General features: G+C 61.0%; 4 protein-coding genes across 4 annotated transcripts; 2 read left to right on the top strand and 2 right to left on the bottom strand.

Annotated features, from left to right (window-relative positions):
* Positions 1 to 6,823: 6,823 nt before the first annotated feature.
* On the top strand, positions 6,824 to 17,589 carry INPPL1 (inositol polyphosphate phosphatase like 1). Its single transcript, XM_086481544.1, is given in 28 exon segments — positions 6,824 to 6,995; positions 7,099 to 7,219; positions 7,309 to 7,446; positions 7,523 to 7,613; positions 8,517 to 8,606; positions 9,621 to 9,719; positions 9,989 to 10,139; positions 10,419 to 10,525; positions 10,774 to 10,876; positions 10,997 to 11,193; positions 11,550 to 11,667; positions 12,955 to 13,051; positions 13,196 to 13,334; positions 13,414 to 13,513; positions 13,608 to 13,696; positions 13,785 to 13,866; positions 13,990 to 14,048; positions 14,050 to 14,080; positions 14,216 to 14,329; positions 14,453 to 14,541; positions 14,669 to 14,756; positions 14,897 to 15,052; positions 15,155 to 15,239; positions 15,571 to 15,723; positions 15,834 to 16,323; positions 16,325 to 16,552; positions 17,114 to 17,241; positions 17,499 to 17,589. Coding segments are annotated over 28 exon segments (3,606 nt in total).
* Positions 17,590 to 21,382: 3,793 nt separating this feature from the next.
* PHOX2A (paired like homeobox 2A) lies at positions 21,383 to 26,435 on the bottom strand. Its single transcript, XM_086481622.1, has 3 exons — positions 26,216 to 26,435; positions 23,636 to 23,823; positions 21,383 to 21,832 (listed from the first exon to the last, which is right to left on the bottom strand). Exons 1-3 carry the CDS (start codon positions 26,433 to 26,435, stop codon positions 21,383 to 21,385), a joined length of 858 nt encoding a protein of 285 aa, XP_086337748.1.
* A 7,107-nt stretch (positions 26,436 to 33,542) lies between these two features.
* On the bottom strand, positions 33,543 to 122,493 carry CLPB (ClpB family mitochondrial disaggregase). The gene is made up of 16 exons (XM_086481543.1): positions 121,857 to 122,493; positions 118,552 to 118,603; positions 103,939 to 104,025; positions 93,245 to 93,348; positions 88,366 to 88,494; positions 64,378 to 64,475; positions 59,813 to 59,927; positions 50,057 to 50,134; positions 48,099 to 48,154; positions 45,673 to 45,717; positions 42,232 to 42,393; positions 39,437 to 39,593; positions 35,770 to 35,843; positions 34,852 to 34,971; positions 34,338 to 34,442; positions 33,543 to 33,853 (listed from the first exon to the last, which is right to left on the bottom strand). Exons 1-16 carry the CDS (start codon positions 122,491 to 122,493, stop codon positions 33,599 to 33,601), a joined length of 2,274 nt encoding a protein of 757 aa, XP_086337669.1. The 3' UTR covers positions 33,543 to 33,598.
* Positions 122,494 to 129,728: 7,235 nt separating this feature from the next.
* On the top strand, positions 129,729 to 136,976 carry STARD10 (StAR related lipid transfer domain containing 10). Its single transcript, XM_086481621.1, has 6 exons — positions 129,729 to 129,890; positions 135,182 to 135,329; positions 135,624 to 135,727; positions 135,961 to 136,078; positions 136,610 to 136,662; positions 136,749 to 136,976. Exons 1-6 carry the CDS (start codon positions 129,729 to 129,731, stop codon positions 136,974 to 136,976), a joined length of 813 nt encoding a protein of 270 aa, XP_086337747.1.
* Positions 136,977 to 137,543: the final 567 nt, after the last annotated feature.

Raw genomic sequence — 137,543 nt, 5'->3', positions numbered from 1 at the left:
CCCCGGTGCCCCCCGGTGCTCCCCATTCCCCTCGGTGTCCCCCGGTGCCTGCCCGGTGCTCCCCAATCTCCCGGTGCTCCCCGCCCCCTGATGCTCCCCGCTGCTCCCCGTCCCCCCCCCCGGTGCCTCCCCGCTGCTTCCCGTTCCCCCCGGTGCTCCCCATCCCTCCGGTGCTCCCCGTCCCCCTCAGTGCTGCTCGTGTCCCCCGGTGCCCCCCGGTGCTCCCCATTCCCCTCGGTGTCCCCCGGTGCTCCCCGTCCCCCCCCCCCCCCCCCGGTGCTCCCCATTCCCCCCGGTGCCCCCCCGGTGCTCCCCGTCCTCCCGCTGCCCCCCCCCTGCTCCCCGTCCCCCCCCCCCCCGGTGCTCCCCGTTCCCCCCAGTGCTCCCCGCTGCTTCCCGCCCCCCCCCCCCGGTGCTCCCCGTTCCCCCGCTGCCCCCCCGCTGCTCCCCATGCCCCCCGGTGCTCCCCGTTCCCCCCAGTGCTCCCCGCTGCTTCCCGTCCCCCCCCACCCCGGTGCTCCCCGTTCCCCCGGTGCTCCCCGTCCCCCCGCTGCCCCCCCCCCTCCCGCTGCTCCCCATGCCCCCCCCAGCGCTCCCCGTCCCCCCCCGCCCCGCTGCTCCCCATCCCCCCACCCGGTGCTACTGCCCGCCCCGTCCCGCCCCATCGCCGCTTCTCCCCGCCCCCCCCCCCCCCCTCCCGGTGCCCCCACACCCCCCCCCCCCCCCGCGCTTTTCCCCGGTGCTGCCCCCGCCCCGCCCAGCGCGCGGAGCGCGGCCCCGCGGCGCGCGCGGCCCCGGTGGCGGAGCATGGCGGGTGCGGGGGGCGCGGGGGGGCCGGTACCGCCGCCCTGGTACCACCGGGACCTGAGCCGAGCCGCCGCCGAGGAGCAGCTGGCGCGGGCCGGGCGGGACGGGAGCTTCCTGGTGCGGGACAGCGAGAGCGTGGCGGGGGCCTACGCGCTGTGCCTGCTGTGAGTGCGGGGCGGGGGGCACCGGGGGGGCTGCGGGAGACCCGGGGCGGGGGGGGCACCGGAGCGGGATTCGGAGCGGGGCGGGGGGCACCGGGGGGGCTGCGGGAGACCCGGGGCGGGGGGGGCACCGGAGCGGGATTCGGAGCGGGGAGGGGGGCACCGGAGGGGTGTTGGGGAGGATCTGAGGAGAGAACCGGGGGGGGGGAAGGGGGTCTGGAGAGGCACCGGAGGGGATCCCGCCGTGGGGGGGGGGGTTGGGGGGGGAGTGTGGATTCTTGGGGGAGCCCCGTGGGGGGAAAGGGCGGAATCTTAGGGGAGCCCCAGTGGAGGGGATCCCGGGGGAGCCCCGGGGTGGGGGGGGGGGGGGGGAAGGGGGTCTGGAGAGGCACCGGAGGGGATCCCGCCGTGGGGGGGGGGGGGGGTTGGGGGGGGAGTGTGGATTCTTGGGGGAGCCCCGCTGGAGGGGAGCCCCGTGGGGGGAAGGGGCGGAATCTTAGGGGAGCCCCAGTGGAGGGGATCCCGGGGGAGCCCCGGGGTGGGGGTGGGGGGGGGGAAGGGGGTCTGGAGAGGCACCGGAGGGGATCCCGCCGGGGGGGGGGGGGAGTGTGGAGTCTTGGGGGAGCCCCGCTGGAGGGGAGCCCCGTGGGGGGAAAGGGTGGAATCTTAGGGGAGCCCCAGTGGAGGGGATCCCGGGGGAGCCCCGTGGGGAGGTGGAATCTTAGGGGAGCCCCAGTGGGGAGCACTGGAGGGGATCCCGGGGGAGCCCCGGGGGGGGGGGGGGGGCGGGATCTTGGGGGAGCCCCACTGGAGGGGAGCCCCGGGGGGGGGGAAAGGGCGGAATCTTAGGGGAGCCCCAGTGGGGAGCACTGGAGGGGATCCCGGGGGAGCCCCGGGGGGGGGGGGGGGCGGGATCTTGGGGGAGCCCCACTGGAGGGGAGCCCCGTGGGGGGAAAGGGCGGAATCTTAGGGGAGCCCCAGTGGGGAGCACTGGAGGGGATCCCGGGGGAGCCCCGGGGGGGGAGTGGAATCTTGGGGGAGCCCCAGTGGGGAGCACTGGAGGGGATCCCAGGGGGAGCCCTGTGGGGGGAGCGGAATCTTGGGGGAGCCCCCACTGGAGGGGATCCTGGGGGAGCCCCCCGGGGGGGCGGAATCTTGGGGGAGCCCCACTGGAGGGGATCCCGGGGGAGCCCCGTGGGGAGCACTGGTGGGGATACCAGGGGAGCCCTGCGGGGGGAGCGGAATATTAGGGGAGCCCCAGTAGGGAGCACTGGAGGGGATCCCGGGGTAGCCCCACGGGGGGGTGGAATCTTAGGGGAGTCCCAGTGGAGGGGATCCCGGGGGAGCCCCGTGGGGGCAGGGGCAGAATCTTGTGGGAGCCCCAGTGGGGAGCACTGGAGGGGATCTGGGGGGGGGCACCGATAGGCAGAGTGCAGCAGGCACAGGGGGGAACCCCCCCCCCGGGGACACAGGGGGGTCACTGGCACTAGGGGGGGGACCAGGCATTGGGGGGGAAATGGGCATGGGGGGGGGGGGGGCAGGCTGGGGCAGTGCTGGGAGCGGGGGTCCGGGCAGAACTGTGGGCGTGCAGGGGGGTTACTGGGAGGCCAGTACCCGCTCCGAGCTGGGGGTCCTGGGGGACTGGGTGCTGACAGACTGGGGGGGCACTGAAGCTGGGAGAGGAGGGGGCAAGTGGGACTGGGGGAACTGGGAGTCTCTGGCGACTGGGGGGACGCTGGGCACTGGCAGGGGACAGGCACTGTGGGGAGCAGGGCCGGCTCGGGGGGGCTGGGACACCCACCCTGGGGGTCTGTGAAGATTGGGGGGGGGCTGGCCCCCACCCCGCACTCTTGGTGACTCTGAGTCCCCCGCCCCAGGCCTGGGGGCACCCCCATATCTGAGGGGGTCCCCAGCCCCTGGGGGGGCGAGTGGGGGGTGGGCTGCCAGGGGGCACAGCTCTCTGCGCCCCTGGGTGACACCGCAAGGGCTCGGTGGCTCCTGCGGCAACACCGGCCGGTGCCAGCACCACGGGCGAGCGCCGACAGCTACCGGCCGGGGCGCAGTGGCACCGGGGTGACACCCCAGCCCGCTGGCACCCCGGCCACCCCACTGTCCCCGCAGCCCCGCCGGCACCTCGGCGTGTTGGCAGCGCGGCTCAGCGCCGTTGCCGGGCTGCTCCCCGGAGCGTGCCGCCGGCTCTGCTCCGGGGCTGGACCTTGATGTGGTTGTGGGGCAGCAGGCGCGGCGACGGCGCCTCGAAAGGAGGCTTTCCCGCTCCCCGAGAGCCCGTGGGCGCCGGCAGCCGCCGGCTCCTTACGGCAAACGGAGGCAGAGCTGCCCTGGCCTGGGGTTGTGCCGTGCGCCACGCCACGCCGGTGCAGGGCGTGCGGCCTCGGCGGGGGCACCGTCCTCCTTCCCGGCGGCTCGTGCAAATTCGGTTTCCCGGCCACGTGGGCGCAGCGCGGCCGTGGCCACCGGCTCCCCTCCGCGAAGCCGGGGTGGCTCGTGGCGTCGTGGCACCGGTGGCGCGGTGCGGGGAGATACCGCCTCACCCCTGTGAATACCGGTGACCGATGGTGCCATGGGGGGTGAGGGGCGTGTGGGGGCACCGGGGGGTGGGGGGTGTGTGGCAGGGGGCCACAGCCAGAGTTTTGGCTCAGGCGTTGGGGTAAGAGGGCGCCTGGCACCGGTGTCTCCCCTGCCTGGCCTGGCGGTGGGAACATGGCGTCCCCGCCGCGGGGCTGGCTTGGAGGCCGGCGGCCCCCCGCGCCGCTGCCCCTGCCGGGCCACCTGCCCGGCTACGGCTTTTCCACGGGGCTCGCTGGCTCCAGCCTTCGCCGCCGGCTCCGGCCTTCACCGCCGGCTCCGTGCCACCGCCGCTGCGTGGGCAGCGCCGCGGGCCGAGACCCCCGCGACGGGGCGCGGGGGGGGGACACGCCACGGTGGGCGGCTGTGCCAGACCCTGCCGTGGCGAGGACCGAAGCGGGGGGTTCCCTGCCGAGCGCGGCGGGCCGCGGCCTCACCGAGCAGCCGGGTTGCCGGCACGGGGGTGGCCTGGGCTGTTGGGCCTGGCGGCTCCGGCCGCTGCTGGGGCCTAAAAATAGCTGCGGGGGCAGGAGGAGGAAAGGGAACAGTGCCGGGATCCCGGCAGCACCGTCTTCCTTTAACCCTCCCGCCGACGCCGGCCGCCGCGGCACAGCCACGCTTCGCCGGCGCGGGCGATGCCAACGGTGGAGTGTTGGCATCGCCAGTTGGCGGTGGGGACGGTCCCATTGCGGTGTCCCGCTGGAGGGTGAGGGGGCCGGAGCCCGCGTCCCAGCTCTCCGCCGGTTCGCGGGGATGGCAGTGCCAGCGCCGTGCCGGCGGCGCCCACCTCGCCGGGGTGCCTGTAACCCCCGTGCCGGTGGAGGAGGGATGGTGGGTGCCCCCCCCCCCCCCCCCATCTCTTTGGGGGCGCAGGCGGGTGCGCGGGTGGTCCCCGCTGTGCCGCCCCGGGGGCCGCGGCTGGCGTGGCAGAGCCGGCGGGGAGCCCTGGCACTCGCCGCCGGCCGCGCTCCCACATAATGGCTCTTTGTGCCGGCGGCCCCAGCGTGAGTCCGGAGTTCCCCCCTGGCCCCCCCCCCCCCCCCCGGGGATTACTTGCCAAAATAGCAGCTGGGGGTGAGAGGGGCCCCCCCCCCCCCTCCCCAGGATGGCGAACCGTGGGGGTCCCCTGTCCCCCAGCTGGGGTCCCCGTAGCCCCCCCCCCATGGTTACCCATAGAGACACCCCCCCCCCCCCGTGCTTCCCTCTCCAACTGGGGTTCATCCTATGGCCCCCCCCCCTTGCCCCCCAGTTTGGGGTTCCTCGTATTGACCCTGTGCTGGGGTTCCCTACGTGTCCCCCTATCACCCCCCCCCATTGGGGTTCCTGCTATGGGGACCCCAAATGTGCTTTAGGGCTTCCCACAGACACCCCTTGTGACACCCCCCCCCCCCCTCAAGTGGTGGTCTCTGTGTGCCCCCCCATGATCCCACCAGCTGGAAGTCTCCATACAGAGTCCCCTGACACCAGTTTGGGGTCTCCCATGTTGGCCCCCCCCTCCTTTGAGTTGGGGACCCCCCCAGATCCCTCAGCAGTGGTTTCCCATATAGACCCCCTTACCCCCCCCCCCCCCCCCCCCAGCAGGGTTTTCCATATAGCTCCTCAGAGAGGGTTCCCATTCAGCCCCCCCCCCTCCTCCCCCCAAGTTGGGGGGTTCCCCATCGCCCCGCCCATGACCCCCGTCTGGGCATTGAGGGCACCCAGGAGGAGCCCCGGTGGCACCAGGGGACCCGGCACCACGGGGAACGGGGGGGGCACCAGGGGACCTGGCATTGCGGGGAGCAGGGTGGCACTGGGGGGGGGGGGGGGGGAATGGGACATCTGGCCCTGTGGGGTGACACTAGGGGACCCGGCACTGCAGGGCACAGCACCCCCTCCGGGGGGCACAGCATGGCGGCAGGGCGACACTGCGGCGGGGTGCCACTGGAGCAGGGGACACAAGCTGCCAGGTGGCCCTGGCGTGGTGACAGCCCCCCCCCCCGATGTTCACCGTGACCTCCGGGAGCACCGTGGCCGGGGGCCAGCCAGGGAGCCACTGTCCCTGCTGTTGGGGGGGGGGGGGGGGGGGGGGGAGTGCTTGGCCATACCTGGTGTCCCCGAAGACGCAGAGGGGACGCGCACAGCGTCCCTGCCCTGCTCCCCGTGCCCGCTGGCATCGGCACCCCCCCGTCTCTCAGCGCCGCCCGTCACCCCCTGCCCCGGGATCGTGTGTTTGTGTGTGTGTGTGTGTCCCCCCCCCGGGTTCCTACGAGCTTCCATTGAAAAATAAATTGCTTCCTGGCCTCCCGGCTGCCAGCTCCTGCCTGCGACGCAGGCGAGGGGACACCCGCTCCGGCACACCGGGCTTGGGACCGCGGTGTGGCATGGTAGGGGACGACACGGGGGGCAGAGGTGTCCCTTGTGGCGTCCCTTAGCGCTGAGGTCGCTCTGGGACACCCCCCCACCCCCACCCCCACCCCAGCACCCGTGTGGGGCGCCCATCGCGCAGGCGGGAGCCGGGCTGAGACCTGGCAGCTCGGTGCGTGCCACGGGGGACGGTGGTACCGGAGCTCCTTCTGGCGTGCCCGCAGGTTCCAGAAGCACGTCCACACGTACCGCATCCTGCCCGACGAGGAGGACTTCTTGGCCGTGCAGGTGGGCAACGTGCCCCCCACCCCGGGGATGCAGGCCACCCCCCCCCTGGCTTTTTGGAAGCCAATGGGGGGCGGGTCCCGGCACAGGCTACGGTGCCAGGACACCCAGCCCGCACCCAGCTCTCCTGGATGCGCTGGTGCCGGGTGGGCACAGCACCCCGTTTTCAGTCCCCCCCCCCCGCCAGGGTGCCAGGGGGCTTCCTACCCTTCATTTCTCCCTTGGGGCTGGGTGCAGGGCTCAGCCGCAGCCCCGTGCCACGAGCGTGCCCGGCTCTCCGGCACAGCCGGGCGGTTCGGCAGCGCCCGTCTTGGCTGGCCGACGCCGCTGGGTATTTTTAGAGCAACAGAAACCCCTTTGTAGCGTCCCGGGCAGGCAGGAAAAAGCTGGCCCCGAGAGGGAGGAGGCCGAGGGATGGCTGCTGCCTGCTGCCTGCACCCTGCCAGCCTTCCCGGGGCACCGCGGTTGGGGTGTCACCGAGCCCCCGGGGGCTCAGCCCTGGGGCTGGGGGCTCAGCCCCCGCATCCTACGTGGGGGAATCCCTCGTATTGGGGACCCCGCCTGGTGGAATCACTCTGTGAGAGGAGAAGGGGGGGATCCCTGCATGGAGGGGATCCGGGTGACCCCACTGGTGGGGGCTGATGGCGTCCGTGTCCCCGCAGACGTCGCAGGGGGTGCAGGTGAGGCGCTTCAAGACGCTGAGCGAGCTGATCGCCCTGTACCTGCAGCCCAACCAGGGCCTGGTCTGCACCCTCCTCTTCCCCGTCGAGAGGGAGAAGGAGAAGGAGAACACGGAGGACAGGGACTACTCGGGTACGGCGGGCTGACCCAAGTGGGTGGATGGGGTCCCGGGACCCCCACCCTGGTCCCCGTGGGGTGGGTGGTGACTGATGTTCCCCCCCCCCCCCCGTTGCAGATGGAGAGGATGAAAAGCCGCCGTTGCCGCCGCGCTCTGGCTCCACCAGCTTCTCCGGCACCTCGGCAGGACTCAGCCCCACCAGCTTGGGACCAGCGATGCCGGAGGGGATGTCGGAGAGGTGAGGGGCTGCCCCCGTCCCCTGCCCGTCCCCTGCCCGTCCCCTGCCTGTCCCCGCCACCTCCTCACCCCCCACGGTTCCCTCTGCAGCACCAACGGGCTCAGCAGCATCTCCCACGAGTACCTGAAGGGCAGCTACACGCTGGACCTGGAGGCGGTGAAGGGGGGAGCCAGCAGCCTCCCCCACCTCAACAAGACCCTCGTCACCTCCTGCAAACGGCTGCACAGGTGGGTGCTGGGAGGGACGGACGGCCGGACGGACAGACGGCCGGCCGTGCTTGACCACCTTCTCGCCCGTCCGCAGCGAGGTGGACAAGGTGCTGGCGGGGCTGGAGATCCTCTCCAAGGTGTTTGACCAGCAGAGCTCCCCCACGGTCTCCAAGATCCTGCAGCAGGTGAGGGGGGACGTGGGGACACGGCGGTGGCGTCCCCCCCGCCTCGGGGGGGGGGGAGGGGGCTGCGCCCACGGACCCACCGCGGCGCCGTCCATGGGGATGGGGGGGGGGTGGGAAAGCCGGGGGAGAAACACCCACCCGTCCTGCCCTGTCCCGCTGTGCTGGGGGGGGCCTGCCCCTCTGGGGAGGGGGGAGAGATCTGGGGGTCCCATCCTGCCCTGTCCCACTGTGCTGGGGGGGTCCTGCCCCTCTGGGGAGGGGGGATAGATCCAGGGGGTCCCATCCTGCCCTTTCCCACAGTGCTGGGGGGGGTCCTGCCCCTCTGGGGAGGGGGGAGAGATCCGGGGGTCCCATCCTGCCCTTTCCCACAGTGCTGGGGGGGTCCTGCCCCTCTGGGGAGGGAGGGGAGATCCGGGGGTCCCATCCTGCCCTGTCCCGCTGTGCTGGGGGGTCCTGCTCCTCTGGGGAGGCGGGAGAGATCCGGGGGTCCCATCCTGCCCTGTCCCACTGTTCTGGGGGGTCCTGCCCCTCTGGAGAGGGGGGAGAGATCCGGGGGTCCCATCCTGCCCTGTCCCACTGTGCTGGGGGGTCCTACCCCTCTGGGGAGGCGGGAGAGATCTCAGGGTCCTGTCTTGCCTCATCCCATGGTGCTGGGGGGGGGTCCTGCCCCTCCAGGGAACAGGGATGGATCCGGGGGGGTCCTGTCCTGCCCCATTCCACAGTGTCAGGGGGGTCCTGCCCCTCCAGGAGACTGGGATTGGTCCAGGGGTCCCATCCTGCCCCATCTCATGGGGGGGGGGGGGGGGGATTCCTGCCCCTCCGGGTGGCTGGGGTGGATCTGGGGGTCCCATCCTGGTACCGCAGCGGTGCTGGGGCCGCCTGTGACGTGCTGGGGGGTTCCAGACGGCGGGGCAGAGCGGGGAGCAGGAGCTGGAGAGCCTGGTGCTGAAGCTCTCCGTGCTGAAGGATTTCCTCTCCAGCATCGAGAAGAAGGTGAGGGCGGGGGTGCCGGGGTGGGGGGTCCCGCCTGGGGGGGGGGGAGTGTCCTGTGCCAGGGTACGGGCTGGGGCACGATTCGGGTGCTGCCAGGGCTGAAACAAGTCGCCTGGGGGGGGGGCTGGGGGGGCTGATGGGGCTGGGGGGACTGGTGGGACTGGAGGGGCTGGTGGAGCTGGATGGATTGGAGGGGGCTGATGTGGGCTGGGGGCACTGGTGGGGCTGGGGGCACTGGTGGAGCTTGGGGGGCTGGTGGAGCTGGGGGCAGGTGGTGGGACTGGAGGGGCTGATGGGGCTGGGGTTCTGGTGGCGCTGGGGGCACTGGTGGAGCTGGGAGCAAGTGGTGGGACTGGAGGGGCTGGGGTTCTGGTGGAGCTGGGGGCACTGGTGGAGCTTGGGGGGCTGATGGAACTGGATGGGCTGATGGGGCTGGGGGGGCTGGTGGAGCTGGGGGAAGGTGGTGGGACTGGAGGGGCTGATGGGGCTGGGGTTCTGGTGGAGCTGGGGGCGCTGGTGGAGTTTGGGGGGCTGATGGAACTGGACGGGCTGATGGAGCTGGGGGGCAGGTGGAACTGGGGGCAAGTGGTGGGACTGGAGGGGCTGATGGAGCTGGGTGGATTGATGGGGGCTGGTGATCTGGTGGGGCTGGGGGCACTGGTGGAGCTTGGGGGGCTGATGGAACTGGACGGGCTGATGGGGCTGGGGGGCAGGTGGAGCTGGGGGAAGGTGGTGGGACTGGAGGGGCTGGTGGGGGCTGGGGATCTGGTGGGGCTGGGGGCACTGGTGGAGCTTGGGGGGCTGATGGAACTGAGTGAAAGTGGTGGGACTGGAGGGGGCTGATGGGGCTGGGGGGACTGATGGGACCGGAGGGGCTGGTGGAGCTGGATGGATTGGAGGGGGCTGGTGTGGGCTGGGGGCACTGGTGGGGCTGGGGGCACTGGTGGAGCTTGGGGGGTGGTCTAGGAGGGGCTGGGGGCCGCAGTGCCCGGCTGATGCCACCGGCTGTGCCAGGCGCTGAAGGCCCTGCAGGAGATGAGCTCGGCCGCCCCCGCCGCCCCCACCCAGCCCCTCTCCCGCAAGGCCAAGAGCATCCCAGTACAGACCTTCGAGGTGAGTCCTGCCCCCCCCTCCCCCCCCTTACACCCCCCCACCCCCCCCCGGCAGAAGGGTCCCCTGAGGCGGGGGCGGGGGGAGGTTTGTCACCAACTGGTGTAACCCCGAGGGACCAAAACCTCTCGGCGTCCCCTGAGGGGACACACACACACAGAGCGGGGCTGGGTGCTGGGGGTGTCCTGTCGCCTGTCGTGTGTGTGTCTGGGGGGGGGGGGGGGGTGTCCCCCCCCCGCCCCGCCCCAGCAGCTCCCAGTGTCCCGCCGCAGGTGAAGCTGGACGTCACCCTGGGGGACCTGACCAAGATCGGCAAGTCGCAGAAGTACACGCTGAGCGTGGACGTGGAGGTGGGGAAGCTGGTGGTGCTGAAGAAGCAGAAGGACTCCCAGGAGGACTGGAACACCTTCACCCACGACAAGAGTGAGTTGGGGGGCTTGGGGGGCCGAGGGGGGGGTGTCCCTGCCCCTCCCCCCCCCCCCCCCCCCCCCCCAGGCTGGTGGCTGGCGCTGACTTTGCGCTGGAGTTGGGGGCGTCCCTGTGGGGCTGGGTGGTGGAGCTGGTTGTCCCTATCCTGGGGGTCCCTCCGCCCTGGTTGTCCCCCCGAGCTTGGGTTGGGCTGGGGGGGGGGGGACACGCGCCACACACACACGCACACAGCACCCCACCCCCCCTGCACCGCCTCTCCCCACTGTCTCCCAGTCCGGCAGCTGATCAAGTCACAGCGGGTGCAGAACAAACTGGGCATCGTTTTTGAGAAGGAAAAGGATAAAACGCAACGGAAAGACTTCGTGTTCGTCAGCGCCCGGGTGGGTCACGCTCCGCTGGGATGGGGGGGGGTGGGGGGGTGGGGAAGGAGGGTCCCATGTAGGGCTGGGGGGTGGGGTGAGGGCAGGATTTAACCCCTGAGCTCAGAGATGGGAGTGAGGGATATCCCTGGCGTGGTCCCACCCCGCTCCTCCACAGGGAGCTGCTGAGTTTGGCCGAGCTGAGTTGGGGGGGGGCTGTGGGGAGCCCCTCTACCCCCACTCACCCCCCCCCCCCCCCCCCCCAGCAGAAGCGGGAGGCTTTCTGCCAGCTCCTGCAGCTGATGAAGAACAAGCATTCCCACCAGGACGAGCCCGACATGATCTCCATCTTCATCGGCACGTGGAACATGGGTGAGCTGGGGAGGGGGGCGGGGGGGGGGGTCGCCTGCTGATTGGGGGGGGGGGGGGGGTCCCTGGTGTCTCCCCCCCTCACTGATCCTGCTGTTTTCCCCCCCCTCCCCGGCCCCGCAGGCAGCGTGCCCCCGCCCAAGAGCATCACGTCGTGGTTCACCTCCAAGGGTTTGGGGAAGACGCTGGACGAGGTGACGGTCGCCATCCCCCACGACATCTACGTCTTCGGCACCCAGGAGAATTCCCTGGGGGACAAGGAGTGGGTGGATTTCCTCCGCGCCGTGCTGAAGGACTTCACGGAGGTCGAGTACCGCCCGGTAGGAACGCGGGGAGGGGGGGGGGCGGGGGGGCGGGTCCTGAGGGTCCCCCAGTGGGCGGACACTGGTGGGTGGTGGAGACGGGTGGTGCTCGGTGTCCCTCTGGCTGCGGGTGCTCCAGCTCCGCCAGCGCTGGGTGGTTTTGGGCGGGGGGGGGGGATGGCTCGTGGTGCTGGGGTGCCTGTGGGTGCTGGTGGGGTTCCCTAGGGACCAGCCCCTTGGGGTGAAAGCGAGGGGGGCGGGCGGGGGGCTTCTGCACCCAACTCCCGTGGCACCCATGGGGGTGGGAAGGAAGCCCCGCTCCCTGGCGTGCCCCGGCCCGAGGCGGGGGGGTGACGGTGGCCCTGGGGCCGCAGGTGGCCATGCAGTCCCTGTGGAACATCAAGGTGGTGGTGCTGGTGAAGCCGGAGCACGAGAACCGCATCAGCCACGTCAGCACCTCCAGCGTCAAGACGGGCATCGCCAACACCCTGGGTAGGGGACAGAGCTGCTGGGGGGGGGACACACACACACACACACACACGTGTCCCTGGCTCGGGGTGGGGGTGGGGGGGGTGCACGGGGCGGGGGGGGGGGGAGGGCGCCGCGCGAGGAGGGGTCCTGATGTGTCCGTGTTGCACGGGGAGGAGGTCCTGGTGTCGCACAAGGAGGGGTCCTGGAGCACGTTGCATGAGGAGGGGGTCTCCCATCACGTGTGCGTTGCACGGGGAGGGGTCCTGCTGCACGTGCGTTGCACAAGGAGGAGCCTGGGTGCGCATGCGTTGCACAAGGAGGGGTCCAAGCCCCTGTGCGTTGCACGGGGAGGGGTCCCAGAGCACGTGCGTTGTACGAGGAGGGGTCTGGGTGCACGTGCGTTGCACAAAGAGGGGTCCAAGCCCGTGTGTGTTGCACGGGGAGGGGTCCCAGAGCAAATGCATTGCACAAGGAGAGGTCCAAGCCCCTGTGCGTTGCACGGGGAGGGGTCCCAGAGCACGTGTGTTGCATGGGGAGGGGTCCTGCTGCACGTGCGTTGCACAAGGAGGGGTCCAAGCCCGTGTGCGTTGCACGGGGAGGGGTCCCAGAGCACATGCATTGCACAAGGAGGGGTCCAAGCCCCTGTGTGTTGCACGGGGAGGGTTCTGGGTGCACGTGTGTTGCACGGGGAGGGGTCTGGGTGCACGTGTGTTGCACAAGGAGGGGTCCAAGCCCGTGTGCGTTGCACGGGGAGGGGTCCCAGAGCACGTGCGTTGCACGAGGAGGGGTCTGGGTGCACACGTGTTGCATAGGGAGGGGTCCTGGCGTTGCACGCGTTGCACAAGGAGGGGTCCTGGAGCACGTGCGTTGCACGAGGAGGGGTCTGAGCGTGCATGTGTTGCACGGGGAGGGGTCCCCGAGCACATGCATTGCACAGGGAGGGGTCCTGGCACGCGTGTGTTGCACAGGGGGAGGTCCTGGAGCACGTGTGTTGCACGAGGAGGGGTCTGGGCGTGTGTGCATTGCACGGGGAAGGGCCCTAAAGCGTGTGTGTTGCACGGGGAGGGGTCCCACCGCGGGTGGATTGTGCAAGGAGGGGTCTGGGCGCGTGTGTGTTGCACGGCGAGGGGTCCAGGCGCGTGCCAGGGGCCTGGGCACACCACGGGCTGCGGCTGCCCGGTGCCAGCAGCCTGGGTGGGGACTGCGCCCCTGTCACTGGGACTTGGGGACACCCGGGTCCTTGTGTCGTTGCCTCCCCCCCGCCCCCAGCCCCGGCCTGATCCTGCCCGTGTCCCCGTGTCCCTGCAGGCAACAAGGGAGCCGTGGGCGTCTCCTTCATGTTCAACGGCACCTCCTTCGGCTTCGTCAACTGCCACCTCACCTCCGGCAACGAGAAGACGGCGCGGTGAGCGCCCGCACACCGGGACGGGCCCGATCCTGTCCTGGGGGGGGGAGGGGCGGGCGGCTGTGCCACCCCCTCGTCCCCACATCCATGACACGCCCCCCCCCCCCCGCGTGTCCCCTTCCTTCCCCCCCCCGTGCCGAGCAGGAGGAACCAAAACTACCTGGACATCCTGCGCCTGCTCTCGCTGGGGGACAAGCAGCTGAGCTCCTTCGACATCTCCCTCCGCTTCACCCACCTCTTCTGGTTCGGGGACCTCAATTACCGCCTGGACATGGACATTCAGGTCAGAGGGTTGGGTGGGGTGGGGGGGCTGGGGGGGGATGTGTGTGGGTCACACCGTGCCAGCCCCCTCTGTCCCGCAGGAGATCCTCAACTACATCAGCCGCAAGGAGCTGGAGCCGCTGCTCAAGGTGGATCAGCTCAACCTGGAGAAGGAGAAGCACAAGGTCTTCCTGCGCTTCGGTGAGGGCTGGGGGGAGGTCTGGGGGACACACACACACACACACACCACACAGCCCCCGCTGCTGGGACTGTCCTGACCCCCCTCACTGCGCAGGCGAGGAGGAGATCACCTTCCCCCCCACCTACCGCTACGAGCGGGGCTCCCGGGACACCTACGTCTGGCACAAGCAGAAGCCCACGGGGGTAGGTGCTGGGGTGGGGGTGGCAGAGGAGGGGAGACACCCCCCGACCTCCCCACCCCACCCTTGCTCCCCGTCCTTCCCCCCTCCAGGTCCGCACCAACGTGCCGTCCTGGTGCGACCGCATCCTCTGGAAGTCCTACCCCGAGACTCACGTCAACTGCAACGCCTACGGTGAGCTGCGTGTCCCCCTCCGTGGGACACCCTTGTGTCCCCCCCACCCCAGGGTTGGGTCCCCTCCTCCCCTAGCCTGACAGACAACCCCCCCCACCCCTCCCCAATCCCGGCTACCCGCAGGGTGCACGGATGACATCGTCACCAGCGACCACTCGCCCGTCTTCGGCTCCTTCGAGGTGGGGGGTGACGTCCCAGTTCGTCTCCAAAAAAGGTGCCCGTGCCCAAGGGGGCACCCTGCTCCCTTCCCTGCGGGTCCCACCTTGCCCGAGAGAGAGAGAGAGAGAGAGAGAGGAGGAGGTGTCTCAGGGAGGGAGGGGGGTCCCAACACCTCACCTCTCCCCTGGAGGGCTCTCCAAGTCCTCGGAGCAGGCGTACATCGAGTTTGAGAGCATCGAGGCCATCGTGAAGACGGCCAGCCGCACCAAGTTCTTCATCGAGTTTTATTCCACCTGCCTGGAAGGTGAGGGATGGCACCGTGGTGGGGGAACACGGTCCTGGAGGGGGGGGGGGGGGCGCTCTGCAGGATCCTGGTGGGGGCTGACGGAGGGAGGGGGTTTCTGCTGTGTCCTCCATCCCCCGGCAGAGTTCAAGAAGAGCTTTGAAAACGACAGCCAGAGCAGCGACAACATCAACTTCCTCAAGGTGCAGTGGTCGTCCCGGCAGCTGCCCACGGTGAGGAGAGGCTGGGCAGGGGCTGGCTATTTGGGGAGGAATGGGGGGGTGGAGGGGGGGGGGGTGGAAAAGGGACAGGGAGACCCTCCCCATCCCCAGTGCCAACACCCCATCCCCTCGCCCGCAGCTGAAGCCCATCCTCTCCGAAATCGAGTACCTGCAGGACCAGCACCTCCTGCTCACCGTGAAATCCCTCGACGGCTACGAGTCCTACGGTGAGGGTCCGCGCCGGCAACCCCCCTGCCACCACGCCGCCCTCCCGGCGGGGGTGCGTGGGAGGATTCCCTGGGGGATACAGACCCCTGATGTCCCCCTGCCCCCCCCCTCCCTCCCCCCCCCCCCCCCCCCCCGCCAGGGGAGTGCGTCATCGCCCTCAAGTCCATGATCGGCAGCACGGCGCAGCAGTTCCTCACCTACCTGTCGCACCGCGGCGAGGAGACGGGCAACATCCGCGGCTCCATGAAGGTCCGGGTGCCGGCCGAGCGCTTGGGCACCCGGGAGAGGCTCTACGGTGAGGATCCCGCCCCACCCCCCCCCCCCCGTCCCCCCCCCCCCCCCGTCCCCACGGTGGGGACACGGGACACGACCCCGCTGAGCCCCTGTCCCCTCCCAGAGTGGATCAGCATCGATAAGGACGAGACGGCGGCCGGCAAAGGGAAGGTGCCGCTGGGTGCCAGAGCCAACCAGGACTATGCCAAGTACGGGGAGCGGGGGCTGGGGGAGCACTGGGGACCCCCGGTGGGGGGGGTCCTGGTGGCGGGGGAGGGGGGGTGCTGGGAAGGCTTGAGCGTCTCCTGGTGCTGTGGAAGCACCGGCATCGCTTAGAGCATCCCTCGAGGATGGCGGGTGTGACGCGGTTGGGGACGATCCCGGTGCTGGCTCTGCCACGGGGCGGGGCTTGGCACCACCAGGAGCGGTGCTGGTCCCGATCCCGGGGGTCTGAGCCCCATCCTGGATGGGGAGGGGGGGCAAGCCCTGTCCCAGGGAGCCCCGAACCCCACGGGGCACCCGCCACCTCTCGTCACCCAGGTCGGTGGGGCGGAAGCCCCCCGGTGCCGAGCCACCCGCCGCTGCCGCCGCAGTGAAGCTGCCGGAGGAGCCCGAGAAGGGCAGCGCCGCGCCGGCCCCCCGGCCCCCCGCCCCGCACCGCGGCACCACCAGGGACGACGCCGCCCCGAGCCGGTGAGGGGGGACACGGGCAGGGCTGGAGGGATGGAAGGGGGGGGGGGGGGGTGACACCCCCCCATCTCCCCCCGCACCCAGGGGTGCCACGCTCACCCCTGTGCCCGCAGCTCCAAGGCGGAGGCGACGCCGGAGCCGATGAAGAACAGCTTCAACAACCCGGCGTACTACGTGCTGGAGGGGGTCCCCCACCAACTGCTGGCGCCGGGGGACCCCGGCAAACCCCCGGCGCCCAAGGCCAAGGTGCAGCTGGCGGTGCCCGAGCGACGCCGGCACCTCTCGGCCGGGCAGCCGCCGGCGTGCCGCGGCGAGGAGAGCTCTTCGGACGAGGACGCCGGTACCCTCAACCTGCCGCCCCCCGATTTCCCACCGCCGCCCCTGCCCCGGGAGCTGGAGCTACCCCCGACCCCCTTCTACGGCACCGCCAAGGAGCTGCCGGTGCCCACCGGGCGCGAGGAACCCAAACCGCGGCCGCCTTTCGGCGAGTCCCCCCCGCCCAAGCTGCACCCCCGACCCCCGCCGGCTACCGGGGCTGGATTCGGGCTGGAGGGACCCGGTGGGACCCCCGCTACCGGGGGGCTGCCGGCGGCGGCGGCGGCGGGGGGGGTTACTGGATGACCGCTCCTGCTCGGTGCTGCAGATGGCCAAGACGCTGAGCGAGGTGGACTACGCCGGGGGGAAGGGGAGGGCAGCCCCCCCGCCGCCGCCGCTGGCCAAGGGGGGGAGGCTGGAGCTGCCCCCCCGCTGCCTGCACCCCGACTACAGCCGCCCCCTCGCCTTCCCCCCCCACTCCATCCGGGAGAGCATCCAGGAGGACCTGGCTGAGGAGGTGGGTGGTGTTGGGGTGTGAGGCAGGGGTTCGGGGAGGGGGGTGGGGTGGTGTCAGGGTGCTGGGACCCCCGGCTGGGCCCCCATCTGCACCCCCTGGAGGGGGGCGTCGGGGTGCTGGGACCCCCGGCTGGGCCCCCATCTGCACGCCCTGGAGGGGGGCGTCGGGGTGCTGGGACCCCCGGCTGGGCACCCACATGCACCCCCTGGAGGGGGGCGTCGGGGTGCTGGGACCCCTGGCTGGGCCTCCATCTGCACCCCCTGGAGGGGGGTGTCAGGGTGCTGGGACCCCCGGCTGGGCACCCATCTGCACGCCCTGGAGGGGGGTGTTGGGGTGCTGGGACCCCCGGCTGGGCCCCCATCTGCACGCCCTGGAGGGGGGCTGTTAGGGTGCTGGGCCCCCTGACTGGGGGGCCACCACCTTGGGGAAGGGACCCTCGGTGACACAGGCTTGGGCCCATCCTGGGGGGGGGGGGGGGTGTCCCCTTGAGCTGTGGCTCTGGGGGCGGGGGGGGGGGGGGGGGCCGGCCGTGGGGGTGACAGCGCGTGCGGTGCGGCGCAGGCGCTGTGCCAGGGGGGCCGTGGCGTGGGCGCCGTGCCCGGCGTGGGCGAGTGGCTGCGGGCGCTGGGGCTGGAGCGGTACGAGGAGGGGCTGGTGCGCAACGGCTGGGACGACCTGGAGTTCCTCAGGTGAGAGACCACCCCCCCCCCCCCCCCCCCCCCCCTCTATAGGGTGGCAGGGGAGACCCCCCCTACCCCCCTGCCCCACCAGCCCCCGTGGGGCTACGTCTTGGGGGTGGGAGCACCCAGGGGTCCCCAGGGTGGCGTTAGCCCCAGGGGGGGAGGCAGCAACCGGAGTGGCAGGTCCTGTGCCCACCCAGGGGGTCCCCCTTTGGGGCTGGGGTACCCGCGGGCGGGGTACCCACGCCTGTGTCCCCCTTCCCCAGCGATATCACGGAGGAGGACCTGGAGGAGGCCGGTGTGCTGGACCCCGGCCACAAGCGTGTCCTCCTGGAGAGCCTCCAGCTCCGCAAGTAGTCACGGCCGAGCCCCCCCCCCGCACCCGGGCACCCCGCACCCCCGCGGCCGAGCACCCCGCCATCGCCACCAGCAGCCGTCACCAGCAGCCGGAGGGGGAGCACCGGGACCCCCTGCGGCCCCCCCCCCCCCCCCCCCCCCCCCCCAACCCTAGGTGCTGGGGTAACGGCAGGGTGAGGAATGGGGGGGATGGGGAGGGGGGGGGTTTGAGGGGGTTGGCGGGTCCTGGTCAGACAATTTCAAAGCGGGGGGGGGGTCGCACCGCTGGGGCCTCCCCTCGTTTTAAGTTATTTCTTATTTATTGAGAGAAGGGTCAAGCGTTCGTCTTGCAGGTGGGGAGGGTCCTGGGGGGCAGGGGGGGGAGGGGAGGTTTTTGGGGTGAACCCTTAGGGACCTCTGGCTCCCACCATGGCCCCTTGCACCCAGGGAGGAGGAGGAGGAGGAGGAGGAGGAGGAGGAGGAGGCAGCTGGGAGCAAAGTCATGTCTCAATCCAAGTGCCTTCGTGATGCCTGGCTTGTGCTGGGCTGGGAGATGGGATGGGATGGGATGGGATGGGATGGGATGGGATGGGATGGGATGGGATGGGATGGGATGGGATGGGATGGGATGGGATGGGATGGGACGGGGGGACTCTGCCAGCCCCCCCAGAAGACACTGAGCAGAGCTCAGGGTGCCTGTCCCCACCCTGGGGGTCCCGTCCCCGCCCTGGGGGTTCCTGCCACAGCAGAGCCACATCGGTGCCTTCGCCCAACCCCCCCCCCCCCCCTTGCCACCACCAGTGCCTCAGGCGTGTGTGTGTGTCCCCCCCCCTCCCCAGCTCCCAGTTTGCCCATTAGGTACTTGCTGGATCCGTCCCCGCCCCGGTGGCAGCGGGGCTGGCACCTGGGTCCCCCCTGTGGGTGCTGAGCCCCCAACCTCACCAAGGGCCCTTCCGGGGGGGGGGGGGGGAGTGTCCCCAAGGTGGGGGGTCCCCCAAGAACCCCCCAGGCTCTCCCTCTCCCCATGGGCTGCACCCCAGGGGGGGCTGGAGGGTTGATGCCCACCCCCAGCCCCGCTCCTCGGACCCCCAGCCCCCCCCCCCCCACCCCCATGTCTGGGCCCCGCTGCCACCTCTCCGGCTGAGATGAAGGATGGACTGGACCCCCACCGGCAGCCCCCAGTCCCCCCCCAGTCCCCCCTCGTTTGCTAACGGGGCGTTTGGTGTGAACTTAATCCTACTAAAAATGCCGTCGTGTTGTGCTCCTCGTTTTGGTGGTTTTTGTTAAATCATGAGCTGGGGGGCTCTTTTTTTAGTGTTTGATGCACCGGTGGTTGTAAACGCCTTGTCGTGCGCCGGGGGCTTCCCGGGGGAGTTGTGGGATGGAAAACTGGGTCCCAGCGTGGCCCAGGACCCTCCGGGCTGGCCGTACTGGTCCCAGCATGGCCCAGAACCCTCTGGGCTGGCCGTACTGGTCCCAGCATGGCGTAGGGTGCTCTGGGCTGGCCGTACTGGTCCCAGCATGGCGCAGGACCCTCTGGGCTGGCTATACTGGTCCCAGCATGGTGCAGAACCCTCTGGGCTGGCTGTACTGGTCCCAGTATGGTGCAGGACCCTCTGAGCTGGCCATACTGGTCCCAGCACGGTGCAGGACCCTCTGGGCTGGCCGTACTGGTCCCAGCACGGTGCAGGACCCTCTGAGCTGGCCGTACTGGTCCCAGCGTGGTCCAGGACCTTTCAGGCTGGCTGTACTGGTCCCAGCATGGTGCAGGACCCCCTGAGCTGGCCGTACTGGTCCCAGCATGATGCAGCACCGTCCAGGCTGGCCGTACTGGTCCCAGCACGGTGCAGGACCCTCTGGGCTGGCCGTACTGGTCCCAGCACGGTGCAGGACCCTCTGGGCTGGCCGTACTGGTCCCAGCATGGTGCAGGACCCCCTGAGCTGGCCGTACTGGTCCCAGCACGGTGCAGGATCCTCTGGGCTGGCCATACTGGTCCCAGCATGGTCCAGGACCCTCCAGGCTGGCTGTACTGGTCCCAGCATGGTCCAGGACCCTCTGGGCTGTCTGTACTGGTCCCAGCACGGCACAGGACCCTCTGGGCTGGCCGTACTGGTTCCAGCATGGTCCAGGACTCTCTTTTTACAGGGGGGTGGGGACCCCTGAAGCATCCCTCAGGTGCCGTGGCTCGGGTCACAGCGCACCGCCCCCCCCCCCCCCCCAGCATTGCTTGGGGGTCCCCAGGCAGCACCGAGGGGTCTCAGGGGGCTGAGGGGTGGCCGTGCAGCCCCCTCCCCCCCCCCCACCTGCAGCCCTTGGGGGGGGGGGGGGTTGCAGGGAGGGCAGGGGGCCGGTGGTGTCTGCAATAAATTAAGTTTTATTTGGATTAGTGTCATTTGTAAACGGGGTCAATAAATTACAGAACGGTTAAAAATTAAAAAAAAAAAAAAAAAAAGGAGGGAAAAAAAAAAAAAGAAAAAAATTAAAAGAAAAAGAAGAAAAAAAGGGGAAAACCCAAAGCCACCGCGGGGGGGAAGGGTGGGGGGGGTGGGGGGGTGAGACCCTCGGTGTGGAGGGGGACAGGGACAGGGGGATGGGGTCCGCCCGCTGCTGCACGGACACACGGACAGGGCGGCACGATGCTCGCCCCGCCGCGAAGCCCCCCCCCCGGCACGGGCAGCACCCCAGGACCCCCCTACACCCCCCACCCCCCACCCCCCCCCCGGGGACCCTCCGCAAGGTCACAGCCGAGCGGTGACATACTGGGGGGGGGTCCCAGTTGTACCCCCACCAGCTCCAGTGGGGGCACCCCCCCCCCCCTCCTCTGCTCCCAGCCCAGCGGTGGTGGCCAGCGAGGGGTCCCGGTTCCCCCCCCCCCCCCCCCGAGGGGTCCCACCGGCTGCTCCGGGGGGGGGTGGGGGGGTCCATCCTGCACCAGCCCCTCACCGGAGGAGCTGTGGCATCACCGGGGCGGCTCAGCCCCACAGCAGGATGGGGACGGTTCCCGGTGCCTCGTCCCCCCTTGGCGGCATCCGCGGTGTCACCGGCAAGCCCGAAGCCCCCCCCCACCCCCCCCCGCCCCAAAAATCTCATTGCACCCAGGCCCAGGGTGCTGCTGGGGGTGGGGTGGGGGGAAAATCCATCTCCACAGGCAGGATTTGGGGGGGGGGGCATCACCCCCCCCTCTCCCCACACCGAGGGGGTTCTCGCTGCCGAATTCCCCGTGCCCCCCCCCAAAACCCCAGTCCTAAAGTGCTTCCTCGCCCCCAGCCCTACGGCGCAGCCCGTGGAGGGGGCTACTGGGGGAGGGGGGGGGGGCGCTGCCACCATGGCGGAGCACCCACGGTGCTGTGGGGACCCCCCCCACCTGGGGTGCACAAGGAGCCCCCCCCCCCAAAAAGCATGCCGGAGCGATGGCTATGCCCGGGGTGGGCCAGGGGCTGCTGCCCCCTCCCCTTTGCCCCCCCATGGTCCCCCAGCATCCATGGGGGGGGGGGTCTGTCCTGTGGGCTCGGGGTCCAGGAGAGGGGGGGGTGGGGGGTGGGGTGTCCCATGTCTCCCCCCGCCCCCAGGGAGCAGCTTTGGGTGGCCAGGCAGGAGCGCGGGGGGGTGTGCTGGGAAGGCCGGGGGGGGGGGTCCCCCCAGTCCGTCTCCCCACCGGCAGCATCATCGCTGGGAGGGGGGGGGTGGAGGGGTGGGGGGGTGTCCATGGGTGGGTGCGGTGGGGGGGTGGGGGGGGTGTGGCAGTTTTGGGGAGGAGGGGGGTGGGGTGGGGGGCAGGGGGTGGGGGGGTTTTTTGGGGGGACGACGGCCGCCTCAGAAGAGGTTGGTCTTGAGAGCGTTGGGCTTCCGATGGAAGGAGGAGAGGACGCCGGAGAAAGGTCCCGGCACGGCTTCGGCGGGTTGCCAGGCCTTCAGCAGGTCGGCGGCGTTGGCGGCGCCGCTGCTGGTGCTCACCCCGGGCCAAATGGGTGCCTTGAGGGCCTGGGAGGGATGGCCGGGTCCCATGGGTGGCCCCGCGCCGGGACTGGGGCTCAGGCTCCCGCCGGGGCTGCCGAGGCTGGCGGCGGCGGCGGCGGCGGCGGCGGGCAGCGATGCCGTGCTGTCGGGCGTCGGGCTGCAGTTGGACTCCTTGGACTCGTCGTCCTCCGAGGAAGAGCGCGGTTCCGACTTCTTGCCGGTGCCGCCGGTGGGGCCGCCGGCGCCTTTGGCGTTGGCCGCTCGCTCTTGCTTGCGGAATTTGGCTCGGCGGTTCTGGAACCAGACCTGGAGGGGACGGGAGGGGATGGGAAGACACCACCCCCCCACACACCCCCCCACCGCCATGTGGCACCATCCCCGGGGATTTGGCAGCACCCGCTCACCCACGGGTGAAACGTTTCCCACAGCACATGGCGGGGGGGGGGTGTCAATATACCCCAAACCAGCCACACGCTTTGGGGTGTCGGCACCACCGTGATGCTCCGGTACAAGCACCGGTGATACCGGGGGGGTTGGGACATGGCAGGGACACCTGGACAGGTGGGGAGGGGGCTCCCCGCCACGCACCGTCCCCCTGGTGCTCATCACGGTGTTGGCCCCGCTCGCTGTCCCCATCTGGGAGGGAGGTGACCCCAAAGGTGGGGGCCTCCCCCCGCCCCGGCAAGGACTCGGTAGGACATGGTCCTGCGAGGTGCCCTGGGGGCTCCACGGGTGCCACCATCAGCTCCACCGTGTCCCCCTCCCGAACTGCAGCAGGGGTCTGTCCCCACGGCCAGCTGGGGACCCCATTGACCTCCCCTGGAAACGGCCAGGCCTGGAAACGCCACCTCGTCCCCCATCCTTGGGGACCAAGGCCCCCCCAGCCCCATGTGTTCCCCCATCCTTGGGGACCAGAACCTCCCAGCTCTGTGAGTCCTCTCGTCCTTGGGGCAGGACCCCCCAGCCTCCTGTGTCCCCCATCCTTGGGGACCAGGACTCCCCAGCCCCATGTGTCCCCCCTCCTTGGGGACCAGGAACCTGTAGCTCCACATGTCCCCCCATTCTTGGAGCCAGGACCCCCCAGCCCCATGTGTCCCCCATCCTTGGGGCCAGGACCCCCCAGCCCCATGTGTCCCCTGTCATTGGGGACCAGGAACCTGCAGCTCCATGTGTCCCCCCATTCTTGGGTCCAGGACCCGGCAGCTCTGTGTGTGTCCCTCATCCTTGGGGGCCAGGACCCCCCAGCCCCATGTGTCCCCCCCCTCCTTGGGGACCAGGACCCCCCAGCCCCTGCCTGCGGGCTGCTGAAGGCCAAGGGCAGGTTGTGCCGCTGCTGCGGAGGGGGCGGCTGCCGGGGCCGAGCTGTGCCGCCCTGGTGAGCACCAAACCCCAGCGCGGCTGTGCCACGACACCGGGGGATGCCACGGGGTGGGGGACGGGTCCCCACAGGACCCTTCCCCTGCAAAGCATCCCCAGCGCAAGGACACGCCGGGGGGTGGCCCAGGGACCCGAGATGTTCCCTGGGGTGTCGGGGACACAGGCGCTGGCTCTGCCACGTCGGCATCTCCCGCCGCTGCCAGGACCCTGTTGGGCAGCTTGGGACCCCCCGGCTGAGGGTTGAGGCACAGCGGGACCCACCGAGGGCACCCGGGGTGAGCCCTCCCGAGCTGTCCCCCATGGCACCGAGCTGTGGGTCACCACGGCTCGGGGTGCAGCGGGCACACCCCCCCCCACCACCTCCAAGAGCAAACCCAGAGCACCCCTGTGCCCTTCCCGGGGCCAAACCTGCTCCTCGCTGCCCCCCTGAGCCCCACATGGCCCCCCATGACCCATCATAGTCCTGTCCCCTCCCAGCACTGCCCAGTGGCTCCCCCGAGCACCTCCTCTCCACCCGTGGGTAACGGGGGGGACCTTATTTTTCCCTCCACGCTCCCTGGACCCGACACAACCCCAACCCGGGGAGCAGCGCAGCGGGGTCCCAAGGTTGGGGAGCAACCACCTGTACCCCCAACTCCCGGTTTGGTGGGGCCGGAGCCCCCCTTCTCCAACTTCCCAGCCTCCACCCGCAGGCCCTGAGCGTGTGTGTCCCCCCCCCCTTCCGTAGCCCACCTGCACCCGGGCTTCGGTGAGGTCGATCTTGAGGGCCAGCTCCTCCCGGGTGTAGATGTCGGGGTAGTGGGTCTCGGCGAAGACCCTCTCCAGCTCCTTCAGCTGGGAGCTGGTGAACGTCGTGCGGATCCGCCGCTGCTTTCGCTTCTCGTTGATCCCCGACGGGTCCGAGAAGAATTTGTAGGGGACTGAGGAGGGAGAGGAGGGGGTGAGCGGGGCCGGCCCAGGGGGTAGGGAGGCACCGGGCAGGGATGAACTGAGCAGGGAGGCGTCGGGCAAGGATGCACCGGGCAAGGATGCACCCCCGGGAAGGGACAAACCGGGCAGGGATGCACCGGGAAGGGACCCACCGGGCAGGGATGCATCGGGAAGGGACCCACCGGGCAGGGATGCACCGTATAGGGATGCACCCTCGGGAAGGGACAAACCGGGCAGGGATGCACCGGGAAGGGACCCACCGGGCAGGGATGCATCGGGAAGGGACCCACCGGGCAGGGATGCACCGTATAGGGATGCACCCTCGGGAAGGGACAAACCGGGCAGGGATGCACCGGGCAGGGACCCACCGGGGAGGGACAAACCGGGCAGCGATGCACCGGGCAGGGATGAACTGAGCAGGGAGGCATCGGGCAGGGATGCAACCCCGGGAAGGGATAAACTGGGCAGGGATGCACCGGGCAGGGACCCACCGGGGAGGGACAAACCGGGCAGGGATGCACCGGGCAGGGATGAACTGAGCAGGGAGGCACCAGGGAGGGAACACCGGGAAGAGATGCACCGGGCAGGGATTCACCAAGAAGGGACCCACCGGGCAGGGATGCACCGAGCAGGGACCCACTGAGCAGGGACGCATTCCCGGGAAGGGACAAACCGGGCAGGGATGTACCGGGCAGGGAACACCGGGCAGGGACCCACCGGGCGGATACAAACCGGGAAGGGACAAACCGGACAGGGATGTGCCCACGGGAAGGAATAGACCGGGCAGGGATGTACCGGGCAGGGACCCACCGGGGAGAGATGCAGCGGGCAGGGACCCACAGGGCAGGGACCCACCGGGCAGGGATCCACCGGGCAGATACAAACCGGGAAGGGACAAACCGGACAGGGATGCGCCCACGGGAAGGAATAGACCGGGCAGGGATGCACCGGGCAGCGACAAACCGGGCAGGGATGCATCAGGCAGGGACAAACCGGGGAGAGATGCAGCGGGCAGGGACCCACCGGGCAGGGATGCACCGAGCAGGGACGCACCGGGGAGGGAGGCACTGGGGAGGGATGCACCGGGTAAGGATGCACCAGGAAGGGACAAATCGGGCAGGGATGCGCCCACGGGAAGGGACCCACCGGGCAGGGACGCACCGGGGAGGGATGCACCGGGAAGGGACAAACCGGGCAGGGACGCACCGGGAAGGGATGCACCGGGAAGGGACAAACCGGGCAGGGACGCACCGGGGAGGGACGCCGCGGGCAGGGCGGGCAGGGCAGCCCGTAGAGCTCGGGCGCTGCCTTCCCGCTCCCACCGCTCCCGTTCGGTCGTTGTCGCCGCCGCCCCCTCGTCGGGATGCGGGGCTCCGGGCGGCGGGAGCGGGGCCGGGAGGGGAGCGCGGTGCGGGGCCGGGCAGGGGCGGGGGAGGCCGGTACCGTCCGGCGGCTCCTTCGTTGTCGGCGCATCCGAGCTCCGCGCGTCCGCGGCGACAACGAAAGCGGAGCGGGGAGGGGGGACCCGGCGGGGACGACCCCCGCCCAGCCCCGCTCCGGGGCCACCGCAGCCCCGGGGACCTCGGGGGCTCCGCGGGCGCGCACGGGGCGCCCGCCCGGCACCGCGATGTCGGGAGCGGCCCGGGACCGGGGGGGCGGCGGGGGCCGTGCCGGGGCCAGCCTGGGCTGCGGGAACCGGGAACCGGCGGTACCGGGAATCGACGGCAGCCAGCACCGGCCGTACCGAGTATCGACGGTACCAGGAATCGATTGCGCCGAGCACCGGCGGCACCGGGCACCGGCTGTACCGGGAACTGGCGGTACCGGGAATCCATTGCACCGAGCGCCGGCCGTACCGAGCATCGACGGTACCGGGAATCGATTGCGCCGAGCACCGGCGGCACCGGGCACCGCCGGTTCTTGGAACCGAAGGCACAGAGCACCGACGGCAGCGAACACCGACGGTACCGAGCACCGACAGCATCGACGGCATCGAGCCCTGTCAGTAGCGAGCACCGGCGGCACCGAGTACCGACGACAGCAGCCAACGAGGGCACCGAGTACCGGCAGTACCGGGCACCGACGGCGCCGGGAACAGACGGTACCGGACACCGGCGTTACCAGGAACGGACGGCACCGCAGGAACCGATGACACCGGGCACGGACGGCATCGAGCACGGGCGGTACCGGGCACCGACGGCAGCGGGAACCGGCAGGACCGGGCACGGGCGGGCACCGCCGGCGGGGGCTGCTCCCCCCCGGGGCCACCAGCGGACGCTGGCGATGGGGTTGGGGGGGGTGTGTGTGGGGGGTCCCCCCGGTGGGACCGGGGGTGGGGGGGGGATGCGGGGGGTGCGGGGGGGGGGGTGGCGGCTCCGTTACCTGCGGAGTAGGGCGAGGGCTGGTGGTCGCGCAGGGCGCCCAGGGCGCAGTTGGCGGAGGCGAGGGGGGGGCAAGCGGGTCCGGCCCCGAACCCCCCCCGCATGGGGCTGTACTGGAAGGACCCGGCCTGGCTGCAGGGGCTGAATTCGTAGGCGGACGCCTCCATGGCGGCCACGCAGGAATCGTAGGAGTTGAGGTAGGAGTAGTCCATGGCGAACATGAAGCGGGACCGGCTACAGCCCGGCCGTTACCGTCTCCTCCTGCCCGCCGGCCCCCGTCCCGCCCCCGCCATCCGCCGCCCCAGCCCGCCCCGGGCCGCCGCGTCCCGTAAATATACCGGCGGGGGGAGCGGCGGACAAAGGCTGCGCTCGCCGGGGGCTTTTGCATGACAATATCTCCCGGGGACGGCGGGCGCAGCAGGAGCGGGCGGAGCCGCCGACACCCCCCCCCCCCCCCCAAACCGCCGCCCCCCGCCCTTAACCCTTCGTGAGCGCCCGCACCCCCACCCCACCCCACACCCCCCCCCCTCCGCTCCCCGCACCGGCCCCGGCAGCCGCGCACGTCGGGGCGGCTCTTCTGTCGCTCCCGGGGTCCCGGCGCTGGGCACGGGGGGGGGGGTGGGGGGGAGGGGGGGTGGGGGGTGTGGTGTGTGTCCCCGCCGCCGCCACGGCCCCGGGAACCAGCAGCAGCGGCCCCCGTGAGCGGTCCCAGCCCCAGCCCCGTGTCCCCATCCTTCGTCCTTGTCCCCAGTCCCATCCCTCTCGCTGTTCCCACCCCCAGCCCCATCTCCATCTCCATCCCCGTTCCTTCCCAATTCCGTAACCTTCCCCATCCCCATCCTCACCGGCATCCCATCCCCATCTCCATCCTTATCCCCATCCCCATCCATTTCCATCTCCATCTCCATCTCCATCTCCATCTCCATCTCCATCTCCATCCCCGCTCCTTCCCAATTCCATACCCTTCCCCACTCCCCATCCTCATCCCATCCCCATCTCCATCCCCATCCTTATCCTCATCCCCATCCCACTGTGCCTCCCCAGCCCCACGGATCCATCCCCACCTGACCCCCCGCAGGCACTCCCCCCCACCCCCAGACACCCCACAGCAGCCTCCAAGCACCCATCCAAGGGGTCACCCCCACACCCCGCCCCATGGCAGAGCTGGGGATGACTCCGGGGAGGGTGACGGGACTGGGCACCCCACAGGGGTGGCCACCTCTGTCCTGCACCCAGGGGACCCCCTGGTCTGGGGTCTCCTCAGGAGGGGCTCGGCTGCGACTTTGCCACCCAGGGCCGGGCGATGCTTCGCCAGCACGGGGGAGCCAGAGGCTGGGGGGCGGGGGGACACACAGGCAGCAGATTGTCCCCGTCCCTGATCGGTCACCCCCCTCCCAGCCCCTCCATCCATCCGCTGGGTCCCCAATGTCCCCCTCAGCACTGACACCCCCCCCCCCCCCCGCTGGCAGCATCCCTGGAAGGTTCCAGGCCGTGTGCTGCGGGAAGAGCCCGCCACCCCCGGGACCAGCGTCCGGGGTAAGGGGGGGACACACAAGACACTCACATGGGGGTCCCCTTCACCGAGGGGGGGGGGCTCTGGGGCTGAGCATCCCAGGAGCAGGGCAGCAGGGGCACCCATGGGTGCAGGGGGGGATGCAGGGATGTGCTCGGCCCCCCCCCCCCCCCCCCCAGCCTCTCCCTAGAGGGGCTCTGCTTTGGCCCCCCCCCCCCCCCCCCCCCCCCCCCCCCAATTTGCAGCCTGGCTGAATTTCAAAGCACCTCATCCTCACCCCGCGGCCCCCCCCTCCTTTTCAGCAGCACCCGGGGGGGCGTGGGGGGAGGATTTGGGCCATTTTCAAGACAAACACTTTCACTAAAGAGGATTTAAAAGTCTAATTACGGCCGGCTAAGGGCTTTGTGCCCCCTGCCCAGGGAGGAGGGGGCTGGCTGCCCCCCCAGTGGGGGGCGGAGGGGGGGGCAAGGCCGGACCCTGCCCTGGTCCTGCGGGCTCAGCCCTGCTTCGATGCGGGGATGCGGCTGGGGAGCTCAGCACCGGTCCCCTCTGGCCTGGGGGGTGCCCAGGACCTGTCCTGCCCCACGTCCTGCCCCATGTCCTGCCCCACATCCCATTCTGTGGCCCGCCCTGTGTCCTGCTCCACATCCCACGCCATGTCCTGCTCCACAGCCCGTCCCATGTCCTGCTCCTTGTCCTGCCCCACATCCCATCCTGTATCCTGCTCCACATCCTGCCCCCATGCCCTGTCCCATGTCTTGTCCCGTGTCCTGCCCCACATCCCATCCCGTGTCCTGCCCCACATCCCGTCTCGTGTCCTGCTCCGTGGCCTGCTCCATGTCCTGCCCCCCATCCTGTCCTATGTCCTGCCCCATACCCTGTCCCATGTCCTGCCCCACATCCTGCCCCATATCCCACCCCACGCTCCGCAGGCCAGAGCTGACGCCCCAGCTCCCGGCTGGGGTCCCCTCTCCGCGATCAGCCCTCGCTGACCTGGGTGTCCCCGCTGCCACCCGGCTGGGCCAGGTCCGGGTCGGGTCCTTTGCGCGGGGGCCCTTGGGACACCCGTGGGTGCAGGCAGGGGCTGGTGGGTGCTCCCCACCCGCGCCCACCCCAGCTGCACCGGCCGAGCGGGCAGGTTGCTAAACAAGTTAATTAGATCACGGAGCTGGAGGCTGGCGGCTGAGCGAGAGCCCCGACTGTCAGGCTGCTGGAGTTGTGAAAAAGTTAATTCAATTAAGTTTTCCCTCTAAACTAATTAGGCAGCAATCTGCCACGCAAGGAGCTGCTGCTATTGCTACCCAGAGCCAGGGGCAGAACGGGGTTGGGGGGGGGGGGGGGGGTTGGGGGGGGGGGGGTGAGGAGGATGAGGGGGATGAAGGGGGAGAGGAGAGGGAGGGAGACAAGTGTGTGTGTGTGTGTGTGTGTGTGTGTGTGTGTGGAAGAGGGATTGGGGGTGAGTTGGGGTGCCCCGTCTCTGCCCGGCCAGGGGTGGGGAGGGGCAGCACTGGGGAGACACCCCCCCCCCCCCCGTATCCCCTGTAGGAAGTGGGGTGCAGATGTGGGTGATACCTCCTGATTGTAGTGGATGAAGGGCGATGGGTGCTGGCAGCGGGGGCACCCAGTTGTCCCCCCAGCATCACCCGATGGGGGGCGGGGGGGGCGGGGGGCAGGCCGACCCTCCCCACGAAACGGGTGGCAACGGCAGCGGCGAGTGGGCACAGCAGAGACCATGGGGACAGCGACACCCCCCCCCCCCATCCCTCCACCCCCCCCCGGGCTCTGGGGGCCGTTGGTGACCCGAGTGCCACGTCCACGTACCCAGGGAGGGGGGTCAGGGCCCTGCCTGGAGTCGGAGGGGCTGCCGGGATCCCCCCTTTTGGGCACAACCCGCCTGGAGTCGGAGGGGCTGCCGGGACCCCCAATTTGGGCACAACCCGCCTGGAGTCGGAGGGGCTGCCAGGACCCCCCCAGTTTGGGCACAACCCGCCTGGAATCGGAGGGGCTGCCGGGACCCCCCCAATTTGGGCACAACCCGCCCAGCTCGAGTCCCACCTTTATCCCGCTCGTCGCCCGGGCGCAGCCCCATCGCCCCGACGGCAGCACCCGCGGCACCATCCCGCTCCCCACCCCCCCCTCCCCCAATCCAAGCCGAGGGGGACATTCCCCCCCCGCTCCGCACGGACCAGCGGTGGGGGTCCCAGCCGCGATGCCACCCCAAAGCCCCCCCCGGTGCCGGGAGGCCTCCGGCCGCTTTGTTCCCGGTGACAAAGCCCCGAGCTGGGGCTGCACCGAGGCCCCTCCGCTCGCCGGCGCTCGCCCGCCCCTAATCGAATTAGGAGCCCGGCACGGGGCTGAAGGCTGGCGGTAATTGAATTTCCCCCGTCACAGCCTGATGTTTCTCCCCTCCGGATCCTGCCTCCCGTTTATTGTTCCCGGCCCGGCTGCGGTGGCACGTTTGGTTGGTCTGTCAGAGGGAGCCCCTGCACCCGCCGCTGGCGGCTCGGGGGGCGCCGGCCCCCGCCTCTCTGGCACGATTCGAACCCGAACCGAACGATCGCCGAGGGCCCCGTGTGCCCCGCGATGCTGCCCCGGCCGGGATGCTCCTGCTGCCGGCGAGGGCCTGGGGGCTGCGGGGGGGGTGGGGGGGTGGGGAGGGCTGGCACGGCACGGCACGGCATGGTATGGCATGGTACGGCATGGTATGGCACGGTACGGCATGGTATGGCATGGCACGGCATGGTATGGCACGGTACGGCATGGTATGGCACGGTACGGCATGGTATGGCATGGCACGGCATGGTATGGCACGGCACGGCATGGTATGGCATGGTATGGCATGGTATGGCATGGCACGGCACAGCACAGCAGACGTTGGCACAGCAGGGCAAGGCGTGGCGCGGGCCAGGGCAGCGCGGCGTGGTGAAGCGCAGCAGGGTGGAGCGTGGCACGGCCCGGCACGGCCCGGCACGGCACGGTCAGTCATGGCAGAGATGGGCACAGCGTGGAGCCAAATGGCAGGGCCCAGCCGAGCGTGGCACGGCACGGCACGGCACGGCATGGCACGGCATGGCACATCATGGCAGAGATGGGCACAGCGTGGAGCCGAATGGCACGGCCCAGCCGAGCGTGGCACGGCACGGCACGGCACGGTCAGTCATGGCAGAGACGGGCACAGCGTGGCACAGCACGGCACGGCGCTGCGGAGCGTGGTGTGGCATCCCGTACTGGCAGGGCGCGGTGTGACACGGTGTGACCCGGCCCGGCCCGGCGTGGCACGCGTGGCCGTGGGCTCCCCGCTCTCCTGGCGTCCCAGGGCAGAGCCCCAGCCCCGGGTGCCCCGAGCCCCAGGGGAGCCGCTCCCCGGAGGGAACCTGCCTGCACCCCGGGTCAGCTCAGCGTCACGGGGCGCTGCTGGGACCCTCCTGCACCCCGTGAGCTCCCAGGCAGCCCCGTGCACACTCGTGCACTCCCATGCACCCCCATTCACCCTATGCACACCCGTGCACACCCATGCAGCCCCGTGCACTCCCATGCACCCCCATTCACCCCATGCACACCCGTGCACACCCATGCACCCTCTCCCATGCAGCCCCGTGCACCCTGTGCACTCCCATGCACTCCCACACACCCCTGTGCACACCCATGCGTTCCCATGCACACTCATGTACGCCACGCATCCCCTGCACACCTGTGCACTCCCATGCACCCCACGAACTCCCTTGCACCCTCGTGCACACCCGTGCACTCCCATGCACTCCCATGCACCCCCATATACCCTGTGCACTCCCTTGCACCCTTGTGCACACCTGTGCACTACCATGCACCCTGTGCACACCCATGCACCCCTGTGCACACCCACGTACCCTGTGCATCCCGCGCACCCCCACGCGCTCCCGTGCACCCCGTGAGCTCCCACCCACTCCCACGCGCTCCGTGCACACCCGTGCAAGCCCACGCACTCTCTCCTGTGCACCCCCATGCACCCCACACACCCCCACGCACCCCCTTTCACCCCACGCCCCCTCTCCTTGCACACACTCGTGCACACCCCAGCACAGCACGCTCAGCTCAGCGCCAACCACCCCCCCCTCCCCACTTTCCCACCGCTGCAAGACCCCCCCCGTTTTCAGCCCCATTCCTCCTTGCAGCCCCCCCAGTTTCGGGGCCTGGCTGGCACCCGGGGAGGCCCCGAGGATCCCGGCTTTGCCCGTCAGCTCCGCAGGGCGACCTCGGCCGGAGGGACCCAAGCAGCCCCCCCCCCCCCCCGTGCTGGTGCCGCTCGCTTTTGGGGACCCCTTCCCCTCTGCAGCCCTGCCTGCTCGGGGTGAGGACGCGGAGGGTGGGTAATTCCCCTCCTGTGGCACCAAGGGGGGGGGGGGGGGGGCAGATCCGAAGGGTCCAGAAAAGCCCAGTGAAGCTCCCAAAAACCCCGTTCAGGGGAAGAGAAACCCGCTCTGGCCGTCCCGCTGCCCTCCTGCTGGTCGTAAAGGCCAAATCCTGCTGCCGGAGACATCCCCCCCCCCCCCCCCCGCCCTTCCCCCATCCAGCTGAACCCCGGGTGTTGCCAGCCCCCTCCCACCCCCCCCCCCCCCATCCCAGCGCCCCGGTGGGAGCGGGTTCAGCCTCTCCTGCTCCATCACCCGCCCGATGCCAACCACCCCGGGCGGCTCCACCTTCAGCAGCCCCCGCACCGAACCAGCGCCAGCGGGGCCGCTTGGGCAGGGGGACTTTGCCATGTCAGACGGGGACCCCCGGCTTCTTAATTCGGGGGGGGGGCTCTTTGGTTTGGTTTCCTTTGGTGTTCAACCTCCTGGTGTTCAACCTCCTGCTCTTCGTCATACGTCACCGGCCGGAGGACTCGGTGCTGCGGCGGCGGCAGAGAGGACTCCTCGCCCGGTGGGGGGGACGGTGGCGACTCAAATCCCCCCGGTGGTACCCACCACGGGACGCCCTCGCCGCTGGATCCCTCCATCCCTGCCCCATTCCCTGCAGGAGCGACCGTGGCGGGGCTGGGGTCTGCAAACCGCAGCTCAGGAGAGCGAACCCCCCCCCACCCCCCCCCGGCAGGAAAACCACCCCCCAATTCTGCCCGGCCAGAACCATCGCCCTTTACCCGGGCCGGGGGCTTTGGCTCCAGCTCCGACCCCCGGGAACAGCTCGGTTGAGCCCGAGATAGTCGGGATGTCCCGGGAGGAGGTCAGGAGCGAGGGGTTGGCACCGGGATGGCGCCTGGTCGGGATGGGGGGATGTGCCCGTGTCGGTGACAGCTCCCTGCCCAAGGGGCAATGCCCCCCTCTGCCCCCCTCTGCCCCCCTCGGACACCCACAGCCGTGTGTGCACGTTGATTTATTGCAATCAATAAACGAGGGGGTGAAATACAGCGTTGGGGCGGTTGGCTGGTGGCTTTGCAACCGACGCCGTGGCACGCTGGCTCGCCGTCCTACCCCTTTCCAGCCGCGGGGCAAGGGGGCAACCCCCCCCCTCACACCCCCCCCTCACCCCCTCCCGCAGCGAGACACCTCTTTAGGGACCGCCAAACCCTTCCCTGGCTCCCGTAGCATCCGAGATCTGCTCCCCCCCTGCCTCCAAAAGCTCTGCCACCGCTTCTCGCGCCCAGCGAACCTCCCCCCTCCCCCGCCCCCCCCCCCCCCCAGGACCCTCCACCGATACGAGCCCCGCGGCACCCGGCGCTCCCGCTCCGCAGCTCTACGCCCCCGAAATAAACCCGATGATGGCCCAGAGGAGGTGACAGGAGCACGGCTTCGCCCCCCCCTCCCCGCCCCACCTTGCCGCCTGCCCTCACCGACGTGGCCCCATCGCACCCTCGGGAGTCTCGGGGGTGGTTTATTGCCAAGAACTAAACCAGCCCTACAAGAAGTAAGCGATGTTTTCCGGGTTCAGAGGCGCTTGGATGTCCAGTTTTCGGGATTTGCTGCCTTTCTCCACGATCTCCAAGCGCAGCGTGGGCGGCTTGGTGGTTTTTTCTGCCCCGGGGGAAGAGCTGTCGTGGGTTTTCAGCAGCTGCTTGTCCGAATCCTCCACCGCGATCCTCAAGGTGCAGCCCCTGGGCAGCAGCTCCTGCTCGTAGGCAGCTGCCAGCTGGTTCACCACGCGCCGCTCGACCTGCAGGTGAAAAACACCAGCTCCCGTCGGAAACCCGCTTCCCAGGGAGCTGGGCAGCTTCCCGCCCTCAGGATCCCAGAATCTCCTGCCCATCCTTATTCCCAGGTTGTTTTTGGAGCGTACTGGGCTGGTTCCTCCCACACACCATCCACACGTCCCCTGGGGGACCCTCTGCTGTGGGACGGAGCCAAGGAACAGCCCCCTCAACCTGCAGGTGAAAAACCAGCTCCTGTTGGAAACCCGCTTCCCAGGGAGCCGGGCAGCTTCCCGCCCTCAGGATCCCAGAATCTCCTGCTCATCCTTATTCCCAGGTTGTTTTGGGAGCGTACTGGGCTGGTTCCTCCCGCACACCATCCACACGTCCCCTGGGGGACCCTCTGCTGTGGGACAAAGCCGAGGAACAGCCCCCTCCCGGCTCTCCCCACGCAGAGGAGGGCCGGGGGCGACGCGGGGGGCTCCTCCCGCGCTCCGTCCTCGGCGTTACCTCGTGTTTGATAGAGCGAGCCCCGTAGTGCAGGTTGTAGCCGTCAGCCAGCACGTCCATGACCTCCCTGTCCCACAGCAGCGTGATGTTGTGCCTCGCCTTGGCCTGCCGGGGGGGGGGGGAGGAAGAGGAGGAAGAGGAGGAAGAGTCAGCCATGCCTTCAAGCAACGCTGGCGCCCCATTCCTGGAGCGGGGAGGGGCGCCCTGGTGCGGGGTGAGAGGCCCTGGGTTGAGGAAGAAAGGGTGCTGAGGGCTCCAGCACCAAAGCAAGTGGGGCCCTAACCCCTCTTGAACCCCCCCCGGGGGGCTCAGATGGGCAAAGACCAATGAGACAAATAACGTCCCCGACCTTGGCCTGAAGCTCATCCCTGTCCCAACACAGAAGGAAGGGTCCCAAGAGGTCCCCACCCTCCCCAGTAGGGTGCTGAACGGCAGGATGAAGGCTTGGGCAGGGATTTCCTCCTGCTCACGCACCCCTTGAGGAGTTATTTCTAAAGCCACGGATGGTTTTTACCTTCTTGGCCCAAAAATTCAGCTCCTTGTTGACAAGCTGGATGAGCTCCGAATGGCAAAAAGGGAGAAAATAGACGATTTCGTTGATCCTCCCCAGGAATTCGTCTCGTCTGAAGTGAGCCTGCGGGAAAAGGGTCAGTGGGGACGGGGTTGGGGACCCCTGTAGGGACAGCAGGGATCCCCCTCCACCTCCCCCAGCTCACACCTCCACGTAGCGAGGCCCCCGCAGCCATCCCACCCCGTGCCACGGCGCTGGAAATCCACGCTGCCAGCTCTCGGGTCACCAGGAGCACCTCTCAGCAGGGCTCCCGGGAGGAATTGATTCTTCTGGAGGTGGCAAGAGGACCTAGAAGTGACCCTCTGCTGCGCTGGAAGCTCAGCTCCAGCCTCTTCTGCTCTTCGCTCCTGCCCCAGCCGCTTCCAGCAACACCCCTCGCCGCTCTCCGGCTCCGAGGCTCCGACCTGAGCCTCTCGCCAGGTCAAATTCTTGGTCCCTGTAGGAGCTGCCAGGGCAGCAGCACCCTGAAGGGCTCCAGAAACGTCTTCAAGACACTTAAGGTCACCAGGATTCTCCTGGCCCCTCCGCAGCAGGGCAGGAGCAGAGCAGACCCCCCCCCCGTAAAATCCCACGGCAGCGCTTCCCACCCCACGTTCCCCTTCTCGTCTCGCGTCGTGGCTCTACTAGGAGAGCGCAAGGAGCGAGGGAGAAGCTGTTATTTATTTTTTGCTGGGCTCTGGCTTGGCTTAAAGGCCCCTTCCAACCCAAACTGCGTTGGGATTCTGCGACGCTCAGCGGCTGAAAATCCACGGGGTGAGGAATACGGTGGCTATCGCATCGGACGACCGAGCGGCCAAAGCTGAGGGCAACTGAAACGTAAGCTGGGGGGGGGGGGCAGGGGGGAAAAAAAGTCACCCGTACCTTCAAGATGGGGCGAATCACCTTCTCCTTGAACTGCTTGGAGATGGTGATCTTGTCGCTCCCCTGGACATCCTCTGAAAGACAGGACAGGGTGGGGGGGTCGGGGGGGGGGGGAAAGTGGGGGCTCCCCGTCCGCCCAGCTCTCCCGGGGGATGCCTGAGCAAAGCAGCACGACCAGGAGCCAGGAGCTGGGCATGGGGGGGGGGGTGTGTGTGTGTGGGGGGGTGTCCTGGTTTGGGCTAAATCAGCACTTATTCTGGTTAAGTGCTTGAACTTTGCAGGTCAGGCCCCTCAAAGCGTGTCAGGGGGCGAGGGGGGCGTCCAGAGGGGGCTTGCGGAGTCCCCGGGTTTGGCCCGGGGTGGGGGTGGGGGTGGGGGGTGGTCCCTGCGCTTGATGCTCTGGGTGGTGGGGCTTGGGTCTGCTGGGGGGGGGGCCCCCGAGGAGAGCACCCTACCCCCAGCTCTGCCCCCGCTCTCGGCCCTGCACCCCTGGAGCTGCCGGTTTGGGGGGCAGGAGCCCTCAGCTCTGGGAGCCCGTGACCACCGCACGACAGACAGGGCACCCCGACACCCAGGGGGGCACAGAGGAAGGACCCTCGGTCCCTCCAGCGAGCAGCAAAGCCCACGACGGGGCGGTTTGTGGCGAAGCTTCGGCTCCGGTCGGAGTCTACTTCCCGCAGCCGACTGCAGATGGAGCCAGGGTCTGGCTGGCTCCCGAGTCCCGGCTCCCAACAGGCAGCTCAAGCGCAGCCTTTACCCGTCTGCTGCCCAAATTCGCTTTATTTTGGCTTTTCTGCCTCTTTTCTTCCTATATCTTCCCGCATTTAACTCCACGTGCTCTTTCAATGAAAGGACGGAGATCCCGCGCGTAGGAGGCGCTTTGGATGGGATCCTGACCCGCAGGGTGGTGGAGAAAGACCCACACTGGGTGGTGCTGGGAGCCCTTTGTGGCCTTGAGGTGGAGAAAGACCCACGCTGGGTGGTGCTGGGAGCCCTTTAGGGCCTTGAGGTGGAGAAAGACCCACGCTGGGTGGTGCTGGGAGCCCTTCGTGGCCTTGAGGTGGAGAAAGACCCACGCTGGGTGGTGCTGGAAGCCCTTCGTGGCCTTGAGGTGGAGAAAGACCCACGCTGGGTGGTGCTGGGAGCCCTTCCTGGCCTTGAGGTGGAGAAAGACCCATACTGGGTGGTGCTGGGAGCCCTTCGTGGACTTGAGGTGGAGAAAGACCCATGCTGGGTGGTGCTGGGAGCCCTTCATGGACTTGAGGTGGAGAAAGACCCACGCTGGGTGGTGCTGGGAGCCCTTCGTGGCCTTGAGGTGGAGAAAGACCCACGCTGGGTGGTGCTGGGAGCCCTTCGTGGCCTTGAGGTGGAGAAAGACCCACGCTGGGTGGTGCTGGGAGCCCTTTGTGGCCTTGAGGTGGAGAAAGACCCACGCTGGGTGGTGCTGGGAGCCCTTCCTGGCCTTGAGGTGGAGAAAGACCCACGCTGGGTGGTGCTGGGAGACCTTCGTGGCCTTGTGGTGGAGAAAGACCCACGCTGGGTGGTGCTGGGAGCCCTTCATGGACTTGAGGTGGAGAAAGACCCACGCTGGGTGGTGCTGGGAGCCCTTTGTGGCCTTGAGGTGGAGAAAGACCCACGCTGGGTGGTGCTGGGAGCCCTTCCTGGCCTTGTGGTGGAGAAAGACCCACGCTGGGTGGTGCTGGGAGCCCTTTAGGGCCTTGAGGTGGAGAAAGACCCACGCTGGGTGGTGCTGGGAGCCCTTCGTGGCCTTGATCGTGGTGCTGGGAGCCCGTCCCAGCTCCGCAGCCTCGGTGAGCACTGCGGCACCCCCAGCAGCGGCAGAACAGGCCCTTTGGCTCCACCAACAGCGGTGCCGGCACGCCAGGGGGGGCTTGAAATCACCTCTTCTCCTTCCCCACCCCAGCAGACACCAAGGAGGGGGGAAGATGGACAGTGCAGCCCGGCCTAAAGGATTTGGGGGGGTCTCTGTTTATAAGGATTCAGCCCATTTTGCCTCGCTGTTCTCCGCTAAAAGGCACCATTATTCCATAAGTAACAGGAATTTGGGGCTGGCAGCCTGGCAGAGGAGAGCTGGAGGAGGTGGAAGAGACAGAGCTGCCCCCCAGCACCCCCGTGGGTCACCAGTACCATCTCAGCCGCCCAGCTGCCGCGGAAGCAGCTCCTTCCCTCTCCGTCTCCGTTCACCTGCCCACCCAGGGCACTTGGGCTGACCTCGTGGCCGCTGCCTTCAGGAGAATCTCGGAGCCAAGACGTCAGGGAACTGCAAGGAGCTCCACGAAAACCCAACTGAGGGCAGGCTGCCGAGCCGACACGCGCTCTCCCGGCTCCGCTCCCTCGCCGCCGCCGCCGGCTGCCTGCCGTGCAGCTCCAGCAATTCAAATTCAACGCTCCCCTCATCGAGGAGAAAAGCTCTTGGCATTTGAAAATGTTATTCCTGAACGTTCAGCCGCAGGCACGCTTGGTCCTTTGCCTGGGTGAAGCTGAAAGATGCCGGATTACGCCAGCTTTGGCGTCCGCTTCTCAACACAAAAAGGAAGAGACGGGGAGGAAGAGGCTGGGAAATGTATTTGAGGCCAAAAGCCGATGATTTTTCCTGCTCCCACGGAGGGCTGCGGTGGCTTCTCCGGGCGTTTCCACCGGCGAGCAGAGCGGATGCGACCGGCCTTTGGGAAAGACGGTGCCTCAGGGACAGCACACGCTGCCACGTTCCCTATGGAAGGTGCACATCCAGGTATTTAAGACCATCAAAAAGGTCTTAAAATCCCACCCCAGCTGATGAGTTGTTTTAAAATGGATGAGAAGACAAGGGGTGCAGAACCCTCACCCGTGACTGCCTGGTCCTCTGCTCAATTCTCCTTTTATTTGTACCTAACTCACGAAAATTGGCACAATCGGGAAAATGGTGGGTCCAGGGCTCCCATCCCAAGGTAAAACTGATGAAGCTGAGTCCTTTTGGGAAGGACTGTGAGGAAACAAAGCTCTTCTTCTTTAATGTGAGCCCCTGTACCAGCCCCAGGCTTCTCGAGGAAGCATTTGGAAGGGTCCTCAAAGAAGGAAAAGGGTGAGGAGATAACGGGAAGGGGTGAGGAAGGCTGAGTGGCGGCACAGAAAGCCTTCTCCAACGATGTGATCTCCCTCTGAAGGATGTGATCTTGAATAACGAGGCTTTCATAGAGTCACAGAGCAGTTTGGGGTGGAAGGGACCTCAAAGATCATCTGTTCCAACCCCCCTGCCCTGGGCAGGGACACCTCCCACCAGACCAGGTTGCTCCCAGCCCCATCCAACCCGGCCTTGAAAGAGAAGAACAAGGTCAAGCCCAAAGCAGAGGGATCCCAGGAGGGAGAACGGTGAAGACCGGGATGTGGGACATCCAGGTCATCCGAGGAGGCAGGAGCACAACCTCCCAGCCCCCCCCCTACAAGAGCAGGCAGCTGCCTTCCCTTCTGGCAGAGGAGCAGCCCCGAGCCTTGCCCTGAAGCTGCAGCGCCTGGGAGGACGTGGCGGTGGAGAGGTGACGTGCTGGCCTGGGTGCTCCTCCCTGGCAGCGGGATGGCTGGGGTGGCGTCAAAGGAAGCCAGAAGGACCTTCTGTTAGGAAGGAGGTGGATTTTTAGGGATTTGGAGCAGGACACGGACAGCCCAGTACCTAAGTTCTCGGCGATCCTTTTCTTGCTCATCTCCAGGGCCTCCTGGCGGAGCTGCAGGGCGTGCTGGGCGATCTCGTCGCTCGCCACGTTGGAGGTCATGATGAAGATGGCATCCTTGCAGTCGATGGTCTTCCCCTTCCCATCCGTCAGCCGGCCCTGCAACGACACCCAGCCGAGCAGCGTGAGCGGGCGCCCCAGGGGCGTTCCCAAAACGCCAGGCCAAAAGGACACGGGTCGCCTTTCCCCCGCCGGCCCCGTCCTGAGCAGGTTTAGTTTTGAAGGATGCGGCCAGGGCTGAGCTGCAGAGGCTGAAGAAGTCCCCAACTCGCCCGAGGAACGGCCCTGACTTGCCCTGCACGCGGTCCCAACCTGTCCCACTCGAGGGAAGCCCTGGGAGATGCCAGACGGCCGCCCCTGCGTAACTCAACCGCCCTGGATCCTCTCCCTACCTCCCTGTCGCGGTTTTGGGTCTGACCCATGAGCTCTGGCGAACCCCCCCGAGGGCAGGTGAAGTCGTTGTCACCTCCTGCCTCTGTCCCACTCCTCTAACAGAGGCTGTCACCCCTTAGGTAGGTTCGGAGGAGGCAGTCCAGGCTCTGGGCTCAGCCCTGCCCGTGGTCGTGGTTTAGGCTGGGAGGTTGCTGGAGTGGTTGGGACGTGAGATGTTCCCCTGGGCGGGCTCTTTGCGGGGGCAGGACGGGCAGCTGGAGGAGTTGGCGCCTCGAAAAGCTCAGATGTTGACCAAAGCCTTCCAGATGGGTCGGTTCCAACTCCCCGTGGCCACCTGGGAGGGCAGGGAGGGCTCAGAGGGGGCTCTGAGTGGCCTGAGGGCACCAGGGGGAAGCACAGGCTGCTGGAAACCTAGCTAAAAACGAGCAAAACCGAAATAACCTCGCAGAAATAACCGGGTTACGGCTCCGCCGGAGTGAACTGAGCAACGGCGAGGCCGTGGCAGCCCCAGAGAGCATCCCTCACGCCCCGCGGCAGCGCCCGGCAAACCCAACCGGGGCAGCCCGGCGCCGGCATCAACCCTCCTCCTTCTAAACCAAGGCAGGAGCCCTTCCAAAGGACTAGTTCTCTTGATGAATAAAACAAAATAAAAAAAAAGAGAGGAAAAATAAGGAAAAAACGAGCGGCTCCCCAGGCAGTTTCTTTCCTCGGTATGGCTCCAGCAGCACAATGACACAAGTCCTGGTTGGGTGCTTGAGATTAACATTTGGGTTATTGCCCTGTCAAGTGCGTGGCGGAGGAATTGATTTCACATTTAGCCGCTGCTGGGATGATCTATGCAAGAAAAAATGGTGTTATTAATCCTGAAAACAAAACCAAACCAGCCCCAACACCTTCCAGCGCGTTGCTCTGGAGTTTGGTGGCCTCTGAGGAGAGGCTGGGACCCTAAAACCAAACCGAAACGCTTGCACACGACAGCTAACGGGCATGGACCTGCCTCGAAGGTCGACAAAACTCCTTGGGGAGCCACTTTGGAGGAGTCTAGGACTTCTCTCCGGGACGTGAGCTGTCTCCAGAGGAGGCCACCACGCTCCTGGAGATGCTGAGCATGGACCTTCCCCCAGCATACACGATGCTTTTGGGAGCCCCAGACTCTTCCAAAGTGGCTACCCGAGGAGTTTGGGGTATGTGAAGGCAGGTCCGTGCTGGCAGCTCTTCAGGACTCCTCCCAGGCATCTCCAAGCATCTTTGGGAGACAGCTTAAGTCCTCAGTAGCCACAGCAGACTCCTCCTAGGTCACCAGTTGAAGAGATTTCTGGATGATGGAGGCAGGTCCATGCCTGGGAGCTCTCCAGGACTCCTCCCAGGCTTCTCCAAGGGTGTGGTGGCTTCCTCTGGAGACAGGGGAAGCAGCCCCAGGGGCCTCCTAGATAGTCAGCTGGAGAGTTTTGTCCATGGCAGGGGGGTTGGAACTCAATGATCTTTAAGAACCCTTCTAACCCAAACCTTCCTGAAGAGTTTTGTCCATGGCAGGGGGGTTGGAACTAGATGATCTTTAAGAACCCTTTCAACCCAAACCATCCTGAAGAGTTTTGTCCATGGCAGGGGGGGTGTTGGATGATCTTTAAGGACCCTTCCAACCCAACCCATCCTGTGAGTCTACGTTTTGGGGAGGAAAGGTGTGAGACAAACCACAGGCCACCTGAAAAGTCATGAATCAACCAATAAATGAACTAAACCCCAGCAACTACCAAGTCACGACTTGTCAGGATACCGACGGACTGCGAAGATCCCCCCACCGCCCCGATGTGACAACACCCTGACCTGTGCCTGGGACCTAGGAGAGGATCTCCTCCACGCCACGGAGGCGGGCACAGGGCACCCACGGGAACAGGGCCATCGCTCTCCTGCCTCCTCTCGTCACTCCCGCTTTCTGCTGTGGACCAGCAACCCCCCTATTCCCGCAGCGAGCTGCCACTGGGGTGTTTTTTCCTCAGCAGTATCCTCATGACGCCATGTTCACCATCACATCTTCTTGGTGACACGGGACAACCCGATTCCCAGGCTGCTTCCTCAAGTTTCCAACCCTCCCATCACTGGCTTTTTCTCTGCCTAGCGACGTCATTCTCCATTTTAACACCAAATAACCCCGTTTCTTGGTGTTAAAGCGGAGAAGAAGCTGACAGGCTGCCTCACATTTTGTTTTTTGGAAGGGACTATCGACCCGGAGCATTTCAGCTCTGCCCCAGGACACCTCCTGCTGCCATCACCCCCTGCACCGCTCACTGCCACCTTCCCAACGGCCCCAACGGTGCAAACTCTCGACCCTGAACCGCGGCCGTACCTCATCGAACAGCTGCAGCATGATGGTGAGGACGTCTGGGTGGGCTTTGTCGACCTCGTCGAAGAGCACCACGGCGTTGGGGCACTGCCTCAGCTTTTTGGTGAGCTGCCCGCCCTCCTCGTGGCCCACGTAGCCAGGCGGCGAGCCGATAAACTTGGCGACCTGGGAGGAAGCAGCAGGACACGTGAGAGCTGCTCCGTGGGTGCCAGGAACGAAGCCCTCTTGGTAGCTCAGCAGGCAGCCACGACTCTTGGCTGCAGATAAATCAAGTTCTACACTCTTCACGCCACCCCTCGCACCCTGAGTACCCCCAGAATCAACTTAAATCAGCAACAATTTGGCAAAAGGCAGATCCTGAGCCTTGCCCAGAGCTTTAGCCAGCAGAATCTGGAGGAGCAGCCACGGGCAGGCGAGCAGGCACAACCCTGGCTTTTCCAAGCAGTGTCCAAGGGACCCATCCCAGCTGTCCAAGATCTATTTTCATCTCCTTTAGCCTTCTTAAGAGCAAGAATTCAAAGGAACAGGAGTGGCAGGTGGCTCTGGTGGGGAGTCAAAGCTTGGGAGGAGGCCACGATGAAGATACTTTTCCTGTGTCAATAACCGACTTCACTACACGACATCACGATTTTTTAAATTAGGTTAACGAATTTAGGAGATTATTTAGAAGAGTATTTCTGACAATAGAAGTGTTCTGGCAAAAATGACAAGCGATTTTTGAGGTACAGCTTGGAGCAGTGCCTGTGAGTGCGTCTTTTGGTGTAAAAAGAAGTCAAAAAGAACAAAAAGATCAGTCCGTTTGTTCATTCTGCGTGGTTCTCCGGGCCGCTGGACGTGCAGAGTCAGCGGCTGGCTGGTGGTACAGGAGGCAGAAGGAATTCTTGGGAGCAAAATCCCAAATCCTCAATAAAACAGAGACATTTCCACTCCTTAACCCGCAACGAGGAAGCAGCACAGCTGAAGGGCGAGTCCGCCGTGGTCTCGGCGCCGGGCACCGGTGTGCCCCCTCCCAGGGAGCCTGGCAGAGGAGAGGAGCCGCGGCAGCGCCGGCAAGCACCGCGCTGGTCTGAGGAAGCCACGGACCTGCTGGAGCGGGTCCAGAGGAGGCCACGAAGATGCTCAGGGGCTGGAGCAGCTCCCTGTGAGGACAGGCTGGGAGAGTTGGGGGTGTTCAGCCTGGAGAGGAGAAGGCTCTGGGGAGACCTTAGAGCGGCTTCCAGTGCTGAAAGGGGCTGCAGGAGAGGTGGGGCAACCTTTTTAGCAGGGCCTGTTGCCATAAGACAAGGAGTAATGGTTTTAAACTAAAAGAGGGGAGATTCAGACCAGATATAAGGAAGAAATTCTTTATGATGAGGGTGGTGAAACGCTGGCACAGGCTGCCCAGAGAGGCGGTAGAAGCCCCATCCCTGGAAACCTTCAAGGCCAGGTTGGACGGGGCTCTGAGCACCCTGGTCCAGCTGAAGGTGTCCCTGCTCCCTGCAGGGGGCTGGACTAGATGGCCTTGAAAGGTCCCTTCCAACCCAAACCCTTCGGTGAATCAACGATTCTCCCACTCGAGCGGCTCCTTTTTGCCGAGCAGCGGAGCCGCCCGGGGGGCGCTGCCACCCCCCTTCCCCGAGCTGCCGCCCCTGCCCGCTCCCACGGACACGAGGAGAGGGGGGTCCCGCTGGCTCGGGGAGAGCAGGAATTAGCCGAGAGCAGCTAATTCCTTGCCTTCGTTTCGCAACGCCCGGGGCTACGTGAGGCTCCCCAGGCTCCTTCAAAGGACGCTGTCTCCCGGGCTGACCTCCTGATCCTTGTTTGCTTGAAAAATTTATATCGCTCTCTCTGTAATTCTCTACTTTATTCCTTCCCTTTGCTCTGCCTCTTGTCTCTGTCAGGACACAGTATTTGATATCTCACATTTATACCGCTGCTCCTAATTCCTCTTTCTTTGTACGGAATCATCAACAGGGCTTTATTTTTATCTATTTTTCACTCCTACCCTATCATACTCCGTGATAACCCATCCATCAGGCGAGCTGAGTCTTTATTTTCTCTTCCCACACCCCTTCACTTCACTGTTTTGGGTAAAAGAACACATTTTCTGGACTGTTTCTAGCCCCATTAGGAGGTCCCTGCGGTTCCTGACGAGGGTGCTGAGGCTCCCACTGCTCACACCGGGTCAAAACCCAAACCAGACCTTGTCACAGCCTGCCACGCCGAGCGCGAGGGTCTGCCTGACCCCTGCCCGCTCGCAGCCGGGGCTGTAGGGGGCAGAGGCTGGCTGCAGCCCTCAGCAGCAAGAAATGCTAAAAAAATGGTGCTCCCATCTTGGACCAGTCCTTCTGAGCTCCCATCCTGGACCAGTCCTGAGCTCCCATCTTGGATCAGTCCCTCTGAGCTCCCCTCTTGGACCAGTCCCTCTGAGCTCCCATCTTGGATCAGTCCTTCTGAGCTCCCATCTTGGACCAGTCCTTCTCAGCTCCCATCTTGGATCAGTCCTTCTGAGCTCCCATCTTGGACCAGTCCTTCTCAGCTCCCATCTTGGATCAGTCCTTCTCAGCTCCCATCTTGGATCAGCCCTTCTCAGCTCCCATCTTGGATCAGTCCTGAGCTCCCCTCTTGGACCAGTCCCTCTGAGCTCCCCTCTTGGACCAGTCCTTCTGAGCTCCCATCTTGGATCAGTCTTTCCGAGCTCCCATCTTGGACCAGTCCTTCCGAACTCCCATCTTGGATCAGTCCTTCTCAGCTCCCCTCTTGGACCAGTCCTTCTGAGCTCCCATCTTGGACCAGTACTTCTGAGGTCCCATCTTGGACCAGTCCTTCTCAGCTCCCATCTTGGACCAGTCCTTCTGAGCTCCTTCCCAGCACCTTCCTCCTCCTCTCCTTCACGACACCATCTGCCCAGGTCCCAGCCCAGCGAGTCCTCCTCCTCCTCCTTCTCCCCTGTCTCCAGTGTTTCTGGGGATGATCCTCAGATCCTTCATGGGGTATTTCTCATCCCATGCTTTCTGGATTTGGGTACCCCTCACCATCAGCATCAATAAAAACTACAAGGCCCTCGCACAGCCGTCAAAAGGAAAAGATTATGAACCTATCTCAGGTAGGATCTTGCTGCTTTTTGGGGAGACAGAGCCCTCCAAAGGGATTTAGGGCCCCCCTGCCAGCGCCGGGAGTGACCCTGGTGCGATGTCCCACCCCTCCTGCGGCACCAGAACTGGGCAGGAGGTGTGATGGAGAGGTGGAGTCTGCCTGGAGAACGTGGAAGTAATTCAGGAAGGTCGTGGATGCCACTGCCAGGGTGAGACAGGAGCTGCTTGTGGCATTCAGCGGCGGCGGGGAGATGCTCAGCCCTGCCCAGGACAGCGACCAACCGCAGGGAAGCGAGGGCATTGGCAGGATTTGTTTAAATTACCCATTAAAGCTGCACCCCTTGGAAGCAGAGACAGCCCGTTTACTAACCTCATGCCTCTCCTGGAACTCTGACATGTCCAGTCTGATGAAACCCTGCAAGAGAAAGAAATACTTAACGTGAATTTTGCTGAAATGGGCCCCAAGTTTCATTACATTTAGAAGGTTCCTCCAGAACCAGGCAGGTGGCTGCACGGATGAAGACGTGGGTTCCCAGCACCGGAGTGGCCAGATCCACCACCAAATGGTTCTTCTGAGGAAGATGATTGCAGTTTCTCAAAGAGAGCCAGGAACAGTCCCCACCGCCGGCTCGCAGCTGAGATTCACGTCAGACGCTCTGCTCGTCGCTCGAGCCGGAGCGATACAAACAGGACTGAAACAGCAGCTCCCATTTTCCTAAATAAAATGGATATTCGGGTGGTTGAGCTTTTTAGGAGTAAATCACAAGACTTACTCTGCAGAAATAAAATAAAAATCAAAATCACGAAGCCGAGGTAATCCAGGCTGGTGGGTGATCCCCTTAAATAGATCCATTATCCTCCAGCCACAGCCAGAGACCCACGTGAAATCCTTCTTTACTGGGAAGAGGGAATGGAGGCGGGAGGATGCACGGACCAGGAATGAGCATTGGGCAGAAGGAGACATCTCACCCGGCCAGGGGCACACAGCACACGCATGGATCATGGAATCATGGAGGCACAGAAGGGTTTGGGTTGGAAGGGACCTTTCAAGGCCACCCAGTCCAACCCCGCCTGCCATGAGCAGGGACATCTTCCACTAGACCCGGTTGCTCAGAGCCCCGTCCAACCTGGCCTTGAAGATTCAGCTTCAGAGCTACTGGGTGGGTCGTTTGGCAGCGCACGGGGAGCCTGGAGCTGTTCTGGTGCCGGGGGATGCCTTGGGGCATCAACCCAAGGCGGCGAGGCCATGAGCTCCCAAGGGATGGAGGAAAGCAGGAGGATCTCCCCGGTTTTTGCCACTTGCCCGTGAAATGCTGGTATTTGGCAGGGCTGGGAAGACTCCAGGCCAGTTTAGGCCAGATTTCAGATCAAACCAGCCACATTTCTCTGCAAAGTATCAAAATCCCAACAAACTGCCCAGGGCAGGGCGAGGTGTACAAACCCGGGGCCCGATCCTGGCGGCGCCCACGCCGAGGAGCGTCCCCTCCTCAGCATCTTGGCCAACCTCTGGCCCAAGGAGAGCGGAGCCAGGCTCCGCAGGACCCGCTTCGCTTCGGTCTCATCCTGCTCCCGAGCCTCCCGCCTCTGTTCCCGTGGGGTTTATGGCCGTGTCCCCCCCCCCCCGCCCCCCGCCTCGTTACAGCAGCGCCGGCCAAAGCGATTCATTACCCACGGAACTCGGCTTTGGGCACGCTGGTGAGTTGACACAACAGTCAGCGTTTAACTGATCTCTCCATTTGATGTTTGGCCGGGCATTGACCAGTTCCAGGTGTGGGGATGAAGGTGCTCGAGAGGCAGGAGCTGGGATTTATGGCTTGTGGAAGGCAATTACAGAAGGATGAGGAAAAGAAACCAGATCTGCCATTTTTTATAGCGCTGGTTTACTTTTGATCTTCTTTCTACACGTGTCCTTTTGCGTCCGTTCTCTGCTGGAGGATGTGGGGGGGGCGGGGGGGGGGGAGAGGAATTAATCTACTGTCAGTGCAGGGGGCGGCTCTGCTTGTCTTTCCTCAGCTCCAACCTCTGCTCCTTCCCCAGCGCTCCGTGGGAGAGAGCTGGGCACGTCCCGAAGGCAGGCAGAGCCTTCAACGGGAATGGTGGAGCCTGGCTTTAAATACGTGGTGGTTTAAAACCTCAGGTACCCTTGAACTATCCCCCTCCTAAGCCACCACCACCTAGAAATAATTCTAACCGGTCTTCCCTAAAAAAAACCTGCCAAGTGGGTAACGAACGAAACCACACAAACAGCTTCTGCTCTTTGGATCCCAAACATTTGAGCACTAAGAACCCGAGCACGAAATCGATGCCGCCGTCTCCACCGTCCGTACCGGTACAAGTGGTGCCGCTGGGGACATGTAAAATGGATTTTCAGTATTTTAGCCTTCTAACAATTTACAGTGTTATTAGGAACAGAGGCCACAAAGAAAAAAACCCACCGCCTTCACCACACAGGATGTCAAAATGTCAGCAACCTCACGAGGTATTGTTAAATCCGCTGAGATTTTTACGATTTAAATCTACTGGTAACACAGACAGGGACCTTCACGGCTTCGCTGAAGGCAGCAGGAGCCCTTTCTCGGTGGGCACAGACAGAGCTCACGTGGCTCTTCCGCGGATCGATTCGGCGTGCCGCAATGCAGCCGGGCTCCCCCCCCTGTGAGCTGAGCTCCCCTGAGCCGGACTGCCAGGCTAGCAAAGCCAGGCCAGGACCCTGCCCCCCCGAAACCAACCCCAGGCTGTTCTGGAAAGCAGCTGGATGGGGAAAAAGGGAAGGGAAGAGCAGGGAAGAGCCGTTACCTTTTTGACATCCTTGTGGAGGTACTTGGCCGTCTGCTTGGCCAGCTCCGTTTTACCTGTGGCACAGACGGGAGGACAAGACACGCGTTAAACCAGGTTTAAGAATTTCAGGGAAACTGGATATTCCTCCTTTGATTTATACAAAGCGATTGCCATCAAATTCTAGGATTAGGAACACTCAGGAATGGAGCAAATCCCCACGGACACGGACGAACACGGACGCCAGCTCACAAAAAGCCAGATCCTCTCCTCCCAACCCATCCGCTCAGGGGAAAAGCTTCGTTAACCAGGCAGGCTCTAAACAGAAATATCCCCGGCTCTGGCCCCCAACCCCTCTTCCCCGCTGCCACCCACTGGCACGTAATTCCTGGGTTTATTGGGTTTATCAGGTGGAGAATTTGGCTGAGTTGGGCTCCTGGGATTATCAGCGAAGGGTGCTCTGCGGGTTAACGCTGAACAAGAAACCCTCTGACACGTCAGGGCAGAGAGCAGGCACGCAGATACGCCACAAACAACTATTCTAAATAAAAATAGGTATTAAAAAACCAAAATAGCTAAAAACCCCCAAACCCATAGAGTCTTACTGGAGTATTATACACCTGCCCAGTCCCACCCTGACACAGCAGGATTTCGGTGACGGGAAATCGGGTGGCTCAGCCCTGCAGGATCGCTTCATGACATCATCACAAAAGGGCTGCAAAACTGGGAATTCATCACTGTGCTGGGAAGCCTGCTCTGGCAGGTAAAATCTCTGCCCAAACTCAGTGTGATATTTCAGTTCAGGCTTTGTTGCCTTTGCGTGTTGCTGCACTGTAGATCCCAACGGGTAAGCACACAGCCATGTAGGTGTACATACATATATTTTTATATGTATTTATACATATACCTATGTGTGAATGGACCTTTAAAGGGCTTAACTGCTGTGGGAATCTACTGAAACGTGAAGACGCATTAGATATTCCCATCTGCACATATTTGGGCTTTCAGGTTGCTGTTACATCAAGACCCATATAAAATATCCGTTTGAGACAGTAACATTCTCAGCTGCTTTGCCTTCTTATTTCAATATTCATTTTAATGGCAGCAAAAGAAGGAGGGAAAAAAAAACCCAAACCCATGGAAATACAGGGGAATCGAAGAGCTGACAATTTCCATTACTGAGCCTTCAGCCCTGCTCAGTGAAGTCTCAAAACCATTTCTTACTGGTTTTATGCAGCTTTATAGCGACTCGTTTAGAGTTAATACTCGGCCTGTCGCTGCTCTGAGGCAGGAGCTTGGTCAGGCAGCAATCCTGGGGTGCGTCCCGCGGCCTTAACCCCTCCGGCACCGGCATCTTCCCCAGCACCAGGGAGCCAGCGGATGCAGGAGAAGCACCGAGGTTATTTCAAATGTCACCGTTTGGTTCCTTTAAAGCTGCTTTTTTGGTGGGGTTTTTGATTTTTTTCCCCCCGTTTCATGAACTGATCAGCTGCCACGTTGCGTTTCATTGTGCTTGAGGGCAAATATTATCGGTGTCAATAAAATCCCATCGTCCCAAAGCAACCCTTACCCGCAGGAGCAGAGATTTGGGTTGCAAGCAGCAAATTTCTGCTATCACCCCCACCCACGGAGGCATTCCTACTGGGAAGCACTGGGCTGTTAAAATAACACTTTGATGGTGAAAACTGCCCTTTCTCGAGACTTGTGGGGGAGACAGTCCCCCAGGATAATCCAGCCTGGGGGTGCTTGTGCCCCAGCACGGGCCGTGGCCGTGGGTGCTGGCGTCTGGCGCTGGCTGCCCTGTGGGACGATGGACTGGGCGCCCAGTTGGAAGGCCAACAGCGCCTTTTAACTGGTATTTGACGCCGAAAAGGGCGGTGGGCTTGTGCTGGGCTCGAGGAACAGCCCTGCCACAGCCCCCCGCCCTCTCCCAGCCCGGCCTCTCCACAGGGCTCTCTTCCCCACAACCCAGACGTTACCGATTCCAGATGATCCCAAGAAAAGAAAGACCAGCGGGTGCTCCTCGTCATACCAGCCATTTTCCTTCCTCCGAATAGCTGCATTTAAAGACAACGAAAACAAAAAGGAGGAGGAGGAGGAGGAGGAGGAGGAGGGGGGGGAAAAGGCATATAAATCAATGACACAAAAGCAAGTATAATTATCACTAAGTATACACTATGTTTTACTGCTCTCTACCCACTCAAAGTCCTCCCTGCCATTAGTGCTCTCTAATTTGATTAGCCAGCCAAGGCCCCAGAGACACCTAATCAGGTTAGCATGGATTTGGAAAGCTGCCCAGAGCAGATTTCGGATAAAGTTTTCCAGGATGTGCACTCAGCGTTGCCAGGGTGACGGCGGGGAAGGGGAGGGGGGACACACAGGCACACACACACACACAGAGGGATGGAGGGATGGATGGGCGGCTCGCAAGCGCAACCTTTCTGCGAAAAAAGGGGGGGTTGAAGAGGTTTGGGTGTTATTTCTCGCAGGTGAAAGGGAAGAGGGAGGTGGTTGAAGGTCACAGCAGCTCCAAACTGGTGCAAGTCTGGAGGGACTGGGAAAGGAGAGCTGGTTATCGCCGTGCCACTCTGGACAGCAAGACTCAAGGGCAAGCTGGTGAAGATACCAATGGAAAATCTTACAAAAGGCAAGGAGGGTGTGGAAACCACCACACCCAGTCAGCTCCCAAACTCCTACCAGCACACCCCTTCTTCAGGGCAGCCACTGACCTGCCCTGCAGAGCTGGCGGTGCCTCCTACCCCCCGCCCCGAGCCACCCAAGGCGCGATTCAGCCCCTCAGAACAGCCTCAGGATCTTCTAGGCACGTTCACCAAACCAGTAACACCATCGCACGGGGCTTATCTGGAAGATGAGGAAGGGCTTTTGGGGCCAAGAGGATTAAACATAAGTCACCTGCAGCCGGGATACGGCCAGCGGAGCTCCAACGTGACCTCCGTGGTTCAGACCAAGGGTCCGTGGCCGCTCGGCCTTTTGGCTAAGTCAATAATTCTTGGCATTTTAATATTAGATACCCCCTTGGCTGGACTGGGTTTGATACCTGGTGGTTGGTTGATACCAGGAGGTGGACTTCGGTGTCCCAGCTTGGGGCAGCAACGCTCCCCGGAGCGCTGTGCGAAGCAGCAGCCACAGGAGGAGGCTCGGGGATGAGTAAGACCCACCCGTGGGACTTTTCTCCCCACACTGGGCTGTCCCCTCAACTATCTTCAGCTCTGGGGATCTCCTGGGCCTGTCGTGACGGGGATCCTCCACGGGTCTCACTTCCCAGTACCCGTCCAGCCTCCTCTGGAGTCCAAGCAAGCGCCACGAACCTTTGAGTAAAGCCTGTGCTGAGCAGAGCCTACGGAAAACAGCCTCCTGGGGTATTTGCACCCTGAAATATCCTGAAGTCACCACCCCCAAATGTGAAAACACCGGTGCAGGTGGGTTGGGTGGTGGATCTGCAGCAGTTCAGGCAGTGGCCAAAGCGGGCAGGGAGAGGAGGGGGCGGTATTTTGTGGGTTCTGCTCTGGATTTCGATCTGCAAGGGCTTCAGATCTCACTCAGACCTTGTAAGGGGTGACCCAAGCTCCTGTTTCAGGATGCTTGGAAGGCTGGATGCCAACGGGACGTGGGGACACACGCAAGGAAAGCTCCACTGGGATTTGGGTCCCCGTTTGCCTTGAACAGGCTCCAGCAATGACGGGGGAGCGCAAGGGCACAGCTCTTGGCCATGAGACCAGAACAAACGCTCATGGGGGACAGCAGCGCCGTGTCCCCCTGCTGTGCCTGACCTGCTGACTCTGCCCCCGAACCAAACCCGAGCTCCAGGAATCCAAAAAGCCCCCCAGCTCGCTCCGCTCCAATACACCACCATGGGCTGCTTCCCACCGGGGACGGACTCGGACCAAGCTGGAGCCAGGAAAGGGACCACAGGGACACGAAACGCCCCGGACCACAGCTCGGATGTAATTTGGCAGATGGCTTTAGCCAAACGCCGCGGGGCAAGGCTCCAGAGCAGAGCAGAGAGCTCGCCAGATCACCGTTTGCGCCCAGCTACCGCTGCGATCCACACTGAATCGCCAGCTCCTAGTTCAGAGGGGGAGAGACAGACTCACCTCTCAGCCTTCCTGATTTATCTGCAGTATTTAAACACGGCTGCTATTACAGCTCTTGAGAAAAAAAAAAACAACAAGAGTTATTCTTGCCCTATGGGCCGGTTGTAAAGCGTTTTGTGGCATTTTGTAAGCGCCAGAAACCCAAACCCTGCGGGGTTACGAGTGACGGGGAGGCTGCGCCCAACGAGGGGCTTTTCCGACGGCACCAGGGCGAAGCTGTGGCACGTTGGGTTTGCCAGAAGGTGGGCAAGACGCCCACGAACGACACCCTACGTTGTTTTTAAGAGGAAAAGAGCAGCACCAGAGGTCGAACAGAGGGAAAACCGCTCCGGGATCCGCCGCTCGGCCGCGCTTTTCCAGCAAAGCTCTTCCCACGAGGGGCACTGCCCAGCTCCTGCAGCCTTTCGGTGGCCACCACAGCAACCACGGGAATAAACCAGCCTCTCTCTCGGTGACTGCCACCCCCAAAACCGCTTCTCTGCTCTTTCTCCCCCCCAGAACGCAGCCTGGGACTGAGGCTCTGCCCTTGTCCCTCAGCCCTGGGCTGGTGCCTCCTAAGCACGGGGCACCAGTCGGCACCGTGGGGGAGCTGTGGGTTTGTTTTCCCCCCTGGAGCTGGCAAGAGAGCGTGATAGTGACCTTTAAAAATGGGGAATTCTGAAATTCAACCTCAAAAAGAAAGTCGGGCCACAAAAGGCCCTGCTTGGTGGGAAAAGAAAAGATCCCTAAGGAAAGGCAACCTCGTCGTGGCACGGGAAGAGGTCTTCCTGCAGGAACAGGGAGAGCAAAACGGACACGGGAAATATTTAATAAATACTTCCACTTTGCACGTAAAAAGTGCAAAATACTTCACAAATATTTCCTTTTTGCAGGCAAAAAGTGTAAAAATACTTCACAAACATCTCCATTTTGCATGTAAAAACACGCTGAATGCCGTAGCCTCCAGACTGCCGGTGAAATGCCGCCTCCGCCTGCGGCAGACGTGGTGGGAAGATGCTAAACAGCAGCAGCTCAAGTGAAATATTCCAGCAGCTGGATCGTACAGCTGCACTGAGGGGTCTCACGGGAGTTTGCCGTGAAGCTCCTGGAGTCGTTCCCGTCGCATGCAGCCGAGCTCCTCTGTCTTTGAGGAGACCCAGGTAGGGTGGAAGCTGATAGATCCGGAGAGGATTAGGAAAACCAAGTGGAAAGCCTCAAGTGAGCCTGAAGACTGCAAGGAAAAAAAATCAAACCGATCTACCGAGGTGAGCAACGAGGGGTCTGAGGATCGGCTGGACCGCTGTCATTACGCAGCGCCGCGAGAAAGCACAGAACTCGCTCATCCGGCAGACAGAACGAACACGCTCCAGGGGCTGGAGCGAGATGAGGTGAAACTAGAAATAAGGCAGAACGTTTTTTAATCGTGAGGGTGACGGACCGCTGCAGCGGCTTACCACGAGGGCTGTGACTGAAGCCCTAACCCCTGCGGAGTCTGCAGGGAAAGATGTGTGTGGGGCGGGTGTCTCCCTGAAAGGTGGGGGTCGCTCAGCCCGAAGGCGAAGGTTTGCATCGCAGGGGGTCAGCCCCGACAGCCGAAAAAAAAAGCGCCCCATTTCCACCCAGTGTTTCCACCCAGCGCCACGGGACTGGGAAGCGGGTGGGAGCTGGAGCGCCAGCGCCACGAGGACTCGCTGGTTTATGCCTGGACGCAATCGAGACGCATTACCCAGCGCCTTAGTCACGTTAATAAGTCCTGATTCCCGTCAAGGCTTAATTAGCTCGGGCGTAGAGCCAGGCTGCAGGACTGGCCTGCACCTCACCCTGCCCGGGGCGGGGGGGCTCTGCTCGGCCCCGCGCCCCAGCTCGGGCCGCAGCTCGCAGCAGGCCTCCACTCCTGCCTTCCAGCCGCTCACGGCGCCGTGGCAGCCCCCCAAACCACGAAGAGGAAGAGGAGGGAATGGCTGTGCCGTCGCCACGGAGGGGGGCAAGGGAAGGTCTGTGCGGGCTACAGCCACCCCGGTCCCCGCAGGCCTCGGAGAGCGTCCCGCATCGCGCCCTTCCCGGCTCCTTGCCTGCCCTTTATGGCAGCAAACGTGAGGTCAAACACCCGGGGTGGATATATTTTATAAGAACGGATGGGGAATAAGAGGACAATTTCTGCAGAGGATAATAAAGGCAATAAACTTCTGCTGCAGGGCACGGAGTGACCACTGGCAGGGGTCAGGCCGCTCAACGGCGCGAAGGCAGCGAGGTTAAGCGTGGTCTTTTTTTCACTCCCCGCTGCAGCAGGATGCCAGACTTTAAGGGTAAAGGCTGGTCTCGCCCACAGCAACCCCAGGGATATAAAGCATCCCGTGAAGAACTACTACAAAGTCAGCGCTCGTGATTCAGTGCGAGATCCCGGCTGGAAGGTGTTGACCATCGTTAGTTAGCGGGTTGGTTAGATCAGCAGAGTGATGTGGTGTAAACCCTTTCCTACGAGCAGCCTTAAAATGATGAGATCCTCCAGCACACAGCCTCAGCACTCCTGAGGTTTGGAAAACCTGAAACCTCCTGGAGGTCACCAGAGAGGGGCCACCGCGCACCCGTGGCCGCAAGAGGCTCTCCTAGGCCGGCCACCGCACGGCTCCGCTTCAGCAAGAGGCACCCAGATGCCGTCCCAGGGCAGAGCAGGGACGTCAGCACCCGTTGGAAGGATGGAAACCCGCAGGAGCCCTCCTCTCCTGGGGGTTTGTACCCACCAAGCAGCCACCAGCCACGCTGACAGGTCTTCCGTTGACAGCCCTGCAAGAAATCCACGCGGTGCCTCTGGGGAAAGCTGTCCCCTTCCCCCTGCGCCTTCGGGGACGGCAGAAACAAGGAAATCAGAAGGAGGTAGGTGACGCTGCTTTGCTGAAATTTCATTAGGACGTTCAGCCCCAATGTCCGAGCGAAGAGGCTGATGATGACGCCCTGGCCTTCTTCTTCGGAGCCATTTCCAGCGTCGCCGCGGCGCTCTCACTTTATTTCGTACATCTGTAACGGCGTAACCGTGGCGTGGTGTCTCCGAGAGGCCCTTCAGCTCGCTATTGAACTGATAAATTCACTGTATTACTTTACACAAATCAATACCCCAGCAGTTATCAGGGGCTGATGTGACCGAAATTGGTTTCAGCCAATTTGTGAGTGTAATAAATGTCCATTTATCAAATCAATTCATTCAGCGGCGCTTCGCAGACCGCCCGGGCTCAGGGTCCCACGGGGTGAGGTCTCCGTGTCCGTCCCCACCGTGGGATCGCTCTCCTCCCTCCGGGCTCTGCGTCGTCGGGCCGGGGTTCACCGCAGCCCCCCAAGAGCCGCTCGTCCAGCCCCACCACCAGCGGCTCTGGGAGGTGGAAGAAGACGAAGCTCCAACTAGAGCAAAGCTGTTCCCTTGCAAAGCGTGACCTGACTTGCAGGCAACAACAAGTGCTACCCACAGTGAAACACAGAACTTGTAAAGGATCTTATCTTGTCCAAAACAGAACCCATTTCCTTTGGACCGGGGCAGGATGATATCCCTGCTCAACCGTTTTCCTTCAGCTTTGAAACGCCAACTGATTCCCACACCCTAACTGCCCAGCGCGTTTGAAGTTGGTCATTTTATCATTAAGGAGTCGATTCGCTGCACTACCCTTTATTTAAAATCTCTGTGCTAAAACGTGAACGACGCTTTTCCTTCCTCTCCCCTTACTCAACTTCAGGAAGAATCACAACAGATTATTTCAATCCAAAAGGTTTCGGAAATCAGCACTGGGAAGTGGCGGGTTTGAACCCGCCACCTCCGCGGGACCGCTGCCTGGCGAACGCTACGTATCCATATAAACGAGGCGTGATCTTTAGGGGACGAGACCACGAACCAACCCCTCCAAAAAAATATATAGATTTTCAACAAAAATGCCCTCCTTTGGTTTACAACCTCGGGCAGGAGAGGCGTTCTGCTGATCCCTACGAAGCAGGCACCGCCTCACCCCGGTGCCTCCGCATCTTCAAGCGAGAAGGCAAACGAGCCCTAACGAGGTTCAGAGCATAATCATTGATGGAAGTGCCTGGAAACGCATCCCTAAGCCTTTTTTTTTTTTTTGCTGCTCGTTTGCACGAAGCAGTTGTAGGATCCCGGCTGCCGCCAGCTCCCGAGATCACGGGAATGACCTGCCTGTTCCACACGTTACGAGACGGAATATTTCATGTGGGTTTTGTGAAACCCCCACCGAGGCCCGCGGAGGAGAGAGCGTCGCTCAGCCCCGGCCAAGCTGCCTCCCACCATCGCCCTCCCCAGTCAGAGCACTGGGAGGAACCCCGCACCCTCGGAGGCGCCCGGGGATCATCGGCTCCTCCTCCTCCTCCTCCTCATCATCCACCTTCCCGCAGTCCTGCCGTCGCCTGCCCTGCTTCGCGGGGCGGGAAAGAGAGCAGCGGGGCTCGGATCTCTCCCGTGGGAACGACAGGGAAGGGTTTCTTCCAGCTCCGCGCGAGCACCCCAGCAGCAGCAGCCCCCCTGCCCCGGGTAGCCCCCACCACCCCGGCAAACCCCACAGCACACGTTCGTCCTCGGCCGAGCCCCTCCGGAGACGGTTCGGCTCACGCGCCGGGCGGCGGATGAAATCAGATTATTCAATGACAGGCGGCAGTTATAAATCAAACAGAGCAGCTCAGATCTCGAGGCGGGGCGGGCGGCGAGTCTCCCGGCCGACACACCGCGTCGGCGAGGCACGTGGGGTCCACGAAGCAGCACCGAAACCGGCTGGGAGTCAAAAGAAATAACAAAAACTGGAGCGGAAAGGCTTGAAAGGAAAAAAGTAACGGCTCTCCGTTCACCCTTTCCTGAAAGAAAACAACAAAAAGGGGGCAGAAGGGAAGAGGGGGAGGAGGGGACTGAGACTCTCCCGCTACCTTTTGGTCTGATATCCCGAGGCTGCAGGGGTATCAAGCACATTCCCTATAATTCAATAAGAGAAACCTCCATAAAAGCAGCCGCTTTAATGGGCAGCAACACCACCTGTGTCAGAAACAGGCACTACCCATTAATCAAAGCTTCCCAATTAGCCCGCGCTGCTGCCCCCAGGCACAGCCCCTCTCCAAACACAGAGGGTGCCTGTCGTGTTCGCAGGGGGAGAGCTGGCTCTGCCCAGGGCTCCCAGCTCACACAGGACTCGTCTTTTGTTAACGAGAGCGCTACGGGGTTTGGGACAGCACGTGGCTCGCAGCTCTGCCCTGACCTCAGCCCGCTCTTACCTCGCCGTCCCGTTTTCAGGCACCCAACTGGGGATGCACGGGTGGTTCAAGGAATTATGAACGGCATCCCGAGGTTTTCAGGCTTTGGATTGGCAAACCGAACCCAGCCCAGCTCGCTGGAGCCTCGGTTTCCTCACAGCCTTTTAGCGCCCAGCGTGAAATAAACCGCTTCTGAGTTTTGAGAGGCTGCCCCGTCCTCGGGCCGCCGAGGGAAACCAACCTCACACGACCAGCCAGGACCCCTCTGGTGCGGTGGTGGGAGCTGGTGGAGCCGCAGCTCCAGGCTCTGGGCAGGGCCCAGGCTGATGCCCCAAGCTCAGGCTTTGCAGGGAGCCCTGGCGGTACAAGCAAAGCCCCGCGAGAGAACAGCACTTACTCGGCCGAGCGACGCGGTCAGCCATCAGCCCCCTTGTGCTCCGCAGATGCCCAACACCCTTTCGTCTCCAAGCGCCTAATTGATTCACGTAACGAAGTTACGCTCGGAGCAACCGCCTGGGCTCGGCTGAAATTTGTGGTTTCTGTTTGGGGCCGCGCGCCTAAAAGCCCGTCTGGTTTTTTTCCTCCGACTCCCACCACCAGCCTGATGAAAACCATTACCTTCGCCTCCAGACCTCGCCGCACGCTTGTACGGTTCCACCACAGCCACCAGAGGCCAGACTCCTCATTTATTATTATTCCCTGGGTTTATGAATTATCTTTTTTTTTTTTTTTTTTTTTTAACCCCGAAAACTTCGAATTTGAAGCGCAGGAAAACGTCCTGAAGAAAAAAAAAGGCACCAGCACCCTGGTCTGGGAGTGAGGCTTTCAGCCGACTCCAGCTAACGGAATACTCCAGGCTCGCACTATTTGCACCAGACTCGAGAGACGTCAGCCACCACGTGTTTTGCCAAATCTATAGCACAGACAGCTCAGGGGGCTTCCCAGACGGCAAGCAGACGGCAGAGGCAACGTGCTCTAAAGCCTCGCACGGCGTTTCCCCCCTCGGCAGCGGATACAGCCGTTCATAATTCCTTGAACCACCCGTGCATCCCCAGTTGGGTGCCTGAAAACGGGACGGCGAGGTAAGAGCGGGCTGAGGTCAGGGCAGAGCTGCGAGCCACGTGCTGTCCCAAGGAGATGGTGTCCCCTTGTACCCTTAAGAGCTCACAGACACAGCAGGGAATGTGACAGGGACACATTTTGGGGTTTGCTGGAACGTTCTCTTCAGTATTTCCTGGCCACGCTTCCAGAAAAGTGCAGGTAGAAAGAGCTCAGGAGGCGAAGAGCCCTTCCAACAGCTATCCCCCAGCCCATCCTCCCCAAAGCCTGGGTATCTTAAGACCAACCGCCACCAAACGCACCCGGAGAGCACCGGATCGCCACCCCCGCTGACCAAAGCGGGGCCAGGCTCTGAACTCCGCCTGGAATCGGCCCGTGACGAGGCAAGGGCAGCTTTGCGCCGTACATCACAGCCGCTTCGGCTGAGCAACCGCTTCCTCGGCAGCGAACGCCCCGGTTGAGACGAGAAGGCACCGGGCAGAACTGTCAGGAGGCAGATTTTAAACGAGGGAAAGGGGGCATTGCCTCACTAGCTACGCCACTCCTGCCAAAGGATGCCGCGGAGGCCAGATGTTTACAAGAGACCCAAGGGAAACTTGGGCAAAATCATGGAAGAAAAGCCTCCTGAGGGCTGCTGCAGACTTCTGGGCCAGGGTACTCCTGGCTCGCCAATCGATGGACATCGGGAGAGCAGAGTGGGGAAACACCACCCTCTTTAACTTGCTGAAGCTCCCTGTGCTCTGGTCCCAGTGACAGGCCACCGGGCTTTGACCTGACGTAGCACACGCGGCCAGGGAAGGGCGGCTGAAGTAGGTGCTTGTGTTTTATAGGCCCCAGGCCTGTAAGGGATATAGAAAAGTTCCCCAAAGCAGCCCGTGTGTCGGGGGCTTCCGTCCACAAACCTGTACAGAACTGTTGATGAAGTATTAATGAGCCACACGCTTCAACCGACCTTGTAAAAGAGATAGCGCGACGTTCAAGTGTCACCACGTTTAGCTGAGAACTGCCGGCGTGCTCAGAGGCTCAGCTTTGACCTCTGAGCTGCTGTGCTTAGTTTGGGGGAGAAATCACCCCGAAAGCAAGGGTTTGCAGGCACCCCGGTGCCTGGGAAGAGAGCATCCGACGGTCCTCTGCTGCTGCCGCCCCTGAGACAGCCCCTCTCGTGACGGAGAGGCAGCGTTCTCTCGCGCCGCCACGCAAACACCCGCCGGACCCCACCGTGAGCCCCCCCCCCGACCTCGGTGAGCTGCTCAGAGGCAGCCTCAGGTCAGGCCTTGAGGGAACGGCTCGCTCTCCCTGCGGAGCAGGCGGCTTGGGAAGGCCGAGCGGGCGGCGGGCGAGGGGTCCTACCTGCTCCCACCGTCGCTATCGCGCTCTCCTGGCCGATGATGTGCTCTTTGAGGCGTTGCTCCAGCGGGAACCTCCGGCGTTCTTCCACCTCCCTCCTGCGCTGCTCCTCCTGGAACTGGGGGAGGGAAGAAAACGGTGGGAATTAGAGGCTTTTCGGAGGAACCCCGGGGAGGTGCACAGCGTCTCCCTCCCCCCCAGGGCTTCGCTTCCCCTGTTGTGCCCAGCGGGGAAGCTGGACACCGGTGCTTTGCAGGCAACCCCCCAGCAGCACACAGGATGGCGCTGGGAAAAGCCCTTTTCTCGGGACATTTGTGTTCCTCCACCTCCAGCTGACAGGGACACAGGGTGTCTGTGAGCCAGTGACTTACACGTTGCTTCCACTCAGCTCATTTTCCAGAGCTGAAGGCTGAGATAGTGGCCGGAGGGGTTTGCAGAGACATCCGACACAAGCACATCGCTGAGGTGCTCGGGGGCAGGAGACAGGCAGAATCCCCAAGTGGGAGCAGGTCTTACGGTGCAGTGAGCTTCAAGAGGCGAGAGGATGAACGCAGCCCCTGCTCCTCTTTCGGAAATGCTGCAAACCCTTCCGCTGAGCACCTTTCCCCCCCCTCACAAGCAGAGGTTGGCCACCTCACCAGGGAAACCACAGCTCTGGAACCAACCGTCCCAACCAAGCCAGACTTCGCGAAGGACAGAACATAACGAGCCCACGGGGTTCACAGAGGGGTCCCCACCACGTAAACCCCCCCCTTCCCGAAGGGGAAACACCTCTTGACAAAACCAGAAAGCGGTCACAGAAGCTGCAGCAGGATCCCGCTGCCAGAGCCGGCGCGGATAACCGCCCCCCCCAGCCAAGCTGTCGGTGTTTCCTGGGCTAGTAGTGACTCTGACAGAAGTTTAAAAAAAAATAAATAGCCAACAATCCAATTTTGGCTCGTGCTATCAGTCTCTCGTGTAACGGCGAGATGCCATCAGCCCTGACGCCTCTTACGGAGCAATAACTTCCCAGCGGATCCCAGCGGAGCGGGACAGACACCGGCACGTCCGCGGCGAGCTCCCCCGGGCTCCGTGCACGCCACGGGGCTCGAAGCACCGCTCCGAGCCATACGTCTGTGTCTTTTCTCTCTCTTGACCCATCTTTTCTTCCTCCCTCCTCTTCTGCCTTCCTGACGGTGCAGGAGAAGGGGATCTGGGTTGTCAGGATGACGCGCGGGGGGGTTGCGGCGAGGGCGGGAAGACGTGCAGCAGGAGCAGGAGGGGACACCCCTCTTCTGCGCCGCCCCCTCCCTCCCTCCTTGGAAAATCAACATTGTGAAAGTCACTGGGTAGGTTGACCCACAAGTTCCGGTGTTTTTTGCAAGCTGTCCCGCTAGTTTTCTGCTCAGGGTTTGGACAGACCTGCCCTCCCACGTGCCATCTCCTCGGCGGAGCTGCAGAGCCACCAGGCGTCTTGCAGCCAGGTCATGCTGCCGGTCCGGAGCGTCCTGAGCAGCCGCCACAACCCTCACCGAGCAGGGGACACGGGAATGAGAAAAATCCACTGGGAAAAAAAGTATTTTAGAGCAGTTTGGGATACGTCCTGCAACAAAGAGCCCCACTGATGGCGGGTTTTACACGAGACACAAGCTCCCACCCCTTTCTCTTCCATCCTCCTGTGCAGGTACACATCCAGCTTCTCCCACCTCCTCCCTGCTGTCTTGCTACCACATCTGACCCGGGTCTCCCTCCTCTCAGGGATTTCTGCCGGGCATTTTGACCCTGTTTGCATTTCCCTTCAGTCCTGAGGGCTGGCAGGGAGGAAACCAGCGGCCAGAGAACGCAACCCCCCGTCGGGTTGGCGGTGCGAAACCGTGTCCTCACCCTCGGGCAACTGGTCTTTGGTTCTCCTGACGAAGCTTTTAGGGCGCATCAGGGATCGACAGGGGTGTGACGTGCTCCGAAAGGAATGCAAGGAGCAGCTCTCACGTCGAAGGCAACCGAACTGGGCTCACCTGGGCTACGAGGGTCCCGCGATTCGACGCCAAAAGCACGAGAGAAGTTTGTTTTTAACGAGAGATTCACCCTGTGCTCTGGCAGACCGCACCTTGAGTTAGTGACAGCTGGCCCAAGAGCGGTTCTTCTGCGGGAAGGGCGAACACCCTCTTGAGGTAATTCTTGCGGGTTTAGGGAAAGCACAAAACCAGCTTTCACTGCAAGGCTGCTCTGCCCCTGACTCTACGTGTAGGCTTGAGCGCCGCTGAACGAACAGACGCTTTGCAAACAGCCAAAAGAGACGTTTTTTTCCTCATAAAATACGCTTAAACCCACAACCTGAGGATGTTCTGGATGGAAAAAGCAGACTGCGCTTGAGCCACAGCTGGATGTTTTCTTTAAAAGGTCCATCAAAGGCGATTCGGGATGATGGAGCGGACCCGAGCTCCGGTTGAGGAGGTCCTCACCCCGCCGCTTGCCAGCAGGGACCGGGGGGAAAGGGCAATTTTGTCCTCGTCCTGGCTGAAACGCTCCTTAAAAATCCCTTAGCAGCCACTGATGGAGACAGGAGAGACCACGGGATGGATCTGACTGGGCCCAGTACACCAGGGGAAAGAGGAGCTGAACGGCAAAGAAAGACTTGGAAGAGCTGAGATCAGTCCTGGGGCCGCTTCCCTTCCAGTCACACATCGAAGACACCAGTTTCAAGGGCTAGTCCCTTCCTTTTAGCCCCAGATACACGCCAGCTCCTTTAAATTTCACCACTTCAGCAACGTGAACGACCTCCTAACCACCAGGCAAGTGTGGTCTTGCACAGGGGAAGGCACACACAGAACTCTTGTTTTTCTTTTTTTCCGAAAGAATAAAGGGAATCAAAATAAATTAAAAATACATATGAAAACTCCTTGTTATTCTGTCACAAGGATATGTAAATAAAATCTATGGGCTGTGCCCATCCCGTAATAGTTCTGCCAATTCATTCTCCAGCAGTGATTAAAATGAGCAATAAATTCTCAAAGACTCTCGGTGGAATGCAGATACCGGGGTGGATGCAACCCCGGGAGCACCATATCCCCCCCAGCTGAATATTCATCACGAGCCGGCCTGACTGTCTTATGTTTTATATACAAGTACAATCATTTTCATCAGGAACATCTCTACAGATAAATTTCCTTTCTCTCCTCCATCTATTAGTTAAGCACAAAAAACAACGCAGCTTTTCAAGCTGTTTGGGGCAGGTTTCCTTGCCAATGCTGCACTCCAGAGACCGTTTACTCGGCAGATAATTCCCCCCCCCCCGCCTCCTTCTTGTAAAGATTTCAAGCATTTTCTTCTCAACTTTTCTTCCTTAAAACTCGCTCCAAGTCAAACTGTGACCAAGCAGCGCTGCTGGCTGACACGAGAAGCCATCAGCTCTGCAGAGGAGTGCCACGGCCCGGCTTTCCTTTGCTGGGATGGAGCAGGGAGAGCCCAAGAGGGAAGATCGTCGTCTCCCTGCTAAGGACAGAGGTTTAGCATTCAGGGACGTGGTTTTGGACTCGTGCTCGAGGAAGGATTTTCCTAGGTGTGGCAGCACAGCAGCTTTGACCTCCTGGCAGGTTTAACTCACGGTCAGTGCAGTAACAAGACTCAGCTTTCACGACCTTCGTCTGCCACTTGTGGGCAAGTTCTGAACCTCCGCTCTTCTCCAGCGCCCGAGCGCAAACCCCAACCCCTCAGACCAAACTCCGAGGTGCCCAACGTCAGAGGACAAGTCTGCAACCACGAGCAAGCGTGGCCTCTTCGTGCCTCCGTCGCTGCTGTCGCAACCTGGCGGCAGCGGCACCCCCGGCTTCGGGGGGCAGCGAGGGGGGGGGGTCTGACCCGAGGTGATGCTCCAGAGGCATCGCTCACTCCCGCTGCGACGGCTTCTCCTACCGACAGGTAACTGGCTGCTCCTACTCGAGTAAGACCCAGGAATTTTAAGTTTTACATCAGCCTGCAGGGGCCTCATTGTCTAACAACCCCCCAGTCAGCAAATCTACTTACTCCTGGGGGTTTTCCTAGAACCACGATGGTGAATGGAGTTCTCTTCCCTCCTTAAAATACCTTAGAAGTGCAACCCGTGACCGGGACACGGTGCCCGCTCAAGGGGACAGCGCGGCTGAAGGGGGGTGATTTCACCCCCAGGCAGCAGAAAAAGGGGCGTCTTTTGCCTCAGAGCGGTGCTCGTGAAGAAACGGCCCCCAGCCCCACCACGGGACTCTGGATTCTCACACCCAGTTCTTCTTCTTCGAGGCATTTCAGAAAATACAGTAAAAACCACCCCCCCCGATTTCACTCTGGTTTTGCCAGGGGGTTACAGAACAGCATTCCTGGTCCCGTGCAGGTCACTGTGGGCCTCACGGGAGGGCACACAGCCACGGACACGGCTCCAATTCTTCAGAAGTGGGTGTTTTTTTCCCCTTCTGCACCACGGCATGAATTGATACAGCCCTCTTTTGAAAAGGCAGGGGGGTGCAGGCGCGCTCAGGCGCTCCCCCATCGCTCGTGCCAGGTCTTCAAACCCGTTCCTGCAGCGGGGAGACGCCAAGCCACCCGACTTTCAGGCTCACCTTCTTCTCCGAGGCTCTCAGAAGGTTCATGACCTCCCCTTCACGGGCATAATCCAGGGGGGTGTGTCCCATTTCGTTCTTCTGCAGGGGGCTGGCACCTGATGGCAGGAAGAAATGAATAAGATCAGAGGGTCTGAGCTCCGTCTTGGGGCAGAAGGAGAAGGAAGAACATCTTGTGCCCCCTGTCCTGCTCGGCGTCCCCTCCTAACCTTTGCTCCAAAGGGTATCTGGATCAGAGAGGGACAATGTACAACCAGTGGTTACACACACAGGGGTGTCCGGGGAAGAAGAAAAGGAATTGTCACCGCTAACAATCGGCTTGGCAGGGCAGAGCTGCCGAGGGGGAGGAGAGCACGTGGCCACCAGAAGGAAACACAGCTTCACAAAAGCACCCGCTCCCGCTCCCGTGGGAGCCACAGGGGATTGTCACAGCTTCGCTTGGACACGCTACCCTTCCTCTCCGTGACTCCAAGGTGGAGCCGGAGATGGCTGTAGTCTGCTGAGCGGCCGCCACCCTCCGCCGCAGGAGCAGCTTCTGGGGGAAAAGCACGCCCGCCTTCAGAACTGAATTTCAAAAAAAAGAAGCAACAAACCCCAAAGACCGAACTGGAGGGAGGCAGATGGGCAGCCTGACAGGAACAGGCTCACAGGGAGAGAGCTCCCCACCCTCTGTCCCTGTCCCAGACACACTGTGGAAGAACATGCATGGTCAAACTGGTCCCAGCGGCAGTGATGGGAAGCAGACAGAGGGAATCTTGGACAGGGCAGTCCGCGATCGGGAGAGAGGGGTAGTGGGGAACAGCCAGGGACGCAGGCGAGGTCTCACAGGATGAATCTCCGGCTCTCAGCATCTCAGGAGGGATCTCCAAGGCAGAGAGACTCGGCACTAACGTCGGTGCGCTCTGCGACCCCCCCGACAGCTTGCTGCTTGCCAACCAGCCACCGAGGCTTACGAGAACCAACCTTCAAACCGGCCTCAAACCCCTCAAACTGGTGCTTGAGCCGACCATCCCACCCGTTTCAAAGCTTCCCGAGCCTTTGAAGCAGCCTGGCGAGGGAAGAGCCCGTAGGTCAGGCTCACTCGCCTAGTAAAACCGGAGGGGACAACCGCTGGGAAGGGCAGGCTGATGGTGCCCGACGGTGAAAACCGGGAGCCTGGGCACGGCTACGGCCTCCCTGCTCCGCAAGGGGCTCGGCAAACACCTCCCGTCCCGCGGGCACCTCGGCACAGGCTGCAGCTTCTGCTGCGGCCCCGCGGGAGCGCCGGGGGTGCTCCACGAAAACGAGCAGGAATCGGTTAATATATGAAAAGAAGCGAGAGGCTTCTCTCTCTTTGCGAGGGGGAGCCGGGGAGGCGAGCCCCTTCTCCGCCTTGGCATCGGGGATCTATATTTGCTTACAGCATGAAAAATGGGCTCCATAAACACCCGACGCAGAGTAATTTCTCGCGCGAGCCTTGTCATCGCAAATAAAGGATATGATGGAGACAGGTGAGATTACAGACTGCTGAGGTTGGCCACTCAATATCTTTTAAAGAGACAGTACTCCCACAGCCCCACCCCCACCCCCCCCCCCCCCCCCCCGCTGCCGAAATGCACCCCGGGTTTGCGCTGCGAGGAGTTTTCGGGCTTCTCCAAACGATGACATCCTCGAGGCTAGGCCCCGCTCTCCTCTAAGGCGGAGGGGTTGGTTTGGCTTTCCCCTTTCCCTTGGATCTATCAATAATGGCTATCCAATATTGGCCTAATCCCCCTGTTAATGGCTTTGACGACTTGACTAATTGCTGCAATAATTGATAGAACCCGACTCCCCACCACTGGTCGATTCCAACCTCGAGGACCGGCAGCAATAAAATATTACGCCGCCATAAATAACGGTGTCACTCGGCTGGCTAATAGAAGGTAAAAGCGGCCACCGGTTTGTCAGCGCCCTGGCCTGACCCCCCCCCCCCGGCCTCCTCCTCCTTCCCCATCCCCACCTCCTCCCCTGCCCTCTCCCACCCCGGCAGCTGGCTGGAGCGGCGGCGGAGGGGACGCCAACCTTTGGCGAGTTAATAGAAGGCCATTTGTCACCTCCCACTAGCTGTCTGTAGCTGGGGATGGACACCTGGGCAACACCTCGGGCTGTGCGAGGCCGTCGCCTTCCTCCCACCCCTCCCTGCTCATATTAGGAGGCCCCGGCTTATAATATTTGATAAATAGCCCGGCGGTTCACTCCCAGCACCCGCTCAGCGCCGCGTCGCCGGAGCAGCTGCGGAAGGTCACTCATTGGGGAAATATGTTTCTGTCAGTGGTATCGAAAAAAGTTTAGTAGAGTGACAGGCCTCAATTTTTCAAATTTTATTAACTCCATCCCCTTAACAATTTGTCTTGAATTCCTTCGGATTCTGGATAACTGTCAATAGAGCTGGCGACGCGGCGGGTGCTGGTACGGGGGTGGCCCGCCGCCGTCAGAGAGGAGACGGGGATGGCAGGAGGAGGGGGAGATGGTGGAGAGAGGGGGGGAATTGGCGGAGAAGAGGATGCCAGGGGCTGGTGAGGCTCGCACGGGGCTTGCAGGAGCATCCCAGCCGCGCTCCCTGGGCAGCCCTGTGTCCTCCGCAGCCCGGCAGCTCTGGGATCCTGCCGCAGCTCGGCGCTTGCTCCCCGTCCTCCGCCGCGGCCTGTCCTGGCAGGGTGGAGGAGCGGAGATGTGGCTCAGGGCGGAGGGGCGGAGATGTGGCTCAGGGCAGAGGAGCGGAGATGTGGCTCAGGGCAGAGGAGCGGAGATGTGGCTCAGGGCGGAGGAGCGGAGATGTGGCTCAGGGCGGAGGAGCGGAGATGTGGCTCAGGGCGGAGGAGCGGAGATGTGGCTCAGGGCAGAGGAGCGGAGATGTGGCTCAGGGCGGAGGAGCGGAGATGTGGCTCAGGCCACGTAGGCAACCGTGAAACAAGAACAAGCCTCACACCTCGGATAGACAGAAGGGGGCTCACAGCAGCATCAGCTCTCTGGGTGTCCGCGTTTCTCCAAAGACTGGCCGCAGAAAGGCTTGGGAAGCGCTGGGCACGGAGGCAAGGAAAGGAGAGAGTACGAGGACCTCATTCCATAGCGCAGCCAGGTGCTGTGGAAGCTCCTGCATGGATTGCTGCTCTCGGGCACCCTCAGAGGGACTGTAATCAAGAATGGCTAACTGGCTTTCAGAAAAGTGCCTTTTAGAAAAGCGCTGCTGGCCAGCCTTTAGAGATAGGGAGGGAGGCCGATTTGTACTGACCCTTAGGCATAGATCCATTGCGGACTAACTAACAAACACTGTAAAGATAAGACTGAAGCGGAATCCGCCAAGCCAAGGACACCCGGTGGAATCCTCCAGTCGAGACTGCGGGGCTCAAGGAACACAAAGGACTGAGCAGGAGAGAGAGGGAGGGCAGCGAGCGAGAGCTGGTCCTGCAGTTTGGAAAAGCCCCAGGATGGCAGCAGGGCAGGCGCCACAGGACAAGTTCAACAGTTCAACCTTGAGGAAGACTCGGACCTTCATCCCTAACGACCCCCGACGGGGGGCGTAACTTGGGCGGACTGAGGCGGGACTCTGGGAGGAACTTTTGTTAATGAAATAATGAGAATAACCCAACCTTTTCTCAGAAATGTAATGAATAAACACGAAAGCTGTAAATATAAGGCAAGAATCCCAACGCTTGGGCGCGCAGGGATGGAAGGAGCCGTCCCCCGTGCTGCCCGGCACCGCAGTAAAGAATCCCTGCTGGATAACACGGAGTTGTTAGTGAGTTTTCTCGGCTTCAGTACCCTCCAGCTGAGCGTTTGGGCCTGAGCCTCTCCTCTGCAGACCGCTCCAGGAGCTGCTCTGGGGACAGAAGACGCGGGTGCTGCGAACTAGCAGGTCGTGGCGCCACGGCGAAGGTCCTGTCTGCAAAGGAGCCGGGGGGAAGCGGTGACCTGTCCGGGAGACGACGCCAAAACGTTCGGCATCGTGTTGTCTCCCTTTGTTTCTGGTGAAGGTGGCGACCAAGCGCTCGGGTGAGTCTCCAGTGCAGAGGACAGCCCAGCTTCAGCCCAGAAAGCCGCTGAAAGCCATTCTCCCCAGTATAAAGCCACCTCCAGCCTCCCAGAAGCAGAGCTGCTGACTTCATACATCAGGTTCCCGACCAGAGACTGATCTTGCAAGCTTCTCTTCACAGCAGTTGTCAAGCCACCCCAAAGTCATTTCAGCAGGAATTCCTCGAGGTCTCTCCACTCGTTCAGGTCCTTGTCAGACCCTTCCCGGTGAGGAGGGTGCCCAGCCCAGCCCTTGCCCGCTGCAGAGCCCACGTTGGCACGGCAGCATGGACCGAGCCCTCCGTGGGACCAAAGCTGCTCCTCGGCCACAGATCCAGGCCCAGCTCCAGCTCCGAGCCTCTCCCGAGCAGCAACACTCAGATGCTGGTTCATCACCCCGCCCCGCACCCAGGAGCACCCCAAGCTCTTTCAGCAGGCTCAGGGAGCACCCCCTTCTGCCAAAGTCACCGCCTTGCACCCGTCACAGCCCCGCTCGCCCATCCTGTGCTCCAGCACACTCCAGGGGATTTGGGGAGCCCCCCTCTCCCTGCAGGACCCAACCCACCGTTTCCTCTGGAGGGGAAAAAAAAAAAAAAAACACCTCAATTTTCTGGTGAAGGAAACTAAATCCCAGAAAAGAAGAGGCTGGGAATCCCCAAGCCCACAGTGGGTACGCTGCTGAGGGTGCTGGAGACGGGCACAGAGGGCGGCTGTCATCGTGAACCGGGGAGGCTCTGAGCAGCAGACAAGCACTGGGACGACTGGCACAACTCCAGTGAGCTAAACGCGATTCGGCACCGCAGTGACGCCTCTCCGGGGCCCTGTTCGACCACCACCACCGTCTGGGATTCACCAGGAGGAAGCAGCCCGTGCTGCCTGCTGGGGATTACACAATGCCCTCCGCCATCAGCTTTGACAAGGAATGACATTATTATTGCTCCGATGGCTAGTTAAAGTAATATAAAAAGACTCGGGTCCTCCTGAGCCTTCAGTGATTGAATTAGCATGATCACCCCTTTTTCCAGTAACGTAAACCTGGTTTTAAATCAATAAGACACGTATTTCACAAGCAGCTTTTAACATGGAACACGAACACGAAAGCAGCCACCCCAGCCTGCGGTCCTACCACCCCTTTCCTGCCTGATGTTTCAACAGATCCAAGGGGCACATCACCGGGCACTGCTCCACTCGCTGGGCAATGACTTTTAGCTCTTGCCGAGGACCCGCCCCCGCGACGACATCGAACCTTCCCCAGCGCTTTAATTCCAGCTCCCCTGCGAACAGCCTCAGATCTCAGCAAGGGAAGAACCAGAGCAAAATTTTCAAAGGTACCGGGTGGAAGTAGAAGGTGAGGGCACGCTTGAGGACAACACTCCAGACGATTTAGCATCCAGGCCCACCCTGCTTGGTGGCATTTGTTGATTACCCTGGCTATGAGAGGACACGAGACCAAACCATCTCAAGGTGCTGACGTGCTAATTCTGCCTTTGGTCCCTCCAGTGCAAACGTTACTCTCCACAGGAGTAAACGCTCAGCACGCTTAAGGACGGCGGTGAGCAGCTGCAAGCTCCCAAGCCTCTGACTTCTCCCCTGCCCACACACGTCTACACACAGCTCCACGCCTGCACGCCCTCACGTACCCGAGTACTTTCACCGAGTTGAAGAAATCACGTAAGAAAGTAGCAGGGAGGAAAAAAGGAGACAGAAAAAAGCAAATGAAAACTCTCCAGGAAGAGCAGCTCCCCCAGACCCCAGCAACGTGGCCCAGGGAAGGAGCGTGGCTGTGGTTAAGGACCCGCTTTCTTCCAAGGACAGCGGTTGTCCTTTCCAGAGCGACACGCACAACCCGTGGGGAGCTGGGGGAGAAACCAGCGTGGCTCAGAACCCACAAGAACAGAAGTGAGGCTGAAAGGATCAAGAAAACCCACAAATGGCTGCCAAGCTAGAACACACCAAATAAAACCCCTTCTAGAGACACAGGCTGCTGCTAAAGAGGATGGTAAGCTGCAGACGCCACGGGCAGGAACCAAAGCAGTTGAGGCTGCGTGAAAAGCAGGTGTAACGGCCCTGCATGGCAAGGGTTTGGCAGCGGGGTGGGTTACAGGGGTGGCTTCTGTGAGAAGCTGCTAGAAGTTTCCCCCATGTCAGACACAGCCAACGCCAGCCGGCTTTGAGACGGACCCGCCGCTGGCCAAGGCCGAGCCCATCAGCGACGGTGGTTTTGCCTCTGGGATAACGGGTTAAGAAAGGGGAAAAAGTGATTGTGCAGCAGGAATTGCAGCGAGAGGAGTGAGAACAGGGGAGAGAAACCTCCTGCAGACACCCAGGGCAGGGCAGAAGGAGAGGCAGGAGGTGCTGCAGGCGCCGGAGCAGCGATTCCCCTGCGGCCTGTGGGGAAGACCCCGGTGAGGCAGGCTGTCCCCCTGCAGCCCGTGGGCGGTGGAGCAGAGGACTGCCTGCACCCCGGGGAGGACCCCACGCCGGAGGAGGTGGGTGCCTGAAGGAGGCTGTGACCCCGGGGGAAGCCTGCACCGGAGCAGGCTCCTGGCAGGACCTGTGGCCCGTGGGGAGAGAGCAGCCCCCGCTGGAGCAGGTTTGCTGCTGGTGACCCCGTGAGGGGGCTCACGCTGGAGCCGTTGGTTCCTGAAGGACGGCACCCCATGGAGGAGACCCACGCTGGAGCAGTTCATGGAGAACTGAACCCGTGGGAAGAGTCACGCTGGAGAAGTCATGGAGGACTGTCTCCTGTGGGGGGGACCCCACATTGGGGCAGGGGAAACGTGTGAGGAGTCCTCCCCCTGAGGAGGAAGGAGCGGCAGAAAACAACAGTGATGAGCTGACCACAACTCCATTCCCTGTTTTCCCCCTGTGCCGCTGGGGGGGGAGGAAAATCAGGATCAAAGTTACGCCCGGGAAAGAAGGGAGGGGTGGGGGGAAGGTGTTTTAAGATTTGGTTTTATTTCTCATTACTCCTCTCTGAGTTAATTGGTAATAAATGACATTTCCCTTCAGTCGAGTCTGTTTTGCCCGTGACGGTCAATGCTGAGTGATCTCCCTGTCCTCATCTCAACCCCACAAACCTGTTGTTATTTTTTTTCCTCTCCCCTGTCCAGTTAAGGAGGGGGAGCGATAGGGCGGCTTTGGTGGGCACCTGGCATTTTGGCCAGGGTCAACCCACCACAGCAGGTCTTGCCCAAACAAGCTTCATCTCCCTCTTTGAGGGGACTGCAAACGCAGCTGAGAAGGTCACCGCAGACAGGCGGCACTGAGCGATGAGAAGCCCTCGTTAGTGATGGATAACACCCTCGTTAAAAGCGTTAGTGCTGTACCCGGCAACGACACCACGAACGCTAACCACGAGGTGCAAAAAAAAAAAGACGTAGGAAATGATCGCCAAGGCGACACCGCAGCGGTCGGCAGGATTCCCAACGCTGGCTCCTACACAGTTCCTCGAATCCCCGGATGAAGCATCGCTTTAACGAGGAGCCACGTTAAGGACCTTTCCTTTAGCCTGACAGCCCAGCCCACGAACACTCCCCCAGGAGAAGCACCCCTGCAGACGAAGGGGGCTGGGAGATGCCGTTCTCCCCGCCGAACGAACTCCTCCTGGCTCCCCAGGGGCCCAGGCCAGCAGGCACGGTGAGGGGGACATCCCAGACTGGGAGCTGAACCAGTGCCATCACATCGAGCCCTGCCTAATGCACGGCCCCGGGATGGCCGCAGCCCACCCGGAGCTTTTGGGGAACAGGATCTGCGCTCCCTCGGTCCACCCTCGCTCTTAAAAGCATAGGGAGCCTTTCCAACATGAGTTTGCCCAGCACCAGACATCAGTTCTTGTCCTGCCTCTCCTTCCTAAAATCCCTCTCACTCCCTTTTTTGCTACAGCCTAGGACTGGCTCAGCTCTCAGGGCTTCCTCCTGCTCTGGCTGTGACTCCACGTCCTTTCCAGAGCCTTCACGTCCCAAGGGTCAATCCTGCTCTGTGCTCCTCTCCCAACACGGACAACTTTGCACCTCACTGCGTTAAAAACACGTTTTGCCCCACGCTGGCAACTCGTCCATCTCTCGAGGACTTGTTCTGACTGCCTTTACCTAGTCACTACTACGGCTGTGCATGGTTTTTAATCAATTTTAACACATACACAACCGAACAGAGAGATGGTGCCTCGATACAGAGCTGGAAAAGTGAGGTAGGAAGGCAGCGTTTCAGACTTAATTAAAAACTAGAAGTCCCTGGAGCAGAGAGAGTCTCTAAACCAGAAACACCCAGAGCTCCCGAGAGGAAGGCGAGAGGCTGACAAGGGCAGGTCGGACACAGCAAGGAGAGGTCCCTGCAGCTTAACCAGCGCCCACAAACCTCACGAAGCCGGTTGGGGACAAATCTGTGCGTGCTTCGGAGAGACAGCAGCGGCAAAGTCCAACATAGGATGGGCAAGGTGGGAGGGAGGCGTCAGAGGAGACTGGGAAGAGCAGGTAGGAGGATAACAGCAGGATGCCTCAATGCCAGCGTATAAACTCCACGGCAGTGAAGGAGTAAGTCCCACCGGTGGAGCAGTGACGTTAGGTACTGAAGACTGGAAACAAAAAGAAGACAAGGGCGTCGATTGCACGAGCCAGGAACACAGAAGGAAATGTCCTGATTCAGAATCACATCTCTGAAAGACTGAAGGGCGGGACGCGCTAAGGAAAACCGCAGCGACTGCAGCGTGATACCAATCAGTGGATGAACTGGTCTGAACCGGGCTAAGGGCTGCTTCCTGACCCCAGCACTCAGCTCACAGGACAAGAAGCAAGGCTTCCTTCAGTCCTGGGCAGAGCAAAAGACTTTCTCAGCTCCCAAGCACCACGCTGCAGCAGGACACGCGCTCGCGCTCAACTCCATTGCAAGCAAAACGCGACGAAGAATCCGTCGCCAAGGAGCTCTGCGTGGAAAGGGAAACACGTGAATCTTGCCAGAAACAAAGCTGCAGCCCACCAGCAGGTAACTTTCAGAAACACGGATGTTAAAGATTAAAGAAACCCGTGCTATTTATTAAAAAGTCTGTATAATGAGAAAAATGAGGATCTTGCGAATAAACTACCCCCCCTCCCCATCCTTCAAAGCCTGGAAGCTGCGTCCAGACGAGGCAAACCAACTGGAGCATTTGCTCTGGCAAGTTAAATGTAAAAAACACAGGTCAAAAAAAGGATTTGAAAGCAGCCCTTGCTTCAGGAATGAAAACTGGCACCTCTTTTCAGCCGCCTCAGAAGCTGGAAGTCAGCCAGAGGAGGTGAGGTTCCACAGGCGAAGCAGGAGGGCTCGAGGTGAGGCGAGGAAGGGCTACCTGCTCCCTGCAGCCGCCGTTACCACGGAAAGGCTCCCACACCAAACCTCTGCCAGGGACACGCCGTAGGAACGGCCTCAAGCTGAAGCATCGGCAGAAAACGGTTTTAAACCATCACTGAGCGTTAACAAACGGCCAGGCCCGGAGAGTTTTCACTGAGGAGTCCAGCAGGAGCTCAAACACCGAGTGACCCACCAGCGCCAACGACTCCTGGCTTGTCACAGCCACCACAGGACGACAGTGGAAGGCAGCAAACGTGACACCAAACCGTGAAAAACACACACACACGGAGACACAGTAGCAGACACGTGGAAAAAACACCCAAGAGGAAACATCAGCGCAACTTTTTGGGCAGAAAGCCTTGCCTTCCCAAGCGGGGGGCAGTGCCTCCAGGTGGGAACCGGGATCTGCTCCATGCAGAGGCATCGCTGATGTCCAAGAATCTCGGCGTTCCTCACCTGAGAAACAAGCCGGTACAAGAGAAAGGCTCCTCAGGGGTAAATAATGACGGAAACCCTGAAAACAAAGGATTTCAGTGCTGTTCCCGGCTGCTCTCAGAGGCGCGGCGCCGCGGTCGGATGCGGTGCGCTCCCAGCCGAGCCCTGCAGCGCCGCGTGGTCGGGCACCCGCAGCGAGCAGCCTGCTTAGAGGAGCCTGCTGGGCAGATGGAGGCGATGAAGGGTGGAAGAGAGAGGAACACCTAGAGCTGGCAGGGCTGAGAAGCACCCCAGACCTCCTGAAACTCAGCCCAACGCTCACTTGAGTCAGACACGCCGCGTCCTGAAGGGGCTTTGGTGCCCTCAGGGTTCGAGCTGCAGAACACTTCCAAACTGGAAACAAGCCCTTAACATCTCTTTCACGCTGCTCGGCGCTGGGCCGAGGGCCGTTGCCCTCCTTTATGGCTGCACTCTCGCCCATCGATTTTGCACCCCGGTCTAAAATCACAAAACACAACGCAACGACCCAATTTGCTTCCAGTGACCCTAGTGAACTCGGGAAAAGAAGGAGCTCTGCAGAGGCATGCCCAGCGCACAGGTACAATCCCAACCAGAACCTGCCCCCCAGGAAAACTACGGTAGAGGACCGTATTTCCCTTTGGATGCATAAAACAGGTCACACACGTGGCAAACGGAAGGCTGCAATAGAAGAAGAAAGAGGGAAAATGAATAAAACTGTGGGTTAACGATAACACACATCATTTTGGGTCTGCCTCCTCAGAGCTCCAGCAGAGGAGCGTGCCTTCCAGCAGTGCTTCTCTGAGCAAAGGTACTGCTCCTGGGGCACTCCCGGCACGGCCCGGCCTGGCCCGGCCCGGCAGCCTCCCTCCTGCCGCTCTGCGGACCAGGGAAGCTGCTCAGGGGATCACCGCGGGGGCTGCTGGTCCCCCGTGCCTGTCACACACCACTCCGTGTCCCGCCCAGACGCCGATCTCGTGACGAGGATGAAGCAGGGGAGGCAGGTTTGCGAGGTCTTGCACAAGGCTGGAGGTATCCGAGGAAAAAGAAGCTTCCCTCAAGACCCTACGAGCACTAGCTACGTCGTAGCTCCGACTGCTTCCAGCTTGCACAAGTGCTTCAGCTCAAACTGCTTCCAAAGACCACCTTCTCCGGCGACGCCCAGGAAGGACCAGAGCGTGGAAAGGCTTGGGTAATTTGGACTCGGTATTTTGGGCTCAAAAAAACCCTTTATTGGTTATCTGCTGTCCCCCAGTGGAAGTCACTGAAGCCTGCTCAGCTACCAGGACCTAGGACACCATCAGAGTAAGGCTTGCTACGGCCCAAAGACCAATGGATCCATCACCTAAGGAAAGTTCTTCTGAGGGCCTCCCCCTTGCCTCCTCCTCCTCGCAGTCCAGAAAATGCTCCTCTACGGCCAGAGATTGTGCTGTAATACTGAGAAGTCTGGGCCATGTCCCGTTTATGACTGGATTTGAGGATCTTCAGGGTCTTTTCCAACCTAAATGATTCGACGATTCCATGTACTGCCGACACCCCCAACCATTCTTGCCTGTCACTTAGCTCCTTAGATATACAAGGGTTTCTAGACGTCATTCAACAGTAGTGGATAATGAGATTACACACATGCTAGAAAAAATAGTGTACCAATGCTTAAAGTGCTTATGGCAAACCCGTTCTTGCTGTCCAGATTCACCATCAACAGATATGAAGCGCACAAATTATTGCTCGGTGCTGCTGAAAGCAGTGAGTTTATTCCAACTAAAGGACTGGCCCCAAAGCACCGTTCATTCACCCCATTTTAAGCGAAGGTTCACCGGTATTCATCAGGATGAAGACGACCTGCACCAAACTGAGAAGTAAGCTGGATCCCACACCCACTGACAAGTGCTCCAGCATCCTCCACACCTCTGTCCACGCAGAAACCTCATGGAAGGAGATGGCGTAGCTCCCATTCTTGATTTCAGCCATTTAACTCTATCTTCAGTTCTCAGGTAGGCTACCTCAGGTACCTTGATGTCGTCCACAAAAATACATCATTACCATGGTTTGGTGGCCAGCCTCCACCTCAAAACAAGTTGACCTTCCTGCTCCTTTAGTCTTGCTTTACTCTAATGGGAGTTTAAGTTGGTTGAGGAGAACTTGACGGCTTGGTGTGAAAACAACCCCCCGTGTTCTTGTTTGTAAGGCCATGGTGCGAGAAGGAAGGAATCACCATCCCTCTCTCTATCTACGCGTGTGCAGAGCTATTAAATCCACGGCAAACATTACGTCAGTGAAGAGTTTTGTACCCAGAAACACTTGGAGAGGGATCTATTTGCTCCCCTGCCCTATGGGGAAACTATTCTTAAGCACTCGGACGCGGCCATCAATGTGCTTGCACTTACACGCTTATTGCTGCCGCCACGGCGGGATGTCAGACACTTCGACGCTGGGATATGATTGGTTTCTAAATCCCAGTCTCACAGGATTTTAATTACTGGTCTGGCGCGGCTGGGAGTGGAACTTGCTGCCGTTGGATGGAGGGGGTCGATACGCCGGCCCAGAACATATTGAGCCACGGCACTTGCAGACTCTATTGCGCTATTTAATCATCTTTTGCAAAATTTACAGTGCCACAGAAGGAATCAATACGGAATTTATCACATTCTCTTGTAAATATGAGCAGGGAGAGAGGATTTCAGGCACTCTTGCCCAACAGCTGGCCTGGGATGGACGTGTTATAGCAAACCTCCAGGACGGAGCACCCGGGGGCAGCTACCACGCGTGTGACTCCCCAAAACCGCCGACCCCAACACCCCGCTGCCGCCTTGGGCTGAGGAAGGGCTCGGTGTCCTCCGAGGCGCTGGCAGGAGCTCAGGGGAGGACTCAGCAGCGCTCCCTCCGACACCAGGGCTTGGGCAATAAGGGATCTGCGAGCCCAGGGCTCGGCGGGAGCAGGGATGCTGCCCTGGCCCGGGCCCTTAGCGCTTACCCGCCTGCAGGATCCCGGACAGCAAAGGCAGAGTTGTTATTTCACACTGGTCTGGTTTTGCTGAGTTCCAGCCTTGTCCTTCCCAAGACAAACAGTTCCTCACTCGGGCTAACAAGAGGCAAAAAAAAAAACCCCAGCGAAGACAGAGCAGCCTGTGGTTTTCAGTTCCCCAAACCGAGCTGCAACACCACCGGCTTTCAAGACAAACACACCCGTTCTCCCAGCCCGCCCCCAGGCACGCTGTGCCGTTGTAACGACCACCACGGACCAAAGGGACTCCCGGTTCCTGTGCTGCTCCGTCCTGTGGGCTGGCACTGCTGGACCCGCACCACTGGGCCTTCCAAAGCCCTGCCTGATGGCAAGGCACAGAGGTGGAGCCAGCAGAGACCGAGGGTGAGACAGGAAAAGCTGCCATGGCAGCTTTAGAATAAATGAAACATTTTTTGAAGGGAACCAGCTCATGTGGGAACTTTTTGAGGGAACCAGCTCATGTGGGAACTTTTTGAGGGAACCAGCTCATGTAGGAACTTCTTGAGGGAACCAGCTCACGTGGGAACTTCTTGAGCGTACATCTGCTGTCTTGGGCCCCGGGGCAGTGCTCTCCTATCTGATGAGTCTCCAGGGCTCAATGGAGAACCAAGGAAAGCAAAACAACTCAGTAGGTTTGAACTCACTGTACAGGGGCAGCTGAACCTTGGCTGGACATTTTTGGGGATCCAAGCGTTCGAAAAGACCTGCTGTTCAGAGACCCTCAGCCCAGCAGACCCACGGCAGCTTGACTTCCTCAGTGTCTCATGTGGTTTTGCTCTTGCTCAACGCTGGTGACTCCACCAAGCGAAACGACGACGTCACCTTCTCAGGATGCGGTTGGGCCCAAGGCGTCTCCTCTTTGTCACCACGCGCTGGCTGCTGGGGACCTGGGAGGCCACAGCCGCCTAGTGATTGTCCTTCGCCCCCTCTCTATGAGAACGGAGCCCTTTCCATCTGGGATGCGACTGAGAACTCTCCAAGACATATGCAGAATCCAAACACAAGCAAGCCAGCTACAATTACAATTTTCCTGAGCAAAGCGCCAGCATTTTCACTTTCTGATGTCAAAAGGCCACCCCTCGCCATGCCAGCTCTGGAAGTCATTTACCCGTCATGCATCCACAACATCTGCAGTTACACTGCACCCAGGAGGTGAGCGTGGAGCATTCCCAACCACTGTGCTCTGATAATCCACCGGCAAATCGAGTTCAGAAGGCTGGGTTATTGCAGCGTCAGCTAAAATGTTTTCATAAATGTATGGCCTTTCCTTCCTCTCTCTCTCTCCCCTCTAATTAGAGCTGACTCGATCGCTCACGTTTGGCAAGAGAGACTCGAGCACGAGCCCTCGGCACGGGTGCTCGAGTCTCTCCAGGCGGCAGGGGCGGCGAGGCTGCTCCGGTGAGACGTGGCCGAGACCCCAGCTCCCCTCCCAGCTTCTCCGGCTGCGTGACCTCAGCCACTCTGCACCTCCGAGACCATCAACCCCCAGTCCAAGAGACTGGAAGTGCTGGTATGAGAACAGGGATCAGGGCCAGAGTTACACCAAGAGGCCCACGCAGGGAGAAGGAGGCAAAGGGTGTTTCGGAGCAGATGTTTCCCACGCAGGATAAGAGTCGGTCCGAAACCAGCGTTGTCTCAACCTTGTCATCAGGAGTATGGACTCCGAAAGCGAGGCTGACATCCTGACACGAGCCTGCAGGGCTTGCCTGAGAAGCAGCTGCTGATCCTGGGAATGGGAGGCCAGGCTGGTGAGGTCATGATGCCCTGGACAGAGCAAGGATGAGAGCTGAGCAACTTGTGCATCTGGCAGGAAACAGCAAAAGGATGGAGATGCTGGTATCTGTAAGAGATGCTGCTGTCTGCTTCTCCCTTCTAGAAACCTTGTGGGGGGAGACAACCGCTGAAGGAGGGAGCCTTGCGGAGGCAAGAGGGCTCTGTTTTGGCTAAGGAGTGCTGTGCCGCTCTCCGGTGCCAGGGAGGAGCCTGAGAACCGTTATCAAGAGGGATCGATCAGCATCGATGGAGCCGAGAAGAGGCGGAGATACAGAGGAGGAGCTGGGCATAAAAAGGGGCTCCTCAGCACCCAAACTTTGGAAGCTCCCCCCACCAAGGATCATGATGATCGTTAGGACCGGCGGGACGTTGCCTGGACCTGGGACCACAGGGACGCCTTGGGCCCGCGGTGGCAGCTATCGATCTCTGTCCTCTTTTCACTTTACTTTCCCCTTTCCTTTCACCCTCTTTCCCCATCGCACACCGCTTTACGGGCAAACAATAAAATCTCACTGTTTGATTGAAGCAAACCCCTTTGGCGTGGTCGCCTTAATTTTGAGATCACGGCCAAGGAACCATCACGAGTCCATGGAGTGACGCCCGGCCAGCCTGCAAGCTGGCTCTAGGAAAAGCTGGAAGCAAAGGGGATCTCTGAAGAGGGGAAGAAGAAAGCAAAGTGGTCCATGATTTGGAGAGCGCCGGGGAGAACGAGACACACAATGAGGCTGCTCAGGCTTGGCAGGAGATGTGTCCATCCCTGCGATGGGGATAGAGAGAGGAGAGGTCCCGACGACGGGCAAAGGGTCAGGGTCTGAAGGAGGGAACTGCTCTGCTTTGAAGCAAAGATAGGAAATGTCAGAGACCACCTACCCACGGGCATCAGCAAAGTCCATTTTCACAGTCCGGCCAGCCCCCGAGCTGCAGGGACGCACACACAAAACACGCTTTGGAAAAAAAGCACTTGGAAAAGCGCTTGGAAAAACAATTCAATAGCCAAGAAAAATGACAGCCGAGCTGTTAAGCGCCAGGGAAATCTTGCTTCTCCATTTCGGTGCCCGAGTTTCCCAGGTGCGTACGGGAGGAATTGGTCACCATATTCTGATTCTCCGTTTCACAAGCTCCGGCCGAAGAACAAGACGTTTCTCTGCAGCTTTTTCTTCTGTGCTTTGTTTAGGATCACTTTAATTTATCACAAGGGCACCACAGCCATGACAACTCTTCCCAGGACAAGGGTGTGAAAGTTAAACAGTGTCCCATGGCGGGAGGCGGGATGTCTCCCTGCAGGGCAAATCCCTCAGCAGCGCTGCTGTCCCTAAGTTGGAAGCCCACGGGGGTTTCCCCAGGCTGTCCCCCCGTTTCCACTGAGCCTCAGCCAGGACGAGGGGTCTCCCCTACCCTTGGGGCTGCCCGACTTCCAGGGGTGTGGGCTCCAGCGGGAACATCTGGAAGAAGGAAGACTGACCCTTTGTGGAGGAAGATCAGGTTAGGGAACATTTAACCAAGTACTCATGAGTGGGACCTGAGCAATGTCCTTGTGAGGCCACTCTTGATGATGGTTAAAAGGTCGTGGTGATGGGGAGAGGCCCTTGGGGATGGGAAGAAAGCAAACAGCGTGGCTATCTTCAAGAAGGACAAGAAAGAGGCTCCAGAGAACTACAGACCGGTCAGCCTCACCTTGATTCCCGGGAAGGTGATGGAGCAACTCATCCTGGAAACCCTTCCCTATCACAAGAAGGTGACTGGGAGCAGTCAGCACGGATTTTTGAAGGAGGAAGCAGTGGATGTTGTTTACCTTGACTTTGGCAAGGCCGTCCACGCCATCTCCTGTAACATCCTCGTAGACAAGCAGATAAAGTTCAGGCTAGGGGAGCGGGACTGAAAACTGGCTCAATGGCCAGGCTCAAAGGGTCATGACGAGCAAGCTGGAGGCCTGTCACTAGTGGGATACAGCGGCTGAACAGCTTCACCGATGACCCTGGTGATGGGTGGAGCGCACCCTCCGCCAGTTTGTAGGAGATACAAAACGGGGAGGGGTGGCTGATAAGCCAGAGGGTTGTGCTGCCAACCAGAGGGACCTCGGTGGGCTGGAGAAATGGGTTGATAGGAACCTCATGAAGTTCAGCAAGGGGAAGTCCTGACCGTGGGGAGGTAACAAGCCCAGGCACCAGCACAGGCTGGGGGCCATTTGGCTGGAAAGTAGCTTGGCAGAGAAGGTCCTGGTGGGCACCAAGTGGACCATGAGCCAACAATGTGCCACAAAGAAGGCCAACGGTGTCCTGGGCTGCATTAGGAGGGGCGTTGCCAGCAAGGCGAGGGAGGGGATCCTTCCCCTCTGCTCAGCACTGCTGAGACCCATCTGGTGTCCACTCCTGCACTCCCCAGGTCAAGAAAGACACGGACTCACTGGAGTGAGCACAGCAAAGGGTCAAGAAGACAACGAAGGGACTGGTGCCTCATACAAGGAGAGGCTGAGAGCTGGGATTGTTTAGCCTGGAGAAGAGAAGGCTCAGGGGGATGCTACCAATGTGCCTAAAGACCTGATGGGAGGTAATGAAGAAGATGGAGGCAGGATCTTCCTAGTGCTGCCCAGTGACAGGACAGGAGGCAACAGGCGCAAACCCAAACAGAGGGAATTCCATCCAAAACATAAGAAAAAACTTGACTGTGATGGATATGGAGCGCTGGAAGAGGCTGCCCGGAGAGGCTGTGGAGTCTCCATCCTTGGAGATACTCAAACCCCAACCAAAGGACCCATAGTCCTGGCAACCTGCTCCAGGAGACCCCACTTTCAGCAGGGGATTGGACGAGATGGTCTCCAGAGGTCCCTGCCAACCTCAGCGATTTCACGGCTCCGGGATTCTACAATGCGCCGGCACCCTGATGGGGAAACACAGCCCTCCCCTCAGCTCCCTCTTTGTCCCTCGTGACTTTTACAGAGTATCTGTGGACCCAGATGCTTTAGTCAGGGGCAAAGGTCTACCACTCTTCGAGGAATGTAAAGTAGGAGATAGGAGCTGGGTATGGTGAGAGAAACACACGCCAGCAAGGAAACACTGTTGAGCCACACACAGAACAGCAGCAACCCACTTGCAACGCCTCCTGCAGACAACTGAGCACTGGAGAGAGCCCCAGGGGAGAGAAAACAGCAGCTCTGCAGCATCCAGGTGAGCTCCTTCCAAGCCAACATGCTTGTTCGGGTCTATCCACAAGGCAGTGGCGTCCTGGCTGTCAGCAGGGTCATCTCTCAACAGCAAACGACAGCGTGACAGGGCTGGGACAGGCTGCACAGGGCCTTTACCACGAAGGCGGGCAGGTTGTGCTTAGTTTAATAAAGGAGGGGCTACTCAGGGATGCACAGAGACAAACATTTTCTGGTGAACCTCTCCAGCCTCTTCAGGTTTCCAAGCTTCTTCAAGCCTCCTACCGCTCAGCTCCCTTGGGGAGGGCCTGTCCTTCTTCAGAGCCCCGCTTTTGAGCCCCACGCCAGGTCTGAGGTCGTTAAGAGTATTTCAAACCCAAACCCTTCTCCCCACGTTAGCCCCCAACAAAGCAGCATCAGGCAATGGCTGCTCAAATCTAAAGCTTGCAGGTGTTCTGTGGGCCTAAACCCCTGCTGTGTATTTGGCACATGGGAGTAAAAAAAAAAAAAAACCAAAACAGAACACAAGCACGTCCCAAGAAATTAAAACAAAACGAATCACAACTGATTCCACTGCGAAACACCCCATAAACCTCATCTGCAATAGCACCGAGGGGCTGGGAACGGACAGGCCTCTACACAGGGACATGGAAGGGCTGCAGGTTGTGTCTTTGCTGCCTTTGCCATCACCTCGAACCCACCAGCTTGAGACTGCTGCACCCACACGGCGAGAAGGGCCAGCCTTTGAATTCCAGGCAGTCCTGAACTCAAGCCGGCTCCTCAGTCTCCTCCAGGGACTTGCTGGAGGCCAAGAGGGCTGGTGGCAACGTGAGCCACCAGGGAGGTTCGCTTTGACTATCAGCAAACGTCTGGAGCTGAGAGGAGGGATGGAGGGCAGGAATACACCCACTGGGCTTCCAGACATGCTGAGCTCCAGCCCCAATTCCCCACGGATCAGTGCCTGCCTGGGCTCCTCCAGCTACTTGCATTTCAGAGGCAGTTCTGGGGCAGAATCAGACTTAGAAGGGCGCCAGCAGGTGTCTGAGCTGTATGGCAAGGCTACCTTATTGCCTGCAGCAAGCTGAACCTTTAAATACCGGCCATTTCACGTAGCAGACTTAAAGACATAATAAAAGCAACCTCTAAAATGAAGAGACTTCCACCGTCAACGAGCTGGAGACCCTGCCTTCCTTCCTCCAAGCCAAACACAAAGCCCCCTGAATCGATCGTGCCTGCAGTAGCAACTGGTGCGCTCTGCGGATGCGAGCTCCCACCCACCCCTTCCCCTAAACACCGATATTTATGGTGTCAGCTCAGGTCAGGACACTGTGAAATGTCACCAACAACTACCCGAAAGGACAACAGAGCAGCGACTTCGTCTCGCGGTCTGCTGGGCACACACATGCTGACCACAAGGCGGTAAGGTCCTGGAGGGGTCAAGCGAGTCACTGAATGGGCCACAAAAGGCCAGGGATGTGGGGTGAGGGGCAAGTGCAGGGGGGCTTCCCTTGGAAAAAAAAAAAACAACGGGGTTTTTAGCAGAGAGGGGACTCGGCAGTTAATGGCTTTGGCCCCGAGGGCAGGGCAGCGAGCGAAGGAAGTGTTGGGGCGAGTCAATGGACATTTAGTAAAAAGGCAGGTGTAGGGAAGGGCAAGGGAGGGAGCGAGGGGAGCCTGTTCCATGTCAGCAAACAGGAGCCATCCTCTGCTTGGACGTCAATGGCAGGCACGGGGAAATTACCCTCACAAAGGGCCCGGGGCAGGGACACTTTGAAAGGTGTTCGATCTCCACCGCGGAGACCTTCGGCCGTGTATTCATCGCAGATGAGGCGGACAAGGGCGCGGGGAGGGACGCTTTGTTACGGCGCCGAACCAGGAGGAGGGGAACACCCCCCCCACCCCCACCCCCCCCCACCCCCACCCCCCCCCCGAAGTCGAGGCGATGAAAAACCTCGTGGCATCGGGAAATCGAACCCCGGCGTGCAAAACTCGCTGAAAGGGAAGGGAAGGGTGTGCTGCGACGCGGCCAGCTCAGAAGAATCCACCTGACAACGAGGGGAGACGTATTTAGCAAGGAAATCGTCATCCGTTTTCATCAGAACGATGACCGCAAAGGGTAAGTGGACGTTGCGGATGGGCTCAAATAAGGATTGATCTGAAGAACGTTGCAAGCTCAGCCTCGGGCTCCTGCAGGGACTTTCACCTCACGCACCAAGTGGAGAATCGTGTCGGTGGACTGCTCTTCCCAGGGTCTGAGCGCTGGGACGCGCTCCTGTCTTTGCAAGATGATGATTTCCACTTGGAAACGGATCCTTAGCGCAGACTATCCCGACGGATTTCCGTCAGAACAGAAGGGTGATGAGCGACCGCCACGTCTGAGCGCTGCGGCTGGCCAAATTCTGAATCCTCACTCAGATCCGGGACACAATCCCTCCAGTTGTACTCAAACAAAGACAGTCCTACAGATTGTCATACGCCTTTTTTCCCCGTGATCCAAGTGAGTTCTTCGGAGCTGAGACACTTTGCCACGAACAAAGAACGCTCTGTGAGCACCGAGCGGCAGAAGCGGTCATTCTCAAAGATGGCAGCGGCTCCAGCACAGCTACAGCCACAGCTTTTGAACAAAAAGAACAGTTCTCTCTTAATAGAGAGGCCTGTATCGTAACAGCACTCTGATAGCCAAGCAGGGGACAGATGTAGAAATGAGCTGGACTCGCTACTTGCCATGATTTATTCAGTACGGCGAAATTCTTTAGTGTCAACTTCACTTCTTTGCACCCATATTTTACCAGTACTTAGGATAACCAAGCAGCTGCCTCGGTACTTTGAACCAGTTCAAAATACATACGTCTTGCAGGGAGACTCTCAAAGGCAGGCACAAATGGCCTGGTTTGGGCTAAACCAGAACTAATTCTGCTTCAGTGCTTTAACTTTTCAGTTCATTCCCCTCCAACTGACGGCCCTGTCTGAACCAGCAGCACGTGTCCCCAGCCAGGGACTGCTCCCAGCAGTGCCAACCCCTGAGGGTCACAGCCAGCCCCAAGGGATGGGCTGCAGAGAGGCCCTGCCTGGGACTGGTTCTTGGAGCCACCCAGGTCACTGCTGAGGCTTGTGCCCGTGTTGGGCTGCGGGAGGGAAAAGGGTCCCCAGCCCGAAAAAGGCCGCCCCTGCAGGGAGGAGCCAACCGGCCAGGGGACCCAACCCTGACCCACCGAGTGTTCCACCCCACGGACGGCACGGTCAGTGCAAAGCTGAGGGGTCCCCAGGGTCAAGCTCTCTCCTTCGGTGGCGACACCTGAGGAGGGCTCTGTCTGTCCTTCTGTCGTCCATCCCGCCCCGTGCGTCCCTGAATCCAGGGCCTGAGCCCAGCTCCTGCCTCCCGTCCCTGTCTGCTGCCCAGTCCAGCCTGGGACTGCCCCAGTGCCAGCCCTGCAGCGTGGGGGGGACGGGTCGTCATCGGGGTGGGGGCAGTTGGGTTCGGTATTGGGGCTGTATCTATTTGTACATATGGTATAGATTTCATTATTTTCCTTATTAATACCTGGCGCCCAACGTGGGGCACGTACCTCCCAGCTGAGTGTAGCTGACAGTCTGTGTACCTCGCCCATGAGCACGGAGGACTTGGTAAAAAGTCCAGTAAAACTAACAGAAAGGCTCCTCCACTAACTCTGGGCTAAACCAGAACTACAAGGAACAAGTATCTTTGTAGAAAAAACGTTATTCCAGCTTTTCCCCGGAGGGTGCGGCAGGCGGCTGCCAGCCCAAACCGAACAGGCTGAGCGAGAGCTCTCAGCCTCTTGCTGGCAGCTCTGCCATCGCCGCCTTCTCCTGACCACGACGGCCCCGCTGGCGCTGGGGCTGTGCCACCTTCACAGCGGGCCGCCCCTCTGCCCTCCCGCCTAGTCCACGCCGGCATTTGAGGCGTTTTTCAGAGAGCAAACACCGCCGCTGAGATTCACACCACCCCACCCGTGAAATACTCCTCAGCCTCCACAGCCACAGCCTCACCCTGCTCAGATCTGCTCACCACGCCGCCGCGACGAGGGCTTTCCCACGCCCTGACGCCGCAGAGGCTCCTCTTGCTCGTCACCCTCACCCTCAAAGCCCTTCCCGGTCTGTGCATTCCCCACTCACCGCTCGACAGGGGAAAGCCCGCTCCACTCCTCCCGCAAGGCATCTCTGCCCACCACCACGGGATGGATCTCAGAGGTCCTGCCGGAGGGGTTTCTTCTGCCCTTGGACAAGCCAACACGGGCGCTTGGACCGCGCAGCAGTCGTGCCGGCAGGCAGATGCCCCGAGAAAGCGGCAGGTTGGGTGTTCAGGCAGTGCCTACATACGCTGCCAGCACGGAGGAGGGCTGCCACGGCAGACAAATGCGCTCCATGGACCACACACGGGCCAATATTTTTGTCTGAGGACTTCCCAGCCACCACACGCACATACTCCCACAGCCTACAGAGCAGCTGCCTGCTTTTTGAGCGCCTTTCTCTGCAAGCATCCCCAAGAAACCCAGCCTAAATCCATTTGCAGTGGCTCCTTTTTTTGGGGGGGTTAATTTATGGCCAAGAGATAGGTTTCTGGTATCTGGCGGGCTCCCGGAGAGAAATCCTGACCCAGAGTTAACTGGGGAATTCAGAGGTATTGAATCTCAACCTTTCAGTCTTGTTTTTCTGTTTGTGAAAGATAACGAGCATATGGTATAGGAGAGTATCAAGGTTCAACGCTCCTACCATTATTTTTCTACATCTCTTCAGGGGATGTTTAGCCTTCACAGATGCTACTTTCCATTACCTTTTTAGTTGCTTTCTTAAGGAATGAGCCTTATGTGAGCCCGTCTCGCAATTATCTGCCTGCCTCCTTCCCCAAAACTAACTCCTGGGACGCCCACACCACGAAGACGATGACATTCCTAAAATATTTTGCAGAAATCAGCAGCTGGCTAGACGGACGCTAGAGAGTCTCTCCACTTCAGGGACGGGCTGGCAGCATTCAGTCGCTACACGCTGCCTTTGGCAGAAGGCACGCGCTCGAAAGCAGCACGACATCGCTGCTTCTTGCTCGTTCAAAGGTGCCCCAGGTGACCCTGCTGGGAGGAGGGGTAAGTGTTGGAGGAGGAGGAGGGCAAGGGACCAAGGACACAAATCTGGAGGAAAGCAGAACTCTACTGACTAGCCCTGGGGTCTGCAGAACCATTTGCAGCTCCGTGCCCATCTAGATGGGCGTTCAGCAGGCTCTAGTTCTGGGTAACAGCCTAAGAGAGACACAAATGTCATCCTGGTAAAGACCAGCAGGAGGGTAGATCTAAAAAACCCCTGTTGGCACGGTAGCACATCTCTTCTCTCTTCGCTAAATGCACCTTCTCCTTTTCCTCTACTAGTCCTGCTGAGCTTTTTCCCCACAAAGATAGCCAAGCCCTGCAACAGGCTGCCCAGAGAGCTTGGGCAGTGTCCATCCTTGGACGTTTTCAGGACCCAGCTGGCTTAAAGCCCTGAGTAACCTGGTTTGGCCTCACAGATGACCCTGCTTTGAACAGGAGGTTGGACTAGAGACCTCCTGAAGTCTCTTCCAGCCCAAACTGTGCTATAATCCTACGGATTTTCACCTCTTTAGTACCACAGAATCGTTCAGTTTGGAAAAGACCCTTAAGATCATCGAGTCCAACATCTCTGTGGATCAGTAAATCTAGAGCTGTGAGCACACAAGAGGTGACAGTAAAGCACGATCCAGGAGAAGAAGGGATCTAACCGGGAGGACCAATAACTGCACCAGCTGATTTCCACCAACCCTCACAAGAGCTGCAGAGCCAAGGTACCAACAGTACCGGAGCCTCAACTGTTTGAGGTGGGTACCAGTACCTATCCAGTGCCTGTCTACGCAGCAGATCCGTGCCCAGTAAAGCGGGGGCTCTTCGATTCCACGCCACACAGGTACATAAGGGATATGACAGGTGAGCAGGGCGCACACGGTGAAAGGGCACGTTCAAAATACTTAACAGAGAGACCAGAGGCTGCATCCCCACTGAACTGCGGGAAGAAAGGGAAGACTCAACGACGAGGAGAAGAACAGCCACCAGAGGAAAACCGCTGGGGATGAACGGGAACACAGAAACCAAAAAACCAAAGAGATTAAAGCAAGCAGCCAACCACACCTAATCCTGACAACGGCAGAGTGCGGTCCTTGTCCGAGCCTGACGGTTCTGTGGGACAGGCCTACCCAGAAGAAGTGCTCCTGGCCCCAAAAGCCAGTTGGAGCCCCAAAACTCACCTCCATCCAGCAGCAATTGGACCGTCAGGTAGTCATCAGCCAGTACAGCGTAGTGCAGAGCTGTGCAGCCCTTGAAATTGGCTCGGATGTTCAAGCGGTTGTTGAAGTCGTCCTCCCGCGTTACCAGGACTGCAAGGGAAGAAGGATGAAAGCTCAGCTCAGCGAGACAAAGTCAAGAACCGCTCGTCTGGTTCTTGGACCACCACCACCGGTCCAGAAGCTTGTTAAGGGCCTGACGGCCTCTTCCAGGAAACCGTCGGGACCTCGGTGAGGGTTTCTGGTGGCCATTGTCCCCACTCCACCGAGCAGCAGTGGAGAGGAAGACACCACCGTTCCCAAAAGTCCCCGTCACTGCCTTCACAGCGCCCAGGCAGGGGAGGAGGTGGTTGGAGAAAGCCCAAGAGAAGATCTCTCAGTCTTGCTCCAACCACAGCCGCTTTGCACCTTCAAAACGAAATCAAGATTCGACACAAGCAATACAGAGGCTTCTGCTTTTTTTTTTCCTCCCCCCTTTTACTGTCCAGAAGGACCAGAGAACAACCATTCAATGCCTCCTCCACACCGCCTTCCTCCCCCAGCCAAAACACGATCCCAGCAGCCTGCACCTACTTCAGGCTGGAAGCACAAAGCACCAAAACCTACAAGCCACAACCAAAAGAGCCGGAGAGGCTGAGGGACCACAGCAGTCAGCTGGGAACGCCCAGTGCACCTCCTCAGAGTTCCCTTAGCGCACCGCTCCGGTCGCTCACGTGCCCATCTCCACCGGGAGCTGCCTCCTCTACTCCACGCTTCCCAGGAATATCAAGAAGGAGCCATTTAAAAAGCAGGAACTCTTCTAAAAATACTTCCTTTGTTCTGCTCCTGTCCGTATCTACCTGCTTCGGTCGTGTGTTGAAACCGGCTGTTCTTTGGGACCTGGCGTTTTCACCCCGCGTTTGCTTAGCCACCGGCACAGCGCTCCATGAGGTGTATTCCTCGACACTACTGGGATGGGAATAATTCATAATAACACACTTTACAGCTCACTAGGAAGCCTGGAACCCCCTGAGTAAACGCAATTACAGGTTTTGTGAAATCAGATCCAGAAATTGCGATGTTTCTTTTGAGCAGAAACTGATGCTTTCTAAAGCTGATTCATTTTTTCTTCCCTTGAGCTCTGTTCTACGGAACGACAACAGGCACAGACACCCAGCAAAAGGGAAAGCCCAACGACTTGTGCCTGCAGACCAGAGCAAAGCCGGGCCAAGACATTCCCTGGAGGCCAGGAGAAGGACTGTGCGGTGAGACAGACACACCGAAACACCAAATCTTCCAGATCAGGTGCAAAATCCGAGTTTGGAGCGCAAAACTGGAAGATGAGGGATCCCCTGAAATCAAACCGATGTACAGAAGCAAAGGCCGTCCGCAGGGGAGCCAGCACCACCCCAGCTCCAAGCCCAGCTCTCGCTAGATCCTTCCACGCCACGGGCAGGCGGGAGCTGCTGAAGTGCCAGGTCGGTTGGCAAACCCAGCTGACGCGCAGGCAACGCTCTCCCCAGCCAGGAGAACTTGCCTCCCGACACTCAAGAGCGATCACCACGAGGCAGCGGTGATCTCAGCCAAGACAAGGGAAGCTGTGACGGGAGAGGACGCTGCCCCACCATCGCCCGGCCTCCGAGCAAATTCCTAACGCTGGGAGTCTCCAGTGTGTCTGGGCAGGGCTCCAGCACCCGGCATGGGTCTGCAGGAAGGGTCTGCAGCACCAAGACTCTTCTGCAGTTGGTTTTCAGGTCCGGCTTTAACAGCTCCTGGGTTTTAAGCCCTGGTCGATCAGCAAACAAATGAACAGTGGAAAAAAGTGGCTCTTTTTGGGCGTTGAAGGAAATACTAGGCTGCTGATTAGCCAGGAGGGGAGACTTATGGGAGCAGAGATGGCATCTTCACACCATCAGCACACCAGAGAGAAGCCTGATCTAAAGCCTGGCCAGATGGACAACCCCAGCCACCCAAGAGGTCAAGTATTCCACAGGGGAGGATCCGAGGAGGCGCGCCACTCTCAGGTCCGCAGGGAGGGCAGATCCCTCTCTCATTTCAGCGTTCACCACCTCCCCCCGGCTCTTTTAGCGAGGAGCAGATGCCACCACTCAGGGCTTTATATCTGATTTTTGAGGAAGAGGAGGCTGTTGCACCCATTGCAGTGTCAATCCACCTCTCATTCGGCTCGGGGAGGGGGGGGGGACAGGCAGTAGGGCCAGGCCTGGCCCCCACCCTTCTCCCCAAATTTGGGAGATGAGGAAGCCCTACAAGCACGCGGCCCCACCGCGGAGCCTACGTGACGGCGGGGCTGGCACGGGCTGCCTCCTGTTGAATGGACGCCACCCACCTGGTGGGCCAAATTCTGCTGCTGGAGGCGCGTTCAGCTCCTTGGTGAACGGGTACGCAACAGAAACTCAGTCAGCCAACGTTCAGGGCCTCTCGAGAACACGAAAGGGCTCTGAGCACCTAAAACCTTGTCACAGCAAAGCAAGATCCCCCGCAGGGCAGCCTCCACCTTCCCTCCTAAGAGCTACCAACAGATTTCCAGAAGATTTGAAAAGTTCAGAAGAGAGAAAAAGACCGTAACGAAGACCCTCCTAGCCCAGCCTCTCCGCTAATGAACCGCAGTACCTGCAGGAAGATCAATTAATGCCCTGGCTCCTTTCCTTTCCTGGGTCTTTTCTCCAAGCACACAGGGTGAGTATGTATATTTATTTATTTGTCGTCATTTCCTACCCAGGGAGGAGCAGGATAATGAACTGCGTGCGTCAGGGAAGATGAATCTGAGATACTAGGGAGCAGTGCAGTAAAGAGATTAAAGTGTTATTATTGTTGGGTTTTTTCCCCCATGGTCTGTTGTGACAGCTCGGCCGTCATCTGTAAAAAATGTCTCAGAGAGAGATAATCATCGGAAACTCAATAAAGCGTCAGGGGAAGCCTCGTCTACCATCAATCACTGGGTGCCTGGAAATTTTCAGCCCTCTGTCTCCCTTCCTGCCATCCATATAAATGTCTGTAATATATTTTGTGCAGTGTTTGTGGAGCATACCCTCTCGATTTGGATGTTTTTATGAAAAAATATTTATACACGAAATATGTAAATGGGGGGGGGGGGGGGGGGAAGTAAAAAACAAAGGCAGTTTCTCTCTCTCCCTTTCTTTTTAAAAATGCAACTGAATTTATTCTTTTTAATAAAACATGTCAACCAAAGAATTAATGCAACTTTTTACTGAGTGGCCTTATCTTTTCTTCACCCCCAAAATATATAACATTACAGAGGGATGAATGCAGACAAAAACAATTAACTTTATTGGTTGATATACTTTGTCTTAAATAAAGTCTGTGTACATGCATTATGTATTGGCATTCCATTGCTCATTTTTTAATGTTGTTTCATGCATTTTGCATCCGCTGCCAGCGCGGCCTGATGTCTGCGCGGTCTTGCCTCCACCACGAGGCAGGTCGGTGGCGCGGGTGGGTGACAGTGAGGGAGGAGAGCGGAGAGCTTTCAAAACCAAAATAACGCCCTGCCAAAACCGTCCCCTCGCTGATTCATCATCTTAACTCAGCCTGTGTTTCAGGAAAGGTTCAAATATTACACCTTCAGTAGACTTTAGACAGCTTTCAGCTCTCAGCAGGGAGGCAAAAAGCACGGACAGACCAACGGATAATGTCACCGTCCCATTTTGGCTCTGCAAAGCCTGGACAACCTCAGCGACTTCCTCCAATATTCTTCCTCCAGCAGCCAGGAAAAGGTTTGGCTTCAAAGCAGCAGGTCAGAGCACACCCATGCAGTCCCTGGGGATGTGAGTCCCGGCGGCTGGCTGAGCTCTGGCAGGGTGTTGCGGGTGGCTGGGACACGTTTCGTGGTCTGCCAGGCCAGAGCCGAGGCCGGGGGGGTCAGCGAGGTGCTCGGATGGGGAAGAGGCTTCTGGAACAGGGAAAAGGCAACAGCCGGGGATATTTTAGCAGGGTCAAGTCCTGCCAGCGTTCCTGCCAGCCCGGGAGCGGTGAGCTTTGGACCAGGAGCATCCCTGAAACACGCAGCTGGCCTGACCTCCCTCCCGGAGACTCCATCGATAATCACAAACCCAAGAAGATTTAACCACCATTTATCGTCGTAAAAGGTGGAAACGGTCCGGGAAACTGGTCTGAAAAGACAGAGGAGGTCTTTGGGCAACCTGATCTAGTGGAAAGTGTCCCTGCTCCCTGCAGGGGGGCTGGACTAGATGGCCTTGAAAGGTGCCTTCCAACCCAAACCCTTCGGTGGTTCTATGACCTAAGTGTGCATCAACATCCCAGCAACGGGGATACCGTTAAGGTGAGACTGGAACTCGAGATACCAGCCACCGAAAAACCCTTACAAGATGGAATGACACCACAGAAAATGTCCTCATGGTCACGTAAAGCCTTCCAGGGCTGAAAACTAGAGTCAATGCCTGCCCAAAACCCATCAGCTACTGCAGCCAGTTACATCATTCAGCTTTATTTCCATCGGACAAGTCTTTCTTCGTTTTATATCTCCTTATAAGATCTAGAGTAAGGCTACTGGTGGAAGACACTGCCTTGAACCCTTCTCCTTCCCCAGCAAGCATGTGGGTCGATGGGATGACGCTCCCATCTACGTTCTAGCTATACAAAACCACGTCATCTCTAGGACGTTGAAGGACTGCTTCTCACAAACATCTACAGAATGTTTTCTCTCACCTTCAGACGCTCACTCACCCACGCACCATCAGTTACTCTGCATTTAAATGGAAGCTACCAAAACAAAAAATGAGGTCAAATTTCCATTTCAAAGCCAGGAGACAAAATTTTGGGGCTTGAAAAGCAAACGCAGGTAGCTGCAGGCAATCAATATTACCTTCTAAAGAATGGAGGCCTTTTTCCTTGGCAGTCTCATACACGCTGCTGAAATCGTCTCCGAGGTTTGGATCTGCGTTAGCTCCGAGCAGGATCTTCACGACGCTGTTACAAATCAGAACAAAAATAAGGCAGAAGGTAGAACATCAGTAACTAAAGTCCTTCAGGGACTGCGAAGGGAGACAGTGCCCAGAAAGCCCTCCTCGAACGTTCCCAGCCAGCGAGGGAAAGCTGAACCAACCACCACAACCGAACATCTCAACAAATACAACCACACCAGCGTATTCTGAAACCCACTAGATGTGGGAGGCACTTGAGGCAGGGGTGACACTGCAGGGAAACACGGCCCTCCCCAGAAGATCTCCACAGAACAGGCTCTTGGCAGGAGTCATATTCCCAGGCCTCCACGGGAATCAGTTCTGTCCCCATAACTTTGTAGGTCTGGATCAGTGGTGGAAACTGTCCCCAGCTCCAGATCTTGGCTCCAAGGCCATCCCTGCCCCTGTGAAAAGGAAGATTCTGGTAACGCTCTTCAGGTTAGGGGAAGCCAAACTAAACGGGGCTCAGTCACTAATCACTACAGCACCTAAGCCTCCCTTAACGAAGGTGCCATCCCACCAAGAGGAGAAGGGCAGAGCACGCCAGTATGAAGCACGGCAGAAGGCTGGAAGGGCCTTTTTCACTCCTGAGGTTTCTGCCCTACAAGTTACAGCATCCCCTCGCGTGTGCTGCCTCTGCATCGACTCAGGTGATGGAAGCCACCCGTGAAAAGGCATCTCTTGCACCCACATCGGCCCCGAGAGACAGCCAGTCTTTCCTTGCCGCTTTCCGCCCTCACAAGATGAAGCACCGACCTCAGCATTTCAAAAATAAATTCCAGCTGCATTGACTGTACGGGGTTCTGGGAGAAAAGCACTGGGCTGCTGCACGAGGTTCAGGCAACCCCCCCGTCTCTGAGGACCAGACAACTCACAGAAGGTCACCATCGAAGGCAGCCTGATCATCCACAACCAGCCCCGCAGCTGCCAGGCCTTCTGAAAGAGATCCCACCTCGGAATTTGTAAAGAACTTCCCCGTGGTTTTTATCTTGTAGCTGCAGGACCCACCGGGGAGGCAGGTCCTCCTAGGGCTGACCAGCACGGCGATACAGGCAGGACATCCTGGGCTACGACCCTCCTACAAGCTGGGACCGAGGCTTTCCGTCTCCAGCCCTGTAAAGCCACCAGCACGCTGCAGGAGGACAGATTAACACGAGACACACAGGCCAGGCAGTTTCAGCGCGCGAGTCTTCCATCTCTGCTTCCGCACCCAAGCAATCATCAGGCAAGAATTAGATTTCTCACCACCTCTGAAAGCAGCTTGAATCCAGTTAATTCTTAATTTATTTTTTTTTTTTTTAATTTTTTTTCCCAGGGTTCAAGCTTTCCACGACAACTCGACAGTAACTCGTTAGTTAGCATTCATCACTGGTGACATGGCTCACGGGCTGACAGCGACGCGCACCGCAGACTGACTGACATGTATCTGCAGGCTCTGTCTTGTCAAGTCACATTTAGAATTTAACTTAAGCTCCTCTCCCACTTAACCCATAAATGCATTAGTGGAATAAAAGGTGGCTATTTTACTCTCTGAAGTACAGTACAACGGAGGCCAGCTCCTCACCGGCACTGCTGTGCTCTTCACCACGTACCAAGTTACTTCTAGGGAGCAAAGCACCAGGCTGGAAGCCAGGAGGTCCGCCCGTGGGAGCACACAGAGTTCATTTCTACCTGTATTTCAACAATGCCCTTAGTTCTGAAATATTTAAGTTGAGATGCGCTGGGCCTTGTCCCTCAAACAGCAACTACCAGCTATGACCGTTCACCATTTCAGCGTCGTCACGAGCACGTCACACCCAAGACCTTCTCGAACGGTTTGAGCTGCACATCCACGATCAAGTCAGACATCTGATGGTTTAGGACTGGCACTAAGGATGGGGACCACCTCACCTGCTTCCAGACATCAGCAGTAGGGGAGGTGAAGCCCTAAGAAGTCTCCCATCGTAGATGTGCTCACCCTCTACCACTCAAACCCCGCCGACTAGCCTGAGTTTTCTTTCCCTTCGTTCAGTAGTTTTGGTCTTGGAGCAAGTGTCAGGGGGTGAGATCATCTCCTACCTTCAGCACAGTTCCAGGGAGACAGAACCTTGCTGTCTCATCCTTAGTCCTCTCAGAACACACAATTTGCTGCCAGGGAAAAGATGCTGAGACAAATCTCCCCCTCCCCGTTCAGGAAAGCTGTGAAGTCTCCTTCTCCACATTCAAAACCCTCCTGGATGCAGTCCTGTGCAACCTGCTCTGGGTGAACCTGCTTTAGCAGGGCGTTGGACTAGATGGTCTCCAGAGGTCCCTTCCGACCCCTGCCATGCTGTGATTCTGTCTACACTGCCCTAAAACGCTGCTCCTGAAGATGACATCAGTGAGGACACCTTATGAAGGACTGCCATCCCTCCAGCTACACGACAAGCCTGTAGGACCACCTCAGCAGCATCAATAAGGCACGGGGCACACAACCTACCCTAAAGGTCCTTCAGCACCTCTAGCAAGGGCTTCTCAGCACGCCTAGCTCCAGACAGCTCTACTTCACAGCTCCAACGTGTTGCCTCCTACAAAGGGAGACTCCATGACCTTCACCACCGGCCTCTACGGCCGCAGCAAAATGGAAAGCAGGAGAGAGGTTTGGCCACAAGTAAAGCCACAAGTAAAGCCCAAGCACGGAGCCGTGGCTGTCCAGAACAGCTACAGTCAAAGCCCCACCAGCCCAGGCTCTTCCACCTCTGGTCATTGGGTAGGTGGCCTGTCAGTCCTGCTCCCAGTGCCTGGCTGGCAGTGCTGGGCGGGAGGTGTGCCGTCCATCCAAGCCTACGAAACAGAAGAAGTAAAGGTGCCACGGCCAGGCTTTCCACCTGGGAAAGCTCCAGCACAAGTCATCGATCTGGAAGTCCTTCTGGAAGATCCAGTGCAGGATTCCTCTGGAGACATCCTGTATCTCCAGTACCTACTGTGGTCAGCCCGGTCATCAAGAGGACTGCAGCAGAGATCTTGAAGAGGCAGTCCCTAGGGAAAGCAGGAGGTCCAGGATGGGAGATGGTGGGGCAGTTACTGCTCCCTGTTGCCCTATGGGATCGGTGTTGATGACCTCCTTGCTCCTAGAGATGGGCAGCTAGCTATTGAACAAAAGCCACCGTTACTGGAATGTGCCTCAGCTACACCTTTGATGATCTTGCTCCAGCAGCTGACTTACTGTGGTTCTTGCATCAGGGCTTCCAGCACCTACACCAGAAAACTGGGCCTTTCTGATCATTCGGGTCCTTAGAAGTATAAGTTCTGATACGGTCAAATCGCTCTTCTTGGACCCTATCCTCAAGGCTGTTAACACCAAAGAGATCCCCCTACTCCAATTTTAGCTGACCATTTCCATCCCCAGCGATAAGAAACATGTCCTTAGCTCTTCAGATAGCTGGGAGGCTCGAGGTTAATATGCACAGATATCATCTCTTACTGGCAAAACCTGGTGTTCCCAAAGCCTGGCCCCGTTTTGGGCCGCGATCCAGCTCCGTACACAGGCAGGACTCTCTGGTCTAGTAACAACACGTTGCACATTCAGCCTCCCTCTCCAGTCATCTTTCGTCTCATCTCCTGCTTTCGGGACGTGTCGTCCCCTCCAGGCACTTCTGCACCAGCCAGACGTTCCTGGAATCACGAGTATTGATCGCACCTACCCAATCGGCAGGTCATGGGACATTAAGTAAATTAGCCTTTAGGAAAGGTAACGGCGCCATCAAAACACAGAGTAACTGCGCTCATCAGCATCAAGCAGGTGAACGTCGCTGGAATCCGCAAGGGACTTGCAAAAATCAGATGACAGTCACACAGCACGATCTAGCAACGCAGTCCCCGGGTAAAAATCTCAGGTTTCCCGGGGAGAACAGTTGCAACCACTTCCCAATTCATACGGCGGTGGCGGGGGTCAATGAAGGAAGCTCTGGTGAAGGCGCTAGAGAAGGCAGAAAGCATCTTTCTCTTCCACACCAGCTCAGCTATTAGTTATTAATAAAAAGGTGGAGGATTCCCTGGCCCATATACCTCTTGTTTTCTTCCTCTGGCTGCCATGTGTTGGGGCAGAACAACCTAGAGGGAGAGGGATGGTGACGGGAAGGCTGAGCTGGTCCAGGAAGGCAGGCTTCCCTCCGTAACTCACCTGTGCTCAACAGCCTCCACCAGCTGAGTTTTAATTTGCTGATCGAGTTTTCCTCAGATTCGAGGTAGAGCCTATTCATCCAAACCCAAACCGACCCCGGTGACGACTCGGAGGGCAGCGCCGGACCGAAGCGCGCTGGGCGGTGCAATCGATCGGCCAAAGTGCTTGCTGCTTTTAATGGCCGGGCCAACATCTTGTTCAATAAATAAAGACATAGGTACAACGCAGGGGGCGGGGAAATCCATGACAAGATGGCTGGGCGCGACTGGGGCGGCGCCAGGAGAGGCGTTGCGCCTGGCCCGACGCGCCGGCAGCTGGGGTTGGTGAACCAAGAAGTCCGGTGATCCCCATGACCGTGAGTTATCGGCACAATGCAAAAGCCTTGACGGGTTTTGGTGGGCGGCTGCCCCGAGCTCTGGCAGAAGCCACAGGTCCTGCCTGGACACAAAGAAGATCCTTTCCGTGGCTACATCTTAACTCTCTGTAAAACTCAGCAGGGGCAGGAGGGCCAGCGGGAAGCTGCTGTTTACACTCCAGCCCCTGTTCTCTCCTTTTTTTTTTTTTTTCCCCTCAAATGAGGTCTGAACGGGCATGTGTGCCTTCCCAGGGCTATGTTTATGCCTACCTGTAGAAAGCAGGGCAGCCACGGCACTCCCTTACTCCGTGGCGGTTTATTATTGACCCAGAGGAAAACGATCCTCCCCCCTAAAAAAGGATAAAAAGAGATGATGGAATCCAAAAAGACCAAAAAAAAAAAAAAATCTTGAAGGGTGATAATTGTCCACATTTCCTCACCGCTGCACGCAGGCAGCCAGACTTCTTTTAACTCTCCTTCGCTGACGGCTGGGGGCCTGCAGCAGCGGTGCTGTGCCTCGACCGTGCCTCTGAAGCACGGCTCACCTGAGTCATGCTCTCAAGAGCAGGCCGTTGACAGCAATATAACAATTATCACCCTTCAAGATTCTTTTCGGGCGGTTTCTGTGGCTTGGAGAAGTGCAGGAACCTGCGCAACTGATGACACCTCGTTGTGCCTGACCTGCAGGACATGGGATGCCGTTCAGCCCTGCACAGAGGTCTCCGATGGGGATGCTGCTGAGGCAGCGGAGGAGCAGCGTGGGGGACAACCGCCTCTGGCCTGCCCTCGGGTGGGCAGGTACAACGCAGGCACGGCCGAGCGGCCACTGCCCCTCCAAGACACCCAGAAGGGGAGCAGCTGAAAGACAGCGCCCCAGTTTGTAGGACGGAGCCCTCAAAACGCGCCGTCATCACAGCTGAAAACCGGGTTCTGCTCCTCAGCTTTTTGCCAGGCCACACCACGGGCCACCCGTGCTTCCAAAGGCACCCAGAGAGCTCTCCAGCTCTCCCGCAGGCGGCTCTGCGTGAGTTACCCGAAGTGGAGTGAAAAAAATCACAGGGAGCAGATGTACGTACCTAATACAGGTGACAAGGCGGCGCCAGTTCATCCTGTCACTGCCTATAGACAGAAAAGAGCTCCCGACAGGTCACCCTTCACGGTACATCTTAGAACACACCCACTAGAACACCCCTGTGCACGACGTGCTGTCATTGCCAATAGAAAACATCTGTACAGCACCCTCGAGGCACGCGTGGAAGAGGCACAAGCCCCAGCGATCTACACCGAGGCAGAGAGCGAGCTGCTTCCCCACTCCCCTCCCTAAGGAGGGTTGGAGGAGGAGGGCAAGAGAAGGGCCAGGAGCGTGCTGGGCCAAGCACCACCAGGTCTGGTTCCACCTGAGAGCCTCTGACCCGCAGCTCTTCCCATCGAGAGAGAAAGACAGAGAGGGAAAAGGAGAGCCGAGGCACGGGGAGGAGTCACTTGTCGTCGGGCATCCCCAGCAGGAAGGTGTTGAGAAGCAAAGGGGAGGGAAGGCAAAGAGATCCAGACCTGAAGATGGAGGGGGAAGGAGAAAGGATGTGCAAGAAGGCAAAGAGGCGAAAACGGAGAGGAGATGACGTGGGGAACAGCTGAGAGGAACCAGAGGCTGAAGGCCCTGATGAAACAAGAACAGGTATGCCTGGGAGGTGCTTTGCCCACGAGCTGGATGAACCAGCAGGACTCCTTTAAAAGCACATGGAAGGAACAGTTCACCAGCGCAGAGCATCGAGGTTGTCCCCTCCTGCTTCTCAGGAGAACGTGAAGCAGTCCGAACGCCCACGGGCCAGGGGAGACGGGGACAAGCTTCCAAGAGAAAGCGCCGGTTCAAATGAAGAAATGCTCTTCAGGTGGAGCTGCTCCTGTCCCTCCTCCCACTTTCCCTGCTCTCACTGAAGGCATCACCCTAAGATCCGCCCACAGCTGCTCACAGCACTTGGGGTGAGAACAGAGGGCTCGTTTTGGTGTGAAACGGGAGGGATGTGCGAAAAAAGGGGCATGTGAAAAGAGGGGAGGAAGATGGACAGAAGTGCTGTAGCTACGTACTAGTAAAGAGGAAAAGGGGAAGCTGGAAGGAAGAGGATTGACTGTTGAACTTCAGAAAACACACAGAAACTTACTTAAAGCAAGCAGCCACGTGCTGGAGAGGGGGGTGTGGGTTGCATCGATGGTAAGGGATGGAAGCAGAACCAGGTGCCAGTGTTTTATACCTGCCCAAACTCATCCCACCGGGACTTAAGAGCTTCCAGGCTGCTCTGTGCCTTAGTTTCCCCTGCCACAAACTCAGTTCTCCACCTCACACGGGGCTGAGAGGATGACGCAGTATTGCCCTGTCATTTTTTTTTTTGCTGAAACAATGAAAAGCAGAGTAGCTGTATGCAGAAAAGGTCACCCTGCTATAAATACATAAATGCTCAGCCTGCTCAGCTCCTAACTGCTTGGGGTTTTAATTTAGGAAGGCTTTGTTGCTTATTTTAACAAAGGCACAAAACCCACAGAGCCCTCGGTAAGCATTTAATTAAAGCTTAATTGCTATAAATATGTTAAATGTGCAAAGCTAGCAGGTGCAGCCAAGGGAAAGAAGCCCCTAGCAGTGTTTTTCCCCGAGACTATAAATCCTCCCTTTTAAAACGGATAGCTTTCCAGGAGAGTTAAGAAACCACGCTAAAGTAGGTCTTGAAATCCAGAATAGCAACAAGCTTCCACAAAGCCTAAAAATAAAACAGACTAGGAGTCTCTCCAACTGAAAACCGTACATGAAGAGGGAGGTGGAAGGTGCGCGTGGACGCACGCACACGCCTGCCTTCCTCTCCAGGCCTGCACAGAAACGCAGAGTTCCGACACAGCGCCGCAGACCACGCAAAGCGACAGCTACACGTTGGGGTGTTTGGCCTAAAACCAGCATCCTTGCCTCACCAGCTACGCGAAAGCTATTTTAAATTCCCCCAGTTATGGGAATTACGGCGTAAAAGTTTCCTTTGCTCACGTAAACACGGTCACAGCCGATCTGCCTTTAGCCCACAACCCGTTTACAACCCGTATTACCACAGAGAAGAGGGAATTCGGACCTGGGCTCCCTCTCACAGAAAAAAAAAGAACCATAAATGAATGTGTCCACACTAGCTCACAAACTACCCCGGGCTGAGAGGTGCCAAAGCGAAGCTGCCATCACGCTGCACGCTGTGCATCTGCCTTTCAGAACGGGAGGCTCTGCAGAGGCAGGACCAGCAACACTCGTGGCTTGTACCACAGCGATCCTCTGGGCAGCAGGAAAAAAAACCCTGCCTGGACCCGGAGCTGCTGGAAGCACCAGTGGCTCTCCCAGTTGCCAGGGCACGAGGGAGGCTGAATTCACCTGGATTAGGAGCCTTTGGGAGCCCAGGAGAACGGCTCGACGTGACACGAAGCCCTGGCGCCGCTCCTTCCCAGCTCGGCACCAGGCTCCCCTTCGAAAGCTACCCGCCGGAACGTATCCCATCACTTCTGAGTGCCTTTTGGATGCAGGACTTTTTCAAGAGGAAGAGAACGATCATAGTTTTGTGGTAAAAAGAAAAGACAGAGCCCAAACTTCCCCGCCAGCGCACGGGATGTCATCTTGTCGCTGACGGCGACTGACAGAACTCATTAATGCAGTGCCTCTGAAATTAAATTAAACATATGGACTGTAGCTGCTTAATTGGAAGAGCGAGGTCTGGGAAAATTAGGAAACATGACAACGCAAAAGGACAGGTCACAAAAGTCTCCAGCAGCACAGCAGAGACGGAAAACCTAGTGCTGCTCTGAAAAAAACAACTTTGGAAAGACGGAGATTGGGGGCTGAAGGCTTAACCTTTTCTTGGCGGTTCTACACTTAAAAGGGTCAGTCCAGCTCCCAGCGTCCCAGCCCCCCTGAAGCCGCGCTGAGTGACTCACGCAGGTATCAGCAACCTTAAAAGAAAGAAGCGGTGGCAGAGCAAGCAGCCTCCACGAAATCAAATGTTCTTGTTGCAGGCTGACAATATGTGCGGGCCCTGGCTCGCCTGGCTGCACCTTGCCCATCTCTGAGCCGCTCCTTCCCTCTCCTGGGAGCCCGAGAAAGACCCAGCTCACCTCCCCCAGAGACTGCTTGACTGGTGGGCCAAGAACCCGAAGTTGTGACAGCTCATAATCCACCAAATCAGCCGCCGTGCTGGTTAAACCAATTTTAGATCATCCCTCTTTACAGAGGGACCACGCTCTAAGGAAACAAATAAACCTGCATCCTACTGCAAAGCAAAGTCGTATTTAGGCTAGTTCCTACCTCATGTATGTAAAAGGATTGCAAGAGATCCAGAAAACCAGCAGGCACTCTGCCTTTGGAAGGGAAAAGCTAATAAACATTGAAAATTCTGCTGGCAAACCCCTGCCACCGAGTCGAAGCCATCAGCTCCCCAGGCTCTGCCTTCTCCGCTTCCACAGCCGACCGCACAGGCAGCGCCCCGTTCTGCTGGGTTCCGGTTGAAAAGGTCACCCTCTGCAGACCGTGTCCGCCAGCAAACGGTTTGGGGGGAATTTCAAACCCTCCGCGTGTCGTGTTCCAGCTCAACCCATTTCCCAGCCAGCAGCGAGAACCCACCGCGGACATTCCCAAGCCAGAAGCGGGACAGGGGGCCAAACCCACGTCGGGCACGACCCCAGCCGTATCAACAGAGTTGTTAAGCCAGGAGTAAGTCTGGCTTGCATTCACGTTTGCCTCCATGAAGTATCTAATTCCTCTTCCACTATATGGCTGGAGACAAGTCCCACCAAGCTTCACGTATTCAAGGACTTCTTAAATTTTCAACTGCAGTCAGAATTCACCCAAACTGCGGGAAAAACAAACACAATTCGCCCAGCACAGCCAAAAGCTGCCTTTGGGTTTTTTTTTGCCAAGGACCCAAGCAAGACACACCGTTGTTACCGCTCGGCCAGTCTGGGACCAGCCCGAGGGCTGAACGCTTTTTACCACCTAGATGTTTTCATCAGCATTTCGACTCGCTTTTAGGCCTGATTTTAGGTAATTATTGTACCCCAAGCAGCCTTTCTCCCCCGTCTCCTCTTAGCCTTTGCAACTCGGGAAGCCCTGTTCTGGTCCACCAGTCACTTGGAATGGTCAACAGTCGTCACACTCCAGTGCAGACCATTGTCCACTGGGAAAGGTGGGAGGCTCCAAAGCCCCGTCCCTCTGCGGCCGGGCAAACAACGGGGCCCGTTGCTGCTCGGACATCAAAGTTAAACAAACAGTCCCCAACCCCCGCCTCTGTGCCCGTCTTAAGGAGCTCCCCGAGGAGGTCACGACTTCCAGCTTGTCATAGCACACATCAAAGTTCGCACCACACACGAACTCGGCACATGGGTTCGAATCGTGTCGCCCGAGAGCGGATATTCAGCTTTTGTGCCCTGCTTTAATCCTGTGTTTTCCCAAGTAATTAGGCTTTTTGGCTTATGAACTTGTGACTAAGTAAAGCATCCCCGAGAGGTTGTAACATCAAAGCTCATTCTCCCGTCTGTCCCACGTTTTCCAAAACTGGATTTCTTTTTTTTTTTTTTTTTTCCTCTTTTTGGCCTTAAATAAAAAAAAAAAAAACCAACTAATTGAATTTAGTTGTAGACTGAATATATTTAAGAGTGTCTTTAAAAGGTTACAAGGAGCCACGGCGATCATCATGGGAACTCAGGAAGGAGGGCACAGCATTCAGCCTTTCTGCTTCCTAAAGGCCTGGCGTGAAAGCCCCAGCAATGGCCCCACAAGCCAGGAGGGACGCAGCAGCTCTCACGGGAGCTATTTCTGGTGGCGGGGTGTCAGGCTACCTACCACGGTGACATCCCGAGGTTACCGACCCACCAGAGGCCACAATCGACGGCCAATTCACCTCTCTGGGACTGCAGAGCAGCCCACCTCCACCTGTCCCACCACGTGGGATAAGCTCCCTTGGATTTAGCTCCGCAGCACATCCCAAACCAGCCCAAACTTTACAGAAACCCTCTGGGGAGCTCAGTGTGACTTGACCGAAAGGTGGGGCAGCTGTGAAGCCGCAGGATGGTGAAGGCCAAGACAAACGTACCTGGAGTTTCTGCTGATCGCTGCCACCATGAGAGCGGTCCAGCCAAGCTTGTGCCTCGCGTTCACGTCTGCGCCTTCCACCAACAACCTGGAGAGGAGAGAGACACGTTTGGGAAGAAGATGCAGCCAAAACTTCCCAAGCAGACTGGAGCTAACGATGGAAAGCGGAATAGTTCACTTGTTGCAGCCTAGAAGACCCAACACAAAAAAGCTGATTCAATCCAGCTTCTCATCGGCTACCAAACTGAAACGAACCGGCAGGTGATAACAAGCACAGCCCCTTCCAATGGTGCAAGGTCAACCATCTCGTTCATTTCTTATTTCTTTCTTCTACCCAGTCTAAAACCCGAAGAACCAACCAGCGGCACGATGGAGAGCAAAGCTGATTCACCTACACTCTGACGACAGGTTTGGATCATCAGGCTGCAATGCAACCCTCAGGGTTTCAGAAAAAGCTCAGCAGATCTCCAAAGCCCACGTCAACAGGAGAGATTTTGTGGTTTTCCTGCACAACACGAAAACAAGCAAGACGAACCCCAAAAACACGAGGCATCGAACGACCCTTGGTGCTTTTCCTGCAATTTGCACTGTTCCCCTAATCCCTCCCTCGCGTCTTTTAGCAACGTTTCTCCTACGTGGCTTCTGCTGGCTTTTGCTTTCATATCCTTCAGACTCTAAAGCACCAGATGGCTTCTCTACCCTTTCGGCCGCATCCTGGGCTGCACCCAGAGCAGCGTGGGCAGCAGGGCGAGGGAGGGGATTCTGCCCCTCTGCTCCGCTCTGGTGAGACCCCCCCTGCAGGGCTGCGTCCAGCTCTGGATTCTCCAGCACAAGAAGGATGTGGACCTGTTGGAGAAGGTCCAGAGGAGGCCACGAAGATGCTCAGGGGCTGGAGCAGCTCCCCTGTGAGGACAGGCTGAGAGAGTTGAGGGTGTCCAGCCTGGAGAAGGCTCCGGGGAGACCTTAGAGCGGCTTCCAGTGCTGAAAGGGGGCTATAGGAAGGCTGGGGAAGAACTATTCATGAGGGTTTGTCATGATAGGATGAGGGGTAGTGGTTTTAAGCTAGAAAAGGGTAGATTTAGGTTGGACATGAGGAAAAAGTTCTTTAATATGAGGGTGGTGGATCACTGGCACAGGCTGCCCAGCGAGGCCGTGGAAGCCCCATCCCTGGAGACATTCAAGGTCGGGCTTGATGGGGCTCTGAGCAGCCTGACCTACTTAGAGATGTCCCTGCTCACTGCCGGGGGGTTGGACTGGATGACCTTCAGAGGTGCCTTCCAACCCAACCCATTCTGTGAAATTCTAGAGCGCTCAAGTTCAATGAGACGAGGCAAAGCCTGAACACGCTCAAGCCCACGACTACAACCCCATTTACCCCTCCAAGAACCAGGTGCTGCCAGGGCAAGGCAGGCTTTAGAAAGCAGGGAGGACTCTGTGGGAGTCAGCAGCTCTCTCCCCCTTGGCTCATCCTTCTTCCTTTTCCCAAACGGAGGCTTTTCCATATCTTTCCTGGGTGAGGCTGTTACTGCACAGCACGTCCTCCATACAGGGAAGAGCTACCGTTAAACACCATGCTGTGAGAAACACACGTGAAAACACAAGCCACACTTACTTTAAGTATTTAAAGTCCTCCCAGATCCACAGGGAAGGAGGTCGATGGCAGCTGTGGCTGCTCCCAGGCACTGAAAAAGTCAGACCACTTCTTTAAGGAGGTACGTGTCCGGACTTGGCCACCCTTTTCCCACCGACTGCCCTCAGCCTGCTGGGGTGGTGACTCTCTCAGATGGTTAACACAGAGAGTGCTGGGATGGAATTAGTGAAAAGGAGCTAAACGCACCATGTTCCTCTTCCCACAGTTGGAACAAACCTAAAGGAAAGCACGAAGGCCAGGCCAGCCAACACTCCCAGCCGTACACAAGGGCTCTGCAAACCGTCCTCCACCTGGTCAAAAATCCTCACAAGTGCTTTCACTAAAACCTTATCCCGAGGAACAGATACACTCACATAATCCTAAAGTTATTTCCAAGCAGCAAGACCGATGCCTAAGCTTCGGCTCGTGTCTGGAGCACAGCTGAACACAGCTCTCCCCGGTGCCCTGAGAAACTAGCCAGACAACTGTCATCCCAATGAGACGCCTAAAATGATCCGTAAACCCCCTCCAGCTGAACTTTTCGCCCCACTAGACTGAGTCTGTGGGGGCACGAGAGACAACGGGCAAAGGACTTCAGCCAAGCTCTACACAGAAGCATGTTGGCTGGCTCTCCTGACTCACGTGGAGGTAGGTGATGGGTACAGATGGGTCAGGGGACCATCCTTTTTTGACAGAAAGGGGGTAGCCAAGCGCTGGTGCCCTGGTACCGGATGTTCTGAACTGCTCCTCAGGCACTTGGACTGAGATGGGACAGCTAAAAAAACCAGAACAGTAACCGGTAGCCTTCATTGGTAGCTCCCAGCTGTGCTTCAGGAGGGCACGACCTCTGTAACCGATCCACGTTCTCTTCACCAGGGTCACAATTAAAAGTTTAACGAACTATTTGGCAGGTAAACAATAGGTCCTCGCTCCAAAAAAGGGCTGATACTCGATACTACACGGTAGCAGAGGAACCTTCCTGGATCCACGCATCACCGGCTCCGGGCAGGTTCCTGCATCATCGCACGGTCCTGCGAAGCTCTCGCGTCCCCGCGAGGCAGGACGTGCCCGGACGCAGCGCTGACGGCGGCAGCGGGGCAGATTGGTGCCGGTGGAGCTCAGCTCCCGCTGCGGAGGGTGTTTGCACTCACAACACAGAGACGAGCAAGCCCGGCTCAGCCCCACCGCTGGTCGCTGGGATCACCTGCTCCTGCTCGGAGCGACGCTGCCTGCGGGAGAAATCCACACCGCCGCGCCATCTGGGCCACCGTGTGCGCCGCAGCCTCCGCCCCGGCACGGAAAGCTGCTCCTGCCGATGAAAAAACGCCCGCTTGCCGCCACGGCAGGGATCGGCTTCAGGCCCAGCTCCCCCCGAAACCACGGGGAGATGTAGCCCAGCGAGGGATGGGGGAAACCTCCGCTGAGATCTTACTGTCTCCCCTCCGACCCCCGCCGGTGCTTTGAAAAACCCATTTATAGCCATTGCGATGCCCAGTCACCTTCTGCTCTTCTCCCAGAATGCCATACTTCCGAATTTCGTTGTATTTATTCTCCCAGAATGCCATACTCCTGAATTTTGCTATATTTATTCTCCCAGAATGCCATACTCCTGAATTTCGTTGTATTGACTCTCCCAGAATGCCATACTCCTGAATTTTGTTGTATTGACTCTCCCAGAATGCCATACTCCTGAATTTTGCTATATTTATTCTCCCAGAATGCCATACTCCTGAATTTCATTGTATTTATTCTCCCAGAATGCCATACTCCTGAATTTCGTTGTATTGACTCTCCCAGAATGCCATACTCCTGAATTTTGCTATATTTATTCTCCCAGAATGCCATACTCCTGAATTTCGTTGTATTGACTCTCCCAGAATGCCACACTCCTGAATTTCATTGTATTTACTTGGCCATCTGGAAGTACTTCGAACCCAGGAACTTCCACCTCACCCCCTGCGTGTCGATTCGACAGTCTAACAGCTACCTAACTTCCAGCAAATAAAAGAAAGAAAAATACAACCGCCACCGAGAGGAAGCCTGGCAGAGGAACCCAGGAGAGGCAGGGGGAAGCCAGCCAGGCCCGAAGCCTCCCGAGGTGGGAAGGCCTCAGCCTCGCAGGGATCACGGCAGCCATGGCCCTTCCCGCTGGGAACTTTCACCCGACAGCTAAAACCCCACAGCCCAAGCCCTGCCCTTTACTGACCGCTTTAACGGCGGGTAATTAATGTAATTCCCAAACGATCAGCCCCCATTCGCACTTGCCCACGGTATTACCATGATTTAACATCAAAGCTGCAAACAGACCGTCCTGGTCACCTTCCACCAGCCACTGGGCTGCAAAAGCTTGGTCTTACTTCCACATCTCGTGGATTTTCCTACTTGTTTTCTCACGGAAAAGGGAAGCGCAGCTAACCACGGTAGCAGCTCCTCGTGAGGCAGAGGACAGGACGGCAACCTTCGCTTTGGAGCCCCTAAAAACTACATTTTAACTCACCAGAAGGCTTTTTTTCTCTGCAGACGTACTGGAAGGGCATTCTGAGCCATGAATGATCTTCATTTGTAGATGAAATCATAACCAAGCGCAGCAGTCCAACTTGTTAAAACATAGCGCATCCAACAGGAAGGATGCTGGAGCCTCTGCTGCGGGATTCGATTACAGGCTTGGAGCTCTGATATTAAAATTAATCAAGTAGTTTTCCATTCAGGAATCTAGATAATTGTAAGCATCTGGAATGCCACATGACCGAGCCCAGTGAGAGAATTACTATCTCACATCATCTAGCATAATATGCATTGACATTTCCATTTAGGAGCTGCATTTTTGTTTAGGTTTTTTGTTTTTTTTTTTTTTTTTTAAATCATTGCAAGATGCTCAGCAACTTAACAGATTTTCTAGACAACTGAACTTTATGTTCAGGGTCTTCAAGCCTATCATTAATTTTTTTCCCTGCCTGATTTAATGATACGACAATCGATAAAGCGACGACCACTGCTCAGATCCGAGACAGCCAAATGTATTTACCAGCAGGAGTATTTTCTTTTTAATTAAATAAAATCCTCTGATCAATGTTTAGGATGTTTACCCACATTTTAACCAAAGGAGATCCAGGACACTCGCTCTTACCTCCCAAGGAGTTTCTCTGGTGCTCTGTCAGCACCATTCTCAGTGTTTCTCCAACTACAAACCGGCTGCAGCAGCACCACCAACACCCAATCCCCAGGTGAACCCTGACAAAAAGCAGGTGCTTTTTCTGATGGGGGCTGCGTTTGCATTTTAAGGATTTCCAAAAAACCTTTTTTTTTTTTAGGGTTTTAGGGCAGAAATCTCGCCTGCTTCTCCAGACGGACTGGGTATTCTGCACGAATCGATTTTCCTGGCGGGTTTCTAACGGTTAGCGAGCCCGCGAGCGAGCAGCGACGTCCCCTCTCCCTGCAGAGCCTCCGCTCCCAGGGCGGCAACGGGGGGGGGGGCCCTTTGCAGAACCCAAAACTTTTCTGGAAACGAGCCGAGGCTCCGGAGCACCGCGGGGCTCGGGAATTTGCCAGAGGAGCCCCAGCAGAGCGGCAACCCCCCCCCCCCCCCCCCCCCCGCTTTGTGCATCTTCCTCCGAGACACCGGCGTCCCGAAGCTGCAGCGCTTTGATTCACCTCGAAGAGAAAAAGAGCCCAAGTCGGCTGCGGCGAGAAACCTTCTCCCCCCCGCCCCGTGCTGTTGCCCCCGGACAGATGTGCCTCCTATTCACCCCGCTGTCGGGGTTCTGGGTGACTAACTCGGTGACACCGCCGAGCCCAGAGGGCATGTTTGAGTTTGTGCTCAGCGCCGGGAGCATGCCCAGCGCTCCCTCCTGACAGGTGGAGGAAGAGGAAGCTGGAAACTTGAACTTTTACCACAACAATAGCTTCTGTTTCTCTCAGCCACTTAAAACATTTCCCCCAGCCCTTCCCCAATATGTCACTGTTTAACCGCAGGGGTGGGGGACACCCTCAGATGTCCTCACCCTCTCGGGACTCGCCCTCCGCTCTTGCAGAAGAGGGAGGGAAGGAAAAACATCCCAACCCAACAATATCTCCCAACATGAAAGCCCAATCCCCCGTGAAGAGGCCAAGGGAAGGATCTGCCCGCTCAGGAGAACGCGGCGAGTCGCTGAGAAGCCTTTGATCTCGCTGCCGTCTTCCTCGGGAGAGCTCACGGCTGCTCCTCCACCCCTCGGGGCCAGGAACGCACGAACCCACGAGGGTCAGCTCAGATGGTTCAAGCCAGGCTCGGGCACATGAAATCTTCCTTCGTCCAGAGAACAGCCGGGATACCAGGAGGCATTTCGAATTACACCAGATGACCACGGGAAAGCAACTGAAATCAAGTCCTGCATGTGGATTGGAGATCCATCGACTGCAGGAAGGAAGACCTCCGAAACAGTACCCAAATCTGCATGTAATCCGGGGCTGAAACCCTCTCTAAAAATGAATATTCTGCCTCATTTCCAGCCCTATCTGCATATCCTGGCCAAAGCACTGCTGAAATGGCACCACCAGCCCAAGTTCAGTCAGTTGAGTAGAGTCTGTCACAACCAACAGCACTCTGTGACACCTTGAAATCTCGCCTTAGACTTAAAATCTCCGTTAAGGTCTATTCATACAGGGATCTCTTTCAGAAGGTGTTGATCACTAAAAGACTCCCAAGGCAGGCAGGCTGCTCCCAGGCCACGGGGATCCCAGAGGGGACAGTGCCCCTAAGCCAGCCAGGACCAACAGGGCGTGTGGAGAGGCAAGTGGCCATGGACAAACTCCTGGAAATGAATTTCCAAAAAAAAACCAAAGGGAAGCCCTTATAACCCCAAATTTCTGATGGGAAACCGAGCTCCCAGATGCCAGGGGGGTTGTTTGAGGGTACGGAGGGCGGGCAAAAGCACCGCAGGTGAGCGCACACGAGGTGGGGAAAGCCCACGTGGCGCCAGGCGAACGTGTCCCACACGTGGGTCTTCATCCCACGCCTCCACGGCCCCGAGACGCTCCAAGCGTCGATTTTGGTTTCCAAAACAGGCTGAAAGAGGGCGAAAACGACTGGGACATACACCCCCTGCCTCCTGCTCCTGCCTGGGGAACGGGGGAGGATGGGAGATGAGAAGGGCTGGCGTCCCCAGCGGCTAACACGCGCTACGGTTGGCATCACCGGGTAGGGGAGGAAGAGAAACCGGAGCCTCGCCCGAAGGAGCCCCGATTCACTGCCGACTTCCCAAGCCACTGCCACGCCACAGCGAAGCTGCGCGTTGGCAAAAGCCACCCCCAGCCCGACAGCCTGTCTCTCGCAGCGGGCAGGAGCAGATCGTTGGGGCAAGAACACGAGTAATCGCTGTTGGCAGCGGGACTGGAGCATAACACACTAACTCCTGGCGAGCTGCAACGCGCTGCTTTGTGGGGGCTGGAGGGGACGCGTGGTGTCCTGGTTTGGGCTAAACCAGAACTAATTCTGGTTCAGGGCTTTAACTTTTCAGTTCATTCCCCTCCAACTGACGGCCCTGTCTGAACCAGCAGCACGTGTCCCCAGCCAGGGACTGCTCCCAGCAGTGCCAACCCCTGAGGGTCACAGCCAGCCCCAAGGGATGGGCTGCAGAGAGGCCCTGCCTGGGACTGGTTCTTGGAGCCACCCAGGTCACTGCTGAGGCTTGTGCCCGTGTTGGGCTGCGGGAGGGAAAAGGGTCCCCAGCCCGAAAAAGGCCGCCCCTGCAGGGAGGAGCCAACCGGCCAGGGGACCCAACCCTGACCCACCGAGTGTTCCACCCCACGGACGGCACGGTCAGTGCAAAGCTGAGGGGTCCCCAGGGTCAAGCTCTCTCCTTCGGTGGCGACACCTGAGGGGGGCTCTGTCTGTCCTTCTGTCGTCCATCCCGCCCCGTGCGTCCCTGAATCCAGGGCCTGAGCCCAGCTCCTGCCTCCCGTCCCTGTCTGCTGCCCAGTCCAGCCTGGGACTGCCCCAGTGCCAGCCCTGCAGCGTGGGGGGGACGGGTCGTCATCGGGGTGGGGGCAGTTGGGTTCGGTATTGGGGCTGTATCTATTTGTACATATTGTAGAGATTTCATTATTCCCTTATTCTTATTCTTGTCTTTTCTTTTATTGTTACTGTTCCATTAAAGCTGTTTCAGTTTTCTTTTCCAAACCATAAAGTCTCTCTCCCTTGTTCTCCCTCCTTTTCCCTTTTGGGAGGGCAGAGGGGTTCATAGAGAGCGTCTGTCATTTGTTAGTGGCCGGCCCAGCCTCAAACCGTGACACGTGGCTACCTGCTCGGCTACCTCTGATCTGAACTCCAGCTTCAGGCTCCCTGGCATCCACCGAGTCTATGTACCGTGCAGGAAAGCACTTTGCATTTGTTTGAAACCTCCTGCCTGGCATCTCCCTGGGGGCTCCCGAGCTCTGAGGGAAGGGGAAGAATCGCTCCCGTTCATCCCCACTGCTTGTGGTTCCCGCTTCCACGCCGGCCGAGCGCCCTTCCCGGCGCTGCCTCTCCGCCGAACCCAGGGCTGCTCCGGCGTCTCCCTCGCGCAGAGGCCACCCTGCGCTCAGCCCCGCTCCTGCCAGAGGGACAGACACCCACGTGAACTGGAATTAACCCCGTGACGGTTACCAGATGTGTTCCACGCACACGGAAACTACCACGCACCCAGCCACGCCGGGTGAGTCGGCGTCTGCCTCCCGAGCGAGGGGTTTGGGCACAGGGAAGGGTTTAAAGGGGGTTTGGGAAGAGGCATGAGATCTTCTGCCCCTTGCTGACTGCAAAGAGGTTGGTCTTGCGACTCGGTGCGCAAACCCCATCAGTCCTGGCAGGACAAAACGCCACAAGAAGCACGAAAAAAAGGTCACTGCAGAGGAAGGGTTAAAGTAAAAAAGCGAAACCAGGGAGAAACAAGTTACCGCTTGATTTCCCAACTTTCCTCCTCAGTCCTTGCTGCCCTGCTCGGGAAGCCTGCTCGGCGGCGCTGCCCGGTAGAGGCTGTCCCCCTTTTGGTTTCTCAGCTCCCCGATCCAGGAGAGCACAGCTCATGGGAATCTCCTCTGATGTTTCACCGCCAACGTGGTGAAATGGGGGCTGTGGCGGCTGCTCCAAGCGCCCGAGGCCGCTTGCCAAATCAAATCGCAAAAAAATTCCACTGAAACAAAGCACTGTGTAATTCGGTCCACGCGTTAGGAGAAAAGATTAAGAGGGATATTTACAGGAAAAAACCACACGTTTACCCTAAAAAACCCCAGGTATCCATTAACTCGGATATACACTAACAAATACAGCCCTGGTGAGGGTAAAGAGCACAGAATAAAGCGCGCAGCAAGGGAAACACATGTAATTATCAATCATCTCCCACTCCTGTCTCCAACCCTCCCTCGCTGCCACTGCTGAAGGCGTTTCACAGCTGTTTAGGACAGAAGACAAGGTGCACGTCGGGCTGGTGGCCAGGGGCAGCCACACTTTGGTAGCCATCGACACGACTCCTACATTTACCCTGCCAAGGCGTCCCTCAAGCATAAGGCCCCACGATATTCACTCATTATTCTGAGAGAGGAAGGGGCTCTGACAGCTCCAAGACGGGGTAGCTGCTCCCACCCGCTCCGTACCCGGTTCCTTCCCACGGATCCGAGGGTTTCCCAGCGGCGGACACGACTTTCTGCCTGGAGCTCAGCGTGGGCAGCACAGCCGTGAACCGCCGGGTTGTGCCCGGTGCGGGCAGAAACGGGGCTGCCAGGTCCGGAGAGAAAAGCCACCGACGGGGCTGAGCGCCAAGGGCTGACGTTCAGCTCCGATTTGGGCTCGTTTCAGACAAAGGACTTTCAAAAATCCACCCCTGGACTGAGGAGGGTGTTGTTCCGAGTTGGTAACCAAAGCCTGACTCACTACCGAGGGAATTTTTTTGCCCGGTCTGGGATTTCCCCTTCAGCTTATGAATTCTTTCGTGAACCCTTGAGGTGGGAAGCAAACAGGAGGTGCTGCTGAACCCCTAGTCCACCCCCTGGAAGGGAGACAAGCGCAATGGCCAGGGTTTTTCTAGAAAACAGACTCATCTTCACGGATCTACCGTGGTCCTGGCAGCTTATCCCAGCTCCTCCCAGCCTTTGAAACATCAAAGCTACAAAAGGCAGAAGAGACAAGGACAAACACTGCTCCGGTCTAGCTGGGAGGACTGTCCAGCTCCTGCCACGTCACACGTGCCCCAGAGCCGCCTTCTGAAAGAGCACCCTCGTTTCCCAGCGCCTCTCGCCACCGTGCCAGAGGAGAAAGCAAATCGCCACCGCGGCTACACAGCTCAGCCCCAAACGCGGCCTGGGAACCCTCCCCTCGGTCTCCTGCAGCTGACCACCGCCTCAGCTGTCACCTGGCCCCACCAGCAGGCCAAAGCAGCCTGCACCCTGGGCCAGAGGTTATTTCCACGGTGGGGAAACGCGCCCGGCCCTGCCAGCACGCTCCCCCCCGTGTGTGCCCTACGCTCCAGGGCACACCCCACCCCAGCGTTCCCACAACGGAGCCGAATTCCAGCTCCGGGGGGACACAACCCCCCCGCTGGAGCAGCAAACCTCTCCGTGACAGCAAGGGGAGACATCCTGCTAGCGGAGGGGACAGCGAGGCTGGTAACGGACCAGGACACCCCCCCCCCCCCCCCTCCCTCTTCCCAACTGGGCAGAGGGGGATGTTCACGCCGTTGGGATCAGGACCATCGATCAGGCGGAACCCCGCTGCGGCCAGCAGCCCAGGCTGGGATAAACCCCGGGAACTCTCGCTCCACGAGCTTTGCTGCCTCCGAGGGAGACGAGACAGACACAGCCTGGGAGGAGGCAGCGTTATGATGAGTCAGAGACGACGAGACGAGCGACACTCAGCTGCTTGACCAAAAGGGATCACCGTTTTGGGGCAATCAAGCTTGACTTAGCTGTTTCTGCAACCCTCCCTCACCTAAAAATCACCCCGGAAAGAGCAAAAACCAGCTGCAGGAGCTGAGACGGAGCTTCCTAGCCCACCACCATGACTGGCTGGATCCCTCTGAGGGCAGGAGAGGGCCTGGTCATCTCCAGCTCTCGTTAACACGCAGATCTGGGTGCCCGCCTGCTGTTAGGAATGAGCCTGATAACACGCGCCGTGTTGCCACGAGTCACAGTCGCGCAGCGCCGACGAGAACGCTGTTCCATCATACTCATCTGGCGAGGAAACTCTGCCGTAAGCCTGCACTTTTGTGGGGGGCTTATTAAGAAACAAAGCTGGAACACAGCGAATCAATATTAATACCGACTAGAAACACAAGGGGGAACCGAGGCAGTCATTCTTTACGGCTTTGCTTCTCGCTTTCCCCCCAAACGCACGCCAACGACCGAGGTTGAGGTGAAATTAAAACTATCCACATTAATTAGGTGTTATCTTCTGTGCTGGCTAACAGCACGAAGGGCTGGAAGGGAATCGCTGGCTGGCCACACGCTCCAAAGGGAAAACAGTCTCAGAAGTTACCACGTCCCTCGATCCCGATGAAGAATTCAGCCCCGTTTCCAACATTTCACAAGCGGGTGGAGAAAAACCTGTCGGGGAGCTGAGAGGGGACAGAGGGAAGAAGAGAGCCTACGGCACAGGGGCTGGATCCAGCCTTTGGAGATGTGACCCTCCCCCTGCGTTAAAGGGAGGTGTGTTTGAAAGGCCTGTTCATCCCTAACCAAGGAAAACCTCGCTGGTCAGAATAAGGTGAAATTCCTCTAAACATAAACCTCCCATTCATTTACAGTATTTAGAACTTCAATCTCTTCAGCCCAACTGAGAGATTTCTAGTTTCTGGCTGAACTGACACTCATTACATCCCATCACTCTCGGTCTCAAGCAATTCAACCGCAAAAAGAGACCCAGAGCAAGCCTTTCGGAGCGGGGGGCTGGGAGCAGAGCTCAGCTGGCTTGTGTAAGTAGCCCAGCCCCAGCTCTAGCTAGCCAGCCCTTGCCTTCACGGGCTGCCCACGGGTCCCGGACACAAACCCTCCTGTCAGTCCCCTCGGCACTGAGAACACCCCCACTGGAAGATTTACACTCCTAGACGGGGAGGCTGAGATCTTCTGGAAGGGTGACCTGCTGGGAAAAGCCAGCCTCCAAAAAGCCAGTAGCTTCTCTGCTGCTGCCCCTCCATCTTCCACATCACGCACCCCGTCCCCACGTACCCAAGGTGTATTTCTGAAGTCCCCACCCACACCCCCCTCCCTCCTTACGTTCACTCCTACAGGAAAAAAAAAAATTCCTTCGCTCTTCGTTGTGCCAGGGCACCACCACGGCCCCAAAACAGGCAGCAGGTTATGGACGCGCAGGCCAGCACCTCCACGCCACCCGCTCTTCGTTACTCATTTTAGGCACCAGATGCCAGTCATCCTTGCTGGGATCTGAATCCTCTATGGAGGATGGTACCCGTGACCCTGTCACCCTGTAGGTGGCTGTTAGGGCGAGGGAGTCACTCTCTTCCCAGAGAGAACACAGAACTCTTTTGGGATAAGGGACACAGTTATCCCAAAAGCCCTTCAGTTCCCTGCTCATAACAGCCTCTGCTCCAACCTGCCTCTCTCTACCCTGTTTTCCCTCTGCACTTAAGCACAACTATGACTTCACTCATGGCTTCAACAGTCTCTTCTCGATCCCTCACCCCCCCCCCCCTCCCTCACACACCCATTTCCTACACTTCGGACCAAAAGGTGGCATTTCCCAGTCATTCCAGTTGCGGTGTTCGAACGCCGTCAGCTGAACAAGGCACTTGACAAAGGCCAGCTCCCCAGTTGGGGCAGCGAGGAGAAACAAGTCCCCAGCAGCAGCCGCGGTCCGGAGCGTTATCAACATCTGGCTGCTTCTGCTGATAGGCTTTGAGCCAAAAAAGGAGGGAGAACTGAGCCACATCAACAACTGCTCCACAACACGAGCAGCAACACGTCTCTGCTCAGCTTTCCCGGCCTGGCCTACCGGGAACAGCAGAGCACACGTGTCCTGAATCGCTCTGCGAAGCCCGAGCTAGACAGCAGGCCGTTCAGCCCGGCTTCTCAGTGCCTTTAAGGTGCTACACCAAGACCTTCGGCCGTGGGAGAGAGTTTAGATGAGTCTAAAGCTCTTTTAGAAAACTCAAGCACATTCCCAACTCCTAACTCACCACCAGCGAGCTGTGAGCACCAGGGGAGAGAGCAGGCAGGGGACAGACAGCCACAAACACCGCGTTACGTGGCCGGCGCTGCCCTCTCCCGGGTGCAAACCCACAGCGCTCAGCTCAAAGTCACGCTCCTGCCCTGCCAAAACTGTTTGGGCTTTACCCCTTGCAGACGAGAAGAGCAAGAGCCCTTAAGGGAACCTTGTTTCTGCCTCCTCGGCCGGCTCTGCGGCAGCTGGGGAGCTCCTGGGCTCTGGAAGCTTGTTGTAAAGCTGCCTGCAGCAGGGAGAGAGTCAGTAGCATCCCCAGTCGCTTGGCAGCGAAGGCATGTGCCCGGCACAGGTAGGCAGGGAGCTCCAAACACCGTGGGGTGGCTGCAGAGGGAGGGGGGGGAGGCAGCTCCCTAGGGAGCAGGACTGGAAGGAAAGAGCACAAAAACAAAGGGAGAGGCCGTGGATTGTGTACAGCTGCCAGCCTTTCCCAAATCGGGGCTGGAGCGGGGGGAGCACAGAGCATCCTTCTGCCTGACCAGGCTCACAAATCACCCAGACATCCCTAAGCAGCAGCTTCCTGCAATTACAAGCAGCAGAACACAAGTGCCAATTAGCTGCACACCAATATCCTCTTCGGTCCTTGATCTAGGCCAGATCTCAGCCCCGGGGGTAGAGCAGAGCCAAGGCTGCTTCCTCTGAGATCCCAGAGACTGGAAGGAGCATCCTCTGGCTGCGGGCCAGGGGGGCTCTCCTCTCCTCCCCTGCACCACCGAGCTCCCTGGATGCCTGCACCGGGGTGGGGGGGAGATCTCAGCCAGAGGGAAACAGCAAGTGTGGTGGATACAGGAGAGCAGCGCTGCCAAAAAAAAAAACCCCTTAATCCTGTTGAAGGCAGCGCTGGGGGCGTGGGAGACCTCCTCCCCACGGGGTTCCTGCGAGAGAGCAGGCAGGAGGGCTGAGCTCTGCTGGGCAGGCAGCTCTGCCTGGGGTCTCAGACACTTCCCCCTGTGTTTTCAAGGAGGTTTGTTTCCCCTCCGTGGCTCCGGATGAAACCCCCGGCACTCGCCGCAGATGAGGTCAGCGCCGACCTGCCAGCGGGCGTGTTCTGTTCGTGCTGCTCCCAAACCAGCCAAGTCCCTCCCTAGCGCTGCAGGAGCGGGTGGGCAGGGAGCAAACGTGCCCCTTGGGGACCCGTCCCACGCCGGGCTTGAGAAACCCACTTGTTTGGGAACACCCCCGGGACCCGAGCGCTGCCAGAGCGATGCCGCGGCACCACCCCGGCAGGGCCAAGGGCAACAAGAGCGCTGGAGGCCCGGGGCCCGCGGGACAGGAGGACAGGGACAGCTCTGGAGATGCTCCACTCCCTCACGGGCACGTGTCACCCAACCAGCCACCTCCCTGAAGGTTTGGGCGGCACAGGCAGACCCGAGCTCTCCTCCTGTGCTCCTCCTTGGACACAAGCCCCTCTCCGAGCTGGAGAGCTGCTGGCTCAGGCTGAGGAACCCACCAGGGCTGTTCGCTCAGAGACAGCCCCCCACCAAACGAGGCTCTGCGGCTTCTGGCCTGGGGGGGTGGGGTGGGGGTGTACGTCAGGCACCCCGCCGCACCCCACGCTCTCACGCTTTGTCCTCTCCCAGCACAGGGAGCTCCGCTCCACCTTCCAAATCCCACGTTCCCTGGGGTTCCCCACCCCTTCCGACCCGTTCTGCATCCCAGACGGCGAGGCGAGCACCCCAAGGGGGGCAGGAGCGGCCAGCGCAGGAGCTGCACCCTGAGATGTCAAACCCCAACAGGGGGCAGGAGGATGAGCGAGCTGTCCTGCCCTCCCACCCCTCCCCGCCTCCCAGAAGCCTGCTCACCTGTTGACTTCGGAAACGTTGTTGATCCTCGCAGCTTCCAGCAGAGCCTCTTCTGAAAAGGGAGAAGGAAAGCAGCGTGAGGGAGCAGCACGTAACAACCCCGAGGTGGCACAGGCCGCTGCGGCCCAGAAGGCAGGGCCTGCGCTTATCCCACACCACAGGTCAGGAGGGATCTGTTCCTGCCAGCAGGTGACTCCAAAATCTCTTGCTTATTGACTCACCACCCCCTCCCAGCCGGCCAGAGATCACCCCTGTCCGTAGGAAACTCCCTGTCCTCACAACTGCGGGTGCTGCCAGTCTTTGCCTCGGAAGGTGCCACGGGATGAGCCTGGCAAAAGGCTGGAGCAGAGGGGGAAGGTCCTGCTGTGGCACCTGGGGCTGGGGACGAGCCAGCAGCAGCTCCAAGAAGGACCCAACTGCACCAAGAACTGGAGGAACAACGATTTCTCCTGCGCTTGCACCGCCAACCCCGCAAACGGCGGGCTCCGGGGTGCAGCAGGCGTGACGGGGCAGCTGGCACTGTCACCCCACACGCTCCCAGCCTCAGCCAGAGGTTTCCAAACACCACCACAAGGCCAGCGAGTTCCGACGGCGGGCTCGGAAGGACACCTCCTGGCTAGAGAGGGCAAGGACAGCACCCCAGCTCCGCCGGAGAGGTGCGCTGGAGCAGGAGGTGCTCAAAACCAGGGCGACCAGCAGCGCTGTGCCAGGGCTTTTGGGAAGCTGGGACAATTCTCCCCAATTCCTCCCGGCCTTCAGGTGCTTCCTGCTTTCTCCCCAACATTTTTGGCCTCCTTCCTCTTCTCCAAGTCACTTGTGCCCGTGGCTCGGCCTCCTGCCTTGAGTTTTTAACCTGTCCTCCTGGCGAGCGGCCCCAGCAGCCGGGGCTCTGCCCCGTGCGCCCCTTCCCCACGTCCCGGGGTGAGGGTCCCTCTCTCGGGGGCACGGACACGGAGCCACCACCGGACGGAGGCAAGGACGACGGCTCACCCCAGCAGCAAACCGTGGCGGTTCCTCCGCTGCCCGGGCGGTGCCGGCACTCGGCGTGCCGCGGGGAGCTGTTTTGGCGCACGGATGTCACCGGTGCAGCCAAACCAAGAGCTTTCCAGCACAAATTCCTTGTGGTTTTAAGAGGAAAGCCGGGATCGGGGGGCACTGGGGGTCCACCTGCGCAACGTGCTGTCTCAAGGACAATTCACCAGGCTGAGCGTATCAGAGGCACATTGATGTGTGTCCCCCCCCCCGGGGGGGGACAACAGCCGCTCGCTGGCCCGAGGACCCCAGCAGAGCACCAGCAGCACCCCAGCGTCACCTCAGATTTGGGATAAACTCCAGGCAGTCGGGGGCAAACGGCCTTTGGTGTCCGAGCTACCGAGCATTCACGGCCTGGGCTCAGCACAGGGTCTTCCTGCCACTCATGGAGTCACCGAAGGGTTTGGGTTGGAAGGGACCTTTCAAGGCCACCTAGTCCAGCCCCCTGCAGGGAGCAGGGACACCTTCCGCTGGACCAGGGTGCTCAGAGCCCCGTCCAACCTGGCCTTGAAGGTTTTCAGGGATGGGGCTTCTACCGCCTCTCTGGGCAGCCTGTGCCAGCGTCTCACCACCCTCATCATAAAGAATTTCTTCCTTATATCTGGTCTGAATCTGCCCTTTTTTAGTTTAAAATCATTGCTCCTTGTCCTACGGCAACAGGCCCTGCTAAAAAGGTTGCCCCACCTCTCCTGCAGCCCCTTTCAGCACTGGAAGCCGCTCTAAGGTCCCCCCAGAGCCTTCTCCTCTCCACGCTGAACACCCCCAGCTCTCCCAGCCTGTCCTCACAGGGAGCTGCTCCAGCCCCCTGAGCATCTTCGTGGCCTCCTCTGGACCCACTCCAACAGGTCCAGGTCTTTCCTGAACTGAGGACCCCAGAGCTGGATGCAGGACCCAGTGAAGAACAACGTGGGGCTTCCCCAACCCGCAAAGCAAACGCGAGGGCCAGGCTCAGCGAGCTCTGCATGGACCCCGGAGCTCTCTGGGGGTTTGGGGGGGCTGGTGGCTCTCTGTCCCCTCTGCCTGCTGCCACAGCCACGTGTGCTAACCAGTCCACAAACTGGTTCCTGCAACGAAGCCAGGCCTCGGTCTTGCAGACCTTTCCTAAGCACTAATTACACAAGGCTCTTTAACGATGGTGAAACCTCCTGGGGAACCAACGTGGCAGCCCAGCACGGCCCCTGGCGCATTACTCACAGGGAAACCAACCTCTGACGTGCCCAAAACCACGGAGCAAGTGTCCTTCCCTGAAGTGACAGCCCCTCCCGCCCCAGGCCTGTGTCACAGCAGTGGAGGAGCTCGCTGCCAACAAACCCCCAACCCGTGAGGATCCTGGATCCTGCCCTCGCCCAGCTGAAGGTCTGAAGGCGATGGCCCCGTGTGCCTGGCACACGGCAGAGCAGCAAGATGTCTCTCCTCCACCACCACCTCGTCCAGTACCACCACCGAGGCCGCTCCATCTCCTGTCCTGCGGCAGGAAAGCGGGGTGACAACCAGCTGGGGCGGAGGGGCCAAGGGCAGGACTGCACCCCGAACGCTCCCAAACACAAAACGCTGCACGAGGGCCAAGAACGGGCCCTGCTGTGGTGCCAACCTGCAGGTGCTGTGGTGCACATCAACCTGGAACCAGCACGTCACCGGGGCTGTCCCGTGCCCTTCAGCTCAGACACACGCGTCAGCCTTTCTAGACCCAAACCTAACGCCGTGGCAACGAGGGCTCGAGGCCACCCACCAACTGCTCGCTTCCCACAGCGGGGTGGGCATAAACCACCCCACTGAGAAACCTTGGGCTGATTAGGGGAGTCACTCAACCCCTTCCCGACTCCAAAAAACCTTTGTTCTCGCCCAAAATGTCCTACGTTCAAAGCAGAGGACTAGGGAGAGCCGGTCCTGCGGACACCACGCACCCTGACAGCTCAGGCCCACCCCTCCCTGCGCCCTCCTCCCCCACAGGGGCTCCCAGCCAGGTCCTCTCTCCCCACACACACCCCAAAACCCATCCGCAGAGCGGGGCTGGGGGTGCAGCTGAGCGCTGCCTATTTTATCTCGGCGGCAAACGTGCCGTTCGTTATCTTCACGCCACAGAAGAATTAGGACATCCACCACGGACCAGCACACCTCTGGGCTAGGCAACAAGGAGAACACTTTGCCTCCCTCTCCACAGAGCAAGGGACCCTCCCCCCTTCCCCCTTCCCCCTCCCCAAGGAGCACAAGCTCCTCCGCTCCTCACCAAGCCCCCCCTCCCACCCCGGGGCTGGCCGAGCAGCGATAGTCACCCTTGGAGAGGTGGTCCCTGAGGTAGCAGTACACCAGCGCAGCCACCAGGACGGGCACCGCAGCTCTCGGTGGGCAGCTCCCAGCTTCGCTCCGACGCCCTTTGGGGTCTCCTCCGCGACAGCACCAACGCTCAGCACCCCAGGGCCACGGCTCCGGGCAGCCTGTGCCAGGCAGGCCCGTGGGGGGCGGCCTGGGGGGTCGTAGCAGGGCCGGGCCTGGGACCTGCAGCCTTGGCTCCACCTCCAGGGGGGTCCCCTTTGGGCCGGGCTTTATATCTCTGGGGGAGCCCCCCGAGCCCGGCCCCGTGGCTAAGGGTGTACCCCCGGGGCCTGGCCCCACTGCCAGGGGGGATCCCCCCGGGCCCGGCCCCGTTACCAGGGGTCCCCCCCCGGGGCCCCGCTGTCGCCCTCCCCAGGCCGCGCCCCGCCATGGCAGCCCCGCGCTCGGCAGCGGCGTCAGATGGCGTCTCCCCCTGGCGGCCGAAGCCGGGAGCAACCGCGGCCCGGTGGTCCCGGCACCCTCAGCCACCACCGCCGCGGGCCCGTAGGCCGGCCGCGACGGCGACAGCCACGGCCGCGCCCGGAGGAGCCTCGCCAGCCCCGGTGGCGGCGGCCGGGAGGCCAGGGAAGCCAGCATCGTCCTCCCCCCGCGCTACGTTGCTCGCACCTTCCCCCGCCACCCCCCCCCCCCCGCCGTTTTCCGCCGCTGAGGCCGGAAAATCAAGATGGCGGCCGCCTGCAGCCCGGCGCAGGCAGGGAGGTGGCGTGCGCGAAGCCTGCTGGGAGTTGTAGTCCTCGCTGAGCAGTTCGCTGCGCTGCCGCCGCTGAGGCGGACTACAGGCCCCAGGGGGCGCCGCGGCAAGGCCCGCCCTCCCGGGGTATGCCGGGAAGCGGCGCCGGCGGTCGCCACGGCGTTGGGGGGGGGGGGGGGGGGGGGTGTCAGCACGGGGAGTCGCGGGTTCGAGACCCGCCGGGGCCTGCACGCAGCCCCGCACACGCGGGCGCGCACACGCGGGCGCGCACCCGCTGCAGGCCCCGTGGGAACCCCTTGCACCCCTGCGTGGGGCCTGTGCACCCACGCGTGCCCCCCTCTGCCCGCTCGCCCCTGGGGAATCCCGGGTGTGCACCCCGCCGTGGGCAGCACCAGCCCGGGAAACCGAGGAGCGAGTGATTGGGGGGGATTTGCACACCAGCGGGGGGGGGGGGGGGTTTGCACACCAGCTGGTGGGATTTGCACACTAGTGTGGGGGATTTGCACACCATCCAGAGAGATTTGCACACAAGCTGGGGGGGGGGTGGCACACCAGCAGGGGGGATTTGCACACCAGCCGGGGGGGTTGCACACCAGCCGGGGGGATTTGCACACCAGCCGGAGGGATTTGCACACCAGCCGGGGGGGGCGTTGCACACCAGCAGGTGGGATTTGCACGCCAGCTGGGGGGGGATTTGCACACCAGCCGGAGGGATTTGCACACCAGCCGGGGGGGGGGGGGTTGCACACCAGCAGGTGGGATTTGCACGCCAGCTGGGGGGGGATTTGCACACCAGCCGGAGGGATTTGCACGCCCAGGTGGGCTCCGTGCTGCCACTGCGGGAGCAGGGTGCGGGGCCAGGCAGCCTCTCCCCTTGCACAGCGCTGGGGCTCTGCCCCCGCTTGTCCCCTCATCCCTGCCCGGTGCCACCGGCCCTGGAGCCCCCCCCCGGGGGGTGCGCGCCTGTGGGGGGTGTGCATGCGTGTGGGCACGAGCACGTGTGTGTGAATCCTGTGTGCACACACGTACGTGCCTTTGGGGGGGGTGTGCACGCGTGTGGGCACGAGCACTTGTGTGTGGATCATGTGTGCATGCACTTACGTGCCTGGGGGGGTGTGCACGTGTGTGTGAATCGTGTGTGCACACACATACATGCATGTGGGGGGTGTGCACGTGTGTGGGCCCGAGCACGTGTGTGTGAATCGTGTGTGCACGCACATACATGCCTGGGGGCAGTGTGCACATGTGTGTGAATCGTGTGTGCACGAACGTACATGCCTGTGGGGGGGTGTGCACGCGTATGGGCATGAGCACATGTGTGTGAATGGTGTGTGCACACACGTACGTGCCTGTGGGGGGTGTGTGCATGCGTGTGGGCCCGAGCACATGTGTGTGAATCATGTGTGCACACACGTACGTGCCGGGGGGGTGTGCACATGTGTGTGAATGGTGTGTGCACGCATGTACATGCCTGTGGGGGGTGTGCACATGTGTGGGCCCAAACACGACTGTGTGAATTGTGTGTGCACACACATACATGCATGTGGGGGGTGTGTGTGCACGCGTGTGGGCCCGAGCACGTGTGTGTGAATCGTGTGTGCACGCACATGCCTGTGGGAGGTTGTGCACACATGTGGGCACGAGCACGGGTGTGTGAATCATGTGTGCACGCACATACATGCCTGTGGGGGGTGTGCACATGTGTGGGCCCGAGCACGTGTGTGTGAATCGTGTGTGCACACACGTACATGCCTGTAGAGGGTATGTGCACATGTGTGGGCACAAGCACGTGTGTGTGAATTGTGTGTGCACACACGTGCATGCCTGTAGAGGGTGTGTGCACATGTGTGGGCCCGAGCACACGTGTGTGAATTGTGTTTGCACGCACGTACGTGCCTGTGTGGGGGAGTGCGCACATGTGTGTTAATCATGTGTGCACGCACGTACATGCCTGTGGGGGGGGTTGCACGCATGTGGGCACGAGCACGTGTGTGTGAATTGTGTGTGCACACACGTACAGGCCTGTGGGGGGGTGTGCACGTGTGTGGGCACGAGCACGCGTGTGTGAATCGTGTGTGCACACACATACATGCCTGGGGGGGGTGTGCACGCATGTGGGCCCGAGCACGCGTGTGTGACTCGTGTGTGCACGCACATACATGACTCGGAGTGCGAGGCCACGCGTGTCCTGGCAAGCCGGGCCCAAATCCTGCGCCCCTCCCCGGCCCCCCCCCCCCGCGGCCCCCCCGGCTCCAGCCCCGCTGCCGCCCCGGTGCCGTTTAATCCCCCAGGGCTCTGATGACACGAGGGACCCAGCGCGGGCTCCACCAAACCCCTTGGGCACCTCCGTCCCCCGAAAGGCACCGAGACGCCCCCAAAAGCCCCCCAAAAGCCCCCCCCAAAGCCCCTCAGCTCCCCGCCAGCGGCTCTCCAGGACTCTCCCCGCTGCCCCACGCACGACAACCGGTAAATCACCGCCCTGGGCGAGCGAAAGCTCCTTGGCGGGTGACAAAACCACATCGAACCGGATGCTTTAAGAGAAGGAAAAAAGTAAAATCGCGTCTTTTGGGGCGCAGAGGAAAGGCGAGAGGCGCGGGGGGGGGGGGGGGGTTCGCTGGGAGAAGGGCTCACCGCGAAGCCCAACAAAATGTTTGTTTAAATTATCGGGGACGCTTTTTTTCTCAGCCCTCGGTGGCAGCTAAAGGAGCGCAGGCAGGCTGCTGACAGCCGGAGTCTCCTCTTTTCCTCCTCCAGCTCCATCAATATTTCAGAGCCGGAGGAATTCGCCCTGTTTCTCATGTGCATTTACAGCTCCGGGAGGAAAACAGGCGTTTCTGCTTATTTGGTAAAGAAAAAGGGGAAAAAAAAGGATATTAAACCACGCTGCGGGCAGGGGAAGCTGCCCCAGGGCGCTTTTCCACTGGGGGATTTGCTGGGGAGGGGGCTGCAGCCGCCGGTCCTCCTTGTTTTGTCGTTATTCCAGCTAGAAAAAAAAGAAAAAAGAAAAGCAAGTTGATAAAAAATATAACCAGGGTTTTTTTTTTTGAGAAGAATTGGGTTTCTTGAGTGCATCGTTAAACATCTGCTTTCTGCCCGCCAGCCCCTGGAGAAGGAGAAGAGCTGGACACGGAGCTCACGCCGGGTGCTGCTGGGCTGAGCCAAGCTCCGGGAAGAGCGTGGGAGCTCCCCAGTGATCCCAGTTTCCCGCAGGAATCCCCTTTTCTTCGCCTGGGCGCTGAGCCTTCGTAGCCCAGTATTTGCAGCTCTCCCCCAGCTCCCAGCAGCAGCCCCCCCCCCCCCCCCCCCCCCCAGCCCCCCGATGCCCGCAGCCTGGCAGCGTGGGCCCCGTTTGCACGGCTAATTTAGCTTTGCATTCTGCTAATTAAAGCCTGGCGGGGAGCTGCGGGATGGAGGGGCAAGGTTAAGGTCCTGCTGGCAGCTCTCCCCAGAGCTGCTGGGGTGTGTGAGGGGGGTAGCGGGGTGAAAGGAGGGGGTTTGGGGAGAGCAGGGGGGGCTGGAGGAGGAGGGGAGGGAGCTGCGCCCCTCGCTCCCCTCCCCGTTGCCATCGCTGGCTACTGGGAGCAGCCAGAAATCGGCATGGCTGCACCCAGACGGTGTTGGGAGTTGTGCCAGGCAGCCCAGTTCCCCCAGTTCCTCAGCCCAGCACACCCGGCTTGACTCTCTGGCTCTTGCGGCGCTGCTCCTCAGCCCCCAGTTCCCCCAGCCCAGTTCCCCCAGCTCGCCCTGCACAGCTCCCCTGGCCCAGTTCCCTGAGCTCCTCCAGGCTGGCTCCCCCAGCCCAGTTCCCTCAGCCTGGCTCCCCAGTTCCCCCAGCCCCTCCAGACCAGCTCCCACAGCCCAGTTTCCCCATCCTGGCTCCCCAAGCCCAGTTCCCCCAGCTCCTCCAGACCAGCTCCACCAGCCCAATTCCCCTAGCTCTTCCAGCCCAGTTCCCCCAGCCTGACTCCCCAGCTCCTCCAGACTGGCTGCCCAAGCCCAGCTCCCCCAGCCCAGTTCCCCCAGCCTGACTCCCCAGCTCCTCCAGACTGGCTGCCCAAGCCCAGCTCCCCCAGCCCAGTTCCCCCAGCCTGACTCCCCAGCTCCTCCAGACTGGCTGCCCAAGCCCAGCTCCCCCAGCCCAGTTCCCCCAGCCTGACTCCCCAGCTCCTCCAGACTGGCTGCCTGAGCCCAGCTCCCCCAGCCCAGTTCCCCCAGCTCCTCCAGCCCGACTCCCCCAGCCCAGCCCCCCCAGTCCCCCCCAGTCCGGCTCCAGCAGGCAGCCGGCTCCCTCGCAGCCAGCCCCGCACGCAGGCAGGGTTTCTAGGCCTGCCGATGACGTCTGTCCTATTTTCGGCTCGGGTTCGGCGTGCGTGGCACGTCCTGGCTGGGGACGTGGGTGCTCCTGCACCCCCAGAGCTGGAATTGCCCCGGGGCGAGGGGGCGAAGCCGGGCTGGGACCCGCTCCGCCGGCCTGGGGAGAAACTTGGGAAAAACTCCAGGTTTCCCCAGCGCAGCAGACACGGGGCTGGGTGGGAAGGGTGGGCAGGGGGCGAGGGTCCCCTCTGCACCAGCCACAGCCCCCCCAGCCTTGTCATCACCCACAGGTGACGGCAGTGGCGTTCCTGCCCTTCCCGCAACGTGGCGTTCCCACGTTGGGCTGGGACGGGATGACCAAAGGTTGTTTTTCCTGCCGGGAGCAGCCGCGCGGCAAGATCCCGAGGTCCCCGTGCTGCAGGCGCCGTGCACGGTGACACCCCCAGTGTCCCCCCCCCGCTTTCTCCTCGGGTTCCCACATGCCAAGAAGGGCCCTATCCTCTGCCACACAGCCCGAGAAGGGGCTCTGCGCCACCCACCCAGCCCCGCTGTGGGTCCCAAGGTGCCGAGAAGGGCTTTGCTCGGTTCCCCGCCACCGCCCTGCTGCTCTGTCCTCCTTGAAATGGTGATTTTTGGGCAGCGGGAGGTGGGAAGAGGTTTCCTTCGCGTTTCTGAGCGGAGAGAAAGAAATCCTGAGTCTGCAGCAGGCCCAGGGCCAGCTGGGAAGCCCCAGCTCTTTCCAAAATTGCCTCCGAGGCAGCACTGCCGATGGCAGCGTGCCCTCGGCCAGCTGCACCGCGGCGCTGCCGCAGCGGGGCCTGGCACCGCTACGGGGACGCGCTCCGCGGGCAGCCACCCTCCGTGTCCCCGGCCACGCGGGAGGGACGATGCTTGTGTGCTGCGGGACGTGGCGGCGGAGCGGCCACGGAGCGTGGAGAAGGGGAGAGGGTCCCCGTCCCGCGCTGTTGGCACCCGTGGCCGCTTCGGGCACCCCGGGGTGAGACACGGGAGGGTGGTGCAGGATGGGGTGAGCGTGCCGGGGTGAGCGTGCGAGCACCCATGGCTGCGTGCAGGCAGCGGAGGTGTGTGTGCACCCCTGTGCGTGCACCCATGGCTGCGTGCGAGTGACGGATGTGTGTGTGCACCCCTGTGCATGCACCCATGGCTGCATGCAGGCAAGGGACATGTGTGTGCACCCGTGTGCGTGCAGGTGCAGGCAAAAGACATGTGTGTGCACCCGTGTGCGTGCAGGTGCAGGCAAGACATGTGTGTGCAGCCATGGCTGTGTTGAGGGACACATGTGTGCACCTGTGGGTGCAGATGAGGAAGGTGTGAGTGCACCCCAGTGTGCGTGTGCAGGCAGGGACACACGTGTGCACCCGTGTGCGTGCACCCATGGGTGTGTGCAGGCAAGGGACATGTGTGTGCACCCGTGTGCGTGCAGGTGCAGGCAAGGGACATGTGTGTGCACCCGTGTGCATGCACTTGTGTCTGTGTGCAGGCAGGGGAGGTGTGTGTGCACCGCTGTGCGTGCACCCATGGCTGCATGCAGGCAAGGGACATGCGTGTGCACCCGTGTGCGTGCACGTGCAGGCAAAAGACATGTGTGTGCACCCGTGTGCGTGCACCCATGGCCGTGTGCAAGCAAGGGACGTGTGTGTGCACCTGTGTCTGTGTGCAGGTGAGGGACGCGCGTGCACCCCAGTGTGCGTGTGCAGGCAGGGACACGCGTGTGCCCCCGTGTGCGTGCACCCCTGTCTGTGTGCAGGCGGGGGGGGGGGGGGGGGGGGGCGGTGCGGGTGTAACCGCACGCGGCGCGTGTGCGTGTGCAGCAGCGCGTGCACGCGCGCGTGTGCCCCGACAGGGGGTGTGCGCGGCGGGGGGGTGCGTGTGCACAGTGCGGGGCTCCGTGCAGCAGTTGGGTGCGTCTGTGTGTGTCCCCAGCGCTCCCGCTGCCCCCCCCCCCCCCCCCCCCCGGGGCCCCCCGGCCTCCCCCAACCCCGTGTGTTCCCCGTCACCCCTCCTGCTTTCCCCGGTGCCCCCCGGGCTCCCCCCCGCCCCCCCCCGGGGCTCCTGGTGCCCCCCGGGCTCCCCGCACCCCGGTGCTCCCGATCCCCCCCCGCTGTCCTGGGTGCCCCCCGGGCTCCCCCCACCCCGGTGCACCCCGTCACCCCGCCCCGCTGTCCCCGGTGCCCCCCGGGCTCCCCCCACCCCGGTGCTCCCGATCCCCCCGGTGCCCCCCCCCCCGGGTGCTCCCGGTCCAACCCCCCCGCTGTCCCGGGTGCCCCCCGGGCTCCCCCCACCCCGGTGCTCCCGGTCCCCTCCCCCGCTGTCCCCGGTGCCCCCGGGCTCCCCCCCCCCGGGGCTCCACGTGCCCCCCGGCCTCCCCCCACCCCGGTGCTCCCGGACCCCCCCGGTCCCCCCCGGACTCCCCCCACCCCGGTGCTCCCGGTGCCCCCCGGTCCCCCCCCGGACTCCCCCCACCCCGACGCTCCCGGACCCCCCCGGACTCCCCCCACCCCGGTGCTCCCGGACCCCCCCGGGCTCCCCCCACCCCCGGTGCTCCCGGGGCCGCCCCGCCCCGGCCCCGCGGCCCCGCCCCGGCCCATCGCGCACCGCGCACCGGGCGGCGCCGCGCACCGGGGATGCCGCCACCGCCTCCGCCACCGCCGCCGTAGGGGCCGCCGCGACCCCCCCCGCGGCACCGGCACCAGCACCGGTGGTGGTGGTTTTTGGGGGGGGGGGTGGGGTGGGGGGGGTGGGGGGCAGGCAGGCAGGCAGGCAGGCAGCGGTGATTCCGGGGGTCATGTCGTGTCGCGACAGCGTCCAGATCCCCGACGATCGCGATTTCGGGGCGTTCCGAGCGGAGTGCGAGTCGGAGCGGGGCTGGAGCCTCACCTACAGCAAGGCGGGGGTGGCCGTCTGGGTCCAGCTCCTGGAGCCCGAGCGATCCCTCCACAAAATCAAGGTGAGCCCCCCCTTACCCCGCCCACCCCCCCCCCCGTCCCGTGTGTCCCCCCCCCCCGTCCCCGAGCACCGGGCACCGGCGGGACCCAGCGCCCGGGGGCGGGCGGGGAGCCGGCAGCGCGGGGGGGAGGGGGGGCGGTAGCAGAGCCCCTGGGGCAAGGGGAGGGGGGTCCTGGGGGTGCCAGAGCATCCCCGGGGACCTGGAGGCAAGAGGGGACCCTGGGGTGATGCAGCACCCTGGGGTGAGCGGGAACCCCAGGGGTGAGTGGGGACTTGGGGGGGGCGATGCAGCACCCTGGGGTGAGCGGGGGGACCCCGCAGCAAGTGAGGACTCGGGGGGGTGATACAGCACCCTGGGGTGACTGGGGACCCCAGGGGTGAGTGGGGACTTGGGGGGGGGGGTGATGCAGCACCCTGGGGTGAGCGGGGGGACCCCGCAGCAAGTGGGGACTCAGGGGGGTGATACAGCACCCTGGGGTGAGCGGGAACCCCAGGGGTGAGTGGGGACTTGGGGCGTGGGTGATGCAGCACCCTGGGGTGAGCGGGGACCCCAGGGGTGAGTGGGGACTTGGGGGGGCGTGATGCAGCCCCTTGGAGTGAGTGGGGGGACCCTGCAGCAAGTGGGGACCCGGGAGGGGGGGGAGGGGGCGTGAACCAGCACCTAGGGTGAGCAAGGATTGTGGGTGCGAGCTGTGGCAAGTGGGGACACTGGGGTGATGCAGCACCTTGGGACACCCACAGTGGCGATTTGGGGTGTGGGGGGTGTGAAGCAGCAGCACCCTGGGGTGAAGAGGGACCCTGAGGGTGAGTGGGGACCCCAGGAGTTAATGGGGGCTGTGGGGCAAAGAGGGGAAAGCAAGGACAACTGGGGTGAGGCAGCACCTTGGGGTGAGCAGGGACTGTGGGTGCGAGCAGGGACGCTGTGGCAAGTGGGGACCCGGGGGTGACGCAGCACCTTGGGATAAGTGGGGACCCCAGGGGTGAGTGGGGACCCTGTGGCAAGTGGGGACCCTCAAGGGAACCAGCACCCTGGGGTGAGTGGGGACTTGGCCGAGCTGGAACCCTATTGCAAACAGGGACCCCAGGACAAGTGGGGTCCCAGGGGTGAGCTGGCACCCCAGGACAAACGGGGACCGTGGGACTGAGTGGGGACCCCAAGACAAGTGGGGTCCCAGGGGTGAGCTGGCACCCCAGGACAAACGGGGACCATGGGACTGAGTGGGGACCCCAGGACAAGTGGGGTCCCAGGGGTGAGCTGGCACCCCAGGACAAATGGGGACCGTGGGACTGAGTGGGGACCCCAAGACAAGTGGGGTCCCAGGGGTAAGCTGGCACCTCAGGACAAACGGGGACTGTGTGGGGACCCCAGGATAAGCAAGACCCCAGGGGTGAGCTGACACCCTGGGGTGAGCGGGGACAAGGAGGGACCCCTGGGGACAAAGGGGCTGCACTGGGGACTCACCCAGGGACAAACAGGGACCCCGGGGGTGTGGGACCGTGGGGCCTTGGTGCTGCCTGTCCCCCCCCCCCCCCCCAGCCCCTGGGAACCCCCCCAAGCACTCGCTGCACGGAGGAGCCAGGGCTGGGCTGGGGGGCTCCTTGGGGCCTGCTGGCCACTGGCCCGCTCGCCCTGGGGCCTGTCCCCATCTGGGCTGTCCCCTGGCGCCCACCACAAGCCCTGACCGGAGCCCCCGGGTCCCTGCTGCGCCCACCGGTGGGGTCCCTTCCCTCCCCGGTGCCGTTTTGCCGGGCTGGCACAGGCGGGTTCGTCCTCGTCCCTCCGGCAAAGCGGGCACACGGGCGGCATTAACGGGGACCGGCCACCAGGAATCGCAAACTGGGGACACGAGCAGCGTTCAGGCTGGGGTTGCCGGTGGCCACGGGCCACCGCGCCACGCTGGACCCTCTAGCTGGCTCTCGGCGGGGCTGGCCGATGTCCCCGTCCCCGCTGGCACCTCCGCGGGGTGATAGCGTCCTCGCCGCCCTGCCGAAGCCCCGCGGGGATGGCGGGAGCCCGGTGGGGGTGGCAGGAGCCCGGCGGGGGTGGCGGTGGTGGCGGTGGCGGCGGTGGCGGCGGTGCGGCCTGCTCGCCTGTCGCTCTGCAGCAGCCGCGCCAACAAGCAGCGCCGGGGAAAAACCCGTCCCTGGGGTGGCGGCGGTGGCACCGGCTGTGCCCGGCATCCCCACCCCGTGCCCGCCGGGCCATCGCCTCTGGTTGCTCCCCGGCGCCGGCCTCGCCGCGGCCGCGGCTGCCTGGTTGGCGTGGTTGGGCTTGCGGTGACCCGGGGACAGGTTTCCCCGTCGTGCTCCGGTGGCAGCGGTGCCGTAGCAGCGAGCCCCCCCCCCCCCGGGGTGGTGGTGGCGGGGGGATGGTGGGGACAGTTCCCCGGGGGTTTGGGGGTTCCCCGGTGCTGCTCCCGCCGCTGCGGAGCCCCACGCGTGGCCGGCGGGACGAGGAGGAGCGCCCATCGCCGCGGAGTCTGGGCGGGCTGGCGTGGGCACGGCTCTGCGGGGCGGCGCGTCCCTTGTCCCCACGCCAAACCCCCCTGCACCCACCCCCCCCCCCCCCCAGCCCTCCCGCTTGCTCTTGGGGTGTCGCCGCATCCCCAAATATCACACGGCGGGGGGGCGGGGGGGGGGAGTGGGTGTCCCTGCCCGTCCCCTGCCCATCCCGGCAATCCCGGTGTGCCACGTCTGCCAGGAAACCAGGGACGTGTGTTGGCAGGGAACCAGCCCCAGGTGCGCACCAGGATGTCCTGGCGTGCTCCAGGGACATCCCGGAAGGTCTCAGGGGGGACACCCCCCCCCCCCAATCCCTATGCCACCCCCCCCATGGCCCCCAGCAGCCCCCAGCCCCACCACCTCCCACCCAAGGCGGGATGCTCCCCGCTGGGTTCCACGCCAGCCGGCGGGATGGGCAGCTCCTGGCACACGTGGCACGCTGGGGGGTGAGTTGGGGTGGTCGCCCCCCCCCAGGGATGGGGCTGGGGGCTGCCCGCTCTGCCTGGCCCTGGAGACCTCCGAAGGGTTGTTTTCCTCCCTGGTTGCTCCTTGGCTTTCTCCCTCCTGCTGCTGCCCTGTAATTAAATGAAACCTGAAGGTCTCGCCCGGGCTGCCGTGTCCCCATCCCCCCGTCCCCCCCCCCAATCCTCACCTCCCATTAGGGATGCAGCTCCAGTCTAACCTGTTTTCCGGAGGTTTGGAAACCAGTTTGTGCCACTTGGACCTGACACAACCCAGGGCTGATTCAGCGGCGGGGACGTGGGATTTGGTGGCCTCGGGGCTGCCCCGAGAGGGCTGCGGGGGGGTGGGGGAACCCGGCTGGGACACCCCCCCCCCCCCCCCTCCCTGCCCACCCCGGGTGGTTGGGGACCCGAGTCCCCCAGGGAAGATGTTGTCCCTGGCTGCTCCGAAAGGACGGCGGGGAGCCATCCCGTGGGAAGCGTTGGGAGGGGGCTGGAGCTTCACCGGAGCCGCCGGCATGGCCAGGCTCTGGGCAGCCCCCCCCGAGGATGTGGGATGAGGGGTTGAGGTGACCCTGGAGGGGCCGGTTGAGGTGACCCCTCAGTGCCCGGCACAGCCCCAGCGCCAGGGACTTCTCCTGGTGCCGGCCATGCCGGTGTGGGCGCAGGCAGCCGCCGTCCTGGCACGGAGCTGCCCCTGCCAGCCCCTTCCCTGCAAAATCCCAGGGGCCGGGAGGGGGTCGGGGCAGAGCCTGGCACGGGCAGCACCTTGCACCCGTTGCATTCCCCTCCCTCCTCTCGGTCTTCCTTCCTCCTTCCTCCTCCTCCTCCTCCTCCTCCTCGCCCCGCAGACGTCAGAGTCAATATTGACTCAGGGCTGGGGCGCGCGCTGCTCTGGGCGCTGCCCGGGTGGCACCGTCCCCTTTCCCAGCAGGACCCTTGTGAGCCCCGTCCGGGGACATGAGTCACCCACGGGCTGCAGGGGGTTGGGGACGGGATCTGTGGGGTTGGGGACAGGCTCTGGGGTGGGGGATGGGATCTGTGGGTTTGGGGACAGACTCTGTGGGGTTGTGGTGGGATCTGTGGGGTTGGGGACAGGCTCTGGGGTGGGGGATGGGATCTGTGGGTTTGGGGACAGGCTCTGTGAGATTGTGGTGGGATCTGTGGGTTTGGGGACAGGCTCTGTGGGATTAGGGATGGGATCTGTGGGGTTGGGGACAGGCTCTGTGGGATTAGGGACAGGCTCTGTGGGTTCGAGGACAGGCTCTGGGGTTGGGGGTGGGATCTGTGGGTTTGGGGACAGGCTCTGTGGAGTTTAGAACGGGTTCCATGGAGCAGGACAGGTTCTGTGGGGTTGGGAACGGGCTCCATGGTGTTGAGGATGGGCTCCTTGGGGTTGGGAACGGGCTCCTTGGGGTTGGGGACAGGCTCTGTGGGACTGGGGACGGGCTCCAATGAGTTAGGGACGGGCTCTGTGGGTTTGGGGATGGGCTCTGTGGAGCAGGGACAAGCTCTGTGGTGTTGAGGACAGGCTCCGTGGGGTTGGGGATGAGCTCCGTGGTGTTGAGGGCAGGCTCCGTGGAGTTTGAAACGGGCTCCGCGGAACAGGGATGGGCTCTGTGGGGTTGGGGATGGGATGTTTGGGGTTGGGATGGGCTCCATGGAGGTGGGGATGGGCTTTGTGGGCTTGGGGATGGGATCTGTGGGGTTGAGGACAAGCTCTGTGGGGTTGGGGACAGGCTCTGTGGGGTTGGGGACAGGCTCTGGGGTTGGGGTTGGGCTCCGTGGGGCAGGAACGGCCTCTGCAGGTGGAGGCTTTGGCTCTGTGAGCACCATCCACGTCCCGCTCGAGGGGCCGGGTGCTGCCGTTCCCCTTGCCGGGGCCGGGGGTCTCCGGTGCCGCCTGATGGTGCCCGTGGCTCCTCCACAGGCACCAGCCCCCCGTGGTGCCACTGGTGCTTTGTGGGGAGACCAGTGATGGGGGGGGGGGGAAGGGGGGAGGCGAGGTGGGAAGGTGCCCCCTCCCTCCAGAAGGATCTTCTGGCATCTGGGGCTCAAGTCCACACTGGCCCTGCATGCTCGGGCTACGAAGTGGCTCTGGGTGGCAAACTGGGCCAGACTGGGGCTGAGCTGCTGCTTGTTGGGATCCAGCTCCTCTGGAGGGGTTTTGCCTTGGTTTTTTGGGGGGGGGGGAACCTAAAAGGAGATACCAACCCCCCCCCCCCCCCAAGGGTCCCCACTGTTGCCCCTTCCTCTTGGGGAGGGAAGGGGGTGTCCCCATGGCCACCCGCCCCCCCCAGGGTGGTTTCTCAGCCGCCCACCCCTGCAGTGCAGGATGGAGTGCAAGGACGTGCCGGCGGAGACGCTCTACGACGTGCTGCATGACATCGAGTACCGGAAAAAGTGGGACACCAACGTCATCGAGACCTTCGACATCGGGAAGCTGACCGTCAACTCCGACGTGGGCTACTACGCCTGTGAGGAGGGGGCTGGGGGGGAGCGGGGGGGGGGGTGTCCCGGGGTCGGGGGGAAGGGGGAGCTGAGCCCCGGGGTTGTCCCGTCATGGCAGCATCCCTGGGTTCAACATCCCCGGGTTCAACATCCCCAGGTTCAACATCCCCGCGTTCGGTGGTGCCCAGGCGTCATTGGGAGAAGCCCACGTAGCAGTTTGGGTGTTGGGGGGGGGCAAGCTGGGACCCCTGGCGGGGATGCCTGCGCTGGAGGAGGAGGAGGGGGGTGTCTCACCTTCGTCCCCCCGCTGTCATCCCCAGGGAAGTGCCCAAAGCCCCTGAAGAACCGGGATGTCATCACGCTCCGCTCCTGGCTGCCCATGGGCACCGACTACATCATCATGAACTATTCGGTCAAGCACCCCGTGAGTGTCCCCCGGGGGGGGCGGGGGGGGGTGCTGGGGGGGTCCTGCCCCTGCTGGGACGGGGCTGGCTTTGCCCCACGGTGTCAGCCAGAGCTCGGGCTGGAGGGGTCAGGGGGTTGGGGAAGCCCTGCCTGCGGTCGGTGCTTGCCTGTACCCCATCCTGCCCCTGCCACCAACGCGTCCCTGTCACCCCCTCCCCCCCCACTCCTTGCTGTGTGTCCCCCCCCCCGCAGAAGTACCCCCCTCGGAAGGACATGGTGCGAGCGGTCTCCATCCAAACGGGCTACTTGATCGAGGGGACGGGAGCCAAGAGCTGCACCATCACCTACCTGGCCCAGGTGGACCCCAAAGGTAAAGGGGGACCCCAACTCCTGTACTCCTGGGGCTCAGGGTCCTTGAGGACAATCCCCCTCCAACTCGGGGTGGGGGGGCGGGGGGGTCTGGCCTCACGGGTTGGACAAGGTTAATCAATCAGGCTGGATGTTTCCCAGCGCTGGGAGGGGCGGGTGGGCTTGGGGTGGGCTTGGGGTGGGCAGGGAGGCAGGCGGGAGCCTCTCGGGGTGCAGAGCAGGAGCGATGCCGGGAGGAGGAAACATTTTGGGCCCATTCTCTTGGAATACTTGTTTTTTGGGGGGGGGTGGGGGTGTAGAAGAGGCAGCCAACCCGCTGAAACAGCCTTTTTTTTTTTTCTTTTGAACTCAGCCAGGTGCTGCGATAGCAGTTTGGGTTAAACCCCCGATTTCCCCGGACTCGTCCCCACCCTGCGCCCGCTCGCCCTGGCCCCTCTCCAGCTGGGTGTCCCCAAGCCCTCCTGTCCCCAAGGTGTGTGTGTGGGGGGGGGTGTGCCGGGGGTCTGAGCCTTCCTCCCTCTTGTCTCGACAGGTTCTTTGCCGAAATGGGTGGTGAACAAATCCTCGCAGTTCCTGGCCCCCAAGGTGAGTCGCTCACCCCGGAGCATCCCGGCGGGTGGAGGAAGGATTCCCCTTACCTGCTCCACCTCCAACCCCGACCTTCCTCCCAGGCGATGAAGAAGATGTACAAAGCTTGCCTCAAGTACCCGGAGTGGAAGCTGAAGCACAACCCGCACTACAAGCCCTGGCTCTTCCCGGAGCAGAGCCGGTTGCCGGCCCTGCCGCTCTCCGAGCTCTCCCTCCAACACGCCGACTCCCTGGAGAACATCGACGAGAGCTCCCTGGCCGAGACCAAAGAGGACCGCGGCGAGGCCAGCGACGAGGACAGCGTGAACTGAGACCCCCACCCCGTCCCCCCACCCCCCAACACCCCCCTCCCCAACGCCGTTTGTGTCTCTTGCACGCTTCTGGCTTGGGGGGGGGGGGGAAACACACCCCCACCCCCCCCCCCCCCCTGCCTTGCTACCACCCATCCCTGCTTGGGGACAGTGGGGGGTCGTGCTGGGGTCCCCCCTGACCCGCGGGGGGGGGCTGCCCCCCCGTCAAGGTGGGAAGTTAAGGGAAGGGGGGGGGGATGTCCGCTCCCTTCGCAGCCATCGTGGGACATCGATGTTGTCCCCAGCGGTGGCAAACCCAAAGTGTCCTTCAGCTCTCGCCCCGGGGAGGGGCGGGGGGGGGGGAAACCAGAGGAAAGGGGGGGGGGGGGGGGGCCTTGACCCTGCTCCTCAGCCCCGGGGGTACCCCCCAGCCCCTTCCCCGCGCTCCCCATTTGCTCCCAGTCCTCCCCACCTCATCTCTTCTGGTCTTAACAGAACTGCCTTCTTCCTGCGGGACCCCCACCCCAAGCCAACCCCCAGGGGTCGGGGGGGGGGGGGGGGGGGCTTGGGGGTCTGCAGCACCTTCAG

Source organism: Leptosomus discolor, chromosome 1 (genome assembly GCF_034619465.1).
Source record: "Leptosomus discolor isolate bLepDis1 chromosome 1, bLepDis1.hap2, whole genome shotgun sequence".
Lineage (NCBI taxonomy): Eukaryota > Metazoa > Chordata > Aves > Leptosomiformes > Leptosomidae > Leptosomus > Leptosomus discolor.
This window is presented reverse-complemented; position numbering and strand designations above follow the sequence as displayed.

Excerpts from the sequence above, each read along its gene's own strand:
- PHOX2A (XM_086481622.1), bottom strand. The coding sequence starts at position 26,435 with ATGTTCGCCATGGACTACTCCTACCTCAACTCCTACGATTCCTGCGTG. Across the intron at positions 23,824-26,215 it reads GCCCTCGCCCTACTCCGCAG|TCCCCTACAAATTCTTCTCG; the intron begins GTAACGGAGCCG and ends CTCCCTCCTCAG. Across the intron at positions 21,833-23,635 it reads TCACCGAAGCCCGGGTGCAG|GTCTGGTTCCAGAACCGCCG; the intron begins GTGGGCTACGGA and ends CGTCCCCTCCAG.
- CLPB (XM_086481543.1), bottom strand. The coding sequence starts at position 122,493 with ATGCTGGCTTCCCTGGCCTCCCGGCCGCCGCCACCGGGGCTGGCGAGG. Across the intron at positions 59,928-64,377 it reads TGAGAGCCTCGGAGAAGAAG|TTCCAGGAGGAGCAGCGCAG; the intron begins GTGAGCCTGAAA and ends TCCCTCCCCCAG. Across the intron at positions 50,135-59,812 it reads GATAGCGACGGTGGGAGCAG|CTATTCGGAGGAAGGAAAAT; the intron begins GTAGGACCCCTC and ends CTTTAAATGCAG.
- STARD10 (XM_086481621.1), top strand. The coding sequence starts at position 129,729 with ATGTCGTGTCGCGACAGCGTCCAGATCCCCGACGATCGCGATTTCGGG. Across the intron at positions 135,330-135,623 it reads CGACGTGGGCTACTACGCCT|GGAAGTGCCCAAAGCCCCTG; the intron begins GTGAGGAGGGGG and ends TGTCATCCCCAG. Across the intron at positions 136,663-136,748 it reads CGCAGTTCCTGGCCCCCAAG|GCGATGAAGAAGATGTACAA; the intron begins GTGAGTCGCTCA and ends CCTTCCTCCCAG.